The following is a 114893-nucleotide window of genomic DNA, read 5'->3' on the forward strand; positions in this document are numbered from 1 at the left end:
TTTTATCATTGCCCCTTTGCAGTAGCACACCAGTGATGTGAATTTAAAATAACTTTTTAGAAAAACAGAGGCATGAGACACATGCTGTGTCTTTACAGAGGTAGAGACCATGAAGATTCTGACCCCATTTTGTGTTCGATTGGTTTTTGAAGAAGAAAGATTTTGTAGTTGTCCATGGTTTCTTAAGTGAAAGGGCAAGGTACCCTAGGGAAGGAATGAGCCTGTATTCTGGTACCACTTAGAGATGGGTCTCTGAACACAAACTTGAAAAATGTTGCTCAAGTCTATGTAGGGACACAAAGCAAATCCAGTCATAGGAAACTGAGATTACTGCATTGCACTAATCTTTATTGCCAAGGAAGTCTACATTTAAGGTTCTCAATGCTGTAGTTGAGCTACGTGTTTTTCCCTGCCACCTAGTGTTGCAAGTAAGTATTAGAACACTGCTTCATTAAACAGAGTTCAGCTTCATATGGACATTGCAGATTGCTGTCAATAGTGACTGTTTTGGGGAAAAATGTAGAAGTGAAGATATGCAGTGGTGGGGTTGTTTGGTTTGGTTTTGCCTTTTTTTTCTTCCAACATCTGGCATTTTGTGGCTGATGGCCTATGTGATGGAATTGTGACCACGTGTTTTGTTTTCAGTAAGCTTGAGATCTTTTTCACATATGATGCCATCTAGTTTTCTTGAACCATTTATACTTTTGCTTCCATAGTGTTCTATAGCAGTGAGTCTAGGAAAATGCTTCTCTTTTTTTTTTTAGGCTTGTTAGCTGTCCTAATTCTTGTATTGTGAGGAAATAATGAATAATCGTTACCTATTTAGCTCTTCTTACTGGCTGTGATTTTTCATCTTGATATTCTTTCTTGTCACTTGTGAAAATGAAGCTGTGCTGGATGTTTTGTTTTCCCCTACAGTCACCAGAGCACAAGGGGGCAACTCATCACGTGTATTGTTCACGTTGTATTGGGATAGATCCCTTATCAAATATTTTCCTGTCTTTTTCCACTGAATATATGAGGAGACTAGGCAATTAGCACAGCCGAGGCGGATGAGGGCTGATAGGCTATAAAGTTGGCCCTAAGACAATCTTGCCCGGGATGTGGGAACCAGCAGGTACCCAACCACCCAAAGGGAAAAATTGTGCATGTGTGCTGCCCAAACTGAGACTTGCATTGGGTCTGTCAGTGTTTTAGATGATTATTTGCAGTGTTCAGCATGTTCTCTAAATATCTGGCTGGACAATGAAAACATAAAAGCATTAAATAAAACTTCGCCCAGATTACTGACCCAATACATAAGAAGTTAAGCTTAAATAATGGGGTGCCAGTGTGTGCCTTTAGTAAGGGTCAACTGTTGTTTCCTTTGTATTAAATAGGAGTCTGGAGTCAGTGAATGCTGTGAAATGTACATATGCATTAACTTCCACTTAGATTTTTAAAGTACTTCATAAAAATAACTTTCAGTGTACATGTGCAATAGTTGATTGCTTAATGCCAGCACAGCATTAAAGCTGCAAGACCAAGATGCTTTATTTGGTGTGTGTAGGTTTATGTCAGATGAGTAGATGGGTTTTGTTTTTCGTGCTTTTCTTGGTAGCTGTGTTACATTTCTGAAATTGAAATGAAAAAAAAAAGTTTCAAAAGTGCAGAATCAGCAGCAGATTTTAGAAGCCACTTCAACTTTATTACTGTTTGCTATCGTTAAAATTGTCCTGTGAAGATGAAGGGATTTCTTAGGTAGAAATAGCACCTCCTGTCTTAACCTCAGTTGCATCTGCCTATTAATCCCCAGGGTGTGCTGCTGCAGTGCCGGCAGGAGCCAGCTACTACCGGCAGGAGAGAAGGGGCAGCTGCCTGTTCTCCAAGGGGAGAAGGAATATTGGAGCTTCAGTGGTACTCAACAACATTTTGTCTGGCTTATGTGCAAAGTGCAAGGTGTGTTTCCCCTGAAGAAACAAATCCTTGCTTCTTGTCTGTAAAATGCAGTACTTGAAAAAGTGAAGAGGGCTTAAAACAGCATCATGAGCACGTACCAGATTATTGTGCCTGCAGCTTATAGCCTTCTCCACACATTTCTTGCTGTTTTGTGGTTATATGTACTCATGGTTTTTAGAATGGCAACCTGTCACTCAGAGCTGCTATGCAGCAATAACAGTGGGAGTTGTTGCCTTCTGTAGGTACTGAAGCAGCCTTCAGAGCTCATTTTATCTGAAAATTCTTGATATGCGATGCAATGACACAAGAAAGCTTTTGGCAAAGCTTCAGGAATGGTGCTTATAGTCTGAAATGTTTTTTAAAGCTTTCTTCTTGAGATCAACTGACAAGGCAAGCTGGGTTGAAAATGAAGAAATTGCTTTATCAGGTCTTAAATCTTTGCTTTTCAGTTCCTTATGTCCTTGTGCTGCCAGCAACATTCCCCACTAGAGGTGCTTTGCTGAGTACTATATGTGACGGAATCATAAATTTGCAGTGGTAAGTACATATTGAAGAAACTGCTACCGTAGTTTCTTCTTCATGACGTTTAGAACGAAACCGATCCAGTGTGTTCCCTGAGTACTTCAGTCTAAAAATAGGTGGTACAGGTCAGCCTTTCATTTACAATTGTCTTTGTTGTATGTGCTCCCTCCACCACATCACTTCTGCTGTTACACATGAGGTGGTCTATCCCTTGACCCAGAAATCTCAGTTTCAGATGACAGGTGAGCATCAGCAGGATGGGGACAGCTCATTGCTTTGAGTCATTCCAGGAAAAGGAGCAAAGGTAGGGGAAATGTGAGAGAGACTGGAAGTAGGCAGAGCGATGTGAGAAATGCAACAGATTTTGTTTCCTAGATCCTTTGGCATCTGCTTGCTTGGCAAAAAGAACATTGGCAGCCACTGATGTAGGTACTCCAAATTATGAGGCTGGTTCCTCATCTGACTTTGATTATAAATCACTGCTGCAGCCAGTGTGTATGTGGATTTTTACTCTTAGGACAAAGTTTAAATTTATACTTCCGTGGTCCATTGAAGATTCTTCAGAATAGGAGTATTGCATTTGACAGCTGTTTAAAAAAAATAATCAGCCTCATTATAGAGCTTTTAAAAAAATCCACAAAATAACCCCCACCATTATATATCTTCAGCACTTAATTGTTTGTGGTAGCAGGAAATAAAAAGCAACAACCAACAAACCTGCTTATATTTGTATAATCCCAGATAATTTTAGCTTCTCTTGAACGTTAATCGTAATGCTTACATTCTGTGCCCTAGTTTTCTCCTGGTACATAGGAAAAACAGCTCTCTAACAAGAGAAGGATCTTTCTTTAGCTATCCTGCTTCTGTTTCCATGCTTGTGCTTGATTATGTCAACAGTTTCACATAAGAATTGTAATTGCAAAGTTCAGTAGGAAGCTATATATCTGTTACAGGGACAAGGATCTTCATTATCGGCCTTGCCAGCCTGGAGGGGATTCAGATGGAGCCTCCTCCTGTATCACATTTCTTCCTTCTAGGAGGTTCCGTTCCAAAAGCAGGTTGGTTGCACCCGAATAGGAGCTATGCAGTATTTCTGTTCTCTTGAATTATGTTAAAAAAGTAGGAGCTTGGTTTAGCTGAGAGATTTGTCATGAAGATGGAGGATAATTTGAAACATGTCAGGTAATTAATTTTGTGCAAGGTTTCTGAAGGCCATGTTCCTGATGGAGGAATGGAGTTTGTCTCCAGGGATTTTTTTTTTTAATGATTTTTTTTTTTTCTTCTAACTGCTCTGCATCTTCAATAGGTAAAGAACAAACAAAGCTACTTTAAAAATGTTAGGATCTGACTGCAGAAATCTAGTGGAGCCAACACTTCAGAGCTCCCCAAATGCCAGTTATGTTTTCCTCTAAAAAAAATTGGAGGCTGATGCTAACTACCATTAAGAATCGCTTTTCGTATTAGATACAACACTTCTAATTTCTAGTTTCTGTCATGACCTGCTTAAGGAGATTAAATGATGCAGGATAATTGATTCCTCATCTGGGAATCAGACTGAAAGCATTAAATCAATTCTGTCCTTTTACATTTTATTACAATTGAAATTTCTTTAAAGTAGCTGATGTTTCATCCTCTGCCTCTTTCCCCGACGAGTGAACTAGGTAATACCTATTTTGCATGCTTGGCCTGCTGTCTCTCTTGGAGTAAACAGCACAGCTTAGCTCTGCTCTCTCTAATCCACTGCGATACGTCTTTAGAGAACAAGTTTTCTTTCCATAAATACAAAGCAAAATGTTCTTAGTGACCCTGTGTCCATCTCAGGGTATGGAAATAATATGGCTATAGCTAATGGACTAATCATAGCTTAAAGAAAATTATGTCCTGCTGGATTTTACTCTTGGCAATGCTGACCACAGTACTTAGAGAGGTAAGACTGGTGATGTTCCTTCCTTTCAGTAGAAGGTATAATAAGAATTTGTATCCAGTATTCCAGCCCTTATGTGCCATCATGTCCTCATTGCTATTGTCCCTGTTATTAGTTGGGTTAAAACCTGGGCTTAACATGGTCACACAGATGTCGCAATGTAGACTTGCACTCTGAAATAATGCAATGCTCTGCCTCTGCAAAACTCAGTCTGAAGCAAAGCTCCCAGATATGTGGTGCTCATCTTGCAGCTGACATGTGAACCCAAAGTGCAGCAGGAGTGCAGATGGAGCAGAAATGGCCAACACTCCTATTCATTTGGTACCAGACCTTGTTATTGCTAACCTGTGCCAAATCCAGCTCCCTGTGGCACCCTTTCACAGGCCCGGCCAGCTGTGCGCACAGCCGAGGGGCTGTGTGAAGGCAGGCTGCTGCGGTGGGCTCTAGGACACTAATTAAGAAGCTCTGCCATACCTCTGCTGGCTTTGAATCTCTGCACCTCGCTTCTTGGGTGGGCACCACAGGCACATGTGGTTGCAGCTCTGCTCAGGGGTAAATCGAAGGGCAGGCTTGGAGAAAACACCAGCGGCCCTCACACTGGGTGGGAGAAAATAGGAGAGAAAATAGAAAGGCAGGGAACAGCTCTCCAAACCACCCAGTTTTTCTTGGCCAATACCCACAACCAATATAAAGAAGTGTAAAAACTCCTGGGTAACTTATTGTTGACACTTCTTTGTTCTTAATAAAATATGTACACAAGGAATAACAGGCAACCAACATGGTTATTTTTCCCATCTCCTATTAACTACTATTTTTCAGTTGTATATTATGAGCAAGGCCATTTAGGCAAATGCAGGCTCTTTTATGAGAAAGAGATATCCAGTTGTGGATACTTTTAAAAATTCTTTTGGAAGTACTGGGACAAAAAAGACTTCTTTGTTTTACATCTCTTTTATTTTAAAGTATTTCTGTTATCAGAGGTCCCTTCCCACTTACAGCTATCTACCACTTCTGTGTATGAGAAAAATGACTTAATGATTGAGGTTTATTTTGAGAGTCTGGACTCTTTAAAGTAGCATTAAAAAACCCAAAAAGCAACAAAACAAAAAAAAAAAACCAACCAAACCAAAAAGCCCCCAAACCAAAACAGAGAAATAAACAAAAACCAAAACCAAAAAAACACACAGAAAAAGCAAACACACACAAGACCATCCAAGTTTTAATTCCCCTGAAAATAATAATAATGGAAAATGCTACAGTAAAAACATACATAGCCTAGCAAGCCCCCAGCATATGATGTGCATGGGAGGAGAAAAAAGGTTGCTGACACATCCGTAACTTTTTAAGTGTACTCAGCAAACCTGTTGCTCTGGTAACTAACCAGAAGACTGCACCTCCCCTGACAGAATGCTATTTGCACTGCACCAGATGGCTGAGAAACCATGTAATGGCATTTGTTGTCCTTTGTGTTACTGTCCCATCTTTTCTTCTTAATTTGCAGCAATTTACATGTAGGTTATTCAGACACGACACACTAAAATACGACATAAAGCTGCTTCAGGTATGCAGTCAATTCAGTGAACTGTATCACCTGCGTAACACCAGAACTGTTTTATCTTATGGATTTTTGTTCAAGCTGTTGAAATTTAATGAATAATGCTAAGCTCAGAAAAACTTGAATTTTAATATAATTGTAATAAGGGTAACTATATAGCAGATTTCTCTACAGGCAGCACCGTAAGAATGGAAGTATACATGAAGATTAAACAGGATCATTGCATAAGAAAGTAATGATGTTGTATCTGTTTTTTCTGCTTCCTTGTTTTCACTACTGGCTTATCTTCTTAGGATGACAGATTTCCTTCTTCTACTCTCATATTATTATGAGTCTTAAGCTATTGTCAGTATTTTAGCTTCATTGTTACAGGTGCCATTCTAACACACTACAAAAGCTCCAGGCTCATGGACTTTGTAAGCCAATAATAATAATAAATGTGTCTTGCAATACTTTTTAGAGTTATGAAAATAAGTATCCTGTCACGGGTTATCATAAATTAAAACAAGGAAAATGATAAAATTTATGAAAACAAAGCAAGAGATTGATGCCTTTTTGAGAAATCATTACTTCAGAAGAAAGCAACGTTTCTAAATGGACAACGCAGCAGCTTAGTTGTGTGGTTCAGTGCCGTAACTGCCAGGTTTCTAGACACTGAGGGTAACTGCAGCATGAGAGTCCTGGTGGCTCACTGTCTTCTGTCCCTGTGACACTGGCTAAGCAGTTGTGTTCTGTTATGTCACTTGTGCAATGGAGAAATGGATCACCTCCTGTGGTGCATGAGTAAGAGCCTGGCATCTAAGCCTGCCATTGTGCCTACAATGACATCTCATGTACAGCTGCAGCCATTGACATAGATCAGTCTTCAATGGTATAATTGGATAAAAGGGCTGCAGCCAGGATTTCTCACATAATTTTTGTTTCATTCACTGAGCCCAGCAGGTGACATCTTTGCTTCACATCAGAATATTGCACCTGCCACCCTTTTTCTTTGTTATGAGTGAAGCCACGTGTAGTGTGGGAGAAGTGCTCTCAACTCTCTGTTCCACTCTCTTGACTATATAAAAAAAAATGAAAACACCCAAGTACCACTGACACTTTTTGCTCTTTAGATCTGTTCTACAACATCAGCTGAATTTACTGGCCTATGGTGTAATTATTATCTTAGGGCTCCTGGGGTTTTTCAGTGTTACTAACTCTTCTGTATGTAACAAGTTTTTTGCTCCTGTAACTCAGTGTAAGAGTAATCATTTAACTTTAGTGGGATGCCCTTATGGGTACAGGTTTAGAATTCTGACTTAGCAGCAACCAGGTACATTTATTCTGCACAACTGTACAGTTCCTCTGATTTTTATGTACTCAAAATCAATGCCCCGCCAGAGAGAACAAGACAAAGATGGTGGCTCGAAATAACAAAAATGAATACCAACAAAAGGGCTTTCTTGGCTGCACTACCTTTTCACCAAAATCTATCACAGAACATTTTTAATGTAATTTCAACAGTTAGATGTTCTTTTTTACAGTCTGCATTAAGCCAGCTTCTCTCCTTCTAAACATCATTTATTGAGAAAACCAGTCCCATTGCTTGCATGCCTGCATGGCTGCTGTCTTGAATTTGCAGAGGAAAGTGTTTTGGAAATGATGAATCAAAGTTTAGTGCTGCAATGCCTTTGAGAATTTTGGGTACTAGTTCTGCTGAATAAGTTTTGATCTCCAACTAAGGAGGTCTTCAAAAAAGAACAAAAATAAACTAACTTAAGCTATATGTTGCTGTGTTTGCCTTTTGGTCTCTTCCTTTCATAGATAAAACATGGAACAAAGGTTCTTTGAAACTGACTTTTCTAAAGGTGTGCCCTTCCCACTCTCCTTCTTTGATATTGCATCCCATTGGAAACTCAACTCTTACAGGAGAAAAAAATATTTTTAATATCCATAAATTCTGCTGTTATGTTATTAACTATGAAGAGCAAATAATCAATAGACAAGCATTGTGGCTTCGTCCTAATTATTATAATTTTGTATCTTCTCTTTACACAGCATCTCCATTCAAAGATTTCAAAGATGCAGCTGTGAGTAAATGTTCTCCCAATTTCATGTATGAGGTAATATAATTGCCACGAGTTTACAAGATTTATCCAAAGCCAAGCAGCAAGCTTATGACAGACCGACATACACCCCAGGCTCTCTTGAATCGCAGGACTGTGCTCTAACTGCTCATCCTTGCTGCTTTTCACAGTTTATGACAGCTTACACACAAAGGAAGCCTCAAAGATTTCTTCGTTGCCAGTATGTAATCATTCTGTAGACAGTCTAATAATTCTTAGGTAGATTATACTCAGCCATAATAATCTCCAGTGCAATTAGAGAATAGACTTAGTCATCTAAGTGAGCATAATATGGGCAATGTAAGTGGTGTGTTATAGGATATAATTTAAACCCCCTTTTAAATTGCACCTGCTCTTTTCATCAGCTATCTTTCTGATTCTAAGAAGCAATCTGCCTATGATGCAGTTCTTCCTTGATGTAGCTCCAGAGCAAGGAATTTGGTTTGTTTGTTCAACTGTTACAATTAAATTGGTATAAATTCCTCAGATTTTCAGTCACTCACATCACCTTTCCGTTAGTTATTTTAAGCAGGAGATATCTAGTCTCTTTTCTCTTGCAAAACACATTGAACTGCAATTCCGATGACAGCAAACTGATAGCAGAGGAAAACAAAAGTCTTGCTTAAAATACGTCATGGAAGATCCTTGAGTAAGAAGGGCTCCATGTTGCTAATGATCAGCCCTGCTTTCTAATCTATTTCTAGTCTAAATAACGATTTATAAATTAGTCCCTATTCAGGTAACTGACACATGCTCAAAAGGTGCAGATGCTACCTTCTACATTTTCTTTTAATTTAGGGTCCCACATGCAGATTTGGTCTGGCAGATCTAATAAGCAGTGTGATATTTAAGTCTCTGGATTCCTGTGTTGCAGGAGTGCATGACATGTAGTACTAACTGAAATTTGGACTAGTAGTCCTGTGCTTTTTGTGTCAGTTGATTCTGCAGACATGTTAGGCTGGCTTGGCCCATGTTAATGAGTTAGGCTCCTGAAGAGAAAAAGGAAGAAAAGCAAATATCCTCAGGAAGCCAACTCCCACCACCAAGTTGTGCAGCACTACGGAGGGCATACTGACAGGGGACTTTGAGGTAATTAGTTCTCCTAGCAAAAAACATTAAAACCTGTGAAATCAGCAACAGCTGATTTCTGTATTTCCTGTGCCTTCCCCAGGTTCCACACTGCTACACCAGCATAACACCCTTGCTTTTCTCCTGCTCTTACACTGGAATGCTTTAGTTTTAAATGGTCTTTGTTCTGCCTATTGGCTCATCCTCAATTTTCTGACCTCCTCCCTGGCTTTCTTTTAATCTTCCCTTCTTTAACACACCTGTTGGTTCCTTCTCCACAACAAACATCTGCTCTGGGGCAGGCATTGGTGGAGCGTGCAGCAAGGTTCCCATCCTTGAAGACTGAGATAGAAACACAAAGGTGCTGCCTCGCACCAGCAAACCATGTTTGTTTTCCTAAACCAGAGCTGTTTAACTGAGTAGCCGTGCACCTGCATGGTCACATCTAGCAGTGGAACGATTTTCAGCTCTCTGTGGAGGCAGAGGTTGCGCGTTAAGGATGGAGCACGAGACAGCCCCATTTGGGTGGGTTTGGCAAAGAAAGCATGGCAAAGGCACGCTGCACTACACACAGGGGCTGAGAGGGACAGTCAGTGCCACGCAGTGCTGGTGCTTTTGCACCCAAAGAGCTGAGAGGTCCCCAGGGGTTCAGCCACTGGAGGGGCAGCAGCCACCGTGATGCTTCACACGCAGCCTATGGAGAAGACCCCGATCGCGAGGTCATCCCCTCAGCTTTGCAAAATCTGGTGAACTCCTCATCCGGCGGTTTGACTGGTTAATGAGGCAGCCACATTTTAAATTACTTTATTTACTTTCTAGACTTGTCCTGTGTGTGAGACAGAGGAACTCAGGTTATCTATCCAACTATATAACTAAAACTGAACATGAGCCCCTTCTCTTCCAGCACTTCATGTGTGGGAAGCATTTATTGGTCCCCAAAAGAGACTGAGGGATGACACACACACCACTCTCCACCATGCGTGGGGAACAGGGACACTTGTTCTCGGCGCTTTTCACATCCTCATGTGTTGGTGGCCTCTGCCTCAGTGTGGCCTTTGGGGGTACACACACCCACGTAAGAATCACAGAATGTTAGGGATTGGAAGGGAGCTTGGAAGATCTTCTAGTCCAATCCCCCTGCCGGAGCAGGAACACTTAGATGAGGTTACACAGGAATGTGTCCAGGTGGGTTTTGAATGTCTGCAGAGAAGGAGACTCCACAACAGCCCTGGGCAGCCTGTTCCAGTGCTCTGTTACCCTTACTGAGAAGAAGTTTCTTCTCATATTTAAGTGGAAGCCTTTGTGTTCCAGTTTATACCCGTTGCCCCTTGTCCTATCATTGGTTGTCACCGAGAAGAGCCTGGCTCCATCCTCGTGACACTCACTCTTTACATATTTTTAAACATTAGTGTGGTCACCCCTCAGTCTCCCCCAAGCTAACGAGCCCCACCTCCCTCAGCCTTTCCTCGTACGGGAGATGCTCCACTCCCTTAACCATCTTCGTGGCTCTGCACTGGAAAGGCACCGGCGGCCACCACCTCTGGCCCTGAGGGCTGAGGACGGCTACCAGGAGCCAGGACCGGTGTCCCCGCTGAGAGGGTGTGTCGGGAAGACCCCGGGCAAGGGCAGGAACGGTTCTGAGGGAAGGCGTCGTCTCAACAGAGCAGCCGGCCAGCTCCGCGGTGACCCGGGAGCGGACAGTCCCAGAGGGCCCGCGGGGAGCGTACAAGCGCCGGCCGAGGCGCGCTGAACCACGCGTGGAGGGACGCAGCACCGCCGCGCCCTCCGCCGCCGCACCGGCCGGGACTCGCCGCGCGGAGCGGTTCGACCGCGTCTGCGTGCGTCGCGCCTGCTTCCACCGGCAGGGGCCGCCGCCGCCAGGCTGAGGTGAGAGGAGCGGGAGGCGTTGAGGTGAGGTAGCGGCGCCGGTAACGCTGCGCGGTAGGGCAGCATCTCCGCGGCCTCCTTTGAGCGGTGGGGCCAGGCCGGTGCGGTACCGCGGCGCAGAGGGTGCGGGGGCTGCGGGCAGCGACCTGCCCGGTGGGGCTCGCCCCGTTAACAGCGGGAGGCGGCGGTGGTGAGGAAGGGAGGGAGGGGGGGATCGGCGGGGAGGGCGGCACAGAGCCGGTTTCCAGGGATCGATGCGAGCGCCGTCGCCCGGTCCCCCGGCCGCGATGTCCTGCGGCGCCTCCGCGCACCTGCTCCCGCGGCGGCGGGAGGCACCGTGCCGCCTAGGGCGGGGGCTGCGGGCACCGCGGAACATGGCTGCCCCGCAGGCCTCCCCCGGCCCGCGGAGGCGGCGAGCCTGGCGGGAGCTGGGCCCCGGTGGTGCGGGTGGGGAGCCCAGGGCCGGGGGGGACTTGGTGTTCGGGGCTGGCATCAGCAGACGCCGTCCCCGGCTGTGTTTCCAGTTGGAAGCAGGGTTCCCCGATCTCTGTCCTCCCTGGCTGTTCTCTGTATTAGCTGCTGCTTTCCCTTTTGCTCTTTAAGGACCTGCTGTGGGTTGTGTCCCCTCATCTTTTTAATTTTTTTTCTGAAGGTGCCTTTTCGTCTAGTCACCTTGAAATCTAGATGCCTACATATGCGTTTCTAAGCATACTGTTACGCTCAGGTAGATACATGATGGTTTCATTTACTTGAGCAGGTTGATGAGAAGACATATCCTCCTGCAAGAGCCTGCAAACCTGAGGTCTCTGTTTGTGCTACTGAAATAATACTAGAGGCTATGATTAACCTACTTATTTTTTTAAAAAATACATTTTCTCCAGTACCGGTGATTAGAGGGGCAAAAATCATATTAAACCAGCATCTCAAACAGAAGACAGCTTTGTTAGTGCCCAGATCCTGTGAGTGCACATATGTATACATCTGTCCCTGTGAAAAATATCCGTAGAACTGAGTAAAGCCATCCATACCTGTAAGATATGAAACTTTAGTAAGCCAAGTACTGCAGTACACCTGGAAAATTCTGTGATGCAAACTATCTGTGTATGCTAAATTTACTCAGTAGTTTAGAAGACACATGAACTCGTGGGAAGTGGAGTGAGTGACTCACTGGTTGTAGACTATTACCGTTTCAACTATTGGTCTAAAGCTGTTTTAGAATTAGGGATTTAAAGAATCTCTAAGCATGCTGGTTTGTTTGTAATATGCACCCCAAAGCCTCTAGCCAAACAGAAATCTCAAAACAAATCCTCAGTCATACATATTTAGGAAGCTGACCTCTGTGAACACAGGACTTCCACTGCTTTGAGGTGAATCAAGACTGAAGTTAACTTAAAACATTTATAGTGCTGTGAATTTTACCAACCTGTTTAGATCCCAGAACATATATAGACAGTCTAAAAAGACAGGTGTTCTATGGAGGCAAATGTGGATGGAGGTTGTATATTGATGTGAGTAGGCTTTGTCTGCCCCAGAAAAGTATTTCTGATGCTTAGAGTTTGAGTTTTTTATGGTAACTTCTTTTTTTGGAAGACATTTGCAACTTTTTTTTCCTAGTAAAATAGGACATGTCTGAAGCTCCATTTGTTTACTCTTACTGAATTTGATATTTTTTGGTCAAGGGTACTGAATCTGGCCTGAATCTCCCCTTCAAAAGTCATCAGCCATGAATGCTTTGCGCAGCTTACATGTGGGAAAGTGTGCTAGTTTATGCTAGAAGCCTCCAGTAAGAATTTATTTATTTATTATGGACTTGAAGAGTTGTGAGACTGGACATTGTCCCTGTAGTGTATTTGCCTTCCCTTTCTGTAAGTTAAGCAGATTGAGAAATTGCACAGAATTGCTACCTACACACCTGCCTCCCTATGAGGTACCCAAATGGCTGGTTTCTGCCACACTGTGTTGTGTTAGATCCTAACATTTACAAAACTCTGTTGCTAATATTACTACTACACTTGCTCTTGTTTTAGGTTATATTTTAAACTAAACTGAGACTTCCAACAAGATACTTTGATGCTCTTTGGTTTACCCCCTGTTAACATAATCATGTTGCTAACTTGAAATGACTACCAGTCAGTGTGCATTAGCTGGTCACGTGTGTAGGTGGACAGTCAAGATGCAGCTGAACCACCAAACTGGATTGTGCTGCCTCTTTGCAAGGAGGAAAAGCTGCATGGCTGAGTATTATGCAGCAGTTCACAGCTTTTCATTGTGAAGCTGTGTGTTGTACAAAGATGCTTTAAATGCCAGCAGCTCCAAACAAGGATCTCTGCCTCAGCGACAGAAGCAGGAAAAGCAGGTGCTTCTCTACGAAATGGAGAGTGTTAGAAAAATGACTTAGACTGCAGGCTGGTATTGCAGCTGTAAAAGGAATTGAGTTCTGTCACTGCTTGGGACTTAATTAAGTGCAGTGACATCCATTCAGTGACAAGTCTGTATAAATAAAGAATTTACCCTGGATGCACAGCCTGTGATGGAGGTGAGATTAGAATCTGTTGTCTTCTGGATGACTGACCCTGATTTTTTTTTTATTTTAAATAGAACTATGTTTTCATTAACATAATTCAGATTACTTGAGGCAAAAAACAAGATCCTATCTTTTTGAAGATGTGTACTGTGGAAGGTTGGACAAGGATGTATTAGACAATAAAAATAGAACCAATGCGTCAAGCGACTGTAAACTTTTTCAACAGCTGATATCTTACCATTAGTTAGGACTTTAAATGCGGAAGGGTTTTACCATGCTCATTTGATGGCCAGTATCTAATTTGTTAGACAGTCTTAAGAAATCTGGCAGCTGTTGCCAGGAATATTCCAAATTTTCCTACATACAGCAGCAGAAACATTTTCAGTTCCTTCCAGGCCTGTTATGCATTTGCTCTGTTAAATGACCAAAGGGGGTGTACTGCTTAGGAAAGCTTTGAAGTGCAACTTGATTTTAAGCCTGTGTAGGGAATTGCTACTTCTCGTAATTCAAAAATAAAAGTAACTTCACTGGAGAAAATAGCCATTCATCCCAAATCTCTGAATAGAAATTTGAGATGCTGCTCATTTTGAGCAAATTCTTCAGAAATTTTCAGTATGTTGTTAATAGACAAAAAAAAAAAAAGAAGAAAAAGAGGAGAGAAAGAAGAGAGTTGACCATGGCTTGCCAATTTTCAGCTGCTGCTAACTCCTATCTTCTCAGACACAGCCTAGACTGACAGATTCAATCAAAGTTGAGTGTGACAAATTGGTATCATCATCCATTGGTGGTAAGGAAAGAGTCAAACAGTTTGAGTAAGCTCTAATAATGAAATGTCCAAACTGTGAGGATGTGGAGATCTGGCATGGTTTTGTGGTTTCTATTCAGAAACAGTCTCTGCTTTCTAAATTCTTAATAAATGCAACCTTCCTCTCTCCTGATAGGTCATGCATTAAAACTGTCCGAATTGTCAATTAAAAAAATAACCTTTCCTAAGATGGGAACAATATATTATTGTGTCTTTCAGTTTGCTGTCTTTGTTCTGTGCCTGCAGCTGAATGAATTTTGCTTTTCATTTCTGTTTCTGGAAATGTTGCTTTTCTGCAGGATGCAGAGATCACATGTCTCTATGTGCATAAGATACGAAGCTTGATTTGTAAATGGAAATACAAGATTGTTTCAGGTACAGGAAACATCTTAATTTGAAAGTTAAAATACAGGGTCAAAACCAACAACTAAACCCTGAACAAAGTTTTCACAGTTGTATCTGACCTTTCTCCTGCCACTTCATTAAAAATATGGAAGAGTTAATAAAAAATCATGTGTGGCCTATTCAGTATATTCTTCCCTTCCTACTGAGACAGTGTTGATTCAAATCTGAGGATCCTTTTTCAGATACTGCCTCTGTTTTTCATTGTAAATGTTTCTTGCAGGTTAGGTCACTTAGCCTTTCTGGTAGCAATGAAAACAGATTTATTGAATTCTTTAAGCATTATTGAAATTGTTCAGAAGTATTAGCACAGCTGGGTTTCTATTTTGTAAAAGCCAAAAATATAGTGAGGAACAGCCATCCTTTAAGACACAGAAACAAGTTGTGTGTTTTTGTAAAAGGTTTAATGTGCTCTCTGGACTCCAAAAACAGCTCGAATCTCTTTTGCAGTATAAATATTGAAGAAAATGCTGTCATCATAGAATCATTTTGGTTGGAAGAGATCCTCAAGATCATCAAGTCCAACCATAACCTAACCTAACTCTAGCACTAAACTATGTCCCTAAGAACCTCATGTATGCGTCTTTTAAACCCCTCCAGGGATGGTAACTCAACCGCTTCCCTGGGCAGGCTGTTCCAATGCCTGACAACCCTTTCTGTGAAGAATTTTTTCCTAATGTCCAATCTGAACCTCCACTGACATAACTTGGGGCCATTTCCTCTCTTCCTATCACTCACCACTTGGGAGAAGAGACCAACACCTTCCATGCTACAACCTCCTCTCAGGTAGTTGTAGACAGCGATAAGGTCTCCCCTCAGCCTCCTTTTCTCCAGGCTAAACAGCCCCAGTTCCTTCAGCTGCTCCTCATCAGACTTGTGCTCTAGGCCCCTCACCAGCTTTGTTGCCCTCCTCATCACCAGGATGCACTCAGAAAGTACCAGCAAGGAATTTAACAGCCTCTCTGTTTCTAGTACTCAAAACACCTGTTCCCAATCTTTTTTTTTAATTTGAAGACACCATGCAAGTGAGGGTGGAAAAATCAGGCTATGTGATCAGTAAAACTGGTGTTCTGAGCAAACTGCTGTGGAGGTCTGAGATGAAACCCCAGTGTTAACCCTCCTGCCCTTGGTTTTGTGGACACCAACACCATGATGTTGATTATCACCAGCACTAATAATAGGTTATCTAGGACAATCACAACTGGGCTTGAAAGACGGGGTCAGGAGAGCTCTAGGCTTTTCGTTGTACAACACTTTGGTTGTGTCTGTGTTTCAGAAAGCTCAACAGTTACACCAACAAAACTCTTGAAGACAAACTTCGAAAATGTTTGGAAGGTTAGTTTGTGTGATCTATCTGTACAACTTCACTAAGCTGAATGAAAGCAACGTGTTTTCATGGTTCCATTCATCCTGGAAGACCTGCTAGCATAGCTATGCTGAGGAATGAATTCAGCAATTATGCTTCTAGGTGAAGGTTTGACTTGATCAAGCTGAAGTTTTGCCAAAATCATGAGTCAAATCATATCAATACAAGAAAAATTTTACAGGTAAATTCTGCTCATAGTAACATGAGGTGAATGCTTTTCTGTTGTCAGTGCTGCCCACTTGGTTTCACTGGACTTCTTTTCCTTAATGTGTACTTGAGTGTTGATTTCTTGTGAAGAGGAGTTGTAATGGTGGTAGCTGACTTCTCATGTAATGTTTTTTACTGGTCTGGTGTTCCTTTACATGATGGTGTGGGTGTTATTAACTTTTTTAGACAAGAGGCTGTATTGGTGCAAAAAACAAAAAATTTGCAGAGTACTAAGGGCAGAACTGTTTGTGCTTGTGCATCATTTAACAGGTCCTAAATGGTGCCTTGTCAGGAAAGGAGGAGCTCTACATGTAGAAATAGCTACCTCAGAATTTTTTTCATTTAGTGTAAATCTTAATTAACATTTGACAATAAATCTTAATTAACATTTCAGAAACCTCAGCTAACCAAGCTTGTATTAAAACCAAAGGGGTTTTGTGTGTTACTTCAGGGGCATCTTTAACTCTTCTAGAGATAAAGTTGCAGGGTGTTGAGTTAGCAGCAATTTTAGAAGTGTGAAGAGCAAGTATTGATTCCGTTCACTAAGCATGAGTTAAATTTCAAGACAAACCCTTTTTTGGACCCTGTTTTCTCATACTAATCCTTTTTTATTGCCCACTGCTTCCTAGTGAGTGCTGCACTTTCATTGTAAAACAAACAATAGGCTTATAATTGAAATGAAAGCCAGAAAAGAACTTACTATTGGCAAAAGCAGTTTTACAGTTTTAGAAATAAGCTTTGGAATTGCTTGAACAATAAGTTATTAGAAGAGCTTCAAAACCTAATAGTTCATAATGTTGGATTTTTGCTTTTAGTATTTTTTTAAATAAATAAGACATAGCAGCCATGAAAGCTACTGTTGGCAGCCCAGCTTTCATGTAGTTTGTAACTCTGTTAAACTAGTAATTATTTCATGCTTAATGTCTTCAAGGTATTTTCACAAACAAGAAAAATAAGTTGACTTGAAAAGAGTTTATCTATTTGATATGGGAAGCTGAAGTTATCTTTCTGAGAAGTAATGTTATTGTAACAGTCAAATTCTTGAAATTTAGAAAGGATTATTTCAGTACCAAATTGCAGCTTTCAGAGAAGCAGTACAGAGTTATTCTGTGTCCTGGTTTTGTTAAAAAACAAGTTTCTCTTTTAGTGAATTTGGCTGTCAGCTAAAGCCTTCATATTAGCTGCATTTTCCTGGAGAACCAGATACATGTTTTGGTAAACATAGCAATGGAATGCTAACTTATTCATAAGGACAGATTCACATCTAACAAGAGGGACAATGAGAAACAAGTGACCAATAAACTGACCAACTGTGTATAACATTCCATTCACGTGAATACTTCATATAAAAGTGGGAGATCACGAGGATCTCGTCCCTTTTCCTTATGGCCGACATTAGGAGAGGACCTTGCTGGTTGTCCCTGCGAACTGAGGCCTAGTGAGAGACTGAATCCAGCTCTGGTTGGCTGCAGAGTCTAATCCAGGACTTTGGGTGCCGGCTCTGCAGTTGCTGAGACTTTCAAGATTGGTTTTGTATATTTTTGTATTATTTTCTCTATTCTTATTAGTAGCATTAGTAAAACATTTTTAGTTTTTCCAACTCTCTTCTCTCTGTCCTTCTTTTCCTCCCAATCACCTGTCCTTAGTGGGAAGGGGGGAGAGGGAGGGGCAAAAGGGGGAAGCGTGGTGGGGAGGAGGTTAACAATACATCTGCCAGGGTTTTATTGTCACCCCGCAATCTAAACCCTCGACATTCTGGAAAACAACAAGTCTTGAGCAAGTCAGTATGAAAATCTTCCTTTCTCTGGTTTGAACTCTGACTTGGAAAGCTCGGAGTGCTTTATTGTTGGTACATTGCTATTTCAATTTTCCTGGGTCAGGGGCAAGGCTCCAAGACATGCTGAATAATTGACGCCCGTGCCTGTTTTCCTCGGAGTGTGGCTTCGGTCTCTCACAGTCATGTATTTGTGAGAGGAGGATGGGATATTGGAATCCGTCCTGTGTGTCAGTTTGTATAACAGTATTACTTGTCTATTCCTTTTTTTATAAGTGAAAAATGACATCTAAATGAAGCTTTCATTAGATTGTCACAACCTTTATGTATAGACTTAAAGAATAGCAGTTTTATTCCTCATTGACAACACTTGAAAGTCTCATAGTGGACAAATTTTGATGCAAATAGTGCACTTTGTTCCAATTAGAATGTATGGCCCCTCTTAACACACGTTATTACGTGTAAGATCCTCATACTGTGAAATGGAGAATACTGTAGAGTGAAATGTTCCACATCTTGATAATTTCAACCTCAAGATCACTATTTTATGTCTGTCAAGATTCATGGGTTAATTTTCTTGAGATGGAGGTAGGCAATATGTTCACTCTATTTCAGGAGTATAGGGATGTTCAGACGTGTTTATAAAGCCCTGAAAATTGTCATACCTGTTGTTTCACATTGCGATGTTTGGAGCCAGACATTGCCCAGTAGATGTTACTCCTTTCTTTCTACATTGAAGTACTTAGGAGCTCATCTGTTTTACCATTCACTGTAATGGTGATTCATTCATAGAATTAATTTGGTTTGACAGTTTCTACATGAAATTTATCACAATGAGAGAAGATCTTAATAAAGGAACTTGCTAAACAAAGGTTTTTCATAGTGTCAGAACACAAATTAAGCTAAGTACCATAGTGACCAGAAGATTCTGGAAAAAAGATGACCATGTGCAGTATTGCATTTGTGCTGTAGAACATATTTGTCAAATAAAAAGATAGCAAGTGGAGTATATTACCTTGTGACTGTCGCTCAGAACTGCTTTTCCAGTCTTTGTGCCCACCGTGATTCTAGGTCACCTAGGTGTGATGCCTGTTAACTGCCCAAAACCGCAGCAGTTTTTATGTAGTGACATAGCATGATGTACAGGTTTTTGTCTATTTCTAGTGCTTGCATATCCTGAGTGGTTTTGGGTGTAGCCAAATACAGGCTGTATAGTCCCTGTTTCTCTTAACTTGCAGTCACCCATTCATGAGTGTAACGTTCTGCGATGAAATCTAGGGCCTGTTGACATACAGTGTAGGTTTACCTCTGTCTACACCAAAATGTAGGTGTGAGGTATGATCTGTTGAGAAAATCAGGCCTGTATGCTAATGTGCTCCATGCTAAAAAACTGTGGCTGTGAATGTGCAACAAGGTGTTCCTTGAGATGTATTTGCAGTCATTTCCAGTGTTTTCTAAGGTTTTCAGGATTGCCTGTCATTGAAGGAGCAGATGATTGTGGGGAAAAAAAAAAAAAAAAGACTAGGGATTAACAGTAGGTGGTTTTGTAAGTTAGGGCAATGTATCAGAGGTACTGTGAAGGAGGAGTATTCTCTTCCTCCCATAGATGCTGTATGGTATAGAGTCAGGATGGTATCTTGTGAGAGGGCAAAGAGGTGGCAAATGCCTGAAAATGAGAATGAGGACAACCTGAAGTTGAATCAAGGAAAAAGGAAAATGAAGTAGTCAACAAGTAGAAAAGTCCTGCTTAGGTAGTTGTTAACAGACTGCTTTAGTTACATGATGGAGGAAGACAAAGTTCAGTAGTGTTCTGAACAAACATAGGTTGTGGGTGTATCTGAGAAAATGCCATCCTTGCCATATTTAAAATGAACCAAACAAGGTTCTAGGAAAAATTGCTACCTATCAAACTAAGTAGATTTAAACTGTAGTAGGCTGCTAGCTAGCTTCATTCTCTAGAAATGCAATTTACAATCCCCGTGCCAATTCTCACAACAATCATGTTTTCAGTACAAGCTTGTAACATTCAGCTTGCAGTGTTGAACTGTTATATACCCCCCTGTACAAAATACAGTATGTATTCAAGTGAACTCTAGTTATTGAGTAGTTTACTCATACTTTCATGTTTTAAAAGTGGTACCAAAATGGCAATATGTTTTTCGTTCAGTAGCTGTTGGTATATTTAAAGGGAAGAATCAAAAACCTCACAAATACAGATGAGCCTGCTTTGTTCCAAGGAGGACTTAAGACTCAGTCTGTAGGTATGTAAAAGTCTGCCTCATGTACTTCCCAATTCATTCAGTAGCACAGTGCTGAAGCATTTCTTCCTATGTTTTTAAGCCCACCTGTCAATATGTTTGGTATGCAAGTTGAAGAACTTTATGTGAAGAAATTAGTACTGTGTATCACTTTAACCTTTCTTTCTAGGCTGTTGGATGTCTAAGATCTTTCTGCTGTCTTATGTAGTTCAAAGAAATCTATTTAGTTTGTGTTTGAAATAAAGAAAATATTTATTTTGAACACTGAGATCCACAGTAAACTTGCAAGTTATTCAAGATTTTGGCTGGTCTGGCAAGGCATCAGAAGACAAATTTAGAGCACTAAATGATGACTTACCTGAAGGTAGACATGAACTCTTAGGGTGCTGGAAGCAGTTATGTTGACATCACCAACACAGCAAAATAAATGTGCATACTCATAACAAAATACTAAATGGTTTCATTAGTGATGAAGCTCGGGCAATGCTCTGCATGGTGTATTTCAGTTTAATCACTTATGCTCTCATGACTTGCAAGTGATAGCTGGCAGTTGAAGTGGGGCTTTGTCTTGGTGTCTGTCTGCAAAACACTCATCTGGAACCAGTAATGTACCAAGACTTACTGGCACAATATGCAAGTCTGCAGGTAGGTGTCCTCTGCTGGGTGTATTTTATCAGCTGAAGTCGTTCCAGCTTATACCTTTCTCACTGGTCAAAACTCGGCTTGTATAAAGGCGTTGGTTTGTTTCCTAATGCATATGCAACTCAACTGGCTGATTATTCTTGTGTATAATCTTGCCTAAATTAAAAGGTTGTATGAGTTCCCTAGACAATTCATCACTGCATGTTTTGTTGTTAGAGGACACTTTAAATACACCTTTTCTTGAAGTTTTTTTGCAAGGTTGAGCATCAGTGTGACCTGTTCATAATCTATAGGCAAACTCTTAATGGATTATAGCCTTTATCCAAAAGGCATTCTTTCTTTGGTTTAATATTCAAAGCTTGCTATTCTGTGAGAAGTGTATGCTGAAATGGTACTGCTTAAAAAAAAAAGTAAAATTTGAATGGTTTGAAAGATGTCCAAGTTAATGATCAAAACCAGCCTTGCACACACCCCCGCCCACAGTATTGTCTTTCAAATAAACTAGCAGCTTTTGAGGGAGAACTTTTGATTGTAGTGGTTGTTACTAAGGAGTCCAAATGCATACAGATATTTTTAGTTTTTCAGGATATCATGGAGGGACAAAGGGAACATATTTGTTCATTTTGGGACTGGAATTTCTGATGCAACAATAAGATCTATGAAGATATCTTAGACATTTGTGTTGAGTGCTATTTTAACAAGTGATAAACTCCCTACTTTTTTATTTTGTAGGTGTATGTGACAGAAGTTTCTCTGAACGTGGAAAAAATGTCAGATGTGGCATGTACATAAGACCACCTCTAGTAGTGTCGTAGTCCTGAAACAGTTTACTTTTTTTATTAATATATTGTCATTGCAAACACTTACTTTAAAGACTATTCACATTAGCCTGCATAAACAAATAAACTGCAATCAATTAACTTTAGGCAAGAGCAGCAATGCAGACAAACCACAGAGGAAATAAAGTGCAATTAGTGCTTCAGTCTCCCTCTAATCTGAGTAGATAAATTGATGGACAGTTTTTTATATAATTGTAACTATCTTTGTTCTGTTTCTAGTTATGCCATTGTCTTCCCTCTGCAATCCCTCAGACATGTTTTCTCTTTCCTTTTTAAAAATTTTAAACTGCATGGGAGCAGAGAGAGTAAATTATTTAAAATTATTCTGTGTCTCTGCACTTGTCTGAGTCAGCAGAATACATCTAGGTCATATGTTCCCAAACAACTCTGGTGCAGAATTCTTTTTTTTTTTTTCCTTTCTGTGGGGACTAAGTAGACTCGTTAAGGTACAGTCATTTTGCCTTTATTCCTCTTCTTTATGGCCTCACAAGGCTTGGGTGAAAAATGTCTGAAAATGATCATAATTTTTTTTATTAAATCCAGATAAGCTTCCTCTGAGCTGACCTGTTTTTCTGTTATCACTGCACAATCAACTGACAGATAGAGGGAATGCATTGTCTCTTAGCTACAACAAATAGCAGTAGACTGAATGATTGTCTAATGCATGCAATTAGGAGTTCAGCAAACCCTGCTTCTATTTTTTTCCTCCTTTTTTCCAGGATGGCTGCAGCTCCCCCAAGTTACTGTTTTGTAGCCCTTCCTCCATGTTCTAAAGATGGCCTGGTGGTGTTTGGAAAGAACTCTGCACGGCCAAGGGATGAAGTGCAGGAGGTGGTCTACTTTGCTGCCGCAGATCATGAACCGGGAAGCAAAGTAGAGGTAAGGGTGAATTGTTACATTCAAACTGTGAGAAATAACAATTATTGGAAGTAATGAATGCTGTCTTGTTTTCTTGTCGGATTGTAGAGTTCTTGTTCCCCTCACTCAAACCTTTCTTGAGTAGAGAGGAGACAAGATTTTTGAAAGTCCTAAAAGAAACTCGGAATGTAACATTTTTGTTTAATTGAGAAAAAAAAATCTATTATCTGTACTTTCTCCAGCAGACAGGCTGAACTGTTCACATCTTGGGTTCCTGTACCATGTAGCCTGTCACTTTCCTTTTCCTTTAAAGGGAAAAATATCCTGGCTAACTGGAACTAGAAGCAATTTTTCAAGGTTTGTCTCTTGCCATATGAATTGTTTTCATTCATGGTTGTTTACAGTTGTAGGGGGGCTTGACTACGCTGAGCATGTTGCAAAACAGGTACCCAGAAATCTCTGCCTCAAAGAACTTGTGCTCTAATAAGGGAACGTGAGACGAGGAAAGCAAGAGCATAAGCTTTGTAAGCCAAACATAACTCTTGTACCTACAGTTGGCTTTGATTACATGTTCTGCAGCTGAGGCACCTGCATTGTGGTCAGTTTTCAGTGCTGTGGCTTCTCTCTGAATCCAGGCTGGACGTGGAGTCCTGAAGCTAGATGTTGATGCCATGGATGCAGGTTGAAAGGAACCCTGCTGGAAGTAACTTTAGGAATATTCTGTTAACTGCAGTTTCACTTTAATGACAGGACGAATGAAAACATAAGAAAATGTGGAAGGGTGAAACAAGGGGACAAATGAAACAAGAAGACAGGAAGAGGCGAAAGTGTGCAGCAAAGGTAGAATGAAGAGTCTGAGACAGCAGAAGGAAAGACGAGGACTGGTGAGGATAGCCGTTTTAGCAGAGGACTGAGAGCCTGATCTGCACTGTCAGGAACTTTTAGAGTCCGCAGGTTCTTGCTCTGTCTGGCAACTGGAAAGCAGGAACTGTGAGGTTCCCTGCATTCAGCTGTCTCCTGTCCCTGTGGCTGTGCAGAAGGGTGAGGACACTAGATGTTCTGCACCAGGCTGGTGTCTCTTATCCCTATAGGTCCTTTATAGATAAAATTGTTGCTTCTCCAGAAGAGATCCTAAGGCCAGTGCTGGTTTTAATTCTGTCTTTCAGGCAGGACAATTTCCACGTTTTGGAGGATTTGGTGCTGTTCTTTCTAACAGTTAATGTTCTCTTGATTGCTGTTGCTACCAACATCTGGTACAACTCAAACATTATTGAATAGTTTAATCTTGGGTATAAAGAAATGTCCTAACCCTGTCCAAAAGCAGTAATTGCTGTCAATTGCAATGCTGTATTGGGAGCACTGTTGTAGACCTGTGCTAGCATACAGAACGCAAGTGCGACAATAAGACAGGAAGAAAACTTAAGAGCAGGGGTTTTTTTTAGGCTTCTATTCATAGAACTGGAAAAAAAAAATTGCTATTGTGGAAGAACAACTTCCAAAAACTGCTCTGGAGTGTTTATGTCCTTAAAGGAGAATACTTTGTAAGAATCTAATGTTAGAGCACTTGATTCTTTTGGTCTGTTTGCCTTGTATCTTATTCTTTGGTGAGATTCTTCTAATTTGTTGAAGGGTATAATTAAGCCATATATAATCTATTATGAACCTACTCCTACCTCATGATTAACCAGTTTAATTCCTTTTGTAGAATTCAGTCATAAATTGGTCTCTTTTGCCAGTCCTTCTGGAAGCAGGGAGTACAATCCCTTTACCTAGCACACTACAGTTTGTAGATTTATTCTGCTAACCAGTATCTGCAAGCTTAAATGCTGAATCTTTTTTTTTTTTAATAATGAAAATTTGTTGCAATGTGGTGAAGGTGCGCTTTTAGACAAGGGATTGGAGTGGGCTGATAACTATTTTTTTAAAGTAGAGGCTTAAGCCCTAATTAGGTGGGTACTTTGGCTTCTGCTAGTCTGTGCTACTGCATAACTCTTCATTAGCTAGCCTGAAGTTTTACAAGTACAGTGCTGTACAGAAACATACAGGCTCCAGATGTTTAGATGTTTACTGAAATTCTTCCTGTTTCCTCCCAGCACATAATAAAAACATCTTCAGTTACTTCGGGTGTAGTACAAGCAATCACTTATCACTGCATCTTTGTCACACTCAGCTGGTTAAAACAAGATACTGATTTTAATTGTTTTTTTGGGTCTTAAGGCTATCTGGCAGCTTCCCACAGCCCTTTACCTGCTCTCCTTTGGACAGACCTAACCATAGATTTAGTTGCTAGTTTTTCTTTAAAGTTCAAGGGTTTTTTTCCACCTTCAGAGAGAGAGCATGTGTTCAAATGAGTCTAGAAAATATCAGTGTTCTGGAATAATTCTCTTTAGAAACAATCCTTTTAAAAAATTTACTGTACAAACTGGCCACTTCAAGGGTCTTTAAAAAGTGTCATAATAATATCCTTTTCTGTGAGAATTGTGAAAGATAAGCTGTATCAATGAAAGCTGTACAATCCAAGTTTTAGGCTGCTAAATTTGCTTCAAGATTTTCATGTTTTATGAACTTAAAGACACTAGCGAATAAGAAGTTTGCAATTGGTAACTCTCTGTGATAGCAGAACAGAAGTCAGGTCTTTCAGGTTTTTCCTAATAAGCTGAATTGTATGTGTTTCTCCTACTATAGGGATGTGTCTAAGGCTACTCTTGTTTTACAACAAATGCATACTTACCTAAAGGCAGAGCTTGAGCAAATTGTGTTGATTCCTTGTGAACTTAGTGGTACCTCTAAAAGTTAAGAAAAGCTGTAGGGAAGGGCTTGAGTTCATCTGCTTCATGTCTTTTAAGTAGCACACATGCAACACGATATCCACCTTTTAAGCAAACTTACTGAGTTGTTAGAGGTGTTTAGGTAATAGAGGGAGTGAAGAGGAATGTCAAAGCTTCTAGATGTAGCCTTTGACATATTCAGGGTTATTCCTTTTTTCTTTAAAACCTGTGGAAAATGCCAGCAATTCAGTTATCGTTGGGTGGGGGGGGGGGTTTGCTACAGCTTTCCTTCCGTTGCATTTTAGAAAACTAACTAAAGAGGTCTGAGAAAAATAAATGTATGATATTTTGCAAATACAAAAACATTGTGGACCTATTTTATGCTACTGCTTTTCCTAAGTCAGTAATCCTTTGTGCCTCAGACTAAATATTCCACTTTATCATTCTAGTGGTGTTTCTTTTTTCGCCAAACAAACAGCTTTTCTTTCCATTCCGTATTGTCCATTTGTGTTGCTTTCTTATATTAGATACATGATCTGTTCCCTTCGCTGGGCAGTGATGATGGACTTGCATTTCTTCATAATATATTCTTTGCAGGTAATGTAATCCAGTGTGTATCCAATTTTGATTACTTCTGTGTGACGATCACTCACGTTCTGAACTTCTGTTAAGAGGTGGTTTTCAACACACTAACAACATGGGTTGTTTCATAAGACTCTCTCAGAAAAGTCTGTATCCTGTTTATGTTCTGTGCTGCTTGTGCAAATGTGGTAATGCGCAGTGTTGCCAAAAATGGCAAAGTAGTTCAGGTAGATTATTGCTTGAAAGGAATCAGGCAGGCTGTGCTATATAGCTATCAGCTAGTTTGTGGCAGGGCCTTAAACAAGGGAATTCAGCAAATACTGCAAGTCATTTGAAGCTTGATCTTTGTGGTTCAGTCTACCAGACAAGTAACCCTGCAGCTAACTCATCAACATAATTCCTTCCCTCCGTGTCAGCAGGTTCCCAAGACCCCGAACAACGGGGCTTTTCATAAAAGTCTGTTCTCCGTGTGTGACAACTTTCTCTAAAGTTTGTTCTTGTCATGCATTGTAATTTTGCAGCGACAGATGCTAATCAGCATCTCCTCCTTGTTGTAGTGATCAGTCTAGTAAGCTTGTGTGTGCAGGTGAAATATTGCTGCCTTAAGCATAAATAGGGTTCTTTTTTTGAATTCCTCTATTAAAAGTGTGTTCTTTTTTCCCCCCACTGTGGATTTTAAGAGTTTTTCATGTGTTAGTGAGAATTCTTCTTGAATGAGTTTTAAGATGTGAGCTTCTCTGTCTTATTTTCAAGATAGATTTCCAGGCGTGTGTTTTTTTTTTTTTTTCAGATCAACTTCCATTTCTTCTGCTTTGATCTGTTATCCATGATTTGAAAATAGTCATGGTTACTTGCTTCAGTGTAGAGCTCTAAAAGCTCTTTTCTCTTAATAGCATGCAGCTTCTTATGAAAGAAAAAGCGAAAGTGGGAAAATAGGATAGTTTACAACAAAGTCTATCAAATTGTGGAATGTGCACAGTTTTTCTAATATGTTAGTATTAAACACTCTTCTGGGCTTAAAGCCAGCCCTCTGTGGGGTAGGAGGAATTTTGTGTTCTCTAAAACTTTGTGCCAGTTATGCCTTAGTTGTTTTTCTTGTTTGATTCTCTCTCTTTTTTTCTCTCTTTTTTTTTTTTTTTCTTTTTTAAGATACTACCCTACCTCCCCCTGCTCTGAGTTTTGAGAGGAGTGGTAAGATTTTTTGCTGTGCATTGTTCTGAGCACTGCAGGCACAAAAACTCATCTGGATCTAACTGAGGGCTCTCTGTCTGATGTTGCAAGGTACCTAGAAAGCTTGGAAGGTAGACTTTGACTGTATTAAAACTGGCTTTGTATTACCTGGAGGTATCTTCATTCTGGTATTTGTAACGCGATCACCAGGCATCATGTCAGTGATGCAGTTTAGTTCTGGTATATTTTGATTCCCTCTTATGCCCGCGGTTTGAGTTATCTGCATTATATCTGGGGGTAAGATGTTTGGGAGCTCGTAAGAGAGGACAATTTGCTCTCTGGGAAGCCTCCAGAGTAGACCAACAGTGCCAAACTTACAGTCATTTTACTGCAGCTGGGAACTGGAACCTGGGCACCCCCACTATGATACCTCCATGGGTAAGTGCTGACTGGCAGGAAACCTTGATGAAACACAGTAGTGTTTGTGCCCACGATGAAACTTTTCATTTACTCTATGTAGATAGAAAAGGTTGTAGTCTAAAGGCTTACAATTCTGAGATAGTTTAGGAAGCTGCCTTTTCTTGCCTCTCAATTGAGACCTGATACCTAGCTGTGTAAACAGCCTGTCTCACGACACAGGCGGTCCGATGGCTTACCTCAGGCCACCTTGTTTATGCTGACATTTAGACTTCGCACAGAGATGGAGGAGAGGCACTCTGCAGGCAGACAGCAACTAATAAAGAGAGAAAGTGGTTTCTGCCTTCAGCAGAGTTTATTGCCTGGCTAATGTGAGCTTTTTCTCTGTTCTGCTCCATTGCAGGCCACTGGCCTTTAAACTAATGTGTTTGACTTTGGTTTCTAACACAATGCACAAGCCAGCAGCAGTTCAGAGGTGGAAGCCGTAATCTCTTGGATGTTTCTGCCCTCTCGGAGCCTCTGTTTTCACTGCAGGAGTACTGCTTATTTGCTCCCTTCTGCTACCAAAATGAAACTGGTTAGCTTGAACAATTTTTTTTCCTTAATTTTTTTTTTTTTTTTTTTTTTTTTTTTAAATTGGAACAGAGGGGAAGAGAAGGGAGAGTGTGGAATTATCTGGGGCAAAAAAACACCAGATGTCCTGTCTTGACAGGACAAAACAGATGTGTGACCAAGCAAAGAAATCTGTCCTAGGATATCTGGGAGTTCCAAGAATATCTCCATGATGGGTTTTTTGTAACTTCTTTGCAATCTGATTTTTACCATTAAAAAAAAAATTCATTAATAGGCTTCATCCCTATTTCAGTTTTACTTTTCCTCATCACCCGGGAGACTACTTGATTTGTAACTTAAAAAACAAGAGGTGAATTCTTGACTACCAAGTCAACTCTGACATATACTGTCTCCAGAGAGTGTTCTCAGCCTTGGGTGCCTTGCTGCACTTTGTGATACTTAATTTGTGTAGAGAATTTTATATTTCATTTTGTTGAGCACATCTCCGTACTGTGGTTCACATGCCTGAATCTCCTTTGTGGCTTGGTAGAGTAGGTCAGAGGATGAATAGTTCTGCTTTTTGACAGGGGAACTGTTTGACTTTTTCTTGCTTCTCTAATTCATTTCTAGAATAAAATCTTATCATCCTTGGTCTTCAAGATAAATGACACTGCTAGGGATCAGTGGCATACAGATTCAAATTTTACAGTTATTGGTTTCAATGAATAGAAAGTGCTAGGAACAACACACAAATACAGAAGCCCATGTAAAGTGCACTATGGAAAAAACCTGGTTCTTCCTATGAAGAAGAGACATTCTCCTGTGGCAGAAATTGGTTTTGTTCTGTATTTGTGTACTTAGTAAATGCTGCTGCTTATATCTGGCTACAACATAGGGATACAAATACTATTAATAGCATAGTGTACTTTTGAAAGCCAGCTACCTGAGGGTTTATCCTACCACTGGAGAGACTTCTGTTCACCGTTCTGGTTTGAGTACGGGACTGCTAGAGCTGACTACTGGAGATGTACCCAGGGTAGATTTATCCTGATGCACAGTTGTCCTCTCTGCTGTGGCACAACCATTTTGCTGCTCATAGAATATACCATGACCCTGCTTAATGGGGGTTGTAAAGTTGTCCAGGTGTCTTTCACTGCTTAGTGCATAAGCAAGCAGTGGCACAGCATCAGCTTACCATATCTTCTGTATTGTGTGCTGCTGCTTTCATACTTTTCAGAGAGTTGTTATTTCCACTCCTTTGAGCTCTATTGCATTTGTTCCTATAAATAAACAGCAGAAGAATTATCTGTAAAACACATTCTACTAGGCACATCCACAGGAGATGGTCTGGAGGGCTTTCTTGAACAACCATGTTCTAGCTTTCCAGTCCTCCACCATGATGGGAGGACTCAGGTAGCCCATGTCACCCCTGCAATTGCTTCTCCAGACAGTTCGAACCAGGCTGTTAGTCTCAAGGTATTGACGGACACAGAGGCAGCAGTCTGTGAGACTGCCTTGTCACATTTTTTCCATCTCCTCATTTAGAAGGGGTTAAAAGCAGCCATGGTGCAACTTCTCAAGTTACTGCAGTAATACAGATATTTTGCCCGTTTTCAAATATGTGCTATGGTATGACAGTGCTTGAAGCAGTTAAACTAAGAGTCAATGCCAAGTTAGAGCCCAGATCTGATGAGGGGATAGTGTGAGGGAATCTCTTCTGTATTCTAGAATCTTATGGCCCTTCTTCAAATATAATTTCTTTCTAAAGCATTCCCTGACTATTGCCTTTGTTACACACGGCTGAAGCCTATGTGATTTCATTGATATTTCATGATGACTTGACTACAGTAAAGGCTGCACAATAGTTTCTTTTCATTAATGAAAGAAGAAATCTCTTGTGCTTATGACTGTTGTGTCTGATTTTGGAATACCTCCAACATAGCTGCATGCCCTGGCTAGGGTGGGAGGTACGTTTGTGCTTTGTGCTGTACTTAGAACTGTCTTGATAAGATTCTTTTCTTGATGCTGTAAGTGAAATAAAAGAAACGTCATTAGTTTCCAGCCTGCTCAATTCTCTTTAAAGTTGTTGGCTCCTTCTCTTGTATGTGAAATCTCTGTTCTTTACTTTTATATTTCCTGATGGGAATTTACTGTCATAGGGCATGAGGCCAGTTATGCTGCTTTCAGGGCTGTGTTCTGGCAAATCAATGGAGCCTGACACCACTCACTCACAGCCTTTGCCACCAAATGTATCAGTATTCTTTTTTTAGCATTCATACTCAAAAGAAAAATGTTAGTGTTAGGAAATGCTGAGAGTGGATGCTTCAGGAATTTTAAAGCAGAATCTCAGCAGTGCCTTACATCTATTTTATTTGTCATTGCTTGGTTTGGCACAGCTCTTGGTAGAACAGGCTGCTATGCTGTTGTGCTGGAGGGATTTGCCAGATTGGTGGGGTGCAAGAGAGGGGACAGGGAGTTTTGTGGGTTGTGCTTGGTTTTGAAATCTTGTCATTGTCTGAGCCCCTGTCTCTTGAGATCTAGTGGCCTCTGAGGTTTTTTTGGTGGATGGTGTTGTCTTTCCCCCACTATTTTCTTCCATGTCTGAGCTGTCATAAGCATACATTCTGATTTCTGTGGAACAGGTAGCAATGCAAATTCTATGACTGGTTTTAGCTGACCGATCTTTAGGACTGATATGTCTTGGCTACAGGTAGATAGATAGCCCAGCTCCTCTGTTTTCTGTATGAGGATGTTCTTTTAAATGGAAAAGAGTTTTCTGATGTTATTTTAAGTGTGTGTGTGTGTGAGTTATGAAGACCAAGAGGTTTATGTTTAAAATTAAGAACCTGTTGCCTTAATAAATCAGTCCTGTTGAGTGCTTGCTTTTCTGCTTACTGTAGAAAATAATTCTAATGGGAAGGTAAAATTTCATCAAGATTTTTTCTTTATTATCAGTAACCATGGCAAAGGATTGTTAGAGAAGGATCAAGTCAGTAGTACTTTTACCAAGTCTGTCAGCTACTATCAGATTGGAATGGTTTTCTGTTACTTTGATCTTCTAAGACAGTTTATTTAAATAAAGCTTGAACATGGGCTATGTATGTGAGTTATTGTGTGGAAGCTGAAAATAACCATGTGAAAATATGGTCCATGTTCACTTGGGTTGGAGAATGTAAAGAAGCAACATAGAAGGTGACAGCTGTAGTCTGAGGTGCCTAAATAGACCTCTGGATGTTTTCTGGTCTCTGATTGCATAGTTAGAAAGCAAAAGCACCCCCCCCCCCCTTTTTTTTTTTCTTTCCCAGAATGCTCTGGATCCTTCAAGCAGGAACAAAAAATTTCCTCTTTTCCCTTTTTCAACTGCTACCATTGACAATGAAATCTCTATAGTATAGCAGCTTTGGAAATGCTTGATTTTGGAATGAGGCCCCAAGTAATAAGTGTTTGGTAGCAAGGATAGCTAGAATATGTTCTGCAGAGAAAATGCATTCAGCATTTTTTTAGCCTATCTATCACTTTTCAGAGTGTTTTCATCATTTTTCCTTGTAGAAAATCAAAGTGTCAGTGTAAGCAAGCTTGTATAATAGGGCTATTCAGCCGGGGAATGCTGTGCAAGTGGGGGTTTATCAAGTACTGAGTCTCCTTCAGACTGCATCTAGGTTTTGCTTTTTGCTGCAGAACTGAGAAGGTTTGTGTCCTGGCTGACTGCAGGATGGCTCGAGGTAGCTGAGCACCTGTGAGATGTAGGGAGCCAAGACTCGTGCTGTGCAGGGCTTGGTGTTTGCCTGCCTGCAGACCTGTCTCCTGACAGCTGCTCCAGTCACGTCTTCACATGTAATGTTGGAAGGTGCTTCACCTTTTGCTGCTGCACATCCAGGAAATACAGTTATTCTCTGTTCACTCACACACATGCAGTAAGCGCTTATCCAAACAGCACTCACCTAAGCTCTGAAAAAAATTTGCACAGAATGTCAAAAATTATATTTGCTTGCTGACAGCTCAGATGGAAAAGGGGGAGTCTTGCTAAGAAAAGTCTGCTCTGATGTGGCTTGGTTAGAAAACAAAACAAAGGATGAACTGTATAAAGTGTTTTATTAGTCAATCTTAGCTCCTGGCTGGTGCCAGATGTCATTGCACCTCAATAGATAAGGAATCTGCCTCTACAAAATCATAGTGTATCAGTGATTTGGCCAAACAGCTTGGTGAAATATTAGGGATTTTCTCCAACAACTACAGCAGATAAGTCCCTGATGGGGTCTAATTGCCTAAGCCAAAAATCAAAATTAAGCACACGGTAGAAGAGAAAAGCGAAGCATGTTCCTACTCTATTTTTAATCCCTTAGGATGAATGAGTTCCCTGCTGCTCCTTTTTTTTTATCCTGTGTCCTTCATGAGAAACCATCTTCTTATTTCACCTATAATTCGCCTGGTTTTGTAGAAAGATGACAGTTTGACCTGTTCGCACATGATTCCTAATGAAGCCGGAGAGCTCATTTCTTGTGTCCTTGCATAGTCAGAGTGAAGGACTCTAAAAATGTCATTTCCAGTTAAAGATGGTCTGTTATACATTCCAATTGCATGCTAGACTAACTAGCACTGTAAAAATCATTGCTCAAGACTGGAGACTGAAGATGATCATGCTGTGTAATCCTTAGAGGGGGAAAGACAGGTTAGGAAAAAAATCATTTAGCACTGCTAATAATTTTGCACTGATTCCTTTGGCTTTAGCTTTTAATGTAGACACAGCATTTATTTTCATGGCAAACAACTTTGAGTCTCCAAGTCTATTCTGCTCATCCTGGTCACTGACCAAATATTCCTCCAGAAAAATGTTGCAGATTAATTCCTGCAAGGAGGATGTTACAAGAGGATTGTTGGACACTAAGAACTGTTTCATGAATACCCCAGAAAGCTTCAGTTTCCTCAAAAGAAAATTCTGTGGAGTTTGGTCCTTGAAGAACTTACCATGACCTCAGTAGCAAAATGTAAAGCCCATTCCTTTGGCTTGTACAAGGCAATGATCTAATGAGAGATTAAGCTCTCTTCCAGGCTGTCTGGGAAAAGCGTGCTTATTTTTAAGTCCTAGAGCAAGGGAAAAGTAAATATATTTGAAAGATAACATGTAATTTCTTTCTTCCTTGCAGTTTCGATGACTCCTCTGCAGCCTTTCTTAGTATTTTTGACTTGTCAGAATACATCCACAGACCTCTGATTACAGTAGACCATTTTAAATAGCAGAAATGTCAGGTTTAAGCAAAAACAATGTCTGGGTTTTTTTATTTCTCGTGACTGTTTCTCAAAGCATTCCGCTAAAACTCTTCAAGTCTTGATTTTTTTTTTTTTTATTTTTTTTTTTTTTCCTTTCCTACCTGCAGTATCAGTCTTGGTAGCAACTGCAGGGGAGGCAGCAAGGGAAAGGGAGAAGCCTTGTAATGTACTTTGTCCAGTTACCATTGTTACACCTCCAGTTACCATTGTTACACCATGTAAAGTACTGGAGATTGTGCTTTGGTGAGATGGTGGAATGGTTTTATGTTGTTACTTTGTACAAACATGATCAGTGTTTCTTCACTGGAACAGTACACTTTGTCTACTGCTGCTTTCCACTGATTCTGGCACTTGAGTTCTGCTTGACTCTTTGAAGCTTGCAACTATCAAGAAAGATGTGTTTTCCCAGACCTTTGCAATATAAGGATGTAGAAGTTCAAACATGACAGTGAGATGTTGTTTAAAAAAATTCCCGTATCATACGGAAGACATGGACTTTTTAAAAAATAACATGTCCTATCTGTATATTGAAGTCTTGTGTTATGTCAGTCAGAGAATTAGATAAAGTGCTTGCAATTGTTTTGCTTTTTCTCTTCCTGCTCTCTCTGCAGTGCACGTATATTGAGATCGATCAGGTGCTGAAGACTCATGCTGTTGTGCTGAGCAGGCCCTCCTGGCTTTGGGGGGCAGAAATGGGAGCTAACGAGCATGGAGTCTGTGTAGCTAATGAAGCCGTCGTGACCAGAGAACCAGCTTCTGAATCTGAAGCCTTGCTTGGAATGGATCTTGTGAGGTGGGTGGCTTGTCGAGCTGTGACCAGCCTTTCAAACACCAAAGGTTTAGATGGTGATGATCCTGAGTAACAGCTTTGTGGTGTTTGAATTAAGAGATTTTAAAACACTATAAGCAGGAGACCTGTCTAGGCAGATCTTCAGACACAGCTGAGTTAACACTTAGAACATTTGTAATCTGATTTTGGCTACTAAGTATGTACCAATATAATGTGGGTTCACTAAACCTCGTCTACCTACCCTATGGTCTAGCAGTGATTCTTCTGACAGAATAAGAGAAATGATTACATTTTTAGTAAGGAACTGCTAATTTTTAACATCAGATTGCTGTTGTGCCCTTCATTCTACCCCACTTTAGAACAGCCTACTCTGACCTAAAAAGCTGGTCCTGGGCTTATAGCCAACTGTAGACATAAACAGTCTACTGTGCCTCACTTCAGCCCATGCATTCCAATGCAAACCATTGCCCTTATTTAAATGCTGACAAACAAACTCCTGTAAGTCTGTTCATTGAAGGCTGGCTGCCTAAAAGGCTTGTGCTGCACTGTAAATCTCAACCTGCAGGCTGATCTTGTAGTGAAGAGAATTTAAAGGAGAGTTGGGTGGGGGAAGAAAGCTGAAAATGAAAGAACAAGAGAAAATGGTGCAAACTTCTTGCAAAGAGACGGGCAGCGGAAGTACTCAATTTAGTTGAAGATGGAACAGGACAACAACTGCTTTTTTAAGCACATCAATGTTAGATCAAGTGGTCCTGCTGGAATTTGCTCTAGTATACTTACTGAGCAGACTAAACCAATTTCAGGTGAATTCTCATTTTTCTTGAGAACTAGTGAAAGATGGGAGAGGTTCTGGGTGACTGGAAAAGGTAAAATGTTGTGGCTATGCTTAACTGAATTATAAAGAGTTGTGGTGATACACCAACTTAATCTCAGCTCCTGAAGAGGAAAAAACCCACTTAAATATGAAGGAGTTGATAAATGTGTAATAATAACTGTTAGTCAAGAAAAATCCTGTCCAACCATTCTACTTCACTTCTGTAGTGTGTTAACAAATTTTATGGATAGGGGATAGGAAATGGATACCTTGATTCTTAAAGAGGACATTAAAGCCTAAGAAGTTATTCTCATAAGCAAGCTAGGAAGCATGAGTTAGAAGAAATTGTTAGGTGTATAGCTGCCTGAAACTGTAATTGTAAATGTTCTCCGATGATGTTTCTCCAGAAATACAGTATCTGGTTCCAGCTACCATAAATTAAGAGGAATATGAGCCAGTTGGAGAAAATGCAGTAGAAATGAGAAATATGATCAGAGATCTATAGAATCTGAGCAATGAGGAAATCATGAGGGAATCTGGGTTATGCTTCTCTTTGGTATTTTCTCTAAACACTGTATTACTGAAGGAATCTGTGGAAAAGCTGTACCTAGGAGGACTAGTAACTTTAATTGCATCAAGGGAGACTGTATAGACTTGGTAGCTCTTATAAGACCATGTAGGACAATATGTTAAGTCACTTTCCAAGTTCCACCTTTATTTTTTTCCTCCTAGTAGCATTCTTTTGAAACTTTAACAAACCCCATTGGTTTAAATGCAGTGTTCTACTTATTTTGGTCACTGTTATTGCAGTCTCAAAATACTGATTTACCCAGGCTGGCAAATCAGGAGATATCAATGTAACAAGATACTCATCATAAAGTACCAGTGATAATCACCTGTAGATATCACCTTACCTCTCCTCCTTCTTACCTGCAGAAGAAATTGTCCTTAGTTTGAATGCAAAGAGTGCTTCAGGCAAGGAGAACTAGGGGTGTGTTGAAGGCAACCTCTCTTGTTCAGCCGAAATTATTCTTTCTCTTACGGTGAAGACTTGGCCAGTTGCATTAAGTGTATGTTTTGGATCACCTCATAGAACAGAGAGCCATCAAGTACAAGATCCATCATATAGCAGCAGTGAAGTAGCTGGCGCCAGCTCTGCCTGTTTTTACGCATCTGCAGAACAGACTAATTCTATCACTCAGGATTTATTGGAATGAAAATAAATTGGAGTTTTAAACCTAATTAAGAAATGCACATCACTGCTGGCCAAACTTCCCACACCTATGTGTATGTTGGTTTTATGCATCTGTATTAGGTCTTAGCTGAAGGATGAAGACTGACACTGTGTGTGCATGTGTGGCTTCCTGCTTGCAAAAGAGATTAAAAGCTCCATACTCTGAAGCGTTCTTCAGAGCATGTGTAAGACTTGTCAACCCACAATGTCATCCAGATAGTAGAATCAAATTTTCCTTGAATGCTCAGGCTTGCCAAAGAGTTTGCTTTTACATTCTCTTAAAGTGGTTATTCTTCTTCTGTAAAGGAGACTTCTCTCTTTGAACTCATCTGGTATTGTTATTTTTCAGTTAGGACTGAAAATCCAGTCAGCATGGGCAAAGCCCATGTTGTGAGAGCACGTGGCATTAAACAGACCAGAAGCATTTTTGAGCAGGGTAGTATAATTCTGAAATCAGCATGTTTTGTTGTTGAAATAGGAAACTGAAAATTCATCCTGAAATCTCATAGACAAAGCATTCTTTTTTCAACAGAGACCACAATGGACATCAGTAGAGATGTATTTCGCAAAGTTCTTTGCTTGTGTAGTAACTGGCTGCTGGCTTAAAAACTGAAAACAGAGTGTTACTTTCTGTACTGCTATGTCTGGGGATTAAGACAGTTACCTACAGATTTGTAGCTTGAATAGTGTATCACAGCATGTCAGAACATATGAATGATTCTTAAGAAATAAATAAAGTGTATGATTGACTTGAGGGAAGTTGATCCTGTTGCATGCAGGCTTGTCCCTATCCCAGTTTATCTAAATGGAGAATATGAACCTAGTCACAACAGACAGAAAAACTGAGAGAAAACAGATTCCAGCACAAATTCCTGAGAACTGCTTCTTTTCTGTTCTAACGAGGTATTCAAAAGCTGGTCTTCAAAAGCTGCACCAGTATTGCTGCATTGGTTAGCTTTTCAGATTCTATGATCAAGACTTTCTTCATATACTCTTCCTGGTGTGGCTGCAGACTATTTTTTTGAGGCACAGTTGCCTCTATAAAGTACCTGTTTACTTAGAGAAGTATATTCATATGAAAAGGTGGTGTGCTGTTTTGCTTATTGCCGATACAGTTAGAACAGGACAACATTATAATGCAAAGGGCATATATGAAGAAACTTGTAAATTATTTTTGCATTGTTGTCTTTTAATCCCTATGTGTTTCTGTTATTTCTTCATTCTTTTCATCGCTGGTGCAACCACTTTTTCAGAACCACACAGAGACACCAATCTTGGCCAGGAGTCAAGAATGCTCTTTAAAATTATATTAATTTGCTTAACGATTTCTTTCCTTGGAGACATCAAAACTGAATGAAGGAGAATGTCATGATCATGTTTGTTAGTTATTTCATTTGGAAAGTCTGCATCTGTAACTGATACGTGAAGTTGAAAAGCTTAAAATAATGTTGTTTTGACAAGGTTATATTATGCTGCGATAGCATATTGGAGGTACTGAGACAGTGGATTGTTCTAAGTCACTGAAATTTCCTTAATGAATAATTCAAGCTCTCATCTGGGGAGTCAAATTACTCAAAACTTTTCTTCTAGCTTCCCTTGCAGGGAACTCTGAAATGTGTTAGTGGGAGGGTCATGCTGCAGTTGCCCAGAACATTGATGTCTAGATAACTGGCAAGACTTACAGTTCTGTGGAGATGAGCCATGTGGTTGTTGTGTAGGGTGGAATCTTTTCCTTGCTTTGCTTTTTGCTGCCCCTTGTGACTGACAGGAGCATCCAAACAAAAAACAGTGTCTAGGCCTTTAATGGAAGCAAATGTAACATTGGAGACATCCAAAACAATGATCTAAAAGATGCTTCCTTGGCCTGAATCTCTGCTGTTGTTTTGACAGAGAAAGCTAAGACTGTATCCATCTCCGAAGGAGAATTTCAGGGAGTCATTACTAAAAGTTTTAGTGTGATGTTATGGCAGGTTTTGATCTAATCATAAGCTAATGGTCATAAATTGGAGATAAGGGGGTGGATAATCACTGAATCTAGTGACTAAATGGTCACCAAGGTGACCACTCATTGTGACAGCTCTTGGGTTTATTCTTAGGGAATAAATAAAACATGCTCTTGGATTGGCTTTTAGATGATGTCTATGGTATGTGCAAAGACTGGCATCTCTGTATTGCTCTGAAAAAGTGATTGTACCAATGATTAAAATAATGAAGGAATAACATGAATACATAGGGACTAAAAATGGAGACAACAATGCAAAACAAGTTTCAGCTAATAAGAGAAACAATATGAGAAGGAAAGACTTTATAAATGCAAAGCTAGAAGGTGATGGGTGACAAATAGTCCCCCAAAATACTAACTGTCTAAAATTCTAGTTGGCTCTCCTTTGTCATTAAGTGATAAATAGATGCTGCTGAGAGAGATGGAAACACTGCTTTTGAAAATTCAACCTAAAGCAATACTAATAGTGGCTAGCTATTTAAGGAAGCAGGCCCAGTGCAGAGATTAGGTTGAAAAATATTTAGATCAGCAAATTTGTATCCAAATAATTAGAACCTAATTTATGTACTGTAGTTTTAGAAAAGACATGTTAGTGTTTTCTTGTCATGCGATTTCCAGGGAAATGGAAAGAGCTAGCATAGTACTTAGCTTTAAAAAGGTGAATTTCTTGGAACTATCCATCAGTCGAAATGACTTTGTCTGTAGAGCTATTAGAAAAAGATAAAAACATAGGAAAATATTAAGGAGACATAGCTGAGAAATTTTGGGCAGATCCAGATAGCTCTCCCGAAGGATGGAGGCATGGATATGCTGTTGTTTGAAATACTGCATTTCATCATTACCAGTAACTGGATTTTGGAACCAGCAGAATAATTTGCAGGTCTGATTGAGACTCCTGTGGTTACTACTTTCATTGTTGACTTGGTTAGGGCTGTAAATTATTGCAAGGGATTATCTCATCTCATCTCATCTCATTTATTCAAGGCAGGATGCAGTCATTCCCTAGAGCTTTGTAAAACCTCTTCTTGTGCCTCAGTTTACTTTTCCCTAAAACACCCTTGCTTTGCTCAAACCTTCTTTTAAAATCATATGGTTACTCTTAGTGCAGACAAAGCCGTATCTGGTGTTTAATTGTTAAACGTTTTTCGGGGGGAAGCCTGTGCAGAAACACTGAAGCATGACTGTGCACAAATGCTTCTATCTACAGCAAGCAATATGCATCAAATAATACCATACATCTGACTCCCATGGCCAATTAAATGTTGAAGCATTGAGAAAGAGAGCTTGTAGAGAGATGGAAATACTGAATGCTCAGTTGAAATACTGAATGCTCTTTCTTTTTTTTTAATCTCTGGTAATATTAATTTGCAATTTCCTGCTCTTCTGTACAGAAAAGTCAACTTGCATACAGCTGTAACTTTAAAAAGACCTTTGCAAGTTGTTCTTGAAATTTATTCTGCCTGAAGGGGGATAGATAAAGCATTACACATTTACAGTCCAGTTGAGGCCATTGGTTGGTAATTGGACTATTAAAAAAAATATATATATGTAAAAGCCAACCTGTGTAGAAAATAAAGACTTGAAATGAAATAATTTAATACATCATCCTGTAATTCTAATAACTCATTAAAGCAAAAATTCTTACGCCAGACATACCTGACACTTTGGTATTTGAAAACCAGATCACTGCTGATGTTTAAAATGAATAACTTATAGAGACCTCACCACTACATGTCTGTCTCAAACTGTGTTTTGCCCTTTTTTGGTAGACTTGGCTTAGAAAGAGGTGCAACAGCTAAGGAAGCACTGGATGTGATAGTGGCTCTGCTGGAAGAGCATGGACAAGGTGGAAATTATTATGAAGATGGGAGTTCATGCCATACTTTCCAAAGTGCATTTTTGATTGTGGATAGAAGTGAAGCCTGGATACTGGAGACTTCTGGAAAGTACTGGGCAGCAGAAAAAATCACAGGTCAGTTTATTGCTCGCAGCAAACAGCTCTTATTATAAACAGCTGTAAATAATTGTCTTGGAAGAATTGGTTCTTAAAGTTACTGAGTTTAGATAAATGAGTAGTTTGTGCAAGTATTTGATGAAATAGTTGATTTTCACCTTCTTTCTAGCACCATCAGATACCAAATTGAGGAGGGAAGACTGATCCTGCTGTCCTGATAAAACCCAAATTCTGGAAAGCAGCTGGCTTCTGAGATCCCTAGGATTATGGAGTGCCAGCCTGCCACCTTCTCTTGCCCTAGCTGGCTGATATTTGAAGAACAGTGTTATTTACTTAGGCTTTTTAGCTGCATCAGCAATACGTAACCTTCATGCCCTTCCTCCCAGCAAATAAACTCTTCCCTTCATCTGCTGCTTGCAGCTCTTTGAAATGATACTGCAGCTCTGTTCTGTTTTGTTGGTTTTTTTTTTTTTTTTTTTTTTTTTACCAGCACATTTCTCTTCAGGAGGTCCCTGTGAGCTGTAGATAGAGCAGTTTCCATCTCCTGCAGCCTGCTGAGGCTACCAGGAGGAGAGGCTGTTGGCTGTGCAAGAACTCCATTTCATACTTTGTTCAAGTAGGGTTTTTTATTTTTTGTGTTTGTTTTTTTCTTTTTTTCAACCATAAGCTTCAACTCTTGGAACTCTTCAGCTTCAAATGGATGCACAAATGCTGCTAAAACAGGGAAAATGTGGCATTCCCCAGTGTGAAGGCAGTTTTTGTTTCTTGACTCTGTTCTCAGAGTTTTTCTGTTGCTAATATTCCCGCTGCAGTTCTGTAAAGCTTATAGTGAGTGTTTATCAAGCAACTCTTCAACAGTAATTTAAGAATAAACACTTTAAAATCCTTGTTACTGTTCTTCAGTCTGAGTGGAAAAATTTATTTGCTTGATAAATTTTCATTTTTTGAGGGGGATCAGAACCAGGAAATACTATTTTACACGAGTTACTAAATGTGATATTTAAAGAACTCTTAGGGAGTGGCTTACATGGCTTGATACAAACATAAATATTTCTAACACCCAAGAAAATTCCCTAAAAGGTGTGCTGTTTGAAAGTGTGAATCAGAACAAGCTGTTAGTGACCCAGTGTAAGTCAGAACTGAATGACAGTGACTGTTCTGCAGACTGATACACAGAACTTCCTCCTGTAAGCTGTTACTCATTTAAATTGCATACATGAGGCATTACAAAAGTAAGGTTACTTTTATGGAAAGCAGTGTTGATAATTTTCACAAATACTGCTTTGGTTTCTGTTTAAGAAAAAATCTCAGCCAAATTCCAGAACCTGGTTTTCTTTAAGTGTAGAGATTTATTTTATCAGCTCTTTCCCTGGCTTCCAATGCATTTGCTTTATTCTCTCTGAGGAGTAACTGCTGCAGCTACTGTTAGTCACGCTGTAGATATATGGATATAAGCACTGCGGTATTTTTGAGAAAAGCAAATTTAAAAACTCTTTCATATTCTTTGAAGGTTACTTACACTTTCTTTTTACTTCATGCCATTTTAGAATTTAAGATTAAAAACAAAGTTAAATTTGAGCCTACCTGGCAGCTTACAATAAAATTGTTTTTCGACTGGAAAGCTTAAAGCAATTGATAAGCTTTTAAAAACATTTTTCCAAATTAAATTTTCAGTTCTGATGGGCAAAGAAGGGTCATTACATTAATTGCAGCTTTGCTGAAATATAAAGGGTGTTTCAAAAAGATGGACCCAATTGCAGAGAGACAGTGATTTCAAATTGGGTCCATCTTTTTGAAACAGCCTGTATTTTGAAATCGAGTCAGACCTTAAGCCTTGTTGTGGCAGTGGAATACATCACTGGAGAAAAGATTAGGCAGGTGCCATAGAGACCACTGTTATTTCATAGTCAGAATGTGTGAGGTACAGATTGTGAAACTGGTACTCTGACTAAATAATGCTATTAATCACAAGGCAGTGTAAAAACCTAAGTACGGCACAGAGAATTGAGATCTGCAGCCTGCAGTGACTGGTGATTCTGTGCGAGTGTAGTTAGGCAGTCGTGCCAAATGTACATCCTAACCACCGATTTAATTTGTTTCCTGATTGAAATTACATTGTCCTTCCAGCTTCTCCCAGAAAAACTGTATTAATGCTTTCTTCTAATATGTGGCTCTTTCTACAGAGGGGGTGAAATGCATTTGCAATCAGCTTTCATTAACTACAAAAATTGATGCTGAGCATCCTGAATTAAGGAATTATGTGAGAAGTCAAGGCTGGTGGAACGGAGACTCAGACTTCAATTTTTCTGAAGTGTTCTCTCTTGCTGATGACCATTTAGCCTGCTGTTCTGGCAGGGAAAGCCTAGAAAAGCAAGGTGGTAAGTGTTGAACCATCTTTCTGTGTATGCAGTGGGACTTTTGGTCATTACTGCCTCCTTTCAGGCATTCTGTCCAGAACTACATGTGACTGAGGAGAATGCATCTACATGTAAACTGTGTGGAAAGGAAGACCAGAACTGAAGACTGTCCCTAAACTTGCCACAACTAAGGATGAATCCCTTAATGTCCCCCTCACATTTAAGGTTTTGAAACAGGATTGTGAAAAAAAAAACTAACAAACTTTCTTCACTGTTGTTCTGATGTGCATGATGTGCTGCTGCGTTTGTGCTTTGGTGTAATTATAGTGGCCTAATACTAAAATTATAGTATTAAAAACAATGGATTTACATAGGAAAGTTTGAGCTGAATGGATTCTACATTTTGGGAGGTTTGCTTAGGCTTTTGGGAAAGGAATTAAGACCATAGTTTAAGGAAGAGCAATGCTAGTCAGTTGCAAACTGAAGTCCCTTTTTCATTGTCCAGCCAAACACAGTTACCAGGACAGACAACGTGCCAATTGCCTTCAGTCAAAGAAAGGTTTATTTCCAGTCCAAAATTGATTAATGACTGAAGTTCACAGCAGCTGGCCAAAATAGCTCTGAAATTACCAGCTTGCAGCAGCACATGGCCAGCATGTATCTGCTCTTTCATGCATGAAAAAACCCTTTACTGCAGATGTGAATTTACTAGATTGTTAGCATTTTCAGTTATTGGCAAATGTCAAGAAGAGTGTAGAGATGAAATATTTATTGCAATGCAGAGTTCCTACTAAGACTATAGAATTACATGAAGTGTGGTTTGTGTCCAAGAGGCAGATACAGTAATCCTTGAGGACCATAGGTGAAAGGTCTTAATAAACCTGGTTTATAGCACTACCCTGTTTCCCTGAAAATCAGGCAGGGTCTTATATTAATTTTTGCTCCAAAAGATGTGTTAGGGCTTATTTTCAGGGGGTGTCTTATTTTTCTATGAACAACAATCTACATTTATTCTTGAACAAAAAAAATCAGCATTTATTCAGATGCAGTCATGTCATCACATTCTGTCACATCTGTCCTGCTGCATTCTATTGCCAGTTAATTTTACTTTTTTACATGTATAGCTGCCTGGACACTATTTAAACTGACTTTTTAATGACCTGTAACTAGGGCTTATTTTTTGAGTAGGGCTTATATTTCAAGCATCCTCAAAAATCATGAAAAATCATGCTGGGGCTTATTTTCAGGATAGATCTTATTTTGGGGGAAACAGGGTAAAAAGTATCAAGGCCCCTACAGTCAGATGGCTGTGGCTGCAAATCTTTCAGACTGCTGGGTCTTCCTGTGTCTCCTGGTGTACTGAGGCACCTGTGCATGGAAGTGTTTGAGAAGTTGCTGGAGAAGAAGCCCTACCTGCCAAGGGAGTAATGCAAGAAAACATGGGGTGCTGTGGTGTGAAAGCTGTGATAAGACACAGGCAAGAAACAGACTAAGAACCAGGGATTCTTGTGGACAGTGGTTTGGAGAAAAATCTCAGTGTCTGCTGCTGTGACACCCTGTGAACACAAGGTGATATTTCAGAATTTCGACTGAGAGCTAATGGAAATAGATGAGAATTGGGAGGTCAGGGTGCTCCCAGTCTGCCCAGACTTTGGCAGAGGCAGCTTCTTGGAGGAAAATGGGTGGGTTTATGTAAGTAGTCTGTTCGTAGTGGTTGCTAAAGCAGTATTACAGACATGATGGCCTTCTTCCTTAATAATACCTTTTTAATGACATTTCTCCCCACCTAGCAATTGTAATGCCTAATTAATGCCTCTTGCTGTTTTCTTTTACTAGCTAGGAAAGTTCATTCTGGGTTTACATTGTTTAAATAGAAAGTGTTAACAGGGATTTGTGATGTACCCATACTGAATGTCACTGATCATATTAGGCCAAAGCCCATTCAAGCTAAAATCCTTACCTTGGGGTCCAAGCCATTGAACACTCAGAATTTTTTTTCCCCCAACTTCGTGTAGGTGACATTTCTGCACAAGCGATGATTGATGTCCTGCGTGACAAGGATAGCGGTGTCTGCGTGGACTCTGAATCTTTCCTTACTACAGCTAGCATAGTGTCTGTTCTGCCTCAGGACTCTAGTTTTCCCTGCATTCATTACTTCACTGGCACGCCAGACCCTTCAAGGTAAGCCACAGCATTGGGGTTCCCTGGGTGCAGAGCAGATGATGAGTCAAAAGATATTAAACAAACCTTGCTACTAAAGTTGGAATGTGCTTCAAGAGCATGTTCTAACCAGAAATGCAATCAGTAGTTGTTGGTGGGCAATCTGACAGTCCTGTGTTACTGAACTGTCTTGCCGCAGTTCTAAATGGGCACCACTGGGCTGAAAGGCTGGATCTGGAACTTTGCCTAAACTCAGAGCTTCAGAGTAAGTGCAGTTTGGGGAGGACCCAGGAACTACTACTCCAGCATAGTTGTTCTTCAGTGGGTTCTTGTTGAGATGATGAGGTTGTGGACCATTTTAGTAGCGTCTCTTGAACAGGCGGGTACAAAACTGAAACAAACTATGTGTCTAACTAGCAAAAAGGGGGCATGTACTATAGGAAACCTTGTATGACATCAAAATCTTAACAGACCAAAACATCTGCAACTCCTAGGTATCCCAAGTATTGGTTTTTTTTTTTTTTTTTTTTATTGGAGGGACAATTTCTAGTTGGTTTAAATGATGTTTTCCCTAGTTGAAAGCAGCAGAAGAGATAAGGGAACTCATGAGCCAGATCATCAAAGAACTAATTAATTATCTTGTGTTTTAAACAGAATCCACAGAAATTAAACTAAACCACTTGCAGTTATTCAGGAGATCTGCCACTTGCATTGAGGTAAAGAGGTTATGGGGAGAAGGAAACAGCTGACAGTCATTCCTGCAAGAAGAGTAGTAGTCAGCATTAGGTTCTGCCAAGGGCTACAGAAGTCTTCCATGCCAAAGGGACTTTCCACCTACCTTGCATTATGCAGCTCAAACCTTCAGGGTTAAGTATGAAGTTTGAGCTTGCTTACCAAAGCTTTTATTTGACCTGATGCAAATCCTTTGAGATAAAAAGGAGCAAAGCTTCAAATTGTTTTGTTGGGATTTCTATTCTTTTTAAAGGTGGAAAGTCTAACTGTAAACCCCCTTGTTTAGAGGCCTTTCTTGCTCTATTTTATTCTCTAATGCATTTAAAAAAACATTATTTTAAGCTAGTGAGTCACATAAACTCTTAGTCAGCAAGACTTCATGACAGTGATGGAAAGGGTAGCAGCAATGAACCTGCTGACTGTATGCAGACAGTGGCTATTAATCATGTTTTGCAGAAGTCTTGCACTTCTGGCAGCTTCTTTACTGCAGAATGAAGGGTGCTATTTTGTTGTGTAGCTGAAGAGAAAGAAGGTGGTTTCTCCATGCACTTGCCAATATGCGCTCTCAGATTTCCAGGAATTAAGATCCTGGATTGCTGGGGTTTTGTTCTCTCTCTCTCTCTGGAGTTTAGATCCAAACTCAGTGTTGAAATTGTGTGAGAAGTGTCACAATATTGGTAGTTATGTATTTTTTTCTTCCACTTGATATAAAATTTTAAAGTGCTGCTGTTTATGTGCCACATTATCCTATATTGAGCAAGGTGTGTAATCTTCCCTGCTCCACAGAAGTATCTGTTTGTGGTATTAATGAATATTAAATCTGAGAGGAGAAGGAGAGATGGCAGTTTGAACAGAGGAGAAAAACTGATGTGAGGTCAAATGCTCAAATTTGTTTTAAAAAAAAAAAAAAAAACAACTTAGAAAGGAAAGTGCAGTGCTACTTTTCTGAAGAAGTGGCAGAATCGGCATGAAGGAGACCAAAGAAGCCTAGATGTAAAAAGGGATAATGAAGTTTTATGATAACTGGCAAATCCAACTCTTTTAAAGCACATAGATTTGTTTTGCTTGTGACCAGTACCAACTCTCTGACCCAGTCTGTGCTTAGTGTAGATGAACCACCTATGCTGTTCTGCATCTGTTGTTTTAAAATAGCCTGGTGAACGTTTGAATAACATATTAAAAAATTTTGTAGTACTGCAAGCAGTAATTCTCATTTCTTTCAGGTCCATATTTAAACCCTTTATTTTTGTTGATGATGTAAAGTTAGTACCAAAAGTACAGTCTCCTTCTTTTGGCAATGATGATCCTGCCAAAAAGATACCTCGATTCCAGGAGAAACCTGATCGCAGGCATGAATTGTACAAGGCACATGAATGGGCCAGATCTCTCCTTGAGAAAGATCAGGTGAGAGCCATGGGACTGGGAATTCAAGAGGTAAATGTAGATTCCTATCTCCATAATTGACTTCACAGCCAATCACTGAAGGAAAAAAAAAAAACAACAACAAAAAAATACAGCCTGTTCTGGCTAAACATTTCTCTATGCTATCAGAATAATAATTTTAAAAAGGCTTTTGCTGAGTATCCTTAGAATTCTTGCAAGTTTAGCTTGAATAATGGTGCCCTCTGAAAGGCAAACTATTCTGCATAGGTTTTTTTGATGATCCTGAGTGTGTTGCTCTGCTTTATTACTTTTACAAAGTTGAAAAGTCAAACCAACAAGCTGTTTAGCTTGTTCAATCCTCATTGTGTGTATAGTCTTTTAAATTGATTATTGAACACTGGGTGTTAGTGCAACATGGTATCAGAATTATATGATAGGATGGTGGCAGGAATGTTGTAATTTAAATGATATGCTGGACTGAGAACTGCATAGTTTGAGGGTTGGGATGGTTTTTTTTAGGGAATGATTTGCACATGACAGTTTTGCAAGTCTCAATTTATTGCATTTCTGTTAATTTGTAAGAAATAACTGAAAATGCCATGAGAGAAGAAAGGACATTTTCCAGTGCTATGCAACAAGTACTTCAGAGCTGAAAAGCTTCCAGTGTAAAAACCTGAAGTGTTGAATGGGAATAATTTTTTTTTTTGTTAATAAGTAAAGGCAGAAAGAGGATTATTCTACACAGATGGAGATACAACTTTTGCTGTAATAGTGCAAGTAGTTCAACAACTGTTCTTTGACATTTGTAATTACAACTGCAGCAGTAAACTAGATAACTGGTTAAAATGAAGAAAGACAGAAGGAGAGATCAACAGGGCATGCTGGTGATGCTGGTATGGGTATTTTGGGCAATTTGTGGAAGACCCACATAATCATGTTGAGCTTCCACAGATGACTTGCTTTTCTGTGGTTTTCCTCTGTGTGTGTTTGCGTGTGTCAGAGTCTTGAAGATCATAACAGCATTCAGACTTATCCTTTAGTGATTAAGGAAACCATGGTAACCTTTGCTAGTACAGACTTTCTTTAAATGCAGTTTTGGCTATGTGTGGGTTTTAATCCCTTGGAATGGTTTAATTTAAAATCTCTGGCCTCCGTGGTAACATCGACTCAGTGTGCAGGTACTCTGCTCTTTCTGCACAAATGCTTATACAAATCCTGGAAAGCTCAGAACCATCACTCATTCAAAATGTCTTTTCTCCTGGAATTCAATGTTGGTAGCTGTGAAGAAAACAAGCAATGCTTCTCCATTTAAAACAGACTGAAAATTAAAACAACAACAAACCACAAAACCAAAAAACAATAATAGGAGATTCTAAATTACATCTAGATTTGAAGAAGCTGTCATTTTTCTTTTTTTAAGAGTGAATTTTGTGCCCAGAAACATGAATGAAAGTCAGTCAAAATGACACTCAAAGCCTTCCCTGGGATCTGGAGTCTTACTGCTGTTATATTACACATCACTTCAGATCTAATCATCATCTTGCAGGTGATGATCTGAGGGATACATGTGTATGTACCATGATCTGTACAATCCCCGGGGCTTCTGGTCTTCTCATACAGTTTTGTTTGTGGGTTTATAGGCATAAGAAGTTGCTTAACCTCTTTCCTATTTGTACAAGCCTTAGACTGTTTTCCTCTGTCCATGTTTCACTCCATCTTCCTTCTCTGCTTTAAACTTAGCAACTCCTTTTGGTTATTTTTCTTAATGCATAAAGTGTGCAGCACTGTTCCTTTCAGCCTTTTTGCATACAAACTACTTCTGTTAATATTATAGGTTTTATAATGGTCAAAGGCTTTCTCATTTTCAAAAATACTTTAAAAGAACTCCATAACAGAAGAGAACAGTAAAATGCTTTAATGAGCCCGTTTGCTGATTAATTGAGTTTGTTTTTTTCATGTCTTTAGGATAAAGGCCAGAAACTGATGAGGATTATGTTAGACCTTGAAAAACAAGGCTTAGAAGCAATGGAAGATATCCTTACTCGTACAGAGGTTCTGGATCCTGCTGAAGTAGTGGATCTTTTCTATGACTGTGTTGACACAGAACTAAAGTTCTTCAAATAAAGTAAGCAAACACTTCAGTTCTTTAGATACTGGGTTTCTGGTATCATGGATCAGTGCATGTGAAATGTTGATCTGATTCTGATCTTCCTCCTTCTCTTTTACACCAAGCTAAGGGTGTTCAGAATCAGATCCAAAGCCACCTTCTACCTCAGTGCATCTACTCGGATTGTCTCCAAGGTCCCTTTTCCTCTCTGCTCCATTGCAAATTTTTTTCTTTCTTAATTTCACTGTTGCTTGGAATGGATTTAAAACTAATTTTCTCTCGTTTCAGCTACAGTGACTCTCGTTAGCCTTTTCACTGGAAGACTGCAGAGTTCTTCAAGCCTTGAAAGAAAGTCTTCACACTTGTGAATTTTCAGGAGAAACATTTCTAGAGGAAAAAAAAAGTTACTTGCTAGCTGTATCAGGTTAACAAATTGCTTTCTTTTGTCCAATCTTGTGGTGTTTCTGTTTGTGTATGTATATAGTGAAAGGAGAAAGTTATTGACTGGTCCAATTACTGTGTGCATGCTGGCTAATTTAGTACAGAATGTTTAAATATGTATGTTGGGCAACCAATTAAAGCAAAGATTAACTTCATCAGGATAACCACCATATTGTTATTGAAAACAATCTGTTTTTTCCTCTATTGCTCAGAACTAGGCTCACAGCAAGGCTGACTCGCATTTTTCTCTTCTTGCTAATCCATACAAAGAAAGTAGAGTTGAAATCCCACTTTTTGGGGGGGCAGGAAGGTAAGTCATATTGGAAGGTAACCTCATATTGGTATATTTGGTTACAGTCACTCAGCATCTGACCTCACACCTGTACAAATGACAGGAAACTGGGTCCTCCAAGATAAATTTTGCTTCTACCTGCACCCAACTTAGGGATGCCTGTGTTTTTGTGATGCAGGTGGCTGCTGCTCTAGTACTGACTACTAAAACACAGAGACAGCCTGGAAGCCTAAGACATCTATACATAACCTATTGGCTCTTAAGATGGAATAAGGTGTCATATTTATATGCAAGCTACAAATTTGGAAATTTTTTCTGAAGGAATAGATGCTGGACATTGATCAGTACCTGACTATTCACCATCTTTCTGCCTTTGTACTGCTGAACACTTCCTAGTACTCCATGGTGAGCATACGTGGCTGATGAATCACGTACCAGTGAGTTACTGGTGGGTGTGGCAATCCAACTGTGGTTAGGCTTAGAAATGGTTGTCTTACGCTTCCTGATATTAAGTGCAGTTCTGCAGCATGATTCCCTTCCTTGACAGTCTTTACAGACAGACCTGCTTTTCATGTATTTTCTTCTTGTAGAAGTGAGATGAGGCAAGCCCTTTAAGAATTAAACCGCTCAACACTGCTTCCTGCATCATGTGAAGATGGCTGGGCATTTTTTTAACAGGAGGTTCAGACAAGAAGTCCCTGTTTTTAATACTTAGAAGTTAGCATATGGTGTTAAAATGCTTTGCTGTTCAGGGAAGGGCATGGTGAAGAACCATGGGCTTTTCTATTGAGGAAATTGAAGCTCTTTAGAAGGCAGCAACACCTCAACTGGAAATGGTAAGAGTTGTGCATTAAGGAAGTAGTCATTACCATATTGGCACACTGCAGCATCAGAATTTTTTATATGAAATTGTGAAAATATTTTTCTTACGGCCTACCTAATAATCATCCCGTTCACAACATACTCCTCCCATGCTCTCTACTACAGGAACAGCTCCTGTGGATGGGTATTCTGAAAATGGAGACAAGGGAAGGAGAAAGTAGGCAAGTAAACCCTAAAACTTAGCTTCTGTCTACCTAGCCTAGAAGTCCACTTCATTTCAGAGGGTATTGTGCTGGATGAAGCCAGCTGAAGCAGCAGTGTGCTTTTGCTGACTGCCCACAACTGTAGATTTCCCATAAAATCCACTTTTGGAAAGAGAGGGTACTTTGAATGAAAATACTCCTAGTCAGAGTACACTTAACACATACCATGTTGAACTGCTTCTGTAAGCTGTTGCTTGCCGACACTTTACATCCTGATAGGAGTAGCTGGATATTTGCGAACAAGGGCAGAACAGGGATAAAATGATTGTCCCATTGAGAGGGCCAAAATTAGGATATACCACGTCACACAGCTCTTTTGCACAACTCTGATCTCTAGCCTTTCAGTTGCGAGGGAGACAAGATGAAAGAAGAGGGTGTTCCTTCTGAAACCAAAATATATCTTATTTGTCTGTTTCTTAAGAAAGAACAAACCAACATTTGCAATTATCTTGCGGGAATTTATGTCCTTATTTGGAACTGCTTATGTGACAGAACTAATAAATTGTTTTGAGCTCAGTGATTCAGGTAGTAATTTTCTAATAGGATGTTGCTTTTGCTTCAGCTGTGTAGTGCATGTAGAAGAAAATAATACTGTGCTACAGCAACATGCTGGAGTGTAATCATGAGTCCTATATGGCCTTAAAATTTCCAGTGGTCTTGAGTGCAGCTGTGGCTGAGGGGAAGGGCATAGTGGGACCAGCTGCCCCTGAGTGACAGCCAGTGTGATTGTGTATCTCCAGGTAACAGCAATTTCAGAAGTCTCAATGGATCTTGAACAACAATCCAGTACATATGGAAGCAGCATTTCACCAATGCTTGCAAATATGCACAAGCTTTCTAATTTAATCTCCGAAAGATGTAATTTGTTTCTAAAATGCCCCTAATAATAACAAAAAACAGGAGTATTTTTTTTCTTCTTCAGATATCTTCTGGCAGGTAGTCTATCACTAAGTAGGTTTAAAATCCTTATGAAGGTATGTATTAGAAAGCAGTACACAAGTTCCAGAACTCATAAGAACAAACAATAAGTCACCTTTAATAGTACTCTAGCAAAATATTCTTCAAAGCAGTATTAAACCTTTCCAGGTGTTTGTAATGCAATGTATATACTGACCCCTGCTTATTACTTTATTCATGCATATTTATCAAGTAGCTATAATAATGACAGTGACAATAATTACTGTTCAAAGTATCACTATCTTTTTTTTTCACATAATGTACAGCAAGGTATCATAATAGGCTAGAAAAAGACTGATGCTTTCTTAGAGTCCTCCAGGTGAAGAGCTTCTTACCCTTACACCACTCCACACCATGAGCACGTGTGTAGGGGCAGGACTTGCAGCGTAACCGAGCTGTTGCAAGAACAGAGAGAAAAGCAGAGATATGTAAAGATGCAGTTACCTGTCTTTTCCAAATAGTTTTGTTCAAAGGCATGGCCATGGGGAAAGGTCTTCACCTGTCATCTATACTGTTACTGTAGCTGCAGCTGAGGGGAATTTATGGCAGTTATACAAATTAATGCCATAACTGTAGATAGCCAGGCTGTTAGAACCAGGCTTACCCTGGAACAGCAGTGTCTTTTTTCAAGTTGGTGAATCATAAAGGTCTTTTCCAACCTAAATGATTCTAAGGTCATTGTGTCCAACCATTAACCTAACACTGTTGAGCGCACCACTGAACCATGTCCCTAAGTGCTACTTCAAAATGTCTTTTAAACCTCTCTGAAGATGGTGCCTGAACCAGTTCCCTGGGCTGCCTGTTCCAATATTTGACAAGCCTTTTTAGGAAGAAATTTTTCCTAATATCCAGTCTAAACCTCCCCTGGTGCAACTTGAGGCCATTTCTTCTTGTTCTATCACTTGTTACTTGGTAGAAGAGACTCACATCCACCTTGTTACAACCTCCTTTCAGGTGGTTGTAGAGAGTGATAATCAGCCTCCTCTTCTCCAGGCTAAACAGCCCTAGTTCCCTCAGCTACTCCTCATCAGACTTGTTCTCTAGACCCCTCACCAGCTTTGTTGCTTTTCTTTAGACACTCCAGCACATCAATGTCCTTCTTATAGTGAGGAGCTCAAAACTGAATTGGATTCAAGTTGTGGCCTCATCAGTGCCAAGTACAGGGGAACGATCACTTCCCTAGTCCTGCTGGCCACACTATGGCTGATACAAGCCAGGGTGCATTGATGAGATTCTCTCTGAGCTTTCTCTAGGCTGAACAGTCCCAGCTCTCTCAGCTGATCCTCACAGGAGAGATGCTGCAGTCCCTCCATCATCTTATTGGATCTTTGTTGGACCCTCTCAAGCATGTCGATGTCTTTCTTGTACTGGGAAGCCCAGAACTGGACACAGTACCCCAGGTGTGGCCTCATCAGTACAGAGCAGAGGGGAAGGATCCCCTCCCTCAACCTTGCTGGCAACATTCCTCCTCATACTGTGAAATGCACAAAAATAAGGGTAATTCTTGGTTGAAATAGACATCTTATGAACAGATCTGAAGACCTTACCCCAGGCTGCATATTAAAAGCAGAAGCTCAAGTCTTCTTTGCTGCTAGGTTGTTACTTTTTTTACTTTGGGACTGCTTGTTCCACGTGGTGTGTTTTGGATAATGAATCTTTGCTGTTGTTATGGGTTAGCAATTGTAGCTGTAGTTGCCTGTTCATAATGTAGGTGTTGGACCCCTCATCCAGAGGCCTCCTAATTGCTGGGTAAAGACAGTCTGTCACACAAAGGGTGAATATCCACTTTGCCAGCAGAAAAATCCAGGACACATGCCCTTACATACGTAATTCATGGCACGTACATTCACACACACCATTTTTTTTTTTCTTACAGTAGAAAACTTTCTTTTCTTCCAGTCTGGAAAAGTTCTGTTGTCTTTTGTCAAGTCCATGACCAATCTACCCAGCTGGGCTTCTTCAGACACTATCCTATAAGGATCTGTAATCAATAAGAGGTGCGCTCAACAGCAGCCACAGCTCCTCATCAGCTCTTTCCTCTTCACACTTAGTGAGAAAAGGATTGTGGGCCCATCTGTTCATGAAAGTGCCATTCTGCTGCAATCTGAGGACAGTCAGAATAGAAGTAGTGAACAAACATACAGCAAGACTAAAGGTATCACATTAGTTTCTAGTTGTTCATTGAAAAATGTCTGAATAATAACTGGAGGATTTCCAAAATACTTAAAAAATGATGATGGAAGAGGAAAAATGAACTACAGGCATGTAATGCAAAAAGTATTCTGAGGTAACATCTGTCAGCATGATGAATGAGCATTGTTTCAACACTACATCGAATTCAGATTTTATGCTGCTTTGCTTAAAAATTATCCACCTATATACAATAATTTAAAAGCCTGTGCTAACATTCCTGTGGGTTGTAGGCCAATTCAAAAAGTATCATTTACAGCATTTTCACAGTTTACAAAAATGTTAACATTGCAGCACTTGTAATTCAAATATAATCTCTTATCACTGTAATAGGGACCCCTTCTGGTTTATATATTATCTTGATGTCCTTCTTGTTTAATACCAAATCCACAAAGCATCAGAAGACTCTTCTCATCTTACATGTGTTCTTAATGGCGGATTTTTAGAGGGATCTGTAAAACACCAAGCATAGGATTTAAATCAAAACACATGATGGAAGACATGGATCAAATCACCTCTCTTTTGTGATTTCACAAGTTCATGAACAAAAAAACAACTCAGTAGTTGCCTGCCTGTTTTTAACATCAAGGGCTCTGCAAATTCAACAATCTGAAGAACACAGAATGCATATTAAGCCACATAGTTTTATTTTTAGCTACTAAGACTTAACAGTAGTTAATTAAGTGTTTTTCATTGTATCTTTGGTCCCTGCAACCACTGTAACAAATCCCATCCCTCTCTACTTATTCCTGAGCCCAGTTCTTCACATTAACGCAGGTTTCTGTTCTTTATTTTCACTCCCTGTTTTTAATCCTGTTGGATCATTATCAGAGCTTCTCCTGTTTACACACTTACCTCTAGCTATCTTGCTGGGATAGATTTTCTGAAATGGCTTGAATTCATCAGGTGGGGGGAAGTCTTCCATGGAATGGAAAGTAAATTTAGATTCGAAGTCATCTGGGAAGTTTCAGGGAAATAAACATTTGTCACTATTAGACAGATACTTAAAAGAAAGAAAAAAGAAAAAGTAAAAATTGCTACAAGTAATTTCAATTTTAAATGCTGACTTGTTTTCCCCTGGAATTGATAGTGGCTCACTCCATATAAACAATCTTGATGAGTATTTCTGTGAGCCATCCAAGTTTTCTGGCTTAATTGCGAACACTGCCTGCTACTAACTGAAGTGAAGCTTCTGGCTGCTGTTCCAGTTTTCTGCATTGATGAAGTTGTGGTAACAGAGGTATTCCTGTGTGGTTTTCAAGCCATTTAGCTATAAGCAAGAATGAATGGTCAATTCATCAGACCACAGAAGTAATTCTTACCGGTCTTTGCTCTATAGGACCAAAGCTACTAAATGTCCATGAACTGGTTTTAAGGATAGTAATTTTAGCACCCTACAGTAACTTTTCACAACCTTAAATAATTTTGCAGGTAGTGCATGCTCTTTTGGCTACTGAATGATTCAACACCTTTGTGAAAAAGCCTTAATTTTCTCTCATTATGTAAGGTTGAACAAAAAATGTTTCTAATGGGACTAGTTATACTACCTTGTTTTTGCCATGAGGAGGTCTCAAATGACTTTTTGAGGTCTGAGACGCACACAGGCTTTTGTACTAAAGTCATTAACTAAGGCTGAGAGACATAATTTAGGTTATTTTACCAATGATGTGCATGTTTCCATTTTTAAGTGGTGGGTAGGGGTCATGAGCTGCAGCCCAGGCTGAGCCTCCAGACTTGCTTGTAAGTTCAGTTGTTGGTGATCTTGCTGGTGGCTGTGGAGGAGTGACAAGCTTCCCAGCACCGGGTCCTTAAAAAGATAAACATCATCGTGACTTACCAAACTCAACAATACACTTTGTACAAAAGTGGAAGTGTAGAAGGAATGCAGGATTTAGGGCAAACTTTGGGGTACTTCACAGCTGCTGTTTGTCAAGCCTGACCATGGATTTATAGCATTAAGTATTACTTTTAAGTCACTACTGGTGTTGGCTGGGGCTTGCTATATCTAGTTCTAGGGAAGTCTGACATACTGAAGCATGGCTTTGGCCCAGTCTGGAGGGGGAGACTATCCTCCCACTTTCACAAGAACAAGCATTTTGTTTAAGAAAAGAAAAATAAGCAACAACCACACTAGATGGTATAATCACTAGAAGAAATTATTTTTCTGATACTTTGGCAGCTATGTAGGGGAATTACTATCATTCTTGTGCATTTCACTGAGGAGCTACAAGAGCCTTCAAAGTTCACATCTGGGCAGACCTACCACAGGAACTGTGTGAAGCACAGGGAGCCCAAGGTCTCCAAGTTACCAGCCTCTCAAAAGCTGAACCACCATGAATCAGTTCCTGAGCAGCATTAATCACCATCACAAAGCACCTGATGTGCTGTACTTACATGGCCTTTCCCATGGCTGTCAAAGGGAAACACTAATCTTTCTCTTGTCACGTGGCTGGTAAAATACAGGGTACAGAACATTCTCTTCAGATGCTCCTTATTGAGTAGCTGTCTCCATTTCTCAAACCCACACAGATCTAGACTCATTTTTTTATTATCTTCATTATATCAGTCAGAAAAAAGTTCCTCTACCATCTGCTCAAGGAAACACTAGCTAATATCCTCACTTCCCAAGCAGTCAGAGAAGCCTTTGTTGACCCTGCCACCTTGATCACAGGAGGCACTGGCCACTGTGGAAAAGCAGAGGGCTGCATCCATACTTGTCTTTTCTCATCTATAGCTGCAGCTGCCACATCTTTGCTTTAGTCTCTCCTGTAACATTTCCAGCCATTGCCAGGCTGCATGGGTGCAGCAGTGGAGGGATGTGATGTCCTGGGTAAGCTGACACTTACTTAGAATCGTAGAATGTCCTCAGTTGGAAGGGACCCACAAGGATCATCGAGTCCAACTCCTGTCCCTGCATATGACAACAGCTCCACAGTTCACACCATGTGTCTGAGGGTGTTGTCCAGTCTCTTCTTGAACACTGTCAGGCTTGGGGCTGTGACACCTCCCTGGGGAACCTGTTCCAGTGCTCCACCACCTCTGGGTGAAGAACCTTTTCCCAATGTCCAACCTAACCCTCCCCCAGCACATCTTCCTGACATTCTCTCGGGTTCTGTCATCAGAGCTCGACCAGCTGCAGATGCAGCAGACTTGGCTGCCCTACCTGAGACTGGTAGGAAATGACTCCCGAACTCAGTCAATGCCAACATAAAAGCAACAGCGTAGCAGTCCTAAAATGTTGCTGATCAACATATTGCTTCCCAGAATCACAGATTAAACTGTAAGGTGTGTGTGTCTAGCGCTAAGAAGAGCCTGATGTCTCACATGCCCCTTAAACACCATGCGACCTACAGGTACTCCAGACGATGGACTTCACCGTGCTGCTACTTGCCCTCTCCATCTGCACTCCTCCACACTCTCTGGCCACCAGTGCTATTTCCCCGATAGCCAAAGGGAGAAGAAACGTTCCCTCCTTCCAGGTGCGGCTCTCACCTGCCCCTCGGCCGGCTCTCTTCCTTCTGGTCTCCGCCACCGCGGGCTGGGGGAGGCCGGGAGTGGGGGGCAGCGGCAGGGACTGGATACTGCTGGGCTTGTGGAGCTGCGACAGCAAGTTGGGGGACTTAGGGGGCAGCGGAGGGGGCACGTCAGCAGTGCCGCCGGCTAGGGAGGGCGGCAAGAGGAGCCTGCTGGGGATCGTCAGGAGGCGTATGGGTGGCAGAGGAGGAGGTGGGGGTGGCGGTGTGGGAGCGGGACAGTCCCTTCCTTCAGAGGGAGAGGCAGCAGCAGGGAAATCTGCTGTCCTGCTGGGAAGCGCGCACGGGGGGACGAGGGGCAGGGGAGGAGGAGGGGGCGGGTGTGAAGCTCCTGCTTGAAACTTGGTGGGTTTGTCAGCCTGAGGAGGAGGGAGCGGGGGCGGAGGAGCAGCGCTGGGGGACACCCCCTTGGGAGGGTGCTCGGCTGCAGGGGGGAGAGGCGGAGGAGGGGGGAAGGCGAGGGAAGGTTTGCTGGAGGCCGGAGGCGGTGGCGGGGGGGCAGGCAGGCTGGGCCGCCCCGGACCGGCTCCGGCTCCGACTCGGGAGGTGCTGGGGGGCTCCGGTGGGGCCGCTGCCCTTGGGCCTTCGGCCGGGTGCGAGAGGTTACTGCTCGCCTTGGCGGTGCTGGAGGTCGGTGGGGCAGAGGGCTTGGGAGCTGCTGCTCGGACCCCTGGAAGCTGCCCAGGCCTCCCACCTGAAAAACAGGTATCACACATTATACCTCACGGTTTGGTTCCCGCTCATCAGACAGAACAGTGCAAAGAGCCAGCTCTTCATTGTCCTCTCCCCAGTTGTTACTCCGAGTGATTAGCTCTCCAAAACCATCTCATATCCACCAGGTTGCCCCTGGTGTAACGGGGCTTGGCAGGTGATGTGTTCCAGTAGGCACTGGGGACTCTGATTAGTTACATGATGACACTGAGAGACCCCGATCCCTGTTCCTCAGTTGAAATGAAACAGTTTAAGGAGAAAGTGCTTTTCTTCAAAAGGCTTGAGGCGCTTCATACCAGCCGCATCTGCCTAGTACAGCTGGCTGAACATCAATGAGCTGTCTGCTTGGAGGAATCGAGAGTCCTAGTGAAAAGACCTCGAAGAACACAAGATGGACACACACCAACTTGCATCTTTGAAGTTAAGAACTTGTTTAAGATTTAAAAATTCACGCAACATTACATAAAGCTCAATCCCATGGATAAAAGCCAAGTTCTTAAAATTAGTGCCTCAAAGGCTTTCCCAAAGGTACAGGTTCAAATGTTTCCTTTTCAACTGCAAATGCTCAGATGCTTGACCTTAAAAAATGTATTTTCTTGAACAAACGTCAAGGATTTTTCACAAAGCAAGATGTCCAAAAAAAGGCATCTCATTCTGTATTCACATAGTCAGAGTTTTAGAACAACCCGAAGTAGCTACTGCAGCTGAAGCGGTGAGGCGGCCCTATCACAAGCTGAGCTGTGCATTATGGGCTCGTCTTCCAGGAGAAAACTCTGCAGGTAGAGCCAATTTGCTTCTTTCTCTGCAAATGCCCACCTTGCTCTGTGCTGCCTGAGCAGTCACCAGCTGCCCAACAGCACCAGAGGGCATTGCTGTGACTCTAAAATAGTCACCCCTCATTGATGGTGGCTGTTCTTGAGGTGAAAGCAGCAGCAGGGGCTCCCACACATGCCTTCCTTCTTTGTGAAGCAACAATAGCCTTCTTTTTCAGGTCAATAAATTACCTTTCTGGATCAAAACTGTACTTATCAAATCCAGAGAGCAAAAATCTTAACTATGAATCTTTAAAAGTAACACACAAGCCTGTAATACTGCAGAAATGCACACTAACAGAGGGAAGGAAATATGACTTCTATGCCATTTATGCTGAAGTTGATAAGCTCAGATTTCAATATTCAAGGCACAATTAAAAGTTTTCATTAAACTAATGCAAAAAGTCTCCACTAAAACTCTGCACAATCTATTCAATCTCATTCCTACCCAGTGTCGAGATAGCTTATTCTTTATATTTTAAGGAATAAGGCACCTGACATCTAGAAAGATTACTTCAAGCACATCATTAATTGAGCCTTCCATGGTCATGTGGTGAACTAAAGGTTCGGGAAAAAGCGATAAAAATCAAACACTAAAGCTAAACCCAAAGTGCATTTATCCCAAACCACAGTTCCCTCCAGTGATTCTTTCATAGAAACAAAGCCCTTACCCGGCATGTCCCTCTGGCCCGCTGGTCTGAGAACAGGGAAGCCACCAGCAAATAAACCTCCCAGAGGCTGCTGAGAGCTGCCTTTATTAATGGCTTGATTAACTCCATCTCTGTTAGTTTCCTTGGGTTCTGTTAAAAAGAACAAGAAACACAGGGTATATCAGAAAGTAATTTCATTCTTGCACACAGACTAGTAAGACCTGGCACCAACAAACATAGCTGAGAGCAGACGTTTCCCTCTTAAGGCGGGCTCAGCAAGGAAAGTTACTGTTCACAGAATTTCTGACCCAGATCTTGGAGCACAGCACCCTCTGGTGATTCTTAATTTCACATCCATGATGACACCAACCACAAGTTGTGTTAAGACAACAAGAAATTTACGCTTCCAGATGTTTTGGGCATTTTTTGTTCTTTTTATCTAGTAAAGAACAGTTCTTCTGCCAGAGCAAACAATTCCCACTTAAACAATTATTTCATTGAGAAACTCTCAAGGACTTTCAGTTGTGATTTTTTTTTTTTTGGACAAGGAAATGCCTGTTAAGGTGATATCCAGTTATAGACTTAATAGTGTTAATAACAGTGAAGTGTTAATAGTTACTCATCTTACAGCAGGATGCAAGTTTAGAAAGCATCTCCACATCCTAAAGCCATATGAGGGTGCAGACCCTTGCTGAACTTTAAACCTGCCCTTCAATTTGAATACTGTCCAGCTGATCTCTGCAGCTGAGGCTTCAGCACAGCTCACCCAGGGCCCTTACCCAGGAGCACACACTCACTTTCAATCTGTGGTGCGCTGCGGTCGTTGATTTGAGTCACTTTTCTTAAGCGAGTTCCCTGCTGGATATCAGCTAACAGCGCGTTCCGTGCTTTTTGGTCTTCCTTTCGCAACTTTGGCAACTCTGAACTTCCCTGTTGACAATAAGAATATTAGATGGGAGGTGAAGACAAAAACACATGCTTGGAAAGGACACATAAGCAAACATGGGATAGAAGATTTGAAATACACCATTCTTGGCAGCTGTCATTTCAAAGCCTTTGAGTTGAATCAGCAAGAACAGCGCTCAGTTGCATAGGAGGCAGGAAAGATGAAAGTTTAAATATAACACAAATCTAACACTGGCTGTGCTAATACTGTTGAAAGGAAATTAGGAGACACACTTACATGAAATGTGACCCCTTGCTTGGCCATTTATGGTCTCTGCCCCACAACTCCAGCTCTAACCACCTCTCTCTTTTCATGCTATTTGCAAAGCTTTACAACACAGACTTTATATCCTACCTTAGAATAAACATATTTCTGTTTTACCCACTTTGCCTTAGGAAAAGACGACAGTTAATTGCATACTGCACTTATATTTGGATGTGATCGCAGAAGGCTGTCTTTAGAAGAATACAATTTTATTTTAGTAACTTTTCTAGCCTAATCAAGATCTGTAAATGTAAAGTCAGGTTGTCATTTAAAGTTTTGTAACAAAACAAAAAAATATATCTTCCTTTTTTATTCTTATTTCATCAAGTTTCCTGCTATTAAAAAAAAAAAAATCTCTTAAAAGTCTGGATGTTTCTCTTTCCTGAAGTGGAAATAAACCAGCAAAGCTGTTATTTCTAAACCTGTCATGTGGTTAATGGAGCAGTCTAGCAGAGGGGAATCTTCACGTCAGAGGAGCAGTGTGCTGCATCTGTCCACAGCTACTGCAAATTCCCGTGGGTTAGCTACGTTCCTAAAGAGAATAAATACAGGAATGTTTCCACAGCCCTTAAATTTAGCATCGTAGTTAAAATAAAGCAGAACAATACTGTCACACTTCGAACCAAAAATACACAGCTTGGTAGTAGCATTCTGAAAGCAAGACAGACACTTGAAAATGCTTAACCAGCTGTTGAATTAATAAAATATCTTAGCTTGCTAATCGTAAATGAAGAACTATACTGGTGCGATACTACTTGTTATTTTTGCACTTGCTAAAAGCTAAACCAAACCAACAAACGAAAACGGCAAGCTAAATTTGCAGAGCCCCACTAGATGGCACTCCCGATCCCCTCCAATGCATTCCTGACACCTGATGTAAAACCTCGGAATTATCATCTGGTGACCGATACTATAATCACATATTATTTTAAATATTACAAAAAACCCACTTTGAATACACTTTTTCCTAACTGGAAACAGCGCTGCTGGCCCCTGTGCTTTCAGGACAGCATTAGGACAACCCAGAAAAGCTGCCTGTGGGAGCAGTGTCAAACCATGTACCAGCCAGACACTGCTTCCACTCGCATTTTCTTTAAATACTTACTGTGAGAAATGGAAATACCATAACTGGAACAAGGGTGACTCCCCTTCTCACAAAAGCTTTTTACCAGTATCTTGAATTTCACTCCTCTCTACTCCCGCTAATGACTTTGCTGTAGCAGGACAACCAGGATCTAGAGGGATCTGATCAAGACTATGTTTAAAATTAGATCCAGCAGCTGTCTTTTCATTTCCGAGTTCAAATATCCGTATATTATGCCAGCTGTCCACTTCAAGCCAGCCCCACCTCCTTCTCTGAGCAGGTAGGCTATTAGAATATAAAGCCTTGATATTCAAAAGGCTATTATGCTAAAATATCCCACTCATGGCAACTTACATTTGCGAGCACCCGTGATTTGATATCACTTTAACATGGCTAAGACATTGATTTGTTCACAATTTATAGCAAAATAAAAAAAATCAGGAGCACTATTCTGGATGCCCATAATTCAGCGTAACCTGCTGCCTTCCTCCTGCAGTAGATTCCCTTACTTCAAGCACAACTCCATCCCGTGCCCCAGCTGTTTCTCCTTCCTCCTCCTGTATGTAAGAGACAGATACAATCTCCCATGCCCAGCCTGGTGGATTCAGGTGATTGATGAGCTGCTGAGTAGCTTGATAGGGATTCTCTTTTTCCATTAAAAAGTCAAGATGGTCTGAGGTGTAATGTTGCCTGGTTGCACAGTGGTCAGAGCTCCTTCGGATTTCTTGTTTGCTGCCTGCACTCCCAAGGCCAGTGACAATTCTTGTCAAGGATCATTTCACAAGGTAAGTATCTCACCCACTCATCTACTGGTGTTACTGTGTCAGCAAATTTGTATTTTTACCATATTGCTTTTTGATACACAATCAAAAAGGAAGCTTCCTTCCTTTGATTAAGAAATTAATCTGGAATTCACACTCATGCTATGGCTGCAATCCATAGCACAAGAACAGATAATAAACATAAGTTGCGTATCAAGAGAAAAATAAAAGAGGAAGTCATATGGGTGTTAAATCTTCGATTCCAATCACATGAAGTAGAAGCATTTAAGCAGAAAGGCAAATATATTTTGAGTCACAGAGGAAAAACAGCTGCATGACAAAGGACATAATTCTTGGGCTACTTTCTTCCCTCCATCTGCAGGGCAGCCTCATTTATTTGCAAAAAGAGAAACATCTCAATCTTTCAATGAAAATCAGAAGGGAGGCGGAGGAGAATGTGAAGATCATTTGTTTTTATCAGATGCCAGAGCTGCCTCAGGTAACACAGAGTGAAATTAAATTCCATACTTTATTTACATGCATTGGTAAGAGAATGGTGGGTTCTCATTACCTTAGTAACAACCAGGTTATTCTGCTGCTATTTCAGACATAAAGAATAGCACATTCAGTGCATACTTAGAAACAAAACAGAACAAACCACACATGTAAACAGCCTGTACATAAGAGATCTACTCCCTTTTCATCTGACCAAATTCTACTACATTTGTTTTCAGCGTCCTAAATTACATCCTCAGCTATGTCATTCAGTAAGATATAAAGTCAATGTTGGGGCTGCCTGACAGGTCTCCAAAGTACCTGTAAACAGGAATATACCATCAAATCACAATATTTAGAGTGATGTTCCAGAGTGTAAATCATCAGTGATGGAAAAAACATTTCAAAACCTGCAGACGGTAACTCAGACTGGCAGAGAAATGAATGAGGACAGCACGGTTACACAGAGAGATCGAATCACTGCAACTCGAGGCCATTTGAAAAAAACAACAAACCAAAACGCACTTCCCTAAGGCTGGCGGAAGGCGAAAAAAATATGCACAATATACAAATGTCAAATATAAAACTGAAGATGACCAGACGAAAAGTTCTGACCATACCTCTGAAATTAAAGCCAGGATCCAGAGTGCCGCAAGCCTGACCAGCCATGGGCCTCAGCAGTGACAGTGCATGGGCAAGCGTGCCCGACCTCCTAACACAGGGACGTGGCAAGGAAGGATGACACAGGCCTCTGATATATTTTATCCTTTCAGAAAAAATAATAATAGCAAAAATGGTTACAAGTTCAGTTCTGGTCTTCAGATCTTTAAAATGGTATTGAAAAAATGGAGATGCACAGGAAGAGCGCCGAAGTGGTATTCAGAAAGCTGGAGGAAACAGTCCAGATTTTAGCAGCTCAGGCTGGTCCATGAGCCCCAAAGCGCAAACCTTCAAAGGGACATGACGGTGAGGACCCGAGATCGATTAATCCAGCAGAGACAGGCATTTGGCGAGTTAATGTAAGACACAGCCAGACAAGCTCCGATTGGAAAGGAGCAAGTATAGGAGCAGCCAGAGTGACCGGTCTCCCCTGCAAAGGGCTGCGGACAGCAGCAGATCATCGACTTCTTGGTTTTCAGATCAAGGCTGGATCCTCTCTGGTGCTTTTTGTGAAGCACAAATGGTTGAGCCTGTACAGAGCTACTTGCTGACACGCAGCACACCTTGCAGCAGGGAGGCAGCCAGGGGTTCCTAAGGATTACTTCCAGTTCTGAGTTCTGTGAATAGTTTTGTTTGGCAGAACAACTCTATGTACACTATACATATGGACCACACAAGGGTTGGCCCTGAATAATCACAATCGTAACACCCTAAACTGGGTTGTATCAGACAGATTATGATCAGAAAGACTTTTTTTTAAAGAAAGTGGACTAAAATCCATGGCAATGAACTTCGTTTCTAGGAGTATGACTGGTGCAATATTTGCATCACCTTGGGAAAGTCACTTTATATCTTGCAAGACAAATAAGAGCATCAACCTACCCTCTGGGCTCCTATGATACTTAAAATATTTAAGAGGTATATGTGCTCAGAGACCAAAATGATGTAAATGCAGAAAGCACCAGGCATTTGAAAAAGTTCATAGTAGCACAGAAAAGGGGAAATCCTTTGGACTCTGGTCAGCTAGGTCAGGTCATAGTGGATGCAGACACTGTCCCACAAATGGGTTGTATTTACTCTGATTTTTAAATATACTCTTTACTGAATTTGCAAAATACTTCAGGATAGCGTAGATCTTTATAAACCTGATGGTTGCAGCAAAAATGTACCTCCAGCTACCTGCACAATCCCAGTAGCCAGGCAGTCACAGACCTTTGTTTCAGAACAAACCCATCAGCTGATGAGAAAAGAGGATTCAGTACTCCAGCCTTGCAATAGGTAGGAGCCATAAGTAAGATAAAACAAAGCACAATTCCATCCAAAGGCACTACATTCTACTTTATTTCAGAGAACTCATAGTATTGAGTATTATATTCCTAACATGTAATTAATTGTGTCATCACAGTGGATTCCCTTTCCTGGTCACTTTTGATAGGAAATACTGGAAACACAGCGCTGTAGAAAAATTTATTTATTTATTTATCTGAAGTAGATTAAAAAAATAAAACAAAAAAAAAGAAGTCAAAATACATTTATCTTATCCCTAATTAGCTATTTGGTGAGACATAACAATGAAAATAAAAATCCACCAATCAATTTGACACGCAGTATTTTATTATGGGCTGACAGCTTCATTTATTTCTGTGAATCTGATGTCAATCACCCTTCCGCTCTCCCATGGCCAATTTTTACTGCCTAAATTAAAAAAATAAGTTATTCAAGGCAGAGACCAAGCACAGATACTGGCAGAAGGCAGACACGGTGTATATTTTAGTAAAATAAGGACTTGTTAAGGGGTGTCCTCAAACTCTTGATTTTTTATTATTTTTCTCTGCCACGCTCGGCCAAACCTGCACAGAGAGGGGCCAAGGCCAGGGATCTGAGCTCTAAGAAAAGGGATGCTTGGTTACAGAGACACACATTAATGGAAACAAGAGTTCCTGAGCCAGTCCTGGCTTTCTCTGACATCCAATCTGACATGATTCAGAGACTAAACTTAAACTAAGAAATGCCAAAGTCTACTAACATGGCAATGGACAATTCAAACTAGCACGTAGAACAGCAGACAGGGCAAAAGCAGTAATAGGTATGTACGCAACTCAGTCAGTGATGCAGCAGTGCCAAGTCTGGCCAAAGAAACTGTCCATCAAGTGAGAGACAACTGAGATGTCTAAACCTTACTTCAAGGACACACAAAGGATCAAGAAAGAGCCAGAACAACTGGAAATATAACAAAACCCCCCAAATACTATATCAACAATAACTGGGATTCTGGTGTAGACAAATGTGGATTGTTCAGGGAAGAGGACAATAAAGGTGAGGGTAGCTGTGTAATGCCGTATGTGCGTCACGCCAGAGATGGCTAAGAATATCAAGAGGAAAACACAGCTTGTTTGGGGTTGGTAAATCATCTGAGGAAGGATGATGGGTGTTCTCATTGCCCATATGGCACAGCAAGGCTCTCCAAATGGAGGGCACGGAGGGAGAGCTGATGACTGGGTCCTCACCCAGCCATAAAGCTCCTGCTCTCTTGAAGGAACGCCAGGCACGGGCTTGGTGCTTACAGCAGTCTTGAAGGGTACAGACATGGAGTGAGGGGCCATAAGGGGCAACATCCTGCTAAAATACCCTTCTGGGAATACTGCTGATGAAAAAGAGTGGACTAAGAACAGGGGAGACCTGATCGCAAGCAACTTACTCCATAACATCCTTCCACTCAACCACAAGCTGCTGACCACAAGTGTTCCCTAAGGAGATCCCTGTTAAGCATCAGGACTACTATATTTGCATAAATTCAACCCTGCATCCTTTTCAAAACCAGAAACTGACAGAAAAAGAAATATTGCGAGTGAGATGCCAGAATGTTCAAACAAACGACAATGTCATAATTTTTAACTGAAAGTATGAGGTTGTTTTGGAACAAGGTAGAATACAGAAGATGACTAGAAACCTCAGTGTAAGCTAACAAGTATGTCTTCCTTGACATAGCAGAGGAGTTTAAAAGTCATCTATGCATTTGTAGCTTAACATGAAATCTGAAATGCCAGAGGAACTTGTTTTCCCAAGAACAATCCATTTTTACTAGATTAGAATTATGCCAAGAATTCACAATTGTGTATTTGCAGCAGAAGCAGTTTGCCCAGCAGGCAAGAGCATTGCTCTTACAAAGAATTCTCAGACAGGCAGCTAAAGTCTCTCCAAGAAACGCAATTGCAACAAAAAACAAGAGCTTATTAAAATAATAAAATAAACCCAGTTTCCAGCAAGTCGCAAACAGAAGTACAATACAGAAAAACATTGTCATCATTCTTGCATTTAAATATGCATCAGGTGTGCTTTCACTCATGCACGGTCAAATGCAAAATAAAATAAAACAAACTCCCCTTCCAGCTTAAGGAAATAATTCAACAAGTCTCAACAACAAAGCACAGGACTTATTTTAAGTATTTTAAACTGTTTGTTTATAAAGAAGCTTGTGAGATCTGGTATGTGTGAGTTTTGGTTCATCTATTCACAACAGAGCCCCGACCTCTGATTTAAATCTTTTTAATAATGGGAAACCTCTCCACGGTGCAAGACTCCATCTGCACAGTCAATCGCAAGATCAGAGCCGCTTCTCCTGTTTCTGCTGTGTAGCATAGGATGAAACTAATTAATTCCTGGCACTTGGTTTACCTGGGTAAACACAGCAATATCTCAACCTTCTAGCAAGCTGAGCTGCAAACGCTTCCCATGTGAGAGGTTCACTTTCCAGCCAACTTTTTTTTTTGAGACAACTCACATAAGGGGACATGCCAAATAGCTTCCTGGCAACTAACGAAGTCATTGTTTCAAGAGAATGACATGACCAGTATTTCACAATTCCATCTACACCCAGCTCAATAATGATTAACCATGATCTCAGTCTCCATCGCACAAAGTTCTGCAATCTGAACCTGCCGGGTTGAGAAGGTCACCAAGCAATGTGTGTCCTTAGATAGGCCTTGTCCACACCAGCCTTGTTCCTCAGCTTCTAGCAAGGGAAGTACTGTGCAGAAGTTGTTACAGATCTCTTCCCGGCCCTTCAGCCACCGCCTAGTCCTGGCCTTAGTCCCAAATTATGAGGCATTTCAGCATTAGTAGAGATGGTGCCTGCTATGCACGAGCATCTACCCGCTCGAAGCGTACCAGCAGACATAGCAGCAGGGAACAAAAGAGAGAAAAAAAGGCACAGCAGGAGTTATTGTCTTCTACATCTCTATTCCAGTGCTCATTCCAAACACCACCAGTGATCAACACCACTGCACCAAATAAAACCCTCTTCATTTTATTTTAGCACCACTCCATCAGACAATGTAAAATCTTCTTAAAGGTTCAATTACTCCTGCTACAAATGGAGCAGTGGGCTCATTCACAAGGTTGTACTTAAAGTTCTCCAGTGTGGGTTGCTACATTTCTGTATCTGAATGCAAAAATGCAAGGGAATCAATGTGGTGATTTATACCTGCTGAACCATTTAGCTTTTCTGTGGGTATTTAACTTACCAACACTCACATTTTCGTCATATATTCTGGCTGTTCTTTCACTAAAGAAAATATGCAGTAACAGAAGCCACCAAAATGAAGGGAGTATAAAATCAAAACTACTCTAAAATTTTTTCTCAGCAGTTCAGAAAAATCAAAAGTCAGATACCAAAAATACCCCGAGACTGGCTTCAAACACAATTTTGACCTTCATGTTCTGATTTATAAGTTTTGAAATTCAAATTACCAGGATTTCCTCTGTATCAGTGAAAACATAAATGAAAATTCTTACATAAAGAAGAAAACACGAGGCCATGGCATTGCAATGAAAATGTCAAACAGCACAAGGCTGGAAATGCTGCCATGGGAGCCAGTGACACCACTGCTGTTTGTTCTCTCTCTCTATCACAGTAGGATTCCCAGAATGACGAGGGCTACTATGAGTAGTGATAACAAAATATTCAACATATGGCAACCTACGCATATCACAACTTAATCTTGCTCTGTTCTAAGAATACTGTGCCATTTCTCCTACCCAGTTACCTGGTATGCGTTTTAGTATCCCTGAAAATTACGGTCAGCCCAAGATAGGAGAATGGTAAGAAACTAACATTTCTTGCAATGTCACCTTCCAGCCACATAGAGAAGTCCAACTCAAGTATTGTTATAATTCTGAATTCTCTTTTAATTAAAAGACTACAAGTGTAAGATTAACTGGCAGATGGAATTTAATATGTAGCCACTACATACACTACAGATGGGGTAGTGATTTTTCAGGGCAGTATTAGCTTGTGATTAGAATGGTAAATTAACCTCTGAGCTCTCTGCAGCTAGGCTGTTTCTAGTACCTGGGCTTGATCTTTATATCTGGTACCTCTGTGAGATGCTTCAATCTCCATACTTTATACATTATACAGATGAAAAACAGACAACAAGAATAAGAAAAAAAAAATTAAATGCTTTTTGTTCCATTCAGACAACACACAACGTTATGAAGAAACCTGCAAAACAGAACTTGCCACCCAGATACATTAGAAGTGGTGACCTAAGAGATCTCAAGTAAAGAATTCAAAATTAGCACATATGAATATCTGCAGTACATGCACCTGTCCACAGTAAACATAGGGAGCAATGCCAACCTAGTACTGTGCTTTCTTTACATCTTCCCCACTTTTCATAGTTCCCACTTACCCTTTCTGTATTTGTTAACTACAACAACAGAAGACTGCAGTAACAATGCTTTGAGATGCTATAGTTGTGCGACATTTGCCACTGTCTGAAAATAAAGCAAAATAAACCAAAGACACATCATGTTCCCTACATAATTGCTGCTCACTTCTTTATGAAAGCAGACAGGTATGAGGTGTGATACATTATTAAAACACTAAAAATCAGTTCCTTTATTTTGGCTGGAACAAAGTATTCTCCAAAATGTCAGCTGCACTTTGCCCAGCCCTCAGCACAGTCTGTATGATGGCCAGTCGTCAACAAGGTAACCAAGCCTGCACTCTGCTCCAGAATGTTTTACCTAGCTGCGATAAATACCACAATTTAGTATCTCCTGAACTAGGAACTTCATGACAAAGTATTGTATCTGATCTTACTCACAGTTCGCCTAAAATTTTAGTAAACACACTCCTAAATATCTTGTAATTGGCACTATGCGCGATCCTGTTAAGCTTTCAGTGTTACAAATGCACACCTAGGGGCTTGAGTGGAAACTTAGAATTGTAGAATGTCCTGAGTTGGAAGGGACCCATAAGGATCATTGAGTCCAACTCCTGTCCCTGCACAGGACAACCCCACAGTTCACACCATGTGTCTGAGGGTGTTGTCCAGTCTCTTCTTGAACACTATCAGGCTTGGGGCCGTGACACCTCCCTGGGGAGCCTGTTCCAGTGCTCCACCACCCTCTGGGGGAAGAACCTTTTCCTAATACCCAACCTAAACCTCCCCGGGCACATCTTCCTGACATTCCTTCAAGTTCTGTCACTGGTCACTAAAGAGAAAAGTTCCCCTTGTGAGGAAGCTGTAACTGCGATGAGATTTCCCCTCAGTCTCCTCCAGGCTGAACAAACCAAGTGACTTTAGCCTCTCTTCACACAGCTTCCTCTCCAGACCCTTTACCAACTTCAAAACCTTCTGGACACTCTCCAGTAGCTTTATACCTTTTTTTATCCTGTGGCGCCCAGAACTGCACACAGTGCTCCAGGTGAGGCCTCACCAGTGCAGAGCAGAGCAGGACAATCACCTCCCTCGCCCGCCTGGCAATGCTGTGCTGGATGCATCCAGGACACAATTGGCCCTCGTGGCTGCCAGGGCACACTGTTGGCTTATGTTCAACTTGCCATTGACCAGAAGCCCCAGATCCCTCTGTGAAGAGCTACTTTCCAGCGGCTCATCCCCTAGTCTGTATGTGCAGCCAGGGACAGCGTGTCCCAGGTGCGAAACCCAGCACTTGCCTTGTTAAACTTCATGCAGTTGGTGATTGCCCAGTTCTCCAATTTGTCCAGATCCCTCTCCAGGGCCTCTCTGCTCTCCAGAGTGTCAACAGCTCCCCCCAGTTTTGTGTCATCAGTAAACTTACTAAGCAGCCCCTCAAGTCTTGAGTCTAAGTCATTTATAAAGACATTGAAGAGTGCTGGCCCTAAGATGGATCCCTGCGGAACCCTGCTAATGACTGGTCACCAGCCCAACATAACCCCATTTACTAGAACCATTTAAGCCTGGCCTGTCAGCCTACTGCTCACCCAAGAAACTAACTTCATTTTTACAATAAATAATTAGCAGGAGTACACAAATTTATGCATAAACACACTTATACACACACATTCTCTTTCTTATATTATATTTGGTTAAGACTAAATCAAAATACCATAAGTCGTCAGGATCTTCAGCCAAGCTGTTGTATATACGTTGTTTTTTCTCTTGCCAAAGAACAGTAGTACTAAATGTCACAGGAGAAAAACCAACTCCCACACAGCTTCAGATAAGCACTGTAGCGCTCTGAATTTCTTGGGAAGGTTGGGGAAAACAGCTCAACAAGGTTTTCACTCTGACAACTGTATGAAGGAGGGGAAAAAAACATCCCCCCAAAGAAAACTATCAGCTGATGTTTTCCTTAACATTGGAAATCCTGCCTCTGTGTAAATTATGCATTAATCACAGTATTATACCATGAGGAATTGCTCTTCTGAATCTTTGTTACAAGAAGGGAAAATCCAGTCAGAATAACAAACTTAGTAAACACATAAATTTGTTTATCTATGACAGAAATTATGGTGTTTTTTTAAACCAAATAATAATGCAGTGATCATTAAGGTTAATCTACATACCAGTCTAGCATTGAACATAATTTCAAATTTCACATTTTTCTGCACCAAGGTAAGCACATTTCTTTCTTCTCCTGCTCTCCTAGTTTTCACTATGCCAATAAGGCAAATAAACTCCTGGTGCTACTTTACTGGCTTTAATCATTTGATCCATTATGGTTTTGGGGGGTTAATTTCTATGCTAAAGCTTTAATAAGAACAAGTCTAAAGAGAATAGAAGTATTTTCTTAAACTCCAAAAACATATGAATCATTAAACAAACATCTTCTCTGAATAAGGCACAACCCAGCAGGGCTGCTACACATCCACACTTCCTTCAATGTTAACATTTTTAGTAGGTGACGACTGATCATAACATTAGGAATTCAAATGTACAGACAAAGGCTGCACAGCAGCCTCCGTTGCACATAAAAAGTGAACATGGTTTATCAAAGCAAAACTTTCTCTTGATCCTCTCTTGGGAGAGGAAGCAGAGAAATTTTCAGTCTCTCTCAGTGGTGGTATCTACTCCTGGAAATATGACAGCCAAAACAAACCGGAATACTTCATATGATAAATTAAAGGGCAAAAGAGATAAAAGAAATAGAGGGGGAATAAAGATAAATTTTTCAGGAGTAGAAAGCTTTAAAAAAAACCAAACAAACCAACAAACATAAAACCACCACCATCACATCCTCCCCCAAAACCCACACAAACCAACAACAAAGACCTATGAAAAAACCTACCCATGTGATGCACATGTGCCTATAAAACTGAAAGAGCTTTAGGACAAACAACCTAATGCCTCCTTGCTAAGTTTCCTCTACGAGGGTGGAGGAGGAAAGAGAAAAAATATTCTAATTCTGTAAGCCAGTACCAGGAAATATATTGGGGCACAGCTTTATTCTGCCTACTCATCCGTCTCATCTTTCTCTAGGCAGGCACTTGAAGACATGCTCAATTCATCCAATTAACTATATTTACATTTTGACTCAGCCACCTACATCTGCTATCACAGATACCCTACCATTCCCTCCTGAAAAGTCCACTTTGTTTTCTTTTAAGCAAGCTCTAACAGCCAGAAGCTTTTCAGCTGTTGGGCACAGGTGGCTCCTAACATGTCTGAAGTACCATCTCCAAGTCACTTTACTATTGTCTTGCAACAATTTTTGTGAGCAGAATTCAGTACAAATACTTGCAGAATATCTGCAAACCCAACATCTTTGAAAACAGTAGGAAACGACTTAAATTTCTTCTGCCTTAAGACAGAGTTAACAGTACAGAAAAGTCAAGTGCCAACAGTACTTAGGATTTCAATGAAGTAAGGACCTCGAAATCATTTGGGACCATGGCTCATCATAGTCACTAAGAAAATGTGCCAAAAAAAAGATAACGTGGTGAATGCTTCTGCCAAAAATCTCTTAACAATGAAAACAAGAGGAAAGTATGGGTATTTTCCATGTAATTAGAAAAGCAAGAGAAGTCCCTGGTACCCATGCAATGGCATCATGCAAAATGACAGGATTCTAAAACCTCAACCTACACACAGACATTTCTCTTCTAACATAAATCAAGTAAATTAAAGTAATGGATTGCCTGCACATCAATAGCAAAATTAAAACTTAACTTTTAATTGCTAACATGTAAATATTACTCTGGTTTAATTACATCGGTAAAATAAAAATCACAGTGCTGTTTACTTTGGAATGTTTCCAGGTGTTGCTCAAATAAAACTTATTTGCTTTGAAGGTTTTCCTTAAACCTACATGCCTGTTAGAATTTTTCTTCTTCCATCCTCCAACTGGAGATTTAGCAGCTGTAAAATACAGACGCCAGGTACCAGAAAATAGCTTCCTAGTAAAAGAAAATGGGGTCTGTAGCAAGTTTTCATGGATTCCCCAATTATAAGATTTTACTCTGCAACTTGGCACCAACTGGACAGCTGACTCTTACATTGTACTTCTGCTGAACTCACCAGGGAGACTACAGATCTCTCAAAGTTGGCCCTCTCTGATTCAGTTTGGACAGGGAAAGATTCTTTTGCTGTTACAAAAAACCTCAAAGTTCTGTCACATTGTTTTCTTTATGTTGGTTCATGTGCTCTTTTCAGTGTCAACACTTTAAAATTAAGGCTGTAATATCAGACATTAATTAGAAATATGCTTAGTTTGTATCTTACCACCAAGATAAAACTGACCCTAAATTCTGTATGTCTTACACACAGAAGATGAGATTTGAAAAAGAATGATCTAACTAAAATAAAGAAATACAGCATAAGCCCCCACGCATCAAAACCCTGTCGTAGTAGTGGTTCTAGTCATCAGAAAAGGAGGGGAAACAAAAACCTGAACTTGTTCATACTGGTCTTTCAGGGTACTCTTCGCTTTCTCAAGTCTTTTACAATTCACATACGTTAGAGAAGTCTAAAAATATCTCCAGATATTTACTGAACTAAACGTATTAGGATAAGAACACTTGCAGCTTCTCTTGACTTTAACTGCAGTTGTGGGCATCAAGTTGCTCACAAAATTCGGCCAATTAATTTTAGTATCTCATTATAGGTTGTGCACCAATCCAGAAGAGCTGCTAACTGAGAACACTGCTCATGGTACCCAAAGGTAAAACAGAATGGAAAAAGGAATCAAGCACTGCTGATTTCATGTGCTGTCTGTGTCTTCCTCTTCTTCATCTCCACAGTTCACAGAGACTTTTACAAAATGGTTCAGCCTGCAAAGTAGCAGAGAGAAACAAGCAAGGAAGCCTTCCTCTGAAGGAAGACAAGAACATTACCAAACAAAATCTACAGACATTCATGGGAACAAAACAGGCAAAGATGCCAGAGAATGCAAGGGAGAAATAAAGTTCTTAAAAATAATAATAATCTGAAGTATCACGGTACATTTAAAGTACCATGTACTGTTTTACTACAGGGACTAACATACACTGCAAATAATTACAGCAGTGACAGAAAAATATATGAATAAAAAAAAAAGTCAGGAGGGATTTTATGTGTTGAACACAACCTTGCCAGGTTTCACTCTTTCAAAAACAGTCTAAGAGTTTCAGTGCAGAAACAGGCTATGAAGAAATAATTGCAGAACACAAGGAATGACTTACACATGTTTTACCATAAGTACAATAATTAATTGTGAAGGTATGAAAACGCAATACCCTGAAACTTCACTCAGAGCATCCTCCTCTTCTTGCAAACATACTGGCAGGACACATATTCTGCTTCATGACACACAGAGTAATCATCTGTTGGAAGCCGTAGTTGTTCCCGCACATGTATAAAAGCACATTGTGCTATATCCCCAGGAAGACAGCATATGCTAGAAAGAGCAACACCTACCACTGAACACTGTGAGTCTTAATAGAAGCTGTAAGAAAGAGGATGAAGAAATTAACATTTACCACCTGCACATTACCAATACAAAAATGAGTTAGTTCCCTGTGGCTGGAGAAGTATTCACAAATGTTAAATTCTCACCACATGCACGCTAATGCAATTATCTCCAAACCATCTGATCCTGTACCCCTAGTAATAAAAATATTTTTGAGCAAGCACCCCCATGTACTTGTATTTACTTATTTATAAATAATACACCTGTACGACCAAAGTTCTAGTATTTTCTTCTTGCACCCCAAAGGATGATCACACACATCCCACTTTGGAGACAACAGATCTAATGAATAGAAGGACAAAAGTCAGCAAAACAAGCAGATACTTGCTATGAATATCCACACCAAAATTCTGCAGGACTGAGCTGACTACTACAGCTAAGCTTTTGCTAATGGAGATGAAAAGTCAATCTTACCAGAGGCGGTGGTGGAGGGGGCCCTCCAGAAGGCAGAGGAGGCGGTGGAGGAGGCGGTGGTGGTGGCGGCGGCGGCACAGGCATCCGTTCAGATTTCTAGCTCCACACAGTTATCAAAAATATAACCAAAGTCTATGTCCTTGAGGAGAAGGAAGGGAGGAGAAAGAAAAGTGGGGAAAAAAAAAAGAAAAGGAGGAACGTGTTTATACACTGTAAGCTGAAGATCAGCCAAATTTCTAGTTCACAGCAGACTGAAGACTTTTATACTGTGCTGCTTCCAAAACTACAGAACGAGCAGCCTCATTATAGTTCTCTGATGACAACATTCATCTAAAGAGCAAGCTCACAGATCTGGCCAAGTGCCATGAATACCGAATGCATCGATGCCAGCCAGGCCAGCTTTAACTATTATGCCTTGCCACAATCTAGCCCATAGCCCTGAAATGCAATTCACGGGCAACCACAGGTAGACACACTCCTGATGGAACAAAAACTCCATTGATTTAAGCCAGAGTTTTGCTGCTCTAAAGACAGAGTAAGTGACTGTGTGACATTCACTGGACTTGCCCCAGCAGCAAGGATTGAATAAATGAAGAAATCATTCTACAAATTAAAGTTTCATTAAACATAGTTCTATTACCAAAGGACAGCATAGAAGGATCAAGCATCTCACGTATTAAGGTCACACGTGTTTCCTGGCATTTTTAAATGTTCATTTTCCACAACTCTTTAGTAATGCACTGACTATAGATACACATATCTTCCAGCCAAATCTATATGGTGGTGATGTTGTTTTGTTTGTTTTTTAAATTGCCGGCAGAATGACAGGGCATCCATCAATCACTGACTTTCACCTCTAACCCAGCCCCTGACATGACTGCATCCCCTCTCAGTCTGGAGTCATCTGTAAAGTTAGTAAGCAAACCCTGTATTTCATCAGTAAAATTGCAAATGAAAGTACTAGGCAGCCCCAAATACAGCCCTCTGCAAGCCATACTTGATAACTTCCTTTATTTTGATAGTGACTCTCGAAGAAATGCTCCAAACATGGGTTTACATCTAGTTTTATGTCCATCGCATCATGACTGTCTACAGAGATTCTTTACAATGTTGTGCTAAACAGCATCAAAAGCCCTACAATAACACAAAACATGTCATCTGCTATTTCTTTCTTTTCTATAAGGCTTTATCTTAGCAGGAAATTACACTGATTTGACACATTTGTTCTTTATACATCTCTGTAGATGATAACTTATTTTCCTTTGTCCTCTAAGCATTTAGAAACATCTTACTCATTTTGATGTTTTTCTAGAAATTTACCTTAAGTTAAAAAGACCACAGTTCCCAGGCCCTAGGCCCCTAATTCTTTCCTTCTTTTTTAAAAGCAGTTACTCTGTTTATGCTTTTCCAGCTGCCTGAAACCTTTTGGTCAAGTAATCTAAGAATCACCTGTGTAAGCAGAAGAAATGAGACTGTTCAACCTGGAGGGTTTTAGGAGACAGGACACAACAGAAATGTGGCAAGTTACAATCTTTGAGGGAATACTTGGGTGGGATAGATTAGAAGAGGTCATGAAGTTAAAAGGTACACGCAGCTTTGTCCACTTCATACCAAGTGTCTGTGAACAATATCCAGATAATATCTGAGTATTTTCCTTCTGCTGTATCTTGTAAAACAGTTTATGAGAGACCGATCAAAAATTAACTATGCAGAGCTTCTGCAACATTTGCTTTCTCCCTTGAGAGATTGCTATGCAAAGGCCTGCCATATCAAAGCACCCTGGATCTGTAACAGAATTGGTCACAATCACTTCAATAACGGTTTAATGAAGCTTTCCAAGAAAGCTGGCATCACAGCATCTCCACCATTCCACCCTCATTGTTGCCCTGTGCAAAAAACTGTTATCAGAAGCTATTTCTTTTCCTCAATTAAGTCATTCAAAAACCTGGACATAAGGAGAATGAGTCTTCCCTGCTAATAATATGTTTCGGGTTACTATCTTCCTACTCTGCAATACAGGCCTTTTGTCTTCATTAAGGATTTAGATTGGAAAATATGCTCTTAGTCAAATTAGAAAAAAAATACAACCCACGCATCTGTGGCAGACCATATGCATGGCAGCAGGAGGTGAAGCACACTGGGGGCGAGCGGCAGCGGGAGAAAGGAAATGGGAATCAGCTCTTGGTATTTAGAAGTCAATCTTGCAACTGAAATGCAGGCCATTCACAGAATCATAGAATGTCCTCAGTTGGAAGGGACCCACAAGGATCATCGAGTCCAACTCCTCTCCCTGCATATGACAACCGCACAGTTCACACCATGTGTCTGAGGGTGTTGTCCAGTCTCTTCTTGAACACTGTCAGGCTTGGGGCCATGACACCTCCCTGGGGAGCCTGTTCCAGTGCTCCACTGCCCTCTGGGTGAAGAACCTTTTCCTAATGTCCAGCCTAACCCTCCCCGGGCACATCTTTCTGACATTCCCTCGGGTCCTATCACTGGATGCCAGACAGAAGAGATCAGCACCTGCGCCTCCTCCCTTTGTGAGGAAATTGTAGACCCTGATGAGGTCCCCTTAGTCTCCTCTTTTCTGCCTGCCTCTCTTACTAGTCTCGGCCCCAGCACCCATTCCTTCCAGTGATGTAGCCTAAGTTCCAGGACCAGAATCATAGAATCATTTCTATTGGAAGAGACCTCAAGATCATCCAAACCAACCATAACCTTACTCTGGCACTAAGTCATGTCCCTAAGAACTTCATCTATACGTCTTTAAAATACCTCCAGGAATGGTGACTCCACCACTTCCCTGGGCATTCAGTTCCAGCGTTTGACAACCCTTTGCATGAAGAAATTTTTCCAAATATCTAATCTGAACCCCTCCAGTGCAACTTGAGGCCACTTGTGGCCACCTACAACCCAAAATTTCATGCATAGGTAGTGTTCACCATGTATCCCACTCCCCCATTCTGAATCCTCTGGTCCAGTGATGCAGGACAAGAATGTATTTTGGGGGCTATAACCCACAACCTTTGAATTAAACACTGGAGATGCCCTATAGCTTTCTTCCCATGCTGTTTTGAATCCTCTACAAATTAACTATCTTTCAGAAAATTCTGCCTTTCTTTGCCTTCTGTCACAAACTCAGAAGCTAAGTGTCCCAACCTTGGCATGCTTTTGTGCACACAGACAAATTTATATTTTTTTATACCAGTACTATTACAGTATCAAGGTGATCACATCTAATACCTACGCAATGAATAAACGTTTTCCATGTAAGTGTTCTATCTGTTCAAGTGCTGTCATTCACACAAGGAGACACTGATAGCAAAGAAAGACTGGATGTAGATAAAGGTAGGCATCTTCAATTAAAAAAATTAGCTCTTAAAATTTGGTCATAACTGCACTATCTACATATTTTAATATGTCAAACTGGGTATGAGAATCTCTTTTGTATCACTGCACCTATCTCAGTTATGTGGTTGGTATTTAAATAAAATTAAGAAGAAGACTGCAACACTTTAATATATCGACACGTGTTATGTGTAAGCCTCTATTCCTTTGTTAAAGGTTGTATTTAGGCTGTATTTCATTTGCCTCTTCCTCCCTAATCAAGTTGCTACTCAAAATATGGCTGGCAATTTCAGACAATAGCTTCAGAATATGCCAGGGTTATGGATTTGCACATTATAAGCTAAATAAATTCTGAATTAAAAACAAAAAAGGAGTATCACGTTGATCAGTTCTAGTGTCTGTTAAGAGCCAGATAAGAGGGAAATGCCATGAAGGGTCCTTAAGACACATGTGCCCTTTCTCCTCTATACATATTTCTAATTGGAAGAGCAGGGTCTGAATTATCCCCGAGGGAAAGAAAGATACAGTTTTAAAAGCTGGCAATAGGTGAAGGGGAGAAGCCCGTGTGTTTAGCCTCAGTTTTCTCAGGAAAAAAAATAAAGTAAATCTTCCCTTGACTTCTACATCACAGAATATAATCAGGCCCAACAATCACAGGATTTATTACAAAAAAAAAAAAAAAGGAAAATCCCAAATCTAGTCCACCTCCCTACGAAAGCAAGGTTGTACATCTTTTTTTTAGTGCTTTCTGAAGTTTAATTTTAGGTGTCCCAAATAATGTGACTTCTATTATTTCCTTTGGGAAGCTCTTTAACAGTCAATTCTCATAGTTTAGATTGCCTGAAAAATCAGCCTAATTTCCCCTTTTCTCCATTTGATCCCATTTGCACTCTACTGTAGATGACTCTGCCTTGTACCAAGCAAAACAGTTTCTCCTACCCCTCAGCATCAGCTTTCTGAAATAGAAGAATTATAATTCAGAAGTACATTTACAAGGTCTAATTATATTTTTTGAGCTGTTTTACTTCTTACAAATCATCCCATCAGTCAGTGAACTGATTATTGTTCTTGGGTCTCAAAGCAATCAGTCTTTTTTTGTCCCCTTGGTAAGGGTAATTCTAAGACTGTTAATTTCAGGTGTCACAGACTGTTCCTAGCAAGCGCTGTGAGAAGCAAGAACAGCAGCTGGGTTTAAGTAAGAACAGCAAGTACAGTCCTCAACACAGAACTCTGAAAGCCCAAATAAAGTCTTCACCTAGACTTTCATTTTGAAGTGACTGACAAGACAGAGAAGATGCAGATGTTTCTTCTTCATGAAGGGGTCTCAGCCCTGTGCCTGAATTCACCTGTAGTAAACTCAGACTAAGCTTTTATGTAGATCTGGTCTCACCTTGCCCAGCCATGAGATGGACGCAAGCTCTGATCCAAAAGCTTCCCAAAGGTCTCTTCTAAAGTGCCACTGACACAGTACTGGGCACACACCACAATTAAGTCCTACTGGGAGCACAGAGACACACTAAGGAACAAGGTGGGTTTTGGGCAGCAGCTGACACATCTCCTGCCACACTGATGCCCAGCAGGACCACCACAGGTCTGTCTGCAAAGGCTGTGCTGAAGTACCTTCAACCAGCATGGAAAGGCAAGGCAGGGAACGCTCTGCCTTCCATTTGGAACAGTGTCTGGAAGGCGAAAGGACAGAGGAAAACAACTGTTTAAATGCACATAATATGCATTTATATGCAAATTTATGTCTTAGCTAGTAGCTTTTTTTTTCTTTCATATTGCTACAGTCCTTATGTCTTTAGGTGGCATAATCATATAACAATACAGCTGGAATTTAAAATACAACACTTTAACAAATTTGGAGAAAGGACTGCAAAAGAACTGATCTGTTTTTACTGGATATGCAATCATTTGCATTGTACACTCTGAGGCAGGTAATTCAGCTTTGGGGAGATGTACAGATTTTTTTGCTTCAAAATGAAGGCTGGGGTAGATATTTAACAGGTGTGCAGGTGTCTTATTTCCTGATTAAAAACTAAAGAAAATGTAGAACACAAACTCTGTTTTTAAGTTTTAATCAGCTTTTATATAATCAAATATTTCTCCATTAACTATACTGTTCTGAGTAACAGCTTTGAAAGCCTTATATTTTAACAGTAAACTAAAAGAATTCCAAAATCACATGGGAGAAACAGCATCAATAAGCATCTGCTCATCTTTCACAATGTGTGCCTAATTGTGCCCCCATTTGCTCCTGTCAAACATCACCGAAGAGCAGCTGAAATCACTGGTACAAGCACACCACAGATCTTTTGAAGACAGTACAACACATGCAGAATCAGAGAAGACAAAAAACAGAGAGTAGTGGATGTGTGTTACACAGATCAATTTTCTTCTGTCACTGCCACACAACTGGAAATTACTTGGAAAAAGCTTCTGTTTGGAATGAATCAGTTTAGATTTTAAGTATAACAGAATCAAACTATGTAATTTTTAAGCACCAGGTGCTACATTTCTTTCTACCATTTTCAGCGTGAATCACTTTTTGTGTTTAGAAAACAGAACAAGGAAGAATCACCCTAGAGCCTGCAAGTATCCTCATAGTTTCCTCTCTGCAAAATAACCCCTCCACAAAATACTTGGCAGTCTCTGCTGTATTTGAGACATTTAAGAGCAGTGCAGAACCGTGAAACTGTTACCTCCTTTTACAGCTCATGAGAAATGGAAGCGCTCATATACATACCTATCTTACTAGATATAGTTTAAGACATTCACAGGTGTATTCCTACAGCTGACTAAGAAAACTACAGTCTTTCACCATTTCCTAACAGACAGTACCCAGATCGCATACAATTTATGAGACAAATTTCAGCTCTCAGTCACCATTCACATTACTGTAACTAAAGGCAGAATCTGGCTTTTGAATTTCCATTGAAATGTACAAACCTTGGGGGCTTCTCCTCCATTTAATATCCAATGAAATACTCTTAAGCAGCATTTGTCTACAGAGAGTCTGTGGGATTATCTCACAGCATGTAACAGTATCCTGCATTTAAGCCAAGGAACATAAATTCTCCCTGGTTTGGACTATTTCCACTAGGCTCGATCCAGCTAAGGGCTGCATCACCTTTCTGCCTACAAAAACCAGCATGACTCTTGTTCTGTCAGGAGCCTGATAACGCTGCAACAAACCCACCAGGGCTGACCTAGCGCAAATTACAAGGATTTGAAGACACGTTGCTTCAATGTGTACTGTGGGTAGAGTTCTCCCCTGGGTTCCCTATGGTGCTGAGGCTGGAAATTGAAGTGCTAGGTCTTGACAAACCTCCCTTCAGAGGCAAAGCTGTGCAGATGACTTCACGTCCCTACACATGACTATTTCAGGGTGTAGCTTCCTCTGTTCCGAGGGGATCTGCCATAGAAGACTAATTGCTGTAAGGAAGCAGAATAAGAGAATTTGTTATCCTTTTTTAAATAAGAAGCAAGAGAAAAGAACAACATCTAAGAAGAAGAAGAAATATATTATGCTGATCATAGCGCTAACCTGAAGTTAAAGACTCCAAAGACAAATGAGGTAAGTTACAAGGAATTAGGACTTGCACAAAGACGTAACTTTGCAAAGGAAACAATTTATAAAAAGAGTTTCCTTTAAACGCATCATCCACACAAAGTCAGACATGGCCTATTTCACTGCCAGATGTATAAACAATAGTGAATTCGATACACAGTCATTTGCAAAGTTAATCATTGGCCTAAACTAAATTAAAAAAGCGCAGCTCAGTGGAAGTTCAAGGTCACTGCCACATCCTGAAGATGACTGTTTTACACTCCTCAAGAGTTTCACTGTGAACAGCACTTGAGCTCTCTTAGTAGAGGCAATCCAATGTTTCAAGTTAACACTTGCAAGTTTTGTGGCCTCTGCAGAGAAGTATGTTTTCACATTTATTTATTTACTATCATTCATATAATGTAAAAAGACATATTTGAAAAGTTTCTACCAAAGAAATTCCTGAAGTTGTTTAATCAATTCCCCTACGAGAAGAAAGTTTTGCTTTCCAGTTAAGTAGCTAGCATCAAAATAGAAAACCCAAACAGGGTAGTATTGAGCAACTTGCTTTTTATATTTGCTAGACACAGCTCAACAAATGTCTGTTTTCAAAAGTGAATCCAGTGAAAAGAATTTGCAAACATGGGTATGAGAACACTGCAAGACTTTCAAAATCTGTGTCTCAAATAATTCTAAAATTTTCACTCTCAACCACATGATGTTTCATCAGAGATCCTATTTTAAACATTCACAGCTTTCCATCTTGGAAATATAAATTTATAGGAACTTGCATGCATGCCATGTCAGGCTGATATCTACCAGCTTAAGAAACACAGTCAAATACTGGCAATGCAAGGAAAATAAACCTGGCAATATAACACAAGCTGTTTTGCCCTGCAACACGGTTATCAGTATCATGGCCCAGCAGGGATTGTGGTCACCATATTCTGTAAGGAGAATTGTCTTTCACAAGGAATGTAAAATGTGATGGTCTGATCACCTGCAGGAATAAGTTGCCAGGGAAATCCTCACCTCAAAGAAAGAAAGGGAAGCTTTGATCCTGGTTTTCAGTAAGCTGTGATTACTCAATATTCCTTCCAAATCTATTTCAAGTGGAAAAAATACTAGCCCTGACGTTCCAACAAATTAAACTACAACTTCTGAACATGCTTATACATCCTTACTTCCATCCTCTTTTCTGTCAATCCAGTTGAAACTGCCACTCCATTTCAATTACGTAGTTGGTAACCTCATCTTAGATGTTCTTTGCTGAAGAGTAAAGCTTCCATACTTAAAAGCAAAAGGTATATAAGACCCCATGTTATTAAGGAAGCCTCACTACACCACCACAATGTTGCATTTTTAGTATTTTAATTAATTCCATGTTCTGAAATAAAGTGCAAAATGCTCTTATTGCATCTCAAGTGTCATAGTTGATGTATTTATAAAAATTCCCATGTGCAAAGTGTAAATATGTTTTCTTGTACATAAAGTTGTTAGCTGTTTTTAAAGGCAATGGATAAAATACCTAGCTCCAAACTTACACCTGTTTACAGTACAAAGATATCGCTTTGTGCAAAGAACAACAAATCACAAAGTCATTTGCAACTGTTAATTCCCTTTAAAATCCCTGACAAAAGATGTTTTGATTTGTAGGCCTACATCTGCATTGCTGGTAAAACAAAGTCCTCAGAAGAAACAATATGAGTTTTACTAAATCGAAGATTCAGCCCTTTGACCCATCAACGCACTTCAGTTGCAATTCTTTGTGAAAGTCATTATATTCAAACAGGACAATGTGACTGACATCTACCTATACACACAGAATAAGCAAGAAGGAAGGTAGTTTTAGGGACTAACTGGCAACAGAAGATTTTTGTGAAGATGTGTCTATCATAGACACAAAGAAGCAAAGTGGTTTCCTGCAATTTCCTTTCTTCAAACAAGGCCAGAGTCTGCTCCCAAGAATATTTCCAATGCAGCAAGTATGTGCTACCATCAAAATAAGCAGGAGAAAGATAAGGACTCGCTCATTTCCACCAACACTGGTGGCAAGTTTTATGCTGGTTTTGGACTTTGTCTTTCGCTTCTACCGCTCTGGATTGGGTCCTTCTCTTTCTTTACTTGCCTCTGTGAAAATTTCTCTTTTAGTTGTTTACCAGTCTCCCCATCCCCTATCTCCACTTTCGTCTTTGTCTTTGGTCAATGGACAATTTATTTACAAGGTAGACTTGTCTGTCCTGGAGAAGACACACTGCACAGGGTGCAAAAGTGAATAACTCCGCATGATGATACCAGAGGGTTCAGCACAGGTTGCTAGGACTGAAAGAAATCAAAGGAAATGCAGAACTAGGCTGATTTGGCTCTGAAAAGAAGGAAATGTGATTCTGGGAGGTCCCAGGAGATATATCCTGACTAGAGCTGGTAAGCATTAGCGCCAGCATATGAACTTTCACATGATGGACTGCATGCAAGACTGAAATTTCGGAGAAAAACCACCAGTTTGGGTAGAGGAAAGCAGCAAAGCAACCACAGTAAACACATCCTGCAGCTATATGGGCCTCTGCAGCTCCTGGTACAGCTTGTTCAGAGCAAGCTCTGGTATCCCCACATGGCACTGCAGCATTTCGCCTACTGCTAAGTCAATGTAAACTCATGATCACTTGATCCAAGAATACTTTGTACAATCCGCTTTTGCATAATTTCCTTGCTACTTAGTCATTTCAAGGCTAAAAAAGGCTTTCATTCTGCATTAGATACCCTGTCGGGCCCCACATCTGTCACTCACACAGTACACTACAGTGATAGTCTCCACCCCCTCAGACAATTTACTAATTTAAGGACTAATACATCTCTTATTATTTTTATACTAATTTTTCATTTGTTTTTAAGTAGAAGTGAGGTCAGTTCTTCAGGGTTTTATTCTGAAAATACTCAAGTAGTAACACAAGTAACATCACTAAAGTGTGTTAAGCTGTTTGCACTCACACAACCAATCAATTGAAGCAATTTTCCATCCAAATCCTAGGCAGAATTTGACAGATATTTCTGCAGTGATTCACACATCCTCAAGAGGGGCAAACATCCCCTCCGAAAGTAACTTACTAAAAAATGCTCCATTTTCCTGATGTGTAAGCCTGGTTTGCCTTTTCTGCTCTTTTCTTTATGTGTCTACTCAACTAACAAAGCAGATCTACAGATTTTGTACAGATACAGTGTTATTTCTTTTCTTCTGAACATAAAACAAAAGTGTGACTGACTCGGACAAAAGCCCCAAACTTGCCAGTTTTATAGGCAGCCAGCAGTGCTGGTGCATGTACATTTTTCACTGCATAAAACTATGCCAGTGAGGACAGCAATAACATAATACCTTTTCAAACACGAGGATATGAAGGAGGAACAACAGATCTCAAGACCTCCCTTGTGATCTGGTACCATATTATGCCCTCCTCTTTTTTCCTTTTTTGTTACTTATAATGAAGAGAGTAAAACATGATACAGTAACTAGAAAAAGTTAAATGGTACAGCAGTCATTTACAGACCTGCATTTATTTCCTGAAAGACCAACACAAAGGGGCTACTATCTCTAAACCCATTCATTCACTTTGTTCATCCAGAGGGGAGCATTTTACCCCTATCTTACAAATCAAGCAGAAGCACTGTAATTTCTAGCCACTGCTTTAATTTATCAAGGCAGACATTGCACTTGCCAACAGTATCAACGAAGGATATAGCATATCCATTACACAGAAGCTGCAGGTAGTTTTCTTAGGTATTTGAAAGAGCAGCATCAAGATTGAGCAAGCGCTTTCATGCTGAATTTTCTGTTCTTATGTTTAGTGAACTTTATCTTGGTCCAGCTTTCCTCTGCTTTTCATGTGGTGTTATCACTTACACTGTAGCTATAGTACAGCTGCTTTGTTGCTCTCCTCTGCCTGGGCTGGCTACAAAATTACTCTCTACTCATCACTGTGAGTTATATAGATCATCTCGTAACAGTGGTGAAAGATGACATAGGGTCAATGCAAAGAAGTATCAGGCTCCCTGTGCATGATCTTATTTGAGAGAGAGGTTATTTCTGGTAGTCTAAAGGAAATCCATTTCAGCTGTTGTATGAATAACCAAGGCATGAAAACACGCTTTTCACACCTTCTGAAAATTCTTTATTTGTTACACACACTTTCAAAGCAATCCAAAGGCAGCTTTACAGCTGTCACATATGTAAAACTAAACAAGTCCACTCAACGATATTCAGAAGTCAAATTAAGGTGGCCATATTCAAAAGAATACAATTTTGTCTAAAAACACACTCTTTTTCTCTCTGATTTGGATGCCCCAGGGACATTTTTACTTTTTTGCAAATACAGCACTGTTTGCACCACAGTTCATCCTGACAACGAAGCCACTGGACAACCCTGACACACAATGACCACAGATGAAAAAGCAACTGTGAAGTCCCTTTAAGGTTTTGCTACCATAAGCCAATTTCCAGAAAGCTTCAGACTTTCAAAGAGAGCAACTACTCTGCATAAGAGCACAGACTAATCAAGGAAGATCTAGAAGAACAGTGGTAAAAGGAATTCCAGAAAGCTATACCTCAAAACTGCATAGCAGTCACTAGTAACTCAGTGAAAGGAGAGTATTGGAGGCTTTTTAGATAAAATAGTTTACTGGATATTATAGCCAATTATTATGTTTATGCAGATATCAATTTTACATATACTCTGAAGAAGCCAGGAATCTTTGTTCTGATACAACAGAACCTTGTATGATTTTCCTAAAGCAATTATCTGCTTCATGTTTTCATCTGTGATCTCATTTATGAGACCTTAAAATGAATGGCACAAAATATCCACTTAATATAAAATAAAATGGTAAAAATATACACAAAATACCCCAGCAGATGCTCACACACATCCCACATCAGTAACTTAATGGAAGTCAAGGTTAAGAGAGCTGAACTGAACTAGTTCAATCTCACCTACTTTTGATAACTGAACAGAACTTGTCTCAGTCACCGAGCACAGAGAACAAAAGCTTCCACAGAAGCAAATACTTCTGAAAAATCATACAATTCTTCTAGGTGAGTTATGACTAACAAACAGACAAAGAAATGTAACACAAATCCTTTCATTGCCCTGCTTGTTTTTGGAGACAGAATATTTTAAAACTATTTAATATATAATATCAGCTAATATTTATTTTAGATGTAAATAGTAAATCAGAGCTTTTAACATCCATCTCTTAAAATATGCAAATATCTTTCTACTTTTTATGACTCAGACTTCAATAGCTTATTTCCAGAGAACAATTAATTTCCCCAAAATAATGACCTCATCAACCAAAAAAGCCATTCTTTTAAAGTATTACGTAAAAAGCATCTATTAGCACCTATGCTGTGTTCCGTTACAACATTCAACAAACAGTCTTGACTGTTATGGTATGATTACTGAGACCCAATACTGCTAGGTTTTGATATACTGTTTTAGAAAAAAAAAACAAACAAACAATAAATACTTTCTGTGAATTCATATTTAGTAGTCATTACATACAGAATCCTAGCATGGCCCTTCCTGATACAGGGTAACAGAAACTGAAATGCTACAGGACCTTTATTTATATTTTCTTGGGGGGGGAGAGTGATGGAGAGAAGTAACAGAGGAAAAAGAGAGAGTTACTTTGTATTATACTATGATTTGATAAATACAGTCATCGCTCTTTCCAGTGCAGTACAACCACAGAATCGGAATCTCAAGTGCACCTCAACCATTTTCAGGAATAAATCCAAACTAGTAATGACTTGAACATTGCACATTATGAATTAAGCTCTGCATCTGTCCCTAAGCAACCAAAGTCTGTATACAAAGCAAATCAAACTATTCATACACTCCTGTCTTCATAGAACACATATATATATATCTTTTTTAATAATTTTCATACTTATATTGCAAGTTGGCACAGGCACCTGCACTTTCATGCTATTTCATATGCCACTTAGTCTAGTGGAGGCTCACTCTTAATAAAATATTACAGATAATACTTGAAAACGTCTAAGAGTAAGGTCACCGTAACATCAAGAGCGGTTGCAGTTGGTTGCTAAGCCCCACTCCTTTCCATGATGTTCTACAGGAGAAGAATCGACTCCCATGGAATTTGTTTCTGGTTATGACTCTAATTCACATTTTGTCACCATCACCACCAGCAAAACATCCAAAGCAAAACAAAACACACACAATCCTTTTTAAGGGTCCCACCTGAGCTTCTTGTATATTACCTTGCACAGGGAAGCTTGTGACTGAAGGCAAAGAAGACTCAATCTTTCCACCCCATGCTGGGCAATGTCCCTCACCAGCTGAGCCATGGGTGGCAGCTTCATCTGCACCACCTGCACATTCCAGCTGGGACACTGTTTTGGGTCACAGGTGCAAGCAGTGAACTGAAACCACCCCCAGGCACACATACCTAACAACCATCCCAGCTCGGACTGCCACCACAGAATAAAGTTGTATTCATTTCCTTCATCATCTTCCCAGTGGTTTGCCTTCAGTGCGAAGGATGTGAACTGAAGACTTTTAACAATGATTAAACAAACACACGTCGTTAAATAAACAGGATATTGTACTGGATGGAGAAACTGAAAATACTGATTGTATCAGGAAGCAGTTCAACAATTCTATTCATGCAGCAGGCATGATAACAGGTATCACTGTTATCACAATTTCAGCAATATTTCTCTGTCTGAATCAGCAGAAGCACTTGCGGATTTTAGCCCATAAATCCAGACTGTCCCAAGACCATTCTGTGTTGAAACGATCAACCTTTACATTATATCTCAGTGTCTTCTCTCCTAGAACAGATTTATTTTGCTACCTTTCAGAAAACTCCGTAATATTCCACTTTCAGTAACAAATGAAAAAAAAGGCATGTTGGCCTAACGTGTCCTTCCTATTCCTAGAACTCCCGGACTCCTTGAACAACACAAACGCGCCTTTCCTCCGCCCCTCCCTGCGCGGGCAGCGACACGGGCTGTGACATTCCCCGCCGCTGCTACGCCTTTGCAAACCCCAAGCACATCCTAAGAATAGTAACAAAACCCACTCTTGCTACCCGCTTCCAACACATTTCCTGTCGCTCTTTATTATGCAAACAGGGTGATGCCCAAGTGACAAGACTTTAGTCTATTTTTTACCCTTGTTAATTATTACTAAACCTTTAAGAGCTTCTTCTCCAGCATTCCCCCTGTAACAGGTACACAAGCATGTAATACACGGTAGCTCTGATGATTACTCAGCCTCCTTTTTCTTAGCTGACCTATTCCAGCGTATCTATTTCAAGGGCAAAAACAAGGAAAAAAAGTTCTTCCTATCCCCCGCCGTCTCAATATCGCGCGTTTTCCTTTACTTGGCAAAAGAGCAGAGCAGCACCACGCAAACCCTGTCCCGAACACGCAGCCACACGTCCTCTGCCGCTGTGAGGAACCGAATCCCAAAGGCTTGGGTATCCCCGCCACCGCCGTGCCCTCCCTGGCCCGGCGCCCGGGCGCTGAGCGGGGCCGGACGCAGTCGGGAGCGCTGCCGGAGACCCCGCGGGGAGCGGGGCTCGGGCGCGGCAGTGCCCGGTCGCTGCGTGCGGTCGGTGAGGAGCCGCGGCAGCGAGTTTGTCCGCGGAGTCCTCTCGTCCCCCGCGGCAGCTCCTGCCTCCGGGCCACCTCTCCCAGCGCGGCCCCCGGCCCCAGCGGCGAGGGAAAGCGGCCGCCTCGCCCTCGGGGCCGGCCAGCCCAGCCCTCCCTGCCGTCTCCGGCTGACCGGGGGTCCCGGGCGGGTCGGAGGCACCGTGCACCCCCCAACCCCAGCAGCCGTAGGGCTGCTCGCCCTCCGCGCCCACCTGCTCGGCGGCTGGTGCCGGTGCCGGTGTCGGTGCCTCGGGGCCGGGGCGGCGCGACGCGCTCCTCCCCGGGCAGAGGGCGCCAGGTACGGCGGCCGCCGCCTCCCCTCCGGGGAGCGAGGAGCTGGCTGGGAGGCGGGGGGAAGGAGAGGGGGAGAATCTTAAGATCTCGAGGAGAAAAAGGCCTGTTCCGGTCCTCAGGGGGAATTAGAAATTGAAAAAGAAATAAAAAGAAACGTAATTTAACCCACACCCTGCCCCGAGCGAGAGGGGAGCGCGGGGACAGGTGAGCGCCGGCCGGTTCTGGCGCCCGTGGCCCCACGGCGCTGGTGCCGCCGCCCCGCACCGGCCCCGGGCGGCAGCGCCTCCCAGGGCCTGGCGTCGGCCTGCGCGGGGCTGTGCAGCGTGCGCATCCACCCGCGGGACCCGTTTTCCATCCCTGCCCTTGAAACACCTGAAACGCAGCTGCAGCCTGGTGCACCGTCCCACGAGTGGATGCCGTGGCAGAGCTGGTTATTTTTTAAAGCCCGCGTAGAAGCCAAAATACTGTCCCATGGCACGAAGATGTCACTACCTGCTCCCCCTGCCAAAAGCTGTCCAGCTGCCAGACTGCTTCTGCCCAGAGGTCTAGGGAGGGCCTGCGCTTTGAGCTGGCTGGGTGCCCCCGTTTTTTGTGTCCCAGACTGTGCCCTAGAAGCACCTAATAAAAAACCCCAAAACAAACTTATTTTCTTCTGGATGTTTTTCAAGACAGTTTGCAGATGGAAACGTTACAACCTCACCCTAGAGAACCTCCCATGTTTCTGTTAGGGTAAGGGAGCTGCTGCTGAGCAGGCTCCCAGCCAGCTGGAGGAACGAGGCACCCCGATTTTGTCATGCAGCGAATGCCACTGGAATGAAGATGCTGCTGAATAGCTTATACCATAGTGCAGGTCCTTGTCTGCCCAGTGACCTTCAGATGGTGCTTTCAGGTGACTGAGAGGCAGGCCTACCTTCTTTGGATTTTGCTGAAAACTTGCTTCACTGTAGAAATGTCAGATTGGGGGTTCTGTTGCCCTGCTTGATCATAAAGCAAGTCAGGAAAATCAGTGTTGCTTGGGTCTGGACAATGGCAATTTAGCCTCTGAGACGGGTGAAAAGTCACCATCAGGCTGTGGTACCTCTGCTTGCCAGTGCAGGGGAGCAAAAATCTGTGCTCTAGATCTCTCTGTCCCATCTGTATGGGAGTGTGAGTTTGATTCTGAAAATATCCTCCTGATTGCTTGTCAGACTAAATAATTCTCAGTCCTAAGCATCTGTCCCAGTTGTTTCCACAGCGGTCAGGGAGCTCTAAACCCATTTCCAACTGGTCACTAGTTTTAACTTCAAAGCACAAAACCAAGACAAGAGTGCCATAGGTAATGCCCCAGAAAAAAATTTTTGTGTAAGGATTTACTTAAATACATATATAATGCCACACTTGAAAATATCTTCCCTTATTCATGTAAATTAATCTCAGCTGAGATTTTATTTTAGATTGCTAATGTGGAAATGGACTTTGTCCGCCTTTTGGTACAGATCAAAAAGGAACTTAAGAGGAACAAGCTTCAAGTATGCTGGAAAAAAATGGTTTCATCCTGTTCCTATGACTTTTCTTTCACTTTCTTTCTTTCACGTCCCAACAAGGTCCACATAATAATAGCAGAATTTGTACAGTGCAACACTAAGCATTTCTTCCTGTGTAGCTGGACTGACCTGGTACGAAGTTTATGCACTGGTCTAGTCTGAAACAATTAACTTTACCTGCAGTACACATAGTTCACATACATTTAATACACCGAAGAACGTAATATTTGCCTCTTGGCTATTGGTAGCTGTTTACAGAAACCTATCGTGCATTAAATTTTATTAAAAGAGTCCAACAGGGCTGCATACCTAGGAATTACAAAAGTCTCCTCTTTCTGTTTTGTCTTTGAGAAGCATAGGTGAAAAGCAAAAAAATGCTTCATTTCCAATGCTGAACCAGAATAATGGCATTTCTGGAATGCACAGCAGTAGTGGAAGAGGCCAAAGACTTCTGGACAAATGGCAAGGAGCTTTGTGAAGGGTAGTGCACTGAAAGCCCCTTTTTTCTGGTTCCCTGCTATTATATTTTTACTCCTGACAAATACATTTTAATGTGGATCAAAAAAATATATCATTTTTTCCAGAAAAGGAGAACCTCTGCCTCTGTTCTAGACTCAGGCTGCTGGTGCAACATTCTCTGTGGTTCCTTGGTACCACACCGCAAGCAACTGCAAGGCTTATTTTGGGTTTTGCCACAGGGTGGGAACATGCCTCTCAGATCGATCTGGGGACTGCTGAATGGCTTGGCTGAGCAGCAGAACAGCCCCAGTCTGTTGTCTTTTTATTCCAGCACAGACAGCTGCCATACTCGATATCTTTCTCCCACATTTCCTTCCCTTGCTGTATCTTGCACAGCTGAACCCCAGCTCATACCTTCAGCCTTGACAGCCTAAATGAGAAATTTGCACCCTTCCATTTCTGGTCCTAGGCCTTCTGTGGAAAGCCAGATGTGCTATGAGTCTGTATTATAATTCCTAAGAGATTACAAATGTGTAGTCTAACAAGAGTATGAACAAGTGGCAGGATAAACTTAATCTAAACCGGGAGGAAGCAGAATCTCTGTCCAATACATAGACAGGAGAGATAAGAATGGCCTGTGGTGACCTGCCACAGTATGTGATAGGTGAATGATGCTTTGTAGCAAGAGAAATTTCATTTTGATTCATCCGTTTTTGGTACAAACAAAAGAAAATTAAAACAATTTTTAAAATGCATTTTACTTAATTGAAGATTCCTCCCATTCATAGCTTGTTCAATGCTAGATGATAATTATTCTTAGCGAATGTATCATTGACCATTTCTTTAGAAATATCTTCCTACAATGAGAGCATGTTTATCACACTGTTATCTCCAAAACTCCCCAAAATCCCACACAAGAAAATGAAAAATACCTGAAATAAATGAAACCATTGAAGAGGAGATAAAGAGTGTCCCAAACAGAGGAAGAAAAACCAGATCTTTTATTTGGCATATTGTTACTGATTTTGTGTGGAACAATCTGGAATGCTTCACTGGTATGTGTCAATATAAATACTTGTCAAAGAAAGTACTGATCATAAGTACTCATATTTTTTTCCCTCAGACAATATAAGGAAAATGTGAAAATCTTCATTCCCTTACAACATTTGTACCTTTGTGTTTTGAAGAAGCACATACAAAGCTTTCTAGTCACCACTGAACATAAACAAAAATTATTTAACTTTAAAGTAAAAAAAAAATAATTTAAACTTGAGTCCAGGCTAAACACATCTGTCAGAAAACACAGATTAGTTTGTATGTCGTTATTTACGCAAACATTTTTAAGACTTAACAGAAATACCTATAGGTCGAAGTGTTTGCACATAATATAAAAATAGATTTTGCATAAAAGCTGAAGAGCAGAAATAAAAAACAGTTTCTTGCTTTTAGCATGCTATTTGATTACACTTCTGAACAGCTTTCAACACTTGAAAATTCTGTTACAATAACAGTCTCAGCTATTGTGTTTGATGACTTTGCTCTAATTCCACACTAACAGAGACATTCCCATGTATGAACAGAGATATCCCCATATATTTGTCTCAAAATATTGACCTTTTCCTTGTTATCTGTACAATTTTAGTCCTTTCCATGGAAGGTTAATAATAACTCGAAACTTTAATTCTGCTTTAATAGATTTTAGTAAGAAATTCCTAAAAATGAGTGAGTTGCTTGCTACAGAACAATGGAGTGATGTTTACAAATACAGTTTAGACTGCAATACTGAGGAAAGCTGTAGACAAATAATTAGTAGAGATGATTTCCCTAGAGGGGGATATTAGTGTTTACTTTTTCACTGGGTTTTTAATCCAAATCCTAAACCCTTGCTCCTGATCTTGTTGAGCAAGCTGTTTACTGAGTTCATTGGAAACGACGTCTAAGTACATTCAGGCTCATAGTAAATAATTAGTACCTAATGTCAATTCTCTCCACTAATTGTATTCTGCTTATTTCTGTTTGTTCTGTGGGATATCTTAAAAAGTATCTCTCAGTAAAAAAGCTTTGGATTTTCTTCAGTTAGTGCTTAGTTCTGCCATTCATTTTCTGCATGACCTCTGTGAAAGTACTTAATCGCTCTTAATAGCATGAGTGGAACAAGAATGCATTCATTAATATTTGTGAGGCTGCCAGATACTATGCCGTTGCAAGCATTTACAGTACCTCAAGAAATTATAATTGCCCTATCCAGCTGGTTAATGTTTATCCAGTTACTGAACAGCTAAACAAAATACAGAGAGGCAGACCTACTGTTTGCTCTCCATCGGTATTGAATTTGAAAGGAATTTTTCCATGTTAAAGCTGTAGAATTAGGCAATAGATGAAACACCATTAGCAGCCCTCTGTAGGGAATAATGAGCTGAAAGCACGCCCGGTGCTAGTCTGCAATTAGGGTGAAAAGTGAAATACAGCAAGAATCAGAATACCATTCTCGAATCTCACTTTTTGGAGCATAACCTTTTCATCCCCACCAGGGGGAGTGTACTTGAAGATTATAATTAGTAGGCACAAATAGGGTGTTTGAAGAGGATGGTTTCCTTTGCCACTTTCTTGAAATAGAAAGGTACCTTGTGATCTTCACGAGCAATTTTTTCTCCCCCGCCCCGAAATTCCTTTTGCTTCAGCTGTCACATCATGGCAAAGAAGCAGCACGACTGGCTTTTTGCATCCTGGACTTCGAACATGTTTTGAACATTCCTTTTTTTTTTAAGCGTTGATGTCAAGTACAAGATCTAGCGCGGAGTTTACCTGGAACAGGGTGCTAAGCAACAAATGAGAGTCTTCTACATAAGGGCACATGCAGTTACTAACAGTGCATGTGCAGCTTAGGTATTAGTATAGTGAAAGAGAGGGGTGAGTCTGTATCTGTTCATCTTGGGTACAAGCGCCCACGTAGTCCCTGCTGCTCCTGAAGGCAACTCAGGCACAACAGACTATTCTCAGCAAATTACTGTTCTTCCCTTCTATCCAGATCCTCTTCTCCGTCTAGTTCACCGCCAGTCCAACCTGGAATACCATCCACCTCTTCAGTTTTCGAAATCAAGCTCGAATAGGGGGTCAGTATATGTTGTTGGATAGCAGGCGATTGGCAGGCAGCAGGTCCCATGATTTGTTTGCATCAACAAATTTGCAGCTTTAGCATGTGGATATATTATTGTAAATCCTTCAGAATTTATTTCAAATAATAATTTGGCCCTTTGAGTCTAAAGAAAGATATGGTCTGATTTGAAGCCAAGATTTAAACCTACTGTTAGTAAATGCCTATTCAGCTTTTCAGCACTTAACGATAAAATCTGACATACTTTATGGTCTGCTGCATATGAAAAATATTCATGCAAGTCCTGTTGGAACAAATGGACTCAAACATATTCTTTACAAATGGTGGTATCAACATTTTTACAGATGTCTAAAAGCATTTTTCTCTTTGAAATATAATTGATATCTGTCCCAGCCCATGAGAGCACTTGAAGTATTTCAAACTCATTGTAGGGATCTGAAGAAGGGAGTGCCCTCTGCTGCGCTATATGCAGATAAGAGTTCAATCAAATTGTTAAAGGGGAAAGACTACATTTGAAGGACCACCATAAATTCACTGTCAATATTCTCAGCAGCAGTTACTGATACTTTCACTGTCTGGTTTTGCTCAAAGTGACGCTATTATTCTCAGTCACTCAATGAGATAAAATTCAATAATAATTTGTTATCCTGGACTACTTCTAAGAAGAGAATTTGTTCTCAGTACACACAAAGCAAATGATCCAGGTTATGGTGTGACATTCAAGTACTATTAATAACCACAATAAGGCAGTGCTGATAAAAGATTATAATGGACAATTTCAGGAGGAATAGCTAGTGAGGGGGAAATAAATGAGAATCATTGAGAGTAGAACACACATCTTGTAAGTGGAAAGACAGTAGTCACAAACTGCAAGCAAGAGAAAATTTTGCAGCTGAGAATACAACATTTAGGGAATTTTAGCGGGGCCTGTTACGATAGGGTAAGGGGTAATGGTTTTAAACTAAAGGAGCAGAGATACAGGTTAGACATGAGGAAGAAAGTTTTTACAATGAGGGTGGTGAAACACTGGCCCAGGTTACCCAGAGAGGTGGTTGATGCCCCATCCCTGGAGACATTCAAGGCCAGGCTGGATGGGGCTCTGAGCAACCTGATCTAGTTGAAGATGTCACTACTTATTGCAGAGGGTTGAACTAGATGACCTTTGAAGGTCCCTTCCAACCCAAACTGTTCTGTGATTCTATGATTAATGCAGCACTGGGAAGCTGTTGCCACTGGCCCGGGCAGCTCTTGAAAAGGCACTCCCTCCACAGAGGGAAGTGTGTGGTGAAGAGAGCAGGAGAAACAAGCTCAGTGAGCACCACAGTGCAAAAATGCCACTGGATTGGAGTCTCAAACAGATAGAGCATCTCTAGACACTCCTGGAAGGAACTCAAGTGGTTTCCCTTGTGTTTATGTGGTTGCTGAAGGCACCAGGCTTGGGGCAGCTGTTGGGAAGAAGGTTGCTGGGAGAAGGAGGCAACCAGATAAGCAGATGGAGGGAAAGAATAGCTTCTGTTTGGGATATGAATCGCTTACTTTCTTTGCTCCGCAGTTGTATCCATTCCAGACTGGGTTTTCAAAGTACAGAGCTAGCACAAAAATGGAAATGAGGAAATAGTGTAAATATATATGACCAAAAGTATTTCTCTCTCCCACACCAATCTTGAGCTCGTCCTATAGAAAGCACAGGAAGCACAGTGATCGCTATAGAATAATGTACTTCATGGTTTTTTCTCCCATAAAACCCCTTAGAAAGTCTTCAGAAATGGTGTCCAAGGCCTCAGATATGTGGCAGGAGCACTGTAAATTTTACTGAAATTTTTATCTCACTACATTTTTTGCAGAATAAAACTTGACAACATATTGGCAATGAGCATCAAAAGGAAAGGACTGGATTCTTCTCTTAATTTTCTTTCTCCTGTAATCTCTTTTTCTTTCAGTTCCCCCCACCTTTTTAAAAAAAGAATAATAATTTTTTTTTTCTTTTTTTCTTTTTTTTTCTATTTATGGCAAACTGACACGATAATTTCTGGGAGTTGGTGGTGTTCCCATAGAAACAGCCTTGATTTGATGACATCACTGCAGGTTGCTGCTGCTATTATGCTATGTTCTAATTAAAATAAAATCTTCCTAGATAAATTACATTTAAATCTTCAGACATTTTTCTAGGTAATTGGACTGGTATAATCTCCATTTTTCTTGACCATGTGTGTGTGGGGGCCAAAAGACTTACGATGATCAAGACACCATTCTTTTCAAAGCAATCTTTTTGTCTCAGTTTTCTAGCATTCATAAAACCCAAGTGAGCTTTTATAGCTAATAATAGTAGTTATAAGTGGCTTTAAGTGATTTGTGGAATAAGAGCTGTAACTATTACATGCCACTGAGGAGCTGCTTCTTTTACTCAGCGTTTAATACTTTGCAATAACAACTGGTTTTGCTTCAGGATTTCAGTGCACTTTCCGTTATTATGACTGAAAGTGCTAATGATTTCTGCATTAAAAAACAGATGTTTAAGTGTCTAGGATAAAACTCTCCAGAGAAGAGGTTCAGTTGCCCTGCAGTAACTGTCCTGGAAGTGTTGTAAAAGGTATGGTGTGTCAAAACCACTCTTTTTCATTTTCTTGTTTGCATCCATTTCCCCTGTAGGGCACAGAAAAGGCTTAATTGCCAACTTATCTTTTCTAGATACTTAGATGGAAATAAAATTATGGGTTTTTTCTAGCTGTGAAGTGGATGATGTTAAGAGGATGGAAGGGCAAGCAGAATGTGGTTACTGAAGCAGCAGGATTGCTTTGAGTTTGTGCAAATTCGAGAGAGCCCAGTGCAATTATTGATGCAGACAAAGATGCCTCACCTTCTTTGGCAAGTGAAAGCTACTGCTGTGAGATTTGCTACCATCCTGTTTGAGGAGACAAAACACAATGAAAATAACCCATCTCTTATTCTCTGATTCCTCGACCTTTGACAACCAAACCCACATAATCACAAGCATTAGTACGTCTTAATAAAAGGCAACATGATTTACACTCCAACTTCCATCTCTCCCTAGAAAAAATGATAAGTCTTCTGCAGAGGAGATGGCAATCTATAAAAATTTAGAAGTCCCAAAGGTGGAAAATCTAAGAACAGAATTTGGGGCAAGATCTGCCTTTTCACTTTTCTATTATAAACTTGCCATCAAATTCCCTTTCATTTTGTGCTATTATTGTGCTTTGTCATTTGTTTTTTGATCATATATTTATCAAGTCGCTTATGTTCATCCTCAGATAAAGTCTCATAAATAAAGAAAATTTACCTGAATGTGAGGTAAAATGGGCCAAAGCTAAAAACACTCTTAGGAACTTCTGGGAGATGAAATGTATTAGGGCAGAGATCACCTTTTTATTCTGAGACTGGAGTGTGCTTTTTGTGGTAGGATCAGGGAAGGCTGGCTGAGGATCCTAGATACTGCAACAGGAAAAAAAAACAACGTAAGAATATTTGTTCCCTTAGAAAGTATTGCAGTATCCAGATCTGCCCAATCAGTTCATCTCATAAGCATGGCGTGCACTCCAGCTCGACAGCTAAATGAATAAATAAACAGAACAAGCCCAGATGAAACAATTTCTAATTGAGTTTCCAAGGTTAGCAAAGAACCACTGCGCAGAGGAACAGCTTGGCACTAATCAAACTGATTATTCTGGTATCTAGCCCAAGGAGGCTGCAGAACAGGAAAGTCTTCCTCTGAAGCCGCCCAGGTAGCCTGCAGTTCCCTTTCCCTCTAGAAAACTGTGTAGCAGGGCAGGTGCCAAACCCTGCGGGTGCTCTGCGGCAACAAACCTCCCGCAGCACATCTCACCAGCTGAATTAGTCTCGATACAAAGGGCAGAATGACCCAACAGAAAACGAGCCACCGGCGCGTTGCTAGCAATACACTGACACCTCTGGGTTGCACTGGGCTGCCAAGTCTACCCCAGCCAACTGGAAAGTCGCTAACAAAACACATTTCAAATGTCTCCAGGCAACAAGGGCACCACGTCTCCACCGGTTATGCCATTTGCTTTTTGCCCAGCAGGCAGCTACTTTGTCTTAACAGTTAATTTCTGCCTTTGCTTTCTGGTACTCTCCAGCGTATTGAACACCACCCTCTTCTCCAGCTGGGGACCAGTTTTGGAGTCCCCACTGAGAAAGGGAGGGATTTTGATGCAGAATTTGCTGAAAACAGAGGTTTCACACCAAGTGGCTTCTACCACAGCTACTACTTTTAATATAGTGATCTGTCTTTCACAGATCTTTTTCTCTGCTTGTCTTTGAGGTCAGCTGTGTCTCTTTCATTCTGATTTATAACAGATTGCTGCTTTATTTTACTCCTTTTGAAATTTTCCAAGTTTTTAGTTTGTTATTTGAAACAAAGACAGAAAAAAAATCCTTTCTTTGACTAGAAAGCTTTACTTTTTGAATTTGCAGTTCACAAATACCCTGTGATTTAAACACAACTTTTTCGTTTTTGGACAATGATACATTTCTTCCTGAGTTTTGATAAATGTATATACAGTTTGGAATAAAATTATATTTATTAGGCTAAAATGTTGTGCTTACACCAGATTCACCTTCAGGCATCTTCGCAGCATCAGTAAAAAAGAATTTTGCTGTCTGGAGAAGAGATGTGGCTTCTTCCTACCAGAGGAAGGGAGGGAGGGGAAGGACAGAGCTGTGGTGAAGAACAGAGAGGACAGTTCAGGAAAGCCAGTCTTGCTGCTGCCAGAGCAATGGGTGACGATGACAACTGCTCATTCTGAAATGGCTCATTCCCTATCCCAAGCAACAGCCCTGACTGGGTTTTTAGGTTCCAGCTTCAACAAAGCGAGAAAGCAGGGCTGTGGATGTTTGCTGCCCATGTAGCTCCCATTGTCTCTGCTGCTTATAGTTGACCTGTGTACATATCCAGCTGTCACTCAGGGTACAGGAAGCCAATGTCCAGATGCCTTCCTTGCCTGATTTGGAACAAAGAATCATATTTAAGTCTGATATTTTAGGAGAGCATCTTGGTCATTGACTCAGGGAGTATCTGAACATCTGCTCTTGAGACTGTCTACTTTGTTTAACTCCAGTCGCTGTAGCTGGCACTAGAAGTCACAGACAAATGTCCTCCAGAGCACTATTTCTTGTTCTCTGGCCCAAAGAACATTTGAAGTCTGTGAGTGATTCCTGTGGAAAAGACTATGAAAAAATAGCCCTGTTGCCATGTGACTGGCACTACACCTGAATGTGGTTCCTGGTTCCCAAAGCACGGAATTACTCTTGATTATCACCAAAACAGACATGTTTTCATTCTGTTTTTTACCTCATTCAGCACACAACTGAAATTCATATTTAGTTTTACATTATTTTACCTATAATATACTTTGACATCATTGACCCCCATCCTTAGTGTAGCAACTCACTTCTTATACATCACAGTACTGCAGGGGTGCAGGTGTTGTGGAAGTTTGAACTGAACTACAAAAGATAGATGGAAGTTATTTTCTTTCAATTTCTGAATAAAATTCTGTTTTCTTTTCCTAGTTTTTAAAGTTTTGCATGTTTTTATGGAACCCTGTCAATCTGATCTATTGTGTGTCTGCAACCTTAGGTCTCACACACATGATTGAGGTATGAGAGCTTAAGAAATAACTGCACATCAGCTAAACCATGGCAACTGTCCTGTGTTCAGGTTTAGCCCACAGCAAATGCGATGAAATGTGAGTTATCTTAAGCCTCTTTCATGATGGACTTGTCTCTTTTCTGTACTTTCCTGGGAGGCTGCTGGCTGCCATTATTCCAGTTACACTGATTTGTCTGTTTGGGTTGTCTATCCCCCTGTCCTGTAAAGTAATTAAATAATCTCCTGCTATACATTTAACATTTAAAATCACAGTATGTTTGGGATTGGAAGGGACCTCAAAAGATCATCTAGTCCAATCCCCCTGCTGGAGCAGGAACGCCTAGGTGAGGTCGCACAGGAATGTGTCCAGGCGGGCTTTGAATGTGTCCAGGGAAGGAGACTCCACAACCCCCCTGGGCAGCCTGTTCCAGTGCTCTGTCACCCTCACTGAGAAGAAGTTCTTTCTCAAATTTAAGTGGAACCTCTTGTGTTCCAGCTTGATCTCATTACCCCTTGTCCTATCATTGTTTGCCACTGAGAAGAGCCTGGCTCCAGCCTCGTGGCACTCACCCTTTATATGTTTATAAACATTAATAAGGTCACCCCTCAGTCTCCTCTTCTCCAAACTAAAGAGATCCAGCTCCCTCAGCCTTTCTTCATAAGGGAGGTGCTCCACTCCCTTAATCATCTTTGTTGCCCTGCACTGGACTCTCTCCAGCAGTTCCCTGTCCCTCTTAAACTGAGGGGCCCAGAACTGGACACAATATTCCAGATGGGGTCTCACCAGGGCGGAGAAGAGGGGAAGGAGGACCTCTCTCGATCTACTGACCACCCCCCTTGTAATACACCTGAGGATGCCATTGGCCTTCCTGGCCACAAGGGCACAGTGCTGGCTCATGGTCATCCTGTTGTCCACCAGGACCCCCAGGTCCCTTTCGCCTACACTGCCATTGGCAGCTATCGGTCTTTGTTTCTGATCTCTCTTCAGTCAGAGGCATTTGGGGCTAGCTAGTCATTTGCTTGTGTGTTTTTAGGGCAATAAACATCTGACCTGGCAGCAAAGGCTCCCATTATAACCCTAAAAATACTGATACTGTCCATGTGAGTGAAGCTGAAGGCCTACCTCTGCTCTGGGAAATGGAAAGACACAGTAGCAGGCTTTCAAGCAGTTTGCTGAGTGTGAACAAGGCACCTGAGTCTTCTCCCATTTAGAGTATCTTTCCTTTTTTACTTCACTTTAATTGGCTGCTGCTGCAGATACCTTGTCACACTTTGCTCTTGCATAGAAATCTGTACTAAACATTGCAGGCTGGCTAGAGGAAGGTTTTCAGTGCAGAAGAAAGAACAAGAGTAAATACAAACAATTCTGGACACAAAGGCAGTGAATCCTTTCTGAAGGAATGCCTACTGTGTGACAGAGCGCTCATTTTACCTGATTGCTGATGCACAAGACTCCAAAGGTCTGACCAAAAAATGATGGACAAAGAGGAAAGTATAATGTGTGCACCCAAGAACATGAGGCTGCCCAAAAGATGCGAGAGTGGATGTATGGCTGCTGCTTGGGGGTGACCTTGGTGCAGTCCTCCTTTGGTTGTGTTACAGCTCTCAGAGGCACTGCCAGGGCTGCAGGCCACGCGTCAGGCACATTTGTATTGCAAATGCTAGTGATGCAGACTCTGCAGCAAGGCACAGGTTAATGCAATGCAAAAAAGGGCCTGGAAAACTGCAAGTCTAATTATTACAGTTGTGCAACTGAAGTAAAGAGGAGAGCATGACTGCTAAGGGCTCAGATACCAGACAAATGAGCAGAATGCCTATAGTCCACCCAGGGACTAAGAGTAATCTACAAAAGATACCCATGGTATTGCACCTGCAGATTGGGACAAGTCCAGCTACAACATCTAAAGAAATGTAGTCTGACCTGAGTACACATCACTGCTGAGGTCTAGAGCTTGTGTGATTCCTTAGGGTTTGGGTTAAGTATGTAACCATTTAGGAAGGGCATGGTAGAAGATAATACCGAACAATATGCTACAAGATACAAGGAACTAAACAAATGTATACAAAAGAGACTTGCAGCTTGAAGGTTATGAGAGTCCGGTAGCTGGACAACTGATCCCTGCTTGATTGACAGTAAACCATTGCTGTTTGTTATCCTGTCTTAATAAAGCAAGGCTAGTGATAAATCAAGTCAAGTTGAGCTCTCTGGCTGAGCAAGGTTTTGAATTTGGTTCCTGGAAAAAAATAGGATTTAAAATCAATTTAGGAGCAGCCAGTCGTGGTTTAGCAGCTGCACCTTGGAGAGCCAGCAGTGAGGTGTACCTTGGAGGAGCAGCTAGTGCAGGGGCGGTGCTGTGGGAAGAATTCACTTGGGAGCACTTTGTTCTCATGGAATGAAACACAACAGGTCTGAAACAAATTAGCAGAACTGGTTTTGAACAAATCTTTTCTTAGTTATGTTTTTAGCCTTGGCGGCCTTGGCTTACAGTTGCTAACATATAGAGGTGGAACTAAAGCAATCCCGACATCCAAACCTCACTGGAGTCCAAACCCAACCTTCTTTCCAAAAATGAGCTAAATATGGACTGAACGTAGATTGGATTTTTGCATCTCAGGGTTGCCCCTGCAGTTAATACTTCTAGGAAGATTCTTCCCTCATCGTTTGTGTAATGAAATGCAGCAGTTATTTTGTAGCCTACTGTGAAATGAAAAATGAGACCACCTGTCAACGGTTGGTGGAGCTGGGTGAGGCAAAATCATCCTGCCAAGTCACCAGGAGGCTGCCACATGTTCAGAAGAGATTAGTGCGATCATGGGACACCTACAAAATCTGTCCTGAATGTCTTCGGTCAGGTGATTGCTTTCTGTGAGAGTTTTTATCTCTTTGACAGATTGTTGATTGCAGCATTGGGTCTGTGAAGAGAAGACAGTTGGCCTGCCTCACTATTTCATTACTTTAATGAAACTGTATAAACACGTTATAATACAGTTGCACAGATTAAATTGAAACAACCAGACATTGCCTTAGACCCATGAGCAAATCTTTCTATTCTAAGGCAGTTGCCAAAATTGTGACTATTTCCATCATACTCTTCTACACATAAATAAAATCTGTACAAAAAAATCTTAAATTTCCATTAATATATATGAATATGTAAAAAAGAAAAAGGGTTTGGTTTGACATAAATATGATTGTCATTACTGTGGCAAAGAATATACACACCCAAACACAAGAGGATGTTTGTAAAGAAATCTGATTCTTGTTTTCTGCTTCAGACTCCGAACATGGCTTAAGCTGACGGAAGGATTAAAAGCCTTGTCACACCACAGAGGTTAGAAGTCACAAACTGCTCCTATCGCAATAACAGTAGAAATGAGACTGAAGGCAAAGAGACTAAGCGACCATTTTGATAGTGTTGTTCATCACTATTTTTTCATTAAACCAATAGAAGTTTAAACACAGCAGCTCATTGTTCAACCCCCTGGCCAAATTTCATCTGCTTGAGGTGACCAGACTTGGCTGAACTGAAGTGCAAAGCCCTTGTGGCATTTTACAGTCCACAGTGATGATGCCACTAACCCTTCAGCTCAGACTACAGTAGCACATTGAGCCTCCAGGTTTGTTTCCCCCAAGGTCTGTGGTTCATTCCTCAATGTATCAGTCAAGGCAGCAGCCTGCACATGAGCTTCCACTGCAAAGAGGAAATTGCATGTGAGACCTTGATGTGATTGAGAAGATAGCATAGTAAATATGATTAGAAAACACCCTGTCCTACGCAGCTAGAATCACCAGCTTTTCACATTTAAGTTGTCCATCTAGTAGACTGTGGCACTAACTTTGAACGGTATCTTCACCAAGTAAAGCTTAACACTGATGAAGGAATTGCAATTGTGTGATCAATTTAGAGACATAATTATTACAAGGTGCATAAATCAGGCAGTTTAGCTCAGCAACAGCTACGTGAGTAGAGAACAGATAATACACTGATATCAAGGTGTTTTGTGTCTTTATTCCCTACTGCTACCGAGGTTTCCTGTAGTTTTTATACTGCTTAAGCTATATCAGTTTAAAAACAAATACAATTAACATGCTAACCATTCTGCTGCATTTCATTACACAAACAAGCCTGATCTAGTTCCTTGAGTTTAGAATGTATTCCCAGCCAGTACTCATTTGCACCAAGGCCACTGTCATAAACCAATACAATCCTCATGGATTTGTATGCACCCACGAGTGGGGACAAATTTTGACTACACTCTATTCCTTTAAGCAACAGGAAGTAAGAAAATACAGGTTTGGTATTCCTCCCAGGACTTAAACAAACACATGCCCAGCTCCACGGTTTTACCAACATATTCCAACTATGAGTAATATTTGTGTAACTACATGCATGATAGAGCACTGGGTATTTAGGTTTTGTCACTGTATCTTCAGGACATGAAGTGTACATGCCATAAGAGCGTGACTGTGACACCGGTAGGGGCCACATCCTGAGCACAATTTGCCCTGATACCCGTAGAGTGACTGGAGCTGGAGCTTGCTATCATGCATGACTTCCAATGCAGTTCCCAGAAGTTGGACTTAAGCATGCAGTCTGTCTTGAAAGATAAAGTCATTTTACAAAATAGGAATCTTAATGTAAAATTTCCTTTGAGTCTGCTCCTGAGAGGTGCATGGTCCTTGCTGCTCAACAGGAAGCCTGTTGGTATCAGTGGTTTTGAGAATGGTCTTTGCTGAAACACAAGACAAATTTCCCAAGCCCAAGTTGTCTTGTTGGATCACTGGCTCAAAACAGGGTACAATGCAGTTACAGGAGGTTTTATATTCCAGAGAATGAGGGAAAAGTTGTCTTGTGTATGCGTGTGCTTTTTCATATTTGCAGCTGACTGTATTAGGTGATGTATGTGGCTGGTCACATCACAGTGAATTACCAACACGAACATTTCATGGTGATAAGGTTCATGGATCACTGGGTACATAAAAGACGTTCATTGTTCAAGTGCCCAGAAAGAAGTTGCTCTGTGGCATTTTTATTTTTCGTTGAATAAATCATCTGAAACTAGAGACTTGTCCCCCACCTTGTGAGTGACATTTTAAAGAACCGGGATAAATGAGAGGATTAATGGTTATGTAAGCATCGCATTTCACAAAGGGCATGATCTCAAAGGCCCTCACTTTTGTTCGGTGGCAGACTGCAGACTGCAGAACTTCTGGATGAAATTACTTCTCATCAAGTCCAGAAACATGGGAGTGACACACCATGGGCCAGGAGCTGGGCACCTCTGATGGTGGACTCTGTAGCTGCACCTAAACACAAATTTCCTGAACACCATCTTTTCCTTTTGCATAGTTGGCTTCTTTGAGCAGTAAATAATGTGAGACCAGAGAATGCCTTCTGATTGCAGACCCTTCCAATGATACTGTGGAACACCGAGTCAAACTTGTGTGAAAATAATATTTAAAGATAACTTTGGTTTACAGAAATTGCTAGCTGCAATCCCAAGCATTAAAATAATCTAAAAGTGATGTGAAGGTATGTCAGTTTTGCAGGAGAATTAATGATGCCGTGACTTCTGTCATAGAATATTGAAAATATTTTTAAAATGTCAAGCAAATAAGAATGGATAAAGTAATTGCAGAGTCATATTCAGTGTATTAAACACATTGACCACTATGTAGATGTAGCATATGAAGTTCCTATTCTTCAAGCACTTCCAAGTCGACAGTTTCATTTTGTGAATAAAGAACTTTTAAGCGATAGCTTTTGGCAAGCTCAGTGTGGTTAATGGAGACAAACCAGATTATTACCCTACCACAGAATCACAGAATAGTTGTGGTTGGAAGGCACCTCTGGAGGTCATCTGGTCCAACTGTCCTGCACAAGCAGAGCCACCTACAGCTGGTTGCCCAGGACCATGCCCAGAGGGTTTTTTAATATCTCCAAGGAGGGAGATTCCACTACTTCCCTGGGCAACCTATACCAGTGCACAGTCACCCTCATAGTGAAAGTTGGACTATCTGATTTTAAAGGCCCCTTTCAACCAAAACCATTCTTTGATTTTATGGAAGTGTTCAAAGTCAGGTTTGACAGGGCTTTGAGCAACCTGATCTAGTGAAATTTGTTCCTGCCTGTGATAGATGGGTTGGACTACCTGATTTTTAACGGTCCCTTCAACCCAAGCCATTCCATGATACTATGAAAAGTGTCTCCTGATCTTCAGATGGAGCCTGCTGTGTTTCAGTTTTTGCCCATTGCCTCTGGTGCTGTCACTGGGCACCACTGAAAAGAGCTCGATGTACTTTATACCCTCCGTTCAGATATTTGTACACATTGATGAGAACTGCCTCCCCACTCCCCCCCAGCCTTCTCCACACTGAACAGTGCCAGCTCTCTCAGTCTTTTCTCATATGTGAGATGCTCCAGCCCAGGACACTGCTGGACTCTTTTGCCCCAAGGGCACACTGCTGGCTCATGTCCAACTTGTTGTCCAGGACCCCCCATGAATAATCCTGTTTCCACAGCAATCATGCAGCTTACAAGTAACATTTAGGTGTCCAGAAAAATGGTGACTAAATAATAGCACACTAATTTTTAAGAGACTTAGCTACTTGAAAGCCAGGCAGCTAAAGAAGTAGATGTGCTAATGCAATCATTGCTATTCAGTTTTCTGAATGGCAATAAGTCAGAGTTGCACAGTCCAGGTGGTTTTTGTCTTCGTAATAACCAATGTAAATAGTTCCAATAATAACTTACCTACTTAGGGCTGTTTCTTTTACAGCAGAGCATGGTAGTGAAAGCTATGTCATCTACATTTCAAATGGTTTACCTCCTTGATTAATCCCCCCTAAAATAAACATTTTTAAAAAGTAAGAAATAAACCACAGCATTTTATTCCATGTTCCTTAATATTTGCTTTGTACGTGTTATTATGCCAATATGCTAATCTTCACCACCATATTTAAGCATTACTATACACACTGCTTCTTCCTGCAGGACCTGAAAAATGGCATTAAGTCTTTTTTACCACTGGGTGGCGAGCTCTTAAAAATAATCAGTGCTGAAAGTCTTGCCCGATCTTTTAATTAAACAAAAACTCAGATAAAAGACTTTAATACTTCTGAATAGCAGCGGTAAAGTCAGCCTGAAGAAAATTGATATTCGAAAGTCTGCTTCCTAAGCATATGACATCCCAGCAGGTCTGCCTACATTGAAAACAATACCATCATTTTATAATGTCACCTGTGCCAAAGTATTCAAAGGGCTTTCTACACAACCAGACATAACTCACAGCTTTGGAGAAATGTTTTAGGCATAAATCTTCTCTGAGTGGCATGTATTTTGAAGTAAATTGTAGTTGCTTTTCAGTCACTGGCTGGGATTTTGTTGATCCAGGCACATTTACACAGAAGCAAAACTTTTTTGCTTGCACCTTGAAGGGACTTCATCATGTTAGCAAGTCCCAATGTATACCTATTTAGCACAAGAATTAACAAAGATTCAGACACACCTGAATCAAATAAAGCTCTCTAGGAGTGCAATGTCACATTAGCTAATCTATCTTTGAATTTGTCTTTCCTTTTATAGAGTTTTGCAAATTTTATAATACTGAGAGTGAACTGTGACCATTGTCTCACAAAACAGCGCTACTTCTTAAAGTCAAAGCCTTCCTGATTTTTACCATACTTTCAGTACATGTAATGCTGCTGTGCTTGTTATTTACATTCAACAGTCAGGGTAGAATAGGTGCTTAAAATACATTTCTTCTCATTCTTCGATTATTGTCCAGACTAGGAACCCACCAGGAAGGCTTTACATTCAACAATGACATATCATACATTCCTTTATCATGCTTTCAGATATGAAAGTGAAGGAAGCAATGTGAGCAACAAGACAGGTAAAAATAGAAAGTTTTTTGAGAAACCTAGCAATTAGGGTTTTCAATATACTGAGTGTATGTATTGTCCACAGACAGAATTTCTAAATGGGTTTATCACGTAGCCTTAAAATGTCACTGTCTGTAGAGAAGCATTGCTGAATACTCCAAGTTCTCTTAACTAGTTGAACTAGCAAGTAAGTTTTTCAAATAAGAGTTAGGCTAAGTTAGATAGAAAACAAGCAGCCAGTCTTACATCCCTAGACAAGAAATCTCCCAGGTTTCAGGTTTACAAAAGTGATAACTCATAGATGCATGTATTATTGTACTGCATATTTTTAAAGGTCCCTGTAGTTAAGGATAATTCTGATTAATGTTGAAATACAACTGAAGAAGTCTCTTATGTAGAGCTATACTTCTGTTAAAGTTTTTAACGACTGTTTATAAACTCCACCAATAATGAGCTCCACATTTGGCCTGGATGGAACCTGCAGCAAAAAATTCAGATTTAATGTAAGGTGACCGCTACCTTTTCCCAATGCAATCAGGAGCCACAAGGCATGCCCATTTCCTTTTGACAACAATTAGAGATATGGGTTTCAGTGAATAAAATAAATAAGTTGAGCCTGGACTCTGCCAACTGCAAACAAAAGCACATGAGCAAAGGTTGGCACCACACCCAGCTACCCTTAGCTCTTTTATTTTCATTTAGTCAGCTTAGTTACAGCTGAACAGCTTGTGATACACGTTGTTGCTGTCACAGGACATGCTGGAGAGATCAACAGGACGGAATGGACAAGGGTCTTCGGATCTTCACAAGCTTTCATCTGTTGCTTATCCTAATGAGATAAGAAAATAAGTGCCATAATCTTTGGAGTTTGTAAAACAGTGTTCAAAGTATGAAACGATAAAAAAACAATATCATAGAAGGGAAGAAAAATCCCTTGGCTTAGCTACAAGACTGTAGGACTGCAGTTTCTCTACCAGAGAACTGCTTTTAAAATGTTTGTCCATATGTTACATGTTATTAGGATAGTAGCCACTCCTGCCATACATCTCACAGACTTATTTCTTCCTTGCTGGCTTTTGGATTTCATCGGGAAACTTAACCCTTTGGATGCCATGTAAATGCATAACCTCCCTTCTGAGCAATCGCTTGGCTTACAGCCAAGACATTCTTGCCTTTGCTGAGTAAAATGAAAAGGAATTATGGCCACAATAAAGCATTCAGCTTACTAATTGTTATTTAACTGCTGTTAATTTCCAATGCATTAACTAGCCATGACGGTGTTACATAAACACTTGAAAGCACCGGCCGAGTCTTCAGGACTCAGGGAAAAGCGTCACGTGCCTGTGTGTGCATGTGTGTGTGTGTGTTCACGTGCGCGTTTGGAGGCAATAGACATGGAAAGGTTTTTCTTCCCTGCTCTGCACGAAACATCGCCATGGAGCATATGAATGTCCCCACTGAAGGAATAGCCACTGAAATCTGGGTGATTCTTTCCTACAGACATAACCTCCAACACGAAAGCTTTGTGACAATTGAAACTCCTGGGCTTTTTTTGCTTCTGTCCCCATACAGAAACACCCCTCTCAAAGTGTAGCACTTCATTAGAAATGTAATCTGAATATGCAGGATGAAAAAATAAAATTAAAGCAAAAGCAGAGAAGAATCATTTCATCTTCTGTTAATGGAGAGAAGAAGGAAAGCAGGGAATAAACGCAAACCAAAAGATATACAATATTTTTAGGAATTGCTGTCAACAGAAACCAATTTGCTTCAGGTCTTGAAGAATGCTCAGTTTTCCATGAAAAATCCTTCCCATCACTATGTTGCTGCCTGCTTGCCTTTATCAGAGCTGCTATGTGCCAGGCTGTCCACATGTAGAGGACAGACCTGGACCAGTTATTACCTCAGGGTGGGTTAAAGATGCTCATAAAGGCCATGCCCTGTGAATGTATCAGATGTGCTGGGCTGGGGGGAAGCTGGTACCAGCCCTCGCTGTGCCCAAATGCCCTCTGCCCCCAGCCATCCCCTTGCACAGGGACCAGCACACAGAGAGAGCTGGGGTAGCTGATGGGACCATGTGGTTATAGTGGGCTACATTTCAAATACTTCCAGAGCAGCACAAATCCTGAAAGCATTCTCAGCTTCATGTACATCAGGAGCATGGACCTGCACTTTACATGCACGCCACTGTATATCTGTGTATACATGGCATTGGCAGGTTAACAACTAATTCACATGATGTGAATCTTGTTTTGTTGTCCTCTGCAGGCTCTACTGAAAAAAAATAAATAAAAAAGGAACCCTGATCCAGAAATCCCAGCAGTATTGTCCCATCAGCAGTGGTCAAGATGCCTTCCCCACGGCCTGTGCACACATGCCAGTGTTCCTCTCCTTCTGCACACCTGCATCACCACTTTGGGGTGCAAGGGGTGAACCACCAGCATGTGAGCACTACAGAGATCTTAAGAAGAGCACTCAGTCTGTAAGCACAATGTCAGCAGATGCCTCAGTGACATCTCAATGACATTTTGGTTAAGGTAGTGCTAAGGACTATGTAGATTCAAATCCATTATTTTGCCACAAGCTTCCTGTTTGATTTTGGTCACATTGCTTAATCTGCAAAACAGGGCATAAAATAACTTCTTTTATGACCCTTTTCGGGCACACACTTTCTTTCTGAGAGACAGCTGTATAGTATTGGCTATGAAGAACTGTGGATTTTATTGAGAGTCTCTTGACATGCTTGTAACATATAATGAAATAATGTAGTAGCCTGAGGAAATTTTCTTAGTAATCCATAGATTATCTGGTTTGAGAGATTATTTTGGTTATTGAATCTGACTTCGTATATACTATGGATTAGGAAGTTTTCATGAACAATTTCTTGCATCAGTTAGAGCCTCTTTTCTGAAAAAAACTCTATTACTATCTTAAAATTGCAATGATTTTATAAAAAATTACATCTTATTTATAGTCTAGGTTTGCTGCTGTCCTGTTTCAACTCTTGTTGTATCTTCATCTGCTAGATCAAGGAGCCTGAGATCAAAGTTTGCCATGCTGTGGCTCCTTTGTTAAGCTAAATAGATTGAACTCCTCTTGTCTTACACTGTGAGGTATATTTTCCAGTGCTTTAATCATTCTTGTATGAACTTGTATGATCAGTCTTCTCTCTAATCATTCCCAGATAAATGAACTAGATGTTCTTTTAGAAGTGGCTACACCAGTGAAATGATGGAGGCAATATGCCTTCCCACACATTCTCACTAGTGTCCTGCTCACAGATCAAGGTTTATAATAGATATTTTGATGACTGCAAGTTTGCAGAAAGGGCTGGCCTTTCATGCTCTGGTTGCCCTACGGTCTCTGTAAGAATTAATTTTAGTTTGTACACATTGTTTGATGTGACCAGAAGACTCAGGCTGGTCTCTATCCATGACCTGTCTTCTTTGGTTTTTACCCACTACCTCTTGTCTTTGTGCCAGCTCAAGCTTTCAGTAATCATTGAGGCTGGGAATTATTTTTTCTTCCATATCACGATGAAAAATGTTAAATGACATGAAAATAAGAGCAAATTCATGTGAGATTTTACTAGCAACACAATCATGCTCACTTCCCACTGACAGTGAGATTTTGGACCTGTGAAGTTGTAACCATTGAAAACATGTACAATATTATTCTGTATTATTTTGACTCTTACTAAAAAACTAGTGTCTTACCATGACTGTTTCTGCACACAAAGGTTTCTGTACCTTATAGGTCGCACATAAGTAATGGTATTGAAGTACAAAAGTATAAAAGATTTTTTTTTCCTGCAATTTCTCCATCCAGTGTTCAAAAGTGAAAGCCAACTCCACACCAGCAATAGCGAAGGCAGCTGAAAGTGGGCTCTTCTTGGAGAGGTTGTGCTCTCAAAGGATCACCCATCTGCACCTGTACCGTCTCCCTGCTTCAGGGACATGCTCTTCTCTTGTTTTTTGAATTCCTACTTGAAGACACTGCTATTTTGGTATTTGGACAGCACACAGGTTTACACAGACAATTTTGAACCTGCTCTCCTTTTCCCATCAAGAAGTGAGGAGTTTGTGAAATCTCTTTACAAGTAAGCAGTGAGAGTGTCTCCTCATCTTGCTGTCAGGAGACCCAGCCACATTACATGAACAGATGAACCTCCTGCTGAACCAATTCAGTGGCCAGCAAATGCCAGTTCTTGCTCCATGCTCTAAAACTTCTCAGCTCAAGCCTTGCACCACGATTTATTCATTAATTTTTATTACTAATCCCTAATCTGAATTGGCAGATTTACTGCTCCAAGGCTGTGCTTGCTGCTGACAGAGGTGAACATGAAAATTTGCTGTGTCCTTGAGTTTGTGCAGCTCCAGGGTGGTCACTGTGTTACCTGCTGCATAAAGGAAACATTCAGGGACTGCTGCAAGGGGCTGAGCTGGGACATTCGCTCCTGTTGCTTCATGGCTGTTTTAGAGTTCTCTAACTGCAGACCAAATGATCTGGACAGCATTTTTACTTGGTTAGGAAATAGCTGGCTTCAGCTCAGGCTGGAAAAAGGTAAATGTTTGTGGGCACATTGTGAGAAGTGCTGAGAGAGTAAAGCACACATGCTGGCATGAAATTTGAAATCCTCCTATGCAGGTTTGCTCTGGACTCTGGAAATCTCTGCACTCGCCAGTTTGTACAGAGCTTTTATCTACTGCTTCTTTATCAGAGCTAGTAATTCTTTTTAACATGCACTTTGCAGAAAGTCATTTATGGCTTCGGCTTCCCCAAGGCCAGATGGCTGCACTCCTCACAGTCATTCTGGAAGGGGATGATTTTTGGTATCTACAACCCCTTACAAATCTTATTGCTGAGAAAGATCCTAGATCATCCTCAGTAAGAGGCTTTTCTTCATATTACTCCACCCGCAGTAGTGAAGGTGGTTATGGTCTTTGTTGGTGTCAAAATTATCCTGTGTCCATACAGGGATGGTAATAATTCAACATGTTTCCTAGGACCAAACAAATGGTTTCAGCAAGATCAGCTTAGTATAAGTTTCTTTCTGCAGTGAGACTGCTCCTGCTGTGTCCATAAAACAGCCAACACTGACAGCCAGCCATTATTTCTCCCTTTACGACCAACTGCTTGGAAGGCTGGAAGGAACCGAAGAGCTCCCTGGCTCCAGTCTCCTGCCCCAAGGTGGTGTCAGCTATATTTCAGAGAGGCCCTTATCTTGAAGCCATGTATGGCGAAGGTAAGCCTTCCAAGATATGCTTTTTCAAATGTCAAATCTAAGCTCCCTTTTTGTAGTCGAGACCTATTACTCCTTGCGCTAGCTACCAAGGACACAGGAAGCAGATTATTCTTCCTTGTGGCAATTTTATAAGTGTTTTGAGACCATTACGTTTCCTGCTCTTTCTTTTCCTTTCTAGATTAAAAAAACTCTGATTTCTGCAGTCAGTCCTCATATATCATGCTTTCTAGGCTTCTGCTTATGCACATGAAGTACTTCCCACGGACTCTCTCTACTTACCCTCCCTCTTTCTTAATGCCTGAAGGATTCAACCCTGTATGCATGCTCCAATTGCAACCTCATCAATGCAGAACAGACTTGAAGTATTGCTTCCCAGGCCATGCTACTCTCGATTCAATGCTTTTTCTGCAACAGTATAATGGCATGGTAAAAAATGAGACACAGTGTTTAAGGGACTCAAAGTATCAACATGGCATTCCTAGTCACAGGGGTCAAAATGCAGCTTCAGGAAGAAAAGGACTCAGAGGCCTGGACACATAGGACATAATAATTAATTTTCTACAGTGGGTGTGTAGTTTTTGTTTTTAAATTTGTTGTTGTTTTGCTTTCAAAGACACTTCCTGCTGTTTCTGCAATAAGCTGGAGAACAGGACATCAAATGCATTGCCAGTAAAATTATAGGGATCTTGCGCTCGTTAAG

The 114893-nt window shown here is 40.8% G+C and overlaps 2 protein-coding genes across 7 annotated transcripts; one reads left to right on the top strand and one right to left on the bottom strand.

The window, feature by feature from the left end:
- Positions 1-10881: 10881 nt before the first annotated feature.
- SCRN1 (secernin 1) lies at positions 10882-51302 on the top strand. Of its 4 annotated transcripts, none has more exons than XM_065832506.2 (9): positions 10882-10999; positions 22536-22695; positions 34043-34224; positions 40041-40243; positions 42409-42603; positions 44598-44763; positions 46698-46878; positions 48823-48982; positions 49253-51302. In XM_065832506.2, the coding sequence occupies exons 2-8, from the start codon at positions 22537-22539 to the stop codon at positions 48979-48981; spliced, it is 1245 nt and encodes a 414-aa protein (XP_065688578.1). In that variant the 5' UTR covers positions 10882-10999; position 22536; the 3' UTR covers position 48982; positions 49253-51302. The 4 variants fall into 4 exon arrangements, with proteins under 4 accessions (XP_065688578.1, XP_065688577.1, XP_071661098.1 ...); XM_065832505.2 differs by having other exon boundaries at positions 10927-11023; XM_071804997.1 differs by lacking the exon at positions 10882-10999 and adding an exon at positions 11133-11189.
- A 1249-nt stretch (positions 51303-52551) lies between these two features.
- Positions 52552-90572, bottom strand: WIPF3 (WAS/WASL interacting protein family member 3). Of its 3 annotated transcripts, none has more exons than XM_065832208.2 (8): positions 90259-90572; positions 75477-75615; positions 60433-60565; positions 59657-59785; positions 57422-58156; positions 55590-55736; positions 54785-54886; positions 52552-54381 (listed from the first exon to the last, which is right to left on the bottom strand). In XM_065832208.2, exons 2-8 carry the CDS (start codon positions 75558-75560, stop codon positions 54341-54343), a joined length of 1371 nt encoding a protein of 456 aa, XP_065688280.1. In that variant the 5' UTR covers positions 75561-75615; positions 90259-90572; the 3' UTR covers positions 52552-54340. The 3 variants fall into 3 exon arrangements, with proteins under 3 accessions (XP_065688280.1, XP_071661099.1, XP_065688281.1); XM_071804998.1 differs by lacking the exon at positions 90259-90572 and adding an exon at positions 88837-89358; XM_065832209.2 differs by lacking the exons at positions 75477-75615; positions 90259-90572 and adding an exon at positions 61951-62876.
- Between the last annotated feature and the right edge of the window lie 24321 nt (positions 90573-114893).

Source organism: Patagioenas fasciata, chromosome 2 (genome assembly GCF_037038585.1).
Source record: "Patagioenas fasciata isolate bPatFas1 chromosome 2, bPatFas1.hap1, whole genome shotgun sequence".
Lineage (NCBI taxonomy): Eukaryota > Metazoa > Chordata > Aves > Columbiformes > Columbidae > Patagioenas > Patagioenas fasciata.

What these genes read in the sequence shown, in the direction of transcription:
- SCRN1 (XM_065832506.2), top strand. Translation starts at nt 22,537, where the DNA reads ATGGCTGCAGCTCCCCCAAGTTACTGTTTTGTAGCCCTTCCTCCATGT. An exon ending in AAGCCTAGAAAAGCAAGGTG is followed by an intron (nt 42,604 to 44,597) that starts GTAAGTGTTGAA and finishes AACTTCGTGTAG; the next exon opens with GTGACATTTCTGCACAAGCG. An exon ending in CTCTCCTTGAGAAAGATCAG is followed by an intron (nt 46,879 to 48,822) that starts GTGAGAGCCATG and finishes TCATGTCTTTAG; the next exon opens with GATAAAGGCCAGAAACTGAT.
- WIPF3 (XM_065832208.2), bottom strand. Translation starts at nt 75,560, where the DNA reads ATGCCTGTGCCGCCGCCGCCACCACCACCGCCTCCTCCACCGCCTCCT. An exon ending in CAGCGCACCACAGATTGAAA is followed by an intron (nt 59,786 to 60,432) that starts GTGAGTGTGTGC and finishes TCTTTTTAACAG; the next exon opens with AACCCAAGGAAACTAACAGA. An exon ending in TCCCAGCAAGATAGCTAGAG is followed by an intron (nt 54,382 to 54,784) that starts GTAAGTGTGTAA and finishes GGTGTTTTACAG; the next exon opens with ATCCCTCTAAAAATCCGCCA.